This window comes from Drosophila hydei, unplaced genomic scaffold (assembly GCF_003285905.1).
Source record: "Drosophila hydei strain 15085-1641.00,03,60 unplaced genomic scaffold, DhydRS2 tig00000296-arrow-arrow-pilon, whole genome shotgun sequence".
Classification (NCBI taxonomy): Eukaryota; Metazoa; Arthropoda; class Insecta; order Diptera; family Drosophilidae; genus Drosophila; species Drosophila hydei.
The window spans coordinates 1,310,594-1,446,410 of NW_022045705.1; the positions used below are offsets into that span (position 1 = coordinate 1,310,594).

The following is a 135,817-nucleotide window of genomic DNA, read 5'->3' on the forward strand; positions in this document are numbered from 1 at the left end:
ATGTTCATATTCATATTCATAAACATATTTATGGCTGTAAGCCCAACCCTGATGCTGTAGGCACACACGCACACACAAAGAGAGAGAGAGAGAGAGAGAGAGTGAGAGATGAACAGCAGCAGGACACCCCCAACCCCTTTTAGCGACATGTTTTTGGGATTATAATTTGATATTTTTGTTGAGTGCGCTTAAAGTATGAGAATTAGCATTTAAATTGGCTCATTAGCTCGGAAGGGGCATGCAGCAGAGTGTTGCACAGTCTCAAGGCGCTTACCAACACTGCGCTGCTGATGATTTCTACAATTTTGCACTAATCAAAACAAAAATACAAACCGATCCAGTGCCACGCCCAGCGCGCAGCGGCGTAACAATAATTTAGAAATTAAATGTTGCTTGCCGAAGGACGAGAGCCAGCTGAGCCCACGGAGTAGCGAAATGCCACAAATAACACAAATCAAATCTAATCAAGCAGAGAGAAAGAAAAAGGAAAAACGAAAAAAGAAAAAAGAAAAAAGAAAGCGCAGCCGCGACTTTCCCAAGGCGAAAAGGGTACAACCCACAAAAAAGTGTCTGAGGACAGCGGCAATTCTTGAAGCCTGCTCACCCCTCACGGCAATAGCAACAACCACACGCAGCCAGCGAGGAGCGAGGACCAAGGACATGCTCTAGTTCTAGCTGCCTGGTAGTCGCTGCAATTACACGTAGATTTTCGTTTTCAATTTCGATTTTGATTTCAATTTGAGTTTGGCTCAGTTTTTTTTCTCGGGCGAGCGGGCCGTTGAGGCACCCCGAGCCATGGGTGTCAAGGCGGCATTCTGTGCGCTGTCCGTCTTGCGTCACCTTGTTTTTGTTTGCGCTGCCGTCGTGCCTTGTAATTATATAGTTTACGTGCGCTGTACGAATATATATATAATTTTTTCTTTTCAGCTTTGTCCTTTCTTGCTGCAGCCCTTCATCCTGTCGGCAGGACGACGACGACTGCAACTCAGTGGCTCGGAAATTTCACATTGCATGCTTAGTCTTGATTTCATTCTTTTTTTTTTTTTCTACAGCATTTCAGGCACTTGAGAGAAAAGCTTACAGAAATCTTTATCAAATTTTCTGTTTCAGTGAAATTTGCATTTTGTTGCAGCAAAAGAAGAAGAAGTAATCCACATCAGAGCTGCATATATATCTCATAGATACATTCCATTTCAGTAGATTCATTTCTAGGTACACTTAAGTCTTACTGTAGAAACTGCAGATACTTTTATATCTCTAAGATACTAATGTATCTTGCAGACACTTTGCTAGATTGCAGATACTTTTGCCCATTGAAAACATAATTGTAATTTGCAGATACTTTTGTATAGCTGGTTACATTTGCATCTGAGACTTTGCATTTGGTTTCGGATACTATGAAATTTTATTGATACTTGGACATTTTCTAAGAGATATTTGTATCTTTCAGATATATTTCAGCATCGATGCCGTACTTACACTTGTATCTTAAAGGCTTTTTCCCAGGATCCAATACATTTGCTCTCTACAGATACATCTATATCTTATGATTGCTTTTGCATTTCACAGATATGTTTCCTTTAGATACTTTTGTATGCCAAGAATCTGAGAACCGCCTAAAGTCTTTTAGCCAAGCTCTGTCGACAGCAGCTAGAATAATCTTAAAATTTTTTATCAGTTTCTCTGTCTCTCTCCCTCTCTCTCTCTCTTATTCCTGTCTTCTCTAGCTCTCTTTTCAGTCCTCTCTTCCATTCGCTTAGTTAGAAAGCAAATATTGTTCGCTCTCGCCTCCTGCCTTCTGCCTTCTGCTGTCCAACTCCCTCCCATCCCCCCGTCTCACTGTCTAGCACTGCTTTCTCTCTCTGCTTGTGAGAGCAATTAGTTAATTAAGCGCAGCTTGAAGTGCCCCGTTTTGAGAAATAAATCACTTGGAGGACGCTCGCCGTTGGCTGACAATTGTGCAGCATCATCTGCGAACAATTTGCATATTTAATTGAACTGAAAACTCACGAAAAGTGAAATGTGGAAAGCGAGAAGTGGAAAAATAGTTGGGAAATAAACCGAAATTGTTTTCGACAATTTTCTCATTTTTAATAAAAACAACAACGCGAAGGACACGAAATCAGGTCGGGCACGACTGCAAGATGTCCCGCTGCGTCTTTGGCGCAAGAAAAGGGGCGTTCAAGGGGTTAAATGCAAATGAGTCCAAAAGATGCGACAACAACAACAACATCAACTATGTCTATCAGTTTTTCCGAGGAAAAGCGAGCATTTGAGCCGTCGTCGTCGTCGTCGTCGTGTCCTGGGCAGAGGAACCTACCCTAGCCCAACTGTCAAATGAGTTTGATAGATCAGCCGCGGCGTCCCGTTTGCCCGGTTCCCACTTGGGACGGCTGCTCAACAAATTAATTTACCGCCAACTTGATTCACAGCTTTCTCTCTCCCTCTCCCTCTCTCTCGCTCTCTTTCTCCCTCTCTCTCACACACACTGCCCTCGCAGTGACTTTGCTGTCGCACTGTCCAAACATTGCGACTTTTGGCTCTCCATATTGCACATTGCTTGCTGCTCGTCGGCTTTCTTCCTTTCTTCTTTCTTTCTTCCTTCCTTTGTTCTGCTTCTGTTTTTCTCTCATTTGCCTTTGTTTCGGCTTGACCATGGGCCACCACGCCCTGAGGCTTGGCTTATGCTTTATGCATAGCATTCGCTTTCATATCGCATCAAATCAAAATGTCAAAACAATCCGCTTCAAGGGTTGACCGTCCACAAATGTGACAAGTGCTCATAACTGATTGACTGCCTGATACCCTGTACTTTGGCATAACGCACATAAAGGCATATTTTCATGCTGAATTTAATTGATCTGCGTATGACTTCAATCTATTGATCCTTCAACTTCATTTGTGACATATTTTCATTATTGATTGACTTGTAGATACCCTGTACAATTTTAAATCATTAATAAAAGCATATTTGTGTACCGCCAGATCTAAATAATGTCATAATGTAATAATCAAAGCATTTGAATGATTTATAACAAATGTTCATGGTTGATAAACTAGCAACTACCCTGTAAATTAGAACAAACTCTATTGTTGTATGCTCTACTTCACTTGCACTCACACTAGGCACCAAATATCAAAGCTATATTAAGAATCAAGGCAAGTACTCAGTGTTGACTGACTTATAGATACCCTTTATATTTTAAAAGCTACATAAATGTGTTTTCGCAAACTGTGCTTAACTGATCTGTATAGTGATAAGAGCTTAGCTACATTGATAGACTGCTAGATACCTTGCAATCTGCAAGTCTCATCATTTATACTGAAAAGCATACGGCAGAAATTCCATGCAACCCGTTTGGCGCGCGGACAGGGTATACGCATGCAAAACTGACCTAAGGAAAAGCGCGTGACACGTGTCGCAGTGCTGACCGTTTAGAAAAACAAACAATGGGAAAACTGGGCAGGCAGACAAGCAATCAGAGAGAGAGAGAGAGAGAGAGAGAGAGAGAGAGGGAGGGAGAGCGAGATAGATAGAGAGAAGGATGAACAAAACGGAGGTTCCTTTGCAACCCTTTAGCGACTTTCCAGTTGGTCAACAGGCAGGCAGACGGGCAGGAAGGCTGGCGGAAAATGCGCGTGAAAAATGAGAAAAACATTAAAATCGACGCATTTGATGAGGGTCGATGAGATGTCAACATAAAACGGCAGCAAGTGCCAGGCGCAGAAGGAAACGGAACAGGACCTACGACTGGGGACTGGAGCTACTTAGCATAAGCGACAGCGGCAGCTGTGACTGCCTAACAGGTTGATCCTCGAATAGCCAGCTCATCCAGCTCATCCGGCTGATCCTGCTGCACAGCCACGCGCCTTTTTCTTATGTAAATGCCCAGCGTGCGGGCCGAGAACACCTGCGGGGGCGCAACTGCAGGTGCTGTTCATTAAGAACTTCGAATTCGATGTCGACTTCGACTACGACTTCGACTCGGTATTAGCATAAGATCGAAACAGGAATAGCCACAGCAGTCGAGGCTTATTAATGAGCAAGGCTAATGCGAAGCGAGGCAGACTGAAAGAGCGAGAGATAAATCAGCAGAGACACTCGGTGCTCGGTGCTCGGTGCTCGGTGCTCGGTGTAAAGCAAATGTTTGCCAGCAGAAGTGTCCCAAATCCAGTTGCAAACGAGAAATGGGATAAAAACGCAACTGTCACTCGGGCAATTAATGCGAACCCAGAAAAAACCGAAACGGGTTCGAGAAACGCCATTCGACACAGCCAGCTCCTTAGACAGGATCTCAACTGCAAAGGCAATAGATGCGAACTGAGAAAGAGAGAGAGAGAGAGAGAGAGCAAGATATGGCGAAGCCATAAGAGCAGTTAGATAAGAAGGACATACTCCAAAGATCTATATATAATAAGTCAACTCTGCTGAATCCTTTCATCTCAGAGTCAAATAAAAGCTTATCTGAAAGGAAGTTCCCTTTTCATCACTCTCTTCTCTAGGCAGGATCTCTCTCTCTCTCTCTCTCTCTCTCTCCCTCTCTCTCTCTCTCTCTCTCTCTATCAATTTCGCCTTCTTTCAGAGAAAACTCCTCTCTCAATCTGCCTCTTCCTCTAACATTCTCTTCTCTTCTTCTCTCTAGCTCTACCTCTCTCTCCCTCCCTCTGCCCCTCTCCACTCCTATCCAGATTTACTAATCTAAGTAAGGAACTTTGTCAAAGGGCGAGAGTTTCATTCAAGCCTTAGGACACGCGCCTCGCCATAGGCTCTATCTGGGATTAGTCTTTGCGTAATACCCTTTTTCTTAGCGATTCGTTTCGGTTTTTTGGACAATTTGTAGACCTGTCGGCTGGTTGCTAAGTTGCCCCGCTTGGCCTTTGTTTTATGGCCCTGTTGCTACCTGCTGCTGCCTAGGGATCGTTGCCAACCCGTTACGGCAGCAGCTTTGAGGCATTTGCAACACATTTGCTACGCCCAGCACTTAATCCGATTGAGACTTATTTACGACTCGTCCCTTGTCCATTAGCTCGGATCGCAGCGCTCAATGCATTTGGCGTGTTCAATATGCATTTATGCAGGAGCACGCCAAAGGATCAACGGATCAAAGGTTCGAAGGAGTCCAATTGAAAGAAATGTGGAGCAGGCGAAGAGCTGCAGCAACGCCTGCTAAACTAAACGTTTGCACCTGTTCGCGCCTCGATTGACGATCGTTTGTCCTGTCCTGGCAAAGGACTTCACTACCTTGCTACCTCTGCCTCTACCTCTCCCTCTGTGCCACTTCGCCACTTCGTCCGGCTCTCTATTGATTGCCTATCGAGCGGCTCGGCCTCAAGTGCCGGCCGATGACTCTAAACGAGAGCAGCAACGAAATTTATTTTGTTTTTCTTTTCTTTTTTTGGACACCCGCTCGACGTCGAAGCCACTTAATGAAGACGAAGACAGGTGCAGCGGCATCTCGAAAGGCCAGCAAGGACCTCACCTCAACTCAATTTAGTTGCACAGTGGTGCGACTTCAAGTCAAGGCACCACAATCATTATCCATACTGAAATGAGCTCGAATATTTAGCTGAGTTTGGCATACTAAGAATATCTTAACAGTTTTAGGAGAAAGCGAAGGAAACTTCAACTTTTCTGAATGGCTTAACTGCAAATAGGACTTGTAGATACTTTTCAATCTTATAGATACAAATGCATAGACCTGGAATTTTAAGATACTCTTGTATCTTGTCAACATTTTGTAGATACTTTTCACAAATGTGCTTGTAACTTATTTTCACTTTTGTATCTGAACTAAGCTTTTGTATCTTATGGATACTTTTGTGTCGCATACATACTTTTTGTATGCTATAGGTACTTTTGCCTCTTATAGATACATTTGTATCTTTTAGGCAATTTTGTGTCATATAGATATCTTTGTATCATATAGATACATTTGTATCTTAAAGATACTGCTGTATCTTATAGTTACTATTATATCTTATTCTTTTATCTTATAGCTACCTTTGTGTCTTATAGATAATTATGTGCCAAATAGATACCATTGTATTTTATAGATATTTTTGTATCTTATAGATACTTTTGTATCTTATAGATACTTTTGAGTCTATTAAATATTATCTGAAAATACTTATTCTAATAGATACATTTGTATCTTATGCATACTTACACAGTTACCATAGATACTCGTGCATCCCACACACGCGCACGCTGCTCTAGCTGACAACTGAGCTGCATGATCTGGCAACGCCGTACGCCCTAGTGTTGCCAAGTCGTCAGCACATTACTAATGAGCTCCTGCATACGCTAATTTCGAACTATTTCAAAGGTTTTCGCACATAGAAATCAATCTGTTGTGATGCGGGCTCAAGCTGCAGTTCTCTCTCTCTCTCTCTCTCTCTCTCTCTCTCTCTCGCTCTAGCTCTCGTTCCTCCCTTTCCCTTTCTCTCTTTGTGTCATTAAATTTTTGCCACACGCCCCGAAGAGCTACTCGATTTTAATGATATTTCTGTGGACGTCAATGAAGGACGTCGCGACGTCCCGAATCCTCGTCGCGATTTATGGGCGAGTCATAAAAACTTTGCGGCCCGATCGTAAAGTGGGAAGCAATCCTCGAATCCTGTAACTGGCAACTGCTTATTCATGTAATAGCGCCCAGCAATAGACTTTTACGATCACTTTAGCCAAATAATCTCGAAATGGGAAGAACTTTTTAATGCGTTTCTTATGACAACTTCTGTGTGTAAATATTGCGGCTCGATCTCAAGAGAGCGCGTGAGGGAGAGACATAAAATGTGAACAATGAGCACTGCGTAATAATTGTAATAAACGCTTTACAAATGGCTTAGATAGGGAAAATGCTGGGAGATATCACATTTTTCCAGCTGGGACAGTGCTCAATGTACTTAATATAGACGCGAAGAGAGTTTTTCTAACACAGTTACGAAAAGGAATTTGAAGAGCCCGAGAGCAGATCAAGATTATGCTTGCGGTTGAGGATCGGGTGAGCTCGGGCGAAAAGTTTATCGAATCAGAATCAAGAAAGCCTTAGGGCAAACAAACCGCTGGCTGGAAAGCTGAATGAAATTGGCTTAAGTGCTTGAGAACCGGTAAACCCCAATGGAAAGCAATTAAGCGAAAGCCAAACCCGAATTTGAGTCGAAGTGCAAACAACTTAGCATCTTAGCATCTTAGCAACTTGGCCAACCACCTTTGACCCCTTTTCTCTCCAATGCTGACCCGCAACGATTTTTAATTACCCGGGCACCTTTTCTCCTCTTCGTATCCTTCGGTTATCCTGTAACAGATCGGCATTAATGTATCTATTAGTTTTGCGTTTGGCATTGTCCGTGTCAAAGTTTGTCGTGCAAACAACATTTGCATACAGCATCCGGACAACCCCTTCTCTCTACCTCTACTTCTGTCTGTCTCGCCTTGAGCTGCAAATGTTTATCGATTGAATCGTTTGATCCTGCGGTTTGACTTTCCCATATACATGCATTAACCCTTAAGGACAACAAGAAACGTTTCAAGCATCCTTCGCAGTTGCTTTTGTGACGCGCGTGGGTGTCCTTTGTGGCATTTACCTTCGCTCGACTGAGTTTTCTTTGCCTATGCAGCAGCTGCTGCATTAGAATTTTATCTTAAACTAATAAGAGTTAGATTAAAGGGTTGATATGCAGTTGGCTCTGTCTGTGAGAGGAGCCTTTGTCTTAGAAGAGAGAGCGATCTTTAGCTGCTTTAACTTCAGATTTTCCCAAATAGATTCACAGTTTCACTTATATATGAGATGATCTAAGATCTGAGATTGGAGATCTACCATATATGATCAACGATCTATATTATATGTGATGCTCCTTCTTGCCTAGTGAGACATGATTTATATACATAGATCTTTCATCAAATAAAATATCTTTTATCCTAAGCAAGATATGAATGTAATATATGATCAAAGCTGCTATGATCCTACTATGATACAACTATGCCCATGCTACGACTCTCAGTCTACGATTCGCATACCTCTGCCTCTTATGCTGCGATCGCTAGACTAGTTCTTAAGCCAAGACATAGACAGCTATTCGCACACCTTTTCATTTTTCTACTAATAAGATCTCCTAATTCGATCTTAGGCAATTTCTGAGCGAGACAAAAGAGCGATCGATCGAGCCAGCAAAAAACTAAGAAGAGATCTTAGAGCGAAGCTAAGAAACTTTGATAAAAATCAATCAACTACAAAGGAACTCTTTAGCTAATATTTCTGCTAGCTCTGCCCAGCTACCCAGTCGCAGAGGAAGGGAAAAGGTAAGCTAAAAACTGAATGAAAATCCAATTTCACACGTTGCGCTCGCATTTCGGACAGAAGCGGAGCGGCACAGGACAAAAACTCAATCAGGACTCAGCCAAGGTCTGCCAGGATATGTTCCCGCGCCAAAAAATACAAACCCCGAACGGTGTGCCCGCAAGGCAAGATGTCCCCTGGCAGCCGAAGAATGAAAACAAAACCGAGACGAGACGAAACGAGGCACAGTTGAAGTTAGGTGAGGCACGAAAAATGCGCACACGTCACCTTGATTAATCGTCTCGTCTTCGTCTCTCTCTCTCTCGCTCGCTCGCTCTCTCTCTCTCTCCAGTCGCCTTGACAAATACAAATAGTTGGCAAAATAGAAAATACCTTCAGCTGGGCGTCGTGAAACTTATCGCGCACGTCGCTTGGGATTAGTCAACTGGGCAAGGGACAGGCCCTTGCTCTCTGCGCTATGCTTGATCCTGTCTGCCGAATCCTGCCCGGCGTCCTTCTGCTCCATTTATTGACAGTTGCAATTGCTGGCATTGCCTCGTCTGACATTGATTGAGTTGCCCAACGTTATCTGCAGCGCCCCTTCAGCGCCGATCTTTATCAATTCTCATTTGCCCAGCTGCACTCGCGCTCCTCCTCACCATCTTCAGCTAGAATCTGTGCTGGAAAGTGCATGAAAAGCATATTTATTTTACGCTCCTTATACTATGATCTTTTAATTATGATCCCTAGCTTATGTTTGCTGCGATCCTTATACAAATATCTCTATATCACAAGTTCTCGGTAGACTACAATCTGCATACAGCGATCAGTATACTAAGATATCTCTACTATGATCTCCATCTGTATGCAGCGATCTCTATATTAAGATGTCCCTATATGTCTATATGCTCATAGTATGGTTCCTTTACTTCGATCTCTCGATCAATCGAAGATCTCTATATTTCTATATTAAGATCCTTATACTACGATCTTAGCTAGGCGAACGATATACCATGATCTCTATACTGGGATCTCCTCTTACTAAGATCTAAGATCTAAGATCTGTATACAACAATCCCTATATAGATTTAAAATGATTATTTGCTTCGATCTCTAGCTCAATCGAAGATCTCTATACCAAGATCCTTATACGATCTTTACACTGCGATCTTTATACCATGTTCTATATACTAGGTTCTCTATGCTATGATCCTCTTACCATGATTGCTTTGCTACGATCCCTATACAACGATCTTCATGCCAGATCTACAGCAAGCACAGCGATTCTCCTCTATGCTAAGAAGATCTCATAGTTTTATGTGAGATCATTTATGTTAGTTTAGTTTTTTTTTCTCAAGTATTTGAGCAATTTATATATACTTTAGTTTCTGTTTCAGTTTTGCGCTTGGTCAGCTTCAATTTGGCTGCTGTTGCTGCTGCTTCCGGCACTTAACCCATTTTTGGGTACCACTTGAACCAATTGCCAGACACTTGAGAACTTGCAAACGCCTTGCCACGTGCCACACACAACACACACACAGAGTGAGACTCCCTCACAAGCGACGACAGCTGTCCCCAGGGCTCGTTTTGTTATTTGTTTGCTTTGCAATACCCTGTGAAGTGTGCAGTGCAAGTGAGGTATTTTGTTGCAAAGCCGTGCATTCCCGATGGCTTGACACTGAGGCTACTTTGTCGTGTATTCACTTCGAACTGTTCGACTTTCCGAATACCGCACCTTTAGGCATAGATGACAGCACAATAAAAGAGTCCTTCGAGCATTTCGTACTGAGTAGTTGAAGAGTTTAGCAGGGTATCTGCTAGTCCAGCACACTGCAACTGACGCTTCGAGTTCCTTTTTTTTTTGCTCGACTCTCAGTTGTTCCACCTTTTTGGCGCAATTGGCGCAAGGTGTGCGAGCGACGCCGACGCCGACGCCGACGCAAGGTTCTGAAGGATCTTTTGCGACTCTTTTATGTGACAAATCAGAGCAGAAGAAGGCAGCAGCAGTAGCAGCAGCAGCAGCAGTGGCAGCAGCAGCGGCAGCTGCTCTGTCTTAAGGGAAACTCAATTGAGCAAAGAGAGGAGGCGAGGGAGGAAGAACCGAACAATGGGCGCATTCTACTTAAAGGCATATTTAATAGACGATTTAAGGCGAGTCAGCGCGAAGCTAACGACCCACGCATTGCATTGAATTGCATCCTTGAGTCAGGATCTCAGCCAGCTGCTGCTGCTGCCGCTGCCGTTCCATATTGCCTTTTGCATAAGTTGGTTCTGGTTGGCTGACGCCTTCAATGCCACAGATACGGTAAGGCTCAGCCGAGAAGGTACAGCCGACAGCGCACATAGAGACGGCCCCATGCATGTATCCTGCCAGCGTATCCTGCGGGTCAAACATTTCTGGCTGGTCAAATGCAAATTTATGCAAATTGTGCACCCACCCAGGCCCTATGCCGACCCGAATCGAGTCTCTACCTTGGCACAGGTGTGTGATAAACGCCATGTAAATGCCTTGGACAGGATACGAACAGGATATGCACTAGACGCATTCAACAACTGACAGTTCAGTTCAGTTTAGCTCAGCTCTGACGGGGTAGTTCAACGACTTCCAGTTCTGCGTACCGTACCGTACCGTACCTGGGCAGAGCCCCTGCCACTGCCTTGGCTTAGTCGCCCTTCCGTTTTATGTTTATGAACAAATTGTTGCTGCTTAGATTTCGGTTATGCTACAACTATTACAAGCACAAAGAGTTTCGATGCTCGCTCACGTGGCGACGAGATGAGTATATTGGTTTTGTGCACTCTTCGCCTTGTTGTCTGCCTTCTGTCTGTTCCTCTCTGTCTCTAGGCAGCTGTCTGTCTAGCAGTAGCTTTGTCCTTACGTTGACTTCATCTATTAGTCCATTGCTCTTTTTTTTGCGGTCGTCCTCTAGTTGCCCGTATCCTTGTCTGTGCTTCTCTACATCTCTCTAGCAGTTGTCCGCCTGTTCTTCCTTCCGCCTATTGAGGCAATATGGACTGGGATGGCTCATTCCTCCTCGCGTCGGATCATTCCTCCTTCGAAGCTAACTTTATAATTTAAATGATCCCTTACCTTAGTGAGCGGGTATTATGCAGTCGGTTGCCGCGTTTCTACTTCTGTTTCATGCACTTCACATGTGTATAAATTTATTTTAAGTTAACATAACCTCAACAAGGGGCGGAAGTATGCAAAGGGTAAGAATCTATATAGGCAGATAGCTATGTAAAGTAGATATATCCTGTTCTGGAGCAACATTCGCCTAGAGACTTGTGCCCTCAACTATATTCCCAACTAAATATATGTATATATCATTTAGCTTGCAGAGATATCAACTGAAAAATTTGCATTCTTATGAAAACTTGATAAATACTCAGCTGATTACTTCGTAAATTTAAGCATTTTCACTGCTCCACTTGATTTTTCTCAATAAAGTTTATATTCAACTAGTATATCATATAACTGCCTATGTGAACTCCGCTCTCCATGAAGATATCCTGATGAAATTTGGTACACATGTTTCTTATAGCTTAGTAAATATTTAATATAAAATTCAATGAAATTACCTCACTATATCATATAGCTGCCTATGTGAACTCAGCTCTCCATGAAGATATCCTGATGAAATTTTTTATTGATGCGTTCTTCAGCCTTAAAGTAACTTCTTTATCTATATTGGCTCATAAATCATATGACTTATTATGTGAGCTCAACTTTTAATACAGATATATTAGTTAAATTTGACGTATAAACTTGATACTTCAAAAATCTTCTCTCTATCCGTCTCTCTGTTTTCTTTTGTTGACATCCTCAGTCTCATCTTTGTTCCGTATCCCCCTCACTCCCTACTCCGCTCTATCCATCTCTTTCTCTCTCTCTCTCTCTCTGTCTCTCCCCTCTCCCAACACCAACTTCAGCTACATCAAGCTCATCTGCAGCAAAATAAATAGACTTAACTCTTATTGTTTTCTTTTACAATCTTAGCAATTTTATTACGATAAAAAAAATGATTCTCAATTAAGGAATTGAAGTCTTAGATTGGAATGTAAATTTGAAGAAGGCAATTGAAAGCTTTCAGCAACAATTTTGCTAAATTCAAAAAGGAGAAAAAAACAACAGCAAAAAAAATGATTTAAAATTATTTGGACAGCCAAAGGTGCAGTTGAGTGGAACCCGGTTCACTGCTCCACGAAATGCTCCTCGTGGAAGGAGAAGCTGAGTCGCCGCTTGGTCGCCGCCTCGAGGACGCAGTCGGCAAAAGGCGCGAGCCGCGCCTCCTCCTCCAGCTGCAGCTCCAGCTCCATCTCCATTTCCAGTTCGCAGTCGCTGGTGGAGTTGTGTCCGCTGTCGGGGCTGATGTGCCTCTGGCCGGGAGCTCGGGAGTGGGCATGTGGGTGGGGCAGCTTGTGGGCAGATCGGGCGGCAGCGGCGAGGAGCTTTTGCGCCGAGTGCCGCACGCTCGACGAGATCTTCGTTGTGATCTTCCGCTTGCGCCGCACCACGCGCTGCCTGCGCAGCTGCTGAAGCGAGCGTCGCTTGCCCACCAGAGATAGAGACGCCTCTCCCGATCCCACCTGTGGACTGCGCACTTCCCTCTCCTCGTAGGCATCCGGATGGGTGGGTGGCTGCCAATACTCGCGCAGATCGCTGGCTGGATCGAAGGCGGGTCGGTAGGTGGGCGAGTGACTTGTGGAGACGAGCGGGAGTGGAGCTGGACGGGCGTGGGAGCGAGAGATGTGGCGAAGGCGGGAACGGGAACGGGAACGGGAATGAGCATGAGGATGAGGATGGGGGAGAGCACGAGAGCGAGGACGAAGAGCTGCAGCGGGCGGCTTGCGCGTGCTTTCCAAGATCGCATCGATCATGCGCTCCAAGGTGACATCGCCCATCTGGCTGGAGCTGAGCGTCGCCTGGTCCGAAACAGGAGCAGCCGATGGGGGAGGAGGGGCAGCCGCAGCCGCGCTAGAGGCAGCTGGCTGGAGGTAGCGCGGCTTCTCGAAGTAGCTGTCCGGGATGCCCATGCCACGCAGTGCCAGCAACGCTCCGGGAATGATCCTGTTGTCCTGCGTGTCCCTCTGGCTGTCCGCCTGATCCTTGTTGTCCCTCTGCCCGGGCGAGTACTCCGCCTCGAAGGTGGGCAGCGTGCACGCATAGGCAGTTCTCTTCAGAGGAGGCGTGTGCAGGGGGGAGAGGATGTTGCTCAGATCTCTCAGCAGCGGAGTGCAGCGTGGAGCAGCAGCAGCAGCAGCAGCAGCAGCTGCTGAGGCAGCGGGCAGCGGCGTCGATGTCAATGTGGAGGTCAACTGATTCTCCTTGCCGCCCGCCTGCATCTGGATGTGGAGCAGCGAGTGTCGCTTCGCATTCGCATTCAGATTCAGTTTCGTTCGAGAGGCGGCTATCGGGGTGGGCGTGGCAGTTGGTTGGAAATCGCTGTAGCTGCTTATGACATGGCCTCCAGCTGCATCCCGATCTGGTTGAGCCTCCAGGTAGGATACGCGCGGCTGGTTGACAGCCCACTTCAACATGTTGGCAGCTGTGCGAAAAGTCTGCAAGAAGAAGGAGAAGATGGAACGGGTTAGAGATGCGCACGAAGGATCGGGCTAGTTAGGCCTGAATTGCCATTGTCTGCGAAAGGATAACAGCAAAAAAACCCGCTCGACTTGTGAAACAAGTTTGCTTTTTCGCAAGGATTTTCAAAAGCTGCAAAGCGGAAGGCGCGCAAAAATCCAACGAAATCAAATGAATGAAGGAAGCTGAGAAATTGGATAGATTTTGCTTCCAGCTGCGCCCCGAGCTGAGCAAGATTCGCTCTGCTCTCGGCCTGTTTTTACTTTTTTTTGTGCTTTTGCATTTGCAATGCGATTCGAGTGGAACGCGAAAAAGCCAAAAACACTTGAAAGTGCGCGAAAGCATTTTGCGCATTTGCCCGCCCCGTTTTGCGCTCAAGCGCACTTCACATAAAACTCGATAAAAAATAATATATAAAGTGAATACACTCCATGAAAAAAGACCATATCATAGCTGAAGCGGACATACCCTAGATATACGAGAGTTATGCCCTCTATATCTGCTGTTCATATGGGGTTTCCTTAATGCTATAGTCGGTTTACTGCTTTAATATTGATTAATATGATACATTGAGGTTTAGCCAAATTGTGTACCAAATTTCATCAAGATATCTTCATGGAGAGCCGAGTTCGTAGAGGTAGCTATATGATATAGTTAGGTGATTTCATTGAATTTTATATTAAAAGTTTATTAAGCTAAAAGAAACATGTGTACCAAATTTCATCAGGATATCTTCATGGAGAGCTGAGTTCACATGGGCAGCTATATGATAAAGTTTTTGAATTTGTTCAGAAACTTTGATTATTATTGAAAACTTGCTGAGCAGTGTAATTAGTGAAATTTGTTTAACTGGAGAAAATTTGTGTCCACTTTTCGTAAGTTTCCAAATGATTATTTTTATATGATATATAGGCTTAGATAGATAGATAGATAGATAGATATAGGGAGATATATCTATGTTTTCCGATGAAAAACGATAATTATATTATCATCTAGTTTCCATAAGAAAGCTTTTCAGCCAGATATGATACACAATATACCCCACATATACCCTATACTATATGCGAAGCCAAACGTGACGCACGCGCACAATTTGAATGCATTTCATTGAAATGAATTAAAAATTGCGATGATTTTTGAATAGGGTGTTTTATAATTAAATTTCTCACAGAGCACTTGAGTCGCCTTTTTACTGTTTACGGTTTGCTCCTGCTCTACTTCATGGTCTAGATATTTAATGCATTTTTAATAGCTAATCACAATGCACTTGTCTTCATTTCTTTACCTTGTTTAATATATTTTTATTTTCGTGGGGGTAGCTCGTTTAGTTCTTTATCCAAATTATTTTCACACAGCCAAAAAAAAAATATATATATAAGTTAACACATAACATTTAATATAGGGTATTTCATAAGTTTATAACCAACCCTCGCTATCGCGTGTTTCGTAAGTTAAGAAACAGCCCTCGCAATTGCGACACTGCATACTTTGTATCAGCGCGCTATAACTGCAATGGTCAGCGGCGGTAACCAGATACTTTTGTTTACTGCAAGAGTTTCCGTTATTGCCTAAGATTGCTGAGTCGGCTTGCCGACCATGACATTGTGGTGTGATGCGAGTTTTGGCTTAGCTTAAGTGAAATATTCTATGTAGCTAAAAATCAGTTTTGCATTGAAGTTTGAAGAATAAACCCGCACTACTCCGGCACACCGCCGTAATCAAATTGTTATATTTCTGATCATTGCTGAGCCACAAGGCCAGTTAATAGAAAAGGGGGTGAAGTCAAACCCTCCAACATAATCATCATAAGAAGATTATAATTACCCGATCAACGCTGGACCTGCCACCGACGCCTAGCTCATAGCTGGACCAGCAACTTATTGATTAAGACTATAAATACCCGATCAACGCTGGACCTGCCACCGACGCCTAGTTCATCGCTGGACCAGCAACATATTAATTGGCGCCCAACGTAAAAAAAAAAAAAAAAAAAAAAAAAAAAAAAAAATTTTTTTTTTTTTTTTGGAATTTAAATCATATTAAACAAGCTTGCAGAAAAATTACGATTTATCCTGTCATTCACAAGAATTTCATATTGCGATTGCCTGACAACGTCATAGCCGAATGCGATGGAAAAACCCACACACTGCAGAGTTGCACCGCTTCACCTGGAGCCACCTTTTGTCGTCTGGCATTAGAGAGTTCATGTGCCAAAGAGCTCCATGCAGGTGGCACGGCACACTGTGAAATCCAGCCGAGCAACCTGGAAATAATCACCCACGTAGATGATGGAATCATCATTCTTAACGACGGGTCCGCAAGGATCCAGGTGGATAACGGCACTGAAATCCAAGTACACGGCACGCATCTCATTACGTTCGGGGACCGAGTCGCGATCAACGGGACTCTGTTTTACAACCACAACAACGTACGCAATAGAGTCCCGGGCATTGCCAACTCTCCCTTGCTGAACATCACTGCCAGCCAAGATGTCCTCAGCCTCCCTTATCTTCATCGTTTAAATGAACGTAATTTGGAGGAGATACAGCAATTCAAGAAAGACGCCGGAACTGATCAAGCTTATCGTGTGGCATTCATCATTGGAGGTATATGCTGTGCTTTAATCTGCATTGGCCTCACCCTTTGGCGGTTCATCGACGCAAGGAAGTCTGCGAAGCAATTACGAGAAGTCGTCGCCGGAATTGGGTCGGCCGAGGGCGGCCTTACACTTGAAGGGGGAGTAGTTAACACATAACATTTAATATAGGGTATTTCATAAGTTTATAACCAACCCTCGCTATCGCGTGTTTCGTAAGTTAAGAAACAGCCCTCGCAATTGCGACACTGCATACTTTGTATCAGCGCGCTATAACTGCAATGGTCAGCGGCGGTAACCAGATACTTTTGTTTACTGCAAGAGTTTCCGTTATTGCCTAAGATTGCTGAGTCGGCTTGCCGACCATGACATTGTGGTGTGATGCGAGTTTTGGCTTAGCTTAAGTGAAATATTCTATGTAGCTAAAAATCAGTTTTGCATTGAAGTTTGAAGAATAAACCCGCACTACTCCGGCACACCGCCGTAATCAAATTGTTATATTTCTGATCATTGCTGAGCCACAAGGCCAGTTAATAGAAAAGGGGGTGAAGTCAAACCCTCCAACATAATCATCATAAGAAGATTATAATTACCCGATCAACGCTGGACCTGCCACCGACGCCTAGCTCATAGCTGGACCAGCAACTTATTGATTAAGACTATAAATACCCGATCAACGCTGGACCTGCCACCGACGCCTAGTTCATCGCTGGACCAGCAACATATTAATTTATATATTAAAAAATCCGTAGTGTCAAAAAAAATATATAGTCGCGAAACGAAACGAAACGATGCAATGCGGAGCAGAGCAAGACGTGCTGTCAGTTCCGCAGACGCAATGTGACTGATTCTCGCTAAGCACGTCATGTTGCGTGCTCAGCTCTGACCAGACAATCAACCACCACCAACTGCTTGTACTCTCTCCATTTTTAAACGCGCTCTTTCTCTCTCACTTATTCATATACATTCAGTACATTAGTATGTTGCATTGGAATTTGTGGGGAACGCGCCAAAGGAATATACACAAATGAACACGCTGCATTGAGCGTAAGTGTGTGTGAGAGGGCGAGAGAGAGAGAATTTAACTGTGCAGTTTACATATGAAATCCAAAAGAAAATACACAAATGAACGCGCTGCACAGAGTGTATGAGTGTGTGAGAGCGAGAACGAGTGAGTTAGAGAGTGTTAATGAAGTGCTGTAGTTAGCATATAAAATCAATTCAATTTGATTGAAATGGCAATTGCATTGAATGACATTGAAATGGAAATTTGAATTTGAAAACATTACGACTACTCCATTGATATTTGGCTTAGAATGTATGGCTTGCTGTGTATTCAAGTACATGAAAGCAAGCCATGAAAAATTCATTTTAAACAATCGCTTACATTCATAAAAGTGTATATATTTTCTAGGAACCGTAACGATTATAATACTCCTAGTTCGATCAACTTTAACATTCTCCATCAATTTATGCATTATCGCATTAATCTTCGTGCTGAACATAGTCATGTGGGATATGATCGAAGCCTTTCTGATGGAATCAACGCGACGCTGGCGCAAATTTCGCGGAGTAAATGAGATCGAGGGGGGCGAGGGACAGCTCAACTTCTGGCTACTCGCCTGCACCATCAGTCTGGGCACTATTTGGCTGGTGCACAGTGAGATGTGCACTCGTCTCGAAAATATGCTTAGACGTCAGTTCTTGTTCAGATTGAAGTCGCACCTGATGACCAAAATGGGTGAAGACATCCGGAGTTTGAAGAAAGATCTAAACCGAGCCGTACTGAATCGCAACAAGCATAACTGTAAGTCAGTCAAATGAACGTCAGTTGAAGTTTCCCAATTAATTTCAATTTCAATTTGAATAATTCAGTTGAAAAATGCATTCAGTTTCAATATCAATTTCAACTACGTTTGTTATTCTCATTCAATTTAATTGAACAACAGATTAGCAATATCATGGCATTGAACAACACATTCAATTTAACTTCAAGTCGACTTTCATCCATACGAAAGTCTAAATAGACTTTGATTTTAGCAAAATTTGAAGTTGGTTCAATTGAACATCATATTCAATTTTGATTTCAACTATAATTTCAATTTGATTGTCAAGTGCAACTAATCCGAATGGTAAATCAGTTCAATTGAATTGAATAATACTTTTTATAATTTCAGTGACACTTTCAATTTCAATTTCAATTTCAATTTGCTTTTCAATGTACATCACATTCAATTTGAAAACATGATTGGATTCTATATATCCATCCATATATCAACAACTACTATACGAAACTCCAAGCTTCTGGTCTTCAATGTACAGGTCATCCCTCCCCTTTTCCAGGCCACTTCACTTATGCTCAAGGCCAAATCAATCAAACAACTTTGAGTGTGAGCTGCGATCGACTTCGCCTTCTCGGGGCTCTAATCCCAAACAGCTGTGCAAGGATCCAGCTAGCAGTATACAATAAACTGGCGCTATCTGCCGATTTAGGATAGGCTAACAAACTGCCCGAGCCCAGAGCGTTACCTACTTTATCGCAATGTCGCACACACTCTCTCTCCCTCTGTTCGTGAAGGATAAGTAAGAAAATACAAATAGGCAAAAAGGTAGTCAAAAGCGTGAAGCGATTTTACCATTTTCGCAATTTTTCGGCTATGAGAAATTGCGCAATTGTTGGGCAATTTATTAGCGAACCGATTTGATCCTCTGTCCTAATTTATCTTCCCTTAGCTATCTCCCTCCCTCTCACGCTTACTCTGCCTACGTATCTCTCTCTCTCTCTCTGTCTGAGGCAGGGGCGTTCGTAGTGACCAATGCATTAAATTGGCTTTGATTCAATGCCTGTCACAAGGACAGATTATTGTGAAGATCCTTTGCTACTGCAGAAGAAGCAGGAGACGCAGAAGAAGGGGCAGCAGCAGCAGCTGCCCCTTGAGACGCGCGCGCACTCTATGTTGAGAGTCCTGCTCCTGCTCGATAATATTATTGATTTATTTCCATTAGCAGTCGCATCTTTGTGTGTCTTTTCTTTGCTTCTTTTTTGTTGTTGACCAATTGCTAAAACGGGAGCAGCAGCTGCGCAACATAAAAAAATTATAGTAGGAAACAGCTTTAGTTTATCGTAGCTCCCAATCTGGCTGCTTTACAGGGTATCTCTATAGTTGAGGCAGCTTCGTTATCCATATAATATCGTAACCTAATGAAGCTTCCGTTAATGTGAATATCCATTCAAGAGGTAACAAGTGATACGAGGGCTACGTCGTCATTGTCATTGTCCTTCTTCACTCTTATCAAAATTCATAGCTGATCTTCAAATCATTTCTCACAAAATGGAATCATTTTATTTGGCATTTTCACTTGAAATGATTTCATCAACAATAGCTCCATAGGACATATTCATATAGTACAAAGGAATGTTGTCCAAACTAGAGTTCAATTTGCTAAGACCTGTTAAGGGAAGTGCATCACATGGTGGTCTACAAGGCGGATATAGAATACTGAGATGGTCAGATTCCATGATTCTTTCCTCGTTAGGTTTTATAGCTCAAATCCTTTGAGTTTCATTCAAGGCACAGGAAGAGCCAATAGCTCTGCTATTAACGCATTATCTTGATAGCTATCTCAGAGCCACTCTCTCGCTCCCGCTTTCTCGCCTGCCTTCTCTCTCTCTTTCGCCTTCTCACTTTCCTTTGAGGCTGTAACAGCTGTCGCCTTGGCCAATTCTCAATGTCTTCGCAAAATCTCATAAATTTGCGCTTTTAACAAAAGTTGACGTTGACGTCGCAGTTGACGCCGGCAGCGACGTCGACAGCGGCATATGCTGAGCCCCTTTTAACCAATAAATTGCAAAACAATTGCACAATTTTCCACAACATTTTCCTTGCCAGGCAGCCAGCGTTGGCAGCGACGTTGGCAGCGACGTCAGCAGCGCCAGCGTCAGCGGCAGCGGCGCTTGTCCCATAAACAATAAACTAAATTGTACAAAGGTTTACACAGTATGTATGCATGTGTGTGTGTGTTTGTTGTCCTTTTCTTGGCGAAAAACTCAAAGGTGAAAGGAGCCACACGCTGCGAGAAAGGTAATTGAAAATTATGTTTTGTGGCGTAAGCAGCGCAAAGGAGCTGCAGCAGCAACAGCAGCAGCTGGCTGAGACACATTCACACACACACACACACACAGACACAGACACAAGCATGTCTCGCTCGCATGTCCTGGGCCAACTGTGGTTTCCATTGCCAACTGTTTTTGACCACCGAATCGAAGTTAGGCTCTACTTTAGAATGCCACTTTATATATAAGTATATATATATATATATATATATATGTCTGTATATGTTATATACACATCTTATATATCATAATCCTAGACAGATTTGATATTACTTTAACTTGTGCTAAATATATAAAGTCCAGAGGGTACACATATATATATATATATATATATATATGTGTGTTTTAAGATAGTATATATACAGCGTATATATGCCTGATCCTTAAAATTTAGTAATCTATTTACTCGCATATCTATATACTCAACAGCATGCAGTCCCTTAACTAGTCCATATAGACATATTACTATAAACGACTACAGACTAATGACGCTATACCCTAGACCCTATACCACTTACTTACAGAAATAACTAGTTCCTATCTGAGAACTCATTGTTAGTTTAGTAATTAGATCTATGTATATATCATGAATTATATTTTATATCATATTCTTAGCGTATATTATAATATTTAATGTATATTCTTTTATAATTTTTTATTTATATATTTTTATTCCATAATACCCTTCTTGTAATTTCCCTCATTTAAGGAACTGCCATGGTTTAATAGATTTTAATTCCTGTTCCGTCTGTCTTTTTTTTTTGCCCACCCACCAACTGCATGCATACTTGGCTCACTATGAATGCAGTTGCTGCCTGATTGAATGCTTGCGTTCAGTCTGCGCTCAGCTCTCTCAATGAATTCCATTGCGCTAGATTCATGCATAGCAGTGCTGGTGCTGCTGCTGCACTCTCTCTAAGCTGCCGACGCAGGCGCTCTCTCTCTCGCGATTCACCCTCTCTCACTCTTACGCTCCCGTTTATTCTCTCTCTCTGTGTGTGTGCACGCAACACGTTTCTGTGCTTTGCTGCTTGCGGCGACAGAGTTCATCCAGTTAGTACTCAAACACACGTCGGTCCGAATGCACGTGTACGCTTCGCTGTCGGACAAAAAATAATACAAATTGAAAATACGAAAATAGTGAAATATTCGATACAAATATTTTTTTTCTAGTGCTGCAAAATTCTTGTGAAAAAGGTAAATTGCAAGTGGCAAGCAAAGCAAATTCCTTAATTCAAGCAGATTTCACATTCAATTGTGCAAATCATACGAATGGGGCGTGGCACACGCCCCGCGGCTCATTCAATTGTACGTGAAAAAACGAGGGGGTGGGGGAAGTTCATTTTTACTGCTTCACTGATTTCTTGTTTTTTTTTGCTCCTTTTCGGCCAGCCAAAAAGCTCACATAACTTGTCCCTTAAATGGGCATATCTATATATACTTATACATAAATATATATTTGTATGTGTGTGTATGTATGGATATGGCCATATCGCGAAATTCTCCGCCGAAAAGCGCGCCAAAAATACTCGCTTAACAGCTTTGCAGGAGACGAAAACAAAAGCCAAAAAGCTAAAAAAAAATAAAGCCAAAAACAAAGCTGTGCGCTGTAGTCGACTGCTTGATACCCTGTTTTGCAATTTGTGGGCGAATTGGAATAAGTTTTAAAATTAAAATTAAAGTTTAAATTGAAACAGCCAAAAAATTAAAATTAATATGGAAGGTGAAATTTAAATTTTAAGAAATATTTCAAACTGAAAAAAACCTGAAAAAAATTGAAATTTCTGTTTAAATAGAAATTTATATTGAAATGGAAACTCATATTGAAAATAAAGAAGAAATTGAAGAAATTTAAAATTGAAATGTAGGGAAAGAGCGAGATAGAGGCAAAGAGAGAGGGAGGGAGAGAGAAACAAGTAGTGAGAGGGAGAGGCAAATGGACATTAAGAGCTTTGAGCCACACAGCCAATATACTCTACTTACTGCTTGTCCACAGAGTATTAGGTTAGGGCCAACGCCAGACACCCACACACATATATACCGTCATAAACTTATACATTTATATAAATATTTAACGAAAATACTTAACCAACAACTTCTGCCCTTTGCAGCCATCCAGAAGAACAGCAAAGACAGTAAGAAAAAGAAAAACAGGAAAACCAAGATCACTCCCTTCACCAGCCCCCACACCAAGAACACTTAATACACTGCAGGAGTGAAGCAGCGAAGACGAAGATGCTGAAGTGGGCTGTCAACCAGCCGCGCGTATCCTACCTGGAGGCTCAACCAGATCGGGATGCAGCTGGAGGCCATGTCATAAGCAGCTACAGCGATTTCCAACCAACTGCCACGCCCACCCCGATAGCCGCCTCTCGAACGAAACTGAATCTGAATGCGAATGCGAAGCGACACTCGCTGCTCCACATCCAGATGCAGGCGGGCGGCAAGGAGAATCAGTTGATCTCCACATTGACATCGACGCCGCTGCCCGCTGCCTCAGCAGCTGCTGCTGCTGCTGCTGCTGCTGCTCCTGCTCCACGCTGCACTCCGCTGCTGAGAGATCTGAGCAACATCCTCTCCCCCCTGCACACGCCTCCTCTGAAGAGAACTGCCTATGCGTGCACGCTGCCCACCTTCGAGGCGGAGTACTCGCCCGGGCAGAGGGACAACAAGGATCAGGCGGACAGCCAAAGGGACACGCAGGACAACAGGATCATTCCCGGAGCGTTGCTGGCACTGCGAGGCATGGGCATCCCGGACAGCTACTTCGAGAAGCCGCGCTACCTCCAGCCAGCTGCCGCTAGCGCTTCTGCGGCTGCCCCTCCTCCCCCATCGGCTGCTCCTGTTTCGGACCAGGCGACGCTCAGCTCCAGCCAGATGGGCGATGTCACCTTGGAGCGCATGATCGATGCGATCTTGGAAAGCACGCGCAAGCCGCCCGCTGCAGCTCTTCGTCCTCGCTCTCGTGCTCTCCCCCATCCTCATCCTCATGCTCATTCCCGTTCCCGTTCCCGTTCCCGCCTTCGCCACATCTCTCGCTCCCACGCCCGTCCAGCTCCACTCCCGCTCGTCTCCACAAGTCACTCGCCCACCTACCGACCCGCCTTCGATCCAGCCAGCGATCTGCGCGAGTATTGGCAGCCACCCACCCATCCGGATGCCTACGAGGAGAGGGAAGTGCGCAGTCCACAGGTGGGATCGGGAGAGGCGTCTCTATCTCTGGTGGGCAAGCGACGCTCGCTTCAGCAGCTGCGCAGGCAGCGCGTGGTGCGGCGCAAGCGGAAGATCACAACGAAGATCTCGTCGAGCGTGCGCCACTCGGCGCAAAAGCTCCTCGCCGCTGCCGCCCGATCTGCCCACAAGCTGCCCCACCCACATGCCCACTTCCGAGCTCCCGGCCAGAGGCACATCAGCCCCGACAGCGGACACAACTCCACCAGCGACTGCGAACTGGAAATGGAGATGGAGCTGGAGCTGGGCGAGGAGCTAGAGGCCTCTTGCCAGCTGGAAGGCATTTGGCTGCGCTCAGACGTCAGAGATGGGACCAAGCGGCGTCTCAGCTTCTCGCTGAACGAACGCAGCTGAGGAAACACATGCATATATACCCTAGGGACACATCTGACACGTTATCATATTTTTTTTCTTAGTCTAAGCATTTATTTATTAGAAGAATAAATACATAACTGTATAATCGAGATGATATAGAAATTGTTATTTTTAATGAGGTTTTTCCTTCTCTGTGCGCTTCTTGAATTCCCACGACTCGGAGTGGCTCGTCATAATTTTTATGAACTGGAATTTTGACCACAAGAGAGTCTTGAGCTGCGACCAGCATTAAATGCACAAGTAAACTCTTCAGGTGCAGCCAAGCGTGGCGTCTTCCAGTTCCTCGGATGAGGGAAGAGGCGAAGCCCGACGACTCGAACCGCAGAGCCACGAACCACGGAACCACGAGACACGATGCGGACTGCAAGTGTTTCCCACAGCGTGTGTTCTTTTTGGGTTAATGGGCGTTTTAATGCTTTGATAGCTACCACGAAATGAGGGGGCAGGAGAGAGAGAGAGGGAGAGGGAGAGTGAGAAGGAGAGACCCGGATGACAACCCTATCTAAACTAAGTTTGTTGAGCCCATGCCTAGAGAACTTTAGCTAAAACTTCAGCAAGAAAGTAGTTGAAGATACTCTGGGCACTGCGCAGCGCTGCTCTAGTCGGGTATACACGACTAGAAAATACCATGCACGCTGCATAGAAGTGCTCTAATGCCGAATGCCAGAGGCTAACTACCTAGATCTCAAATGTCTTTAAGATCCATAAGATACGAGCCCGAAACTCTTGAAGTGTTCATTGAGCAAAGCACTTAAGCACGTAAGTGTTTAAAAGACTCGGTCAGCAGTAGGCCAGCCCCCGCTGAGCGTGTAGCTACAGTGAAGTTGTAATCGTCAAATGAGAAACTTCTCTAAAGTTTCTCTCACAAAACCCTTTTTGGGCATTTGCATAGCTAAGAAGGTTGGTCAAGATATTTTTGTGGCTAGGGCTCATTAGCTGGTCAAGTCCATTGAGCAAAGGGCGTTAAATGAGCTGTCATAACAAATGCAAATTCCTAGATAAGAAAGAGATAGAGAGAGACAGAGGCAGGGAGAGAGGGAGATAGAGGCAAAGTCAGTAATCTCCCTTTGCTGAGACTAAGCCAAGACGTTAACACTTTATTTTACCAAAGAATGCTTGCTGAGCTTCCCAGCCCAAAGCGCAGCGAAGCGTATAAAAGAGAGAGAGAGCAGCTAAGAGAGAGAGAGAGAGAGAGAGAGAGAGAGAATGTGTAATTACATGAATTGTTGCTTTGTGAGTTTTGACAGACGCAGAGACAACAAAGATGATATGATATGTCTGGACAGGCATCGTAAAGGTCAAGCTCAAGACAGAGAGTGAGAGAGAGAGAGCGAGTAGGAGAGAGAAAGAGTGAGTGAGTGAGAGAGAGAGCGGGTTACTTACATGTGTTGTTTCTTTGTGAGTTTTGACAGCCCGAACAGGCTTTAATAGAGGTCAAGCACAACAAGATATATAGAGCAGGTAATGCTCGCGCTCTTTCTCTCTCTCTCACTCCTTGGCTCTCGCATCTTGTAGGTCTGTCATACCCTTTTCCGGGACAGTGAACGGTTTTAAGGGTCTGCAGTGACCAGCGGACAGTGATGTTTTTTTGCCCCCTTTTCGTCGCGGCACAAATCACTGAGACTTGACAAAAAAAGGTCAGCCAACGAGGGCTTTGCGCCGTTTTCTCCGTTTTCCCGTTGCCTAATGATGCGCCGTTGTCTTTCCTGGGTCTGTTACAAGTTTCCATTTCCCATTTTCCCACTTTGCCGTGCCGTCTCATTTAACAAGCAGCTCTTTAATTTGATTTTGATTGAATGTGAAATGGAGTCCATCCCGAGCTCTCTCACCTCACATCATACACATATACCTATTGCCCACTCCGAAATCTAGTTTCACACACCAATGCGAACCGTGAACTGTGCTCTAGTTTCAGCTTGCTCAACAGACTACAACATTCCAATTACTATACTTATATATACCATAAATTACTTTCAACTTTTATTTTAAATCCGTCCAAGCATTTTCAGCTCACTCCGAATTCGAATAGAGCTCTCAGATTTTCTACATGATGAGAGATTTTTGGTTTTCTATGTCTCAATAGAAGTTCTAAGTCTCAAAGCCTCAATCCGAACTTGCTGACTTTTTCAGCGCATTTCGGAGTCAAATTTTTACTCCGAAAAAAAAAACATGTCTAAGGGGAAATCTTTTGCTATAGAAGAAGCGGAACTATCCAAACTGAACCATATTTTCAATTACTCCGAAACTCCGAATAGTACTTTCAGCTAATAGCTCAAATGATTCGATGCAAGCTTAAAGTCCGAATCTTAGGCGTAAGCTTAAGCTCTAAGCAGAAAATCCGAATATGCTTAAAACTATTTCTTCATGCAAATCTTGAGCGAAGCTATAAAGCCGAAAAAAGTAAAAACAAAACTATTCCGAAAACTCGCAAAATGGCTTGAACTCTCTACAATTACTCCGAAAATAGCAACGCTTTGTAGTAAAAGGCGGCAATAGCAACAGCAATTTTCTTTGATTTCGATAAAATATAATTAAGTTGACTTCGGAGTAACTCCGAATATATAAATTCAAGTGCATTTATTTTATTTTTAAAAGTAACTCCGAATATATCAATTTAAGTGAACGATTTATATATTAATGTATATTAATTTATTGTTATAATTTTCACTTACTCCGAAACTGCACTTCAGCTCATATTTCCTCATGTTTTATTATCCTTAAAGCAAATTGAAACATTTTACAATTCAATTGAATTCAATTTGCAACGCCCCTACACTTCACACACTCTCAGCGAGATAGAGAAAGAGAGAGAGAGAGAGAGAGAGAGATAGAGAGAGAGAGAGTGCAGTTAATAGAGTTCGCATTTGTCTTTGATAACAATGGAGCATCTGATCTCTTTATGCTGTTCTAAATGTTTGAAACGAGTTCACAGCTTCATTGAAAAACCATTTGATGGCACACTTTGATTGTTCGCCAAATGAAAAGTGGAAAACACGCTGGAAAAGTGGAAAATCCTCATGTATATATGTGTATACATAGCTACGTGTTGGTCGAGCTATGGCTTGTATAATGGGCCCGCTTAAATATTGCGCTGAAGTGAGAAAAGTCGATTGATGCAGTCGAGCGCACCTTTCGACCCGCACTTTTTTTTGCACACTTCACTCTTCACTCTTCAGGCTACAGTCTGCAGTGTGCAGTGTGCAGTGTGCCTTCGCCTGACCCTTCCATGCATTTGCGCACTTTTACCCCGGTCAGGACTTGCGTCCTGCGTCCTGCGTCCTGCGCGTGCCTCGGCGGCGAAACAGTTGCAAAAAATTGTAGGCAAACAATGGACGCTGATCGAGGCGGGCGCAGGCTGCGCACGACTCGGGACTCTGGGGAGCGGGCGTGCTGCGTGTCCTGCATGTCCTGTCAGGAAGTCGAATGTCAGACAAATGTGTAAACATGTGCAAAAAACAGCTGCAAGAGAGCGAGCGAAGGAAAGAGACAGTGAGAAGTGGTGCCTGACTAACAGATACCCTGTACTTCACTAATAGGCCAGATGAGCAATGAGACCTTCCATTTAACTTATACCCTGTAATTAGCAAATACACAAGAGTAGAAATATTATTAGGTATATCCTACAGACAGCCCGAATATTCCAGAAAAAGACAGCCAATATACCTTGTTTAAGGTGTAAAGCCTGCACAGGGTAGCTGACAGCAAGCACTCACAGGCACAAAGCCACCTTGACACAGTCGACACGTCGCGTCTAGATTGGCATGTCCTGCGGGTCCTGGCAACCATTAGAAGCAGGCGCTAAATATGCATATCCCAATCGCCTCTCCCTCGCTCACTTTCTCTCTACCTTTCTCCCTCTCTCTTTGGCTCCCACTCTCTCTCTCACGCTCTGTTATACTATGCTCTAACTAGGCGTATCCTTCAAGATGCAAAACTCACCTGTTGGCCGTCCAGGCATGTCCCTTACCAACAATTCTCAACTGAAGCAGAGAACGAAGAAGCGAGCGTGAGGGGCAGAAGGAAAGAGAGAGAGAGAGGGAGAGAGAGGGAGAGAGGGAGAGCTGTGCTCTATATAACATGTTATTTGCTGTGAGCCAGGCCATTCATTAGAGCCAATTTTCAATTTCCAATTGCTCGACAGCAGGTGCTCAAGTCACTTCAAGCAATTGAGGCCGAAATGAAATTGAGCTGAGGCTAACAAGCTGAAGATTCAGATGAAGATAACTTGATATAGAGCGAAACTAGCCAAAGGATATAGAATGCAATATCTTTTGTCAGCTATGGCTAGAAACAAATTTTGAATTTAAAAGACTTAGTTAAATAAAGAAGAAGAGGAACAAGATATAATCATATTACTTTCTAGTTCGATCAGGTTCAAAGCCAATTCTAGTTCGTTCCCTTAAGTGATCTGTGAAGATCAGTAAGCGATCATGAATCATACTCCATGTGTTCTTGATCAGTTCTTGGCTTATTTTATTTTTTTAGTTTTGTTCTATTGAGTTGCTGCTCTGTTCATGAACCACAAGTTCCAGTTCTATTGTGACACTACTAAACAAAGGCCTTACTGATCGATAGGTATATATGATAATGCCTGATCAGAACTGCATGAGTCTAGAGAACTGGGTAACTCCATGACTTGAATAACATCTAATAGAGGTTTGGTTCGCATTACTAGTTCCAGCTTCCTCTCTATCTCTCGCCTCCCGCTTTCTCTCTCGCTCACTCGCTCTCTCTCTTTATTAAATCTCTCTCTTTCTTTGCTATTCTTTCTCTTTCACTTTCTCTCTCTCATTCTCTACCTTTAGCTCCTTCTCTATGTATCTCCAAGTATAGCTCTCGCTATCAATTTGTTCCCTGTCTCTTCTTCTTACTTCATCTTGCAAAGGATCTCTCGGCGCAAAGCGTTTCATCTCGTGAAAGATCAATTTGTTGTCTTTGTATTTCAATTTTCTTTTTGGTGTTGCGATGCTTTTCTTTCAAGGCGTTGGCTACGCTCCTTTCCTCTCCCTCTCCCTCTAGCTCTCCCGACTCTTCTTCTCCTGCTGCAGTTCGCGTAAATGCGGAAAATTGCAAATGATTGAAATCTAATCCGATCGCAGCTCATCGAACTCATCGAACTCATCCACCTTGACATCATTTAAATTTTTGCGCACTTCAGAAGAAGAAAAGCGAAAAAGGGTTGCACGCAGAGGGCGAAGCGAGGGGGGAGGGGTACTCTGAAGTTGAGTTTAAGCTGTTTTCTTTTCTCTCACGACTCAGGCCGCAAAATCCGAACGCAAGGGTTTCTCCAATTTACCTTTTCTGCATTTCTCCTCAATCGCTGTCAAGTGAGCCGCACTTAATGAACCAGACAATGCAAATCCATGCAGCAGCAGCTACCTCTCCCCCTCTCACTATATCTGCCGCTGCCTCTGATCAGTTTTGCAACTGTTATAATAATATTTGTCACTCACATGACAGCTAAGGGTAGTGCGAAAAAAGGGAGCAGCAGATCACAGCCTTCACCCAGATTTGCATTAATGATATGCAACATTTGTTAGATCATTTCCTTGCCTCTGCCACTCTTTCACCTCTCGAGAGTCCTGTGATGCATGATGCTATAGTCCCATATGCGCAATGCAATTCATATTGCATATGCATGAAATTCCTGTGCATCTCTGGATTAGATCTATTCGTCATTTATCAAGTCTCAAATTTATGAGAATCACAAGAATTAATTGATTTTGCATACTGATAGATAGAGATACAGACAGAGATAGATTTATATAGTACATAGAGATATAGATATGGTATATATATATAGTATATAGAGATATATGATATGTGGTATGATTTAAGATTGACAGCTTTTGCGACTACTCTATTTGCATATATAGCTAGCTGAACTATGTCAATTAGTCAGTCAATCTGGCAGTCAGACTGATCGATTTACTGATTGACTGACACAGTGATTGACTGACTGCAAGACTGACTGACTGACTGACTGACTGATTGACAGTCTGATTCACTGGCTAACGGACGAGCTAAGCGGCTGGTTGACTGAGTGATTAACTGATTGATAAGCTGACTGACTGATTGACAGTCTGATGCACTGACTAACGAACGGGCTAAGCGGCTGATTGACTGATTGATAAGCTGTCTAACTGTATGACTGAGTATGACTGCTTGACTGACCGATTGACTGACTGATTGATTGACTAACTTACTTATTGATGGACAGTCGTATGCAGTGCTAAATTCAGAACTGCCGCTGGATATTACATCTAGCGTCACGCTCGGACAACTTGGCCATATGGAAGACAACGTCAGTTGGAGCTAATTCGCATAGTCTGAGGCAGCTGTCGGCTCGAGTGGGAAACAAAGCAAGCGTCGTCGCACTGGGAGAGGGTGGACGCGACGCAGTTAATTTGGGAAAGTTGAAAATCAAATATCATATATATCAACTTACATATCAAAACAAAATATACAGCCAAACAAAAACAAAAACAAAAACAAAACGGAATTTTTCTCTTGCTCTTGCCCAATTTCCATTTACATTTGCATTTTATATTTTGGATTTACATTTTGCATCTTGCATCTTGCATGTCTATTACATGCGCTCACACCTTTTGAGCAACAAGGGTACAAAGTCAGCCAGGGGCGGGACGGAGCGGCAGCTGTCGAACGCAGAGAGACAGACTCAGACTCCGTTTTCGACTTCGACTTTCAGACACCAGCCCCGAAGACATATGCAAATGTCAATTTATGCAAATTATTCAGGACACATGATCGGGGTAGAGGCTCTGCCTTGACTCTACCCTCTACCCGCTCTATCTTTCGGGAGAGCAGAAGATATCTCTTTTATTATGAGTTATTGAACTATTGACAGTCTAAGCTAAAATAAATTGGCTGCGAGCTTGAGTTGAGTTTGAGGGAAGCCTGACTCAATTTGTCTTAGGAGAGGTTGAGTTCTTCCCTGACCCCAACTCTCCTCTGTCCCTGCCCTACCTCTATTTCCTACTTCCTGCGTAACTCTGATTTATCCTAGACTTACTTTCTTCCCTCTCTCTTCTCTCCTTCAGTATCTCCATTCTTGCCTCTCTATCTCTCACTCTAAGTCTCTATCTCTATATCTATATTTCTCTTGATGCTTTTCTCTGTCACTTTGTAACTGTGCTCCTCTCTCTCTGTCCTGTCTATCTATCTTTCCTTATCAATCTTTATCTCCATGTATTCTCCGTCTCTCTCTCTCTCTCTCTCTATCTAACTTTCTCTTACTCTTTTTCATAAATTATTGAACTTTTGGCACTCTGCAGTGCCACCCTGACTCAGTCTCTACTTTTAGCTCTACTTTACCCCGCTCCGCTCTCTTCCTCTGCCCCTCAATCTCAATCTCTCTCTCTCTCTCTTCAACATTTTTGAGCTATTGAATTATTGACAATCTAAGCAAAAATATAAATTGAGCAATAAATTGGCTCTCACAATAGGGTCGTGGCAAAAGCAAAACTCCTTTATAAGGCTGCGCCGATATCGATACGCGTGAGGCTTTCTTTGCCCTTTGCCCTTTGCCCTTTGCCCTTGTTCATTTCTCTCAACTTGCATCCGAAGTAGCGAGTAGCTCGGGCGCTGTGACATGTGACATGACACAGTCGAATGTGTTCACTCGCGATGCAATTACGATAACTGCGAGAGATAAGACTGTAGCGCTTAGTGGTAGAGCCCGGCGACTACCGGTTGCCAATTAGATGAGTTAGTCGCCCGTTTGATGGGCCCAAAAATTGAGGTGCAAACCGGTAAAGCGTCCACGTGCCAGCTGACAGGCCAGCTAAGCACGACACAAAAAAAAACAATGAAACACTCGACTAACTTAAGTTAACTCTTACTCTCCCTCTCCCCTACTCTCCCACTCTTACGCTCTCCCGCTCTCAAGGTAAGGTCTCCTGTAACACAAAGAGCTCGCCGTCTTGATTGACAATATATATCTACTGACTATTGGCATTCGATCTGGAACAGACCCCGATTCATCTAGCCGATTCATTTGTTTAAGATTCCAGCGAACAAATACCAGTTACATGGACCTATATAATAGTTTTCTGTGGTTCAAGTTAGTCCTTAATTTCGCTTGCCTAATGAGAGTTCTGCTTGAGTTGGGATTAGCAAACGATAAACAAAGGCTGCATTGGAGATCGGCTCTGAAATACTTATCTGCATATATAGATCCTATATCTAGACACCCGCACAGCTGCTTGGGCAGAGGCGGAGATAGAGGCGGCTCAGTCTGGATAGGATTTGCGACACCTTTTTGCACCTTTCATCAGTTGCAATGCAACATTTGTCGCAATTTGAAAGCAAACGAGCCAGAGAAGGAAGTTCCTAAGGCAAGGATTAGAATTAGAATATGCATAGATCCAAACAGAGAGATACGAAAGAATGAAGCGCTCAATGAAAGCGGCGAGCAGCTGAGTCGGCTCAGGTAAGCAAGGTATGTAACGAGCAGGTAGTTCGGCCCAATGGATTTGTAGGCGTTGTTAAGCCTTTCGACACCTAATTAGTCCCAGCCACACGAGACCCTGCAAATCGGCATTTGTCGCAGGCTGCGAGTTTCACAGTTGACAACAATTTAATTTGGATTACGATCCTTCTGTTCATCCAGTTCATCTGGCGTATTGGCACATAGTTACCTGAAAACTGGCTACAGGTCTAGCTAGAGCTGAACTATGAACCGGAACGGCAAGGGGTTTGGCATCAAGATTTGCCTAACTGCTTCCTCTTTGGCAATTCCCATTGTGAAATGAAGTTCGTGAACCACTGCTGGAATCACTATGATCTAGTCTCAAAAGAACTGTGTCTTAAGGCACTTTGAAATACAATTATTTTATCCCTTAAAAGTTGAACTTTTGAAATGGAACTTGTATTGGAACCAGTGAGGGAAGTAGGTGTCGAACTAGTAAGAGAGGCAGTAAAGGAACCTGAACAGAAGCTAGTAGGGACGTATTAGTACGGATACAAAATAATCAAATGACTAGTTCTAGTAGTGGTTCCATTACTGGTTCTAATACTGGTTCCATTACTGGTTCCATTGCTGGTTCCATTACAAGTTCCATCACTGTTTCCATTACAAGTTCCATTACTGGTTCCATTGCTGGTTCCATTACAGGCAAAAGGCTATCGAGCCTTATCGATGCAAGAACCAATTATTTATAACTAGTTCGCAGCATTTCAATTAGTGACTAATACTTTTTTATATTCTTTATTGTGAAATAATTTTGATAGATCACAGATTGATAATTTTTTGAATGATTGTCATAAGCTTGCGTCGCAAGAGCGGATCGCCGACCTCTTTGAGGGCCGGGCATTCGGCTTCCTCTTCGGAACTGGAATTGGCTGTCTTTTCGCTCTGCTCCGAATCGGAAGTATGGTTTCTTTTCTTCTTCTTGCACTCGGGCTCTTTAATCGGTTCATCTTTTGTCTTCGTCATCTGTTCATTTTCTTTTACTTTCTTCTCTTTCTGTGCCGCCTGCAATTCGATTTGAGCCTTCGTCGCCTCGCGCCGAAGCGCCTTGCGCTCCAGTTTGGTGAGTTTGGGGTATTTCTTCTTCGAGATACTCTTTGAGTTAACACGAAAAGGCTGTACCGGTGGCTCCGCTTCGACGGCATCCAACACTGGATCATCGAGCCTGATTGGCTTGGCAGTCGCCTCGCCCAACTCACTTGCCGCTGCCTCGGCCGGAGCTTGAGTCGAAGGCGTGGCAACTGCGATATTTTGCGATTTTTTTGAATTATTTTTCGTTTTATCTTGACTTGAAACTAATTTTGATCTGGATTGGCTTGCCTTAAGCTCTACCTCTGTTTCACCTGGGACTGGGATCCCCTGACTGACATGTTCTGGCTGTGGCTCAGCTTGCTCTGCACCGTCTGAAGCCAGCTTCAATTCGTTTTGCTTGAGCGCTTCGGATATTTGATTCTCTAGAGCTAGGCCTAAGTAGCTCTTGTTGATCTCTGTTGGCTTGACACCTTCTAAAGCGAACTTCGATTGAGCTTTCTTGAGCTCTACTGACATAGCACTCTTCGCAGGCAACTTCGATTCCTTTTTCTGGGGCTCCACTGACGCTACACCTTGCAAAATCAACTTCGAGTCGGGTTTCTTCAGCCCTACCGACCCGACACTCTCTGAGGCTAACTTCAATTGATTCGTCTTTGGATCCACCTCATCACTAACTAAGTTGAAGTCCTTTTGATTGGACTCCATCCCCTTCAAGTCGCTTTTCTCTACCTTCACCAACTTCGTATCCTCCAAGCCCATATTCAATTTCTTTTTCTGTAGGTCCGGCATAGTAGCATCTGCTGCAGTTGGCTTCGGTTGCTTCTTTCCGCTCTTGGACGACTTTGCAACAGTTGCAGCCCGCTCGCTCTCATTTTTCGCGAGCTTTGCGAAAGATGCATTCTCTGTGAATAACATCGGTTCACTTTTCTTAATGTCTATGGAGTCAAGAACTCCTAAAGTACGTTCTGCCAGTCCAGTGACTTCTGTAGCTATCAGCTCTGCGTCTGCACCTGATGTTGTTTGATCTTCTAGCTTGGCAGCATCAGCTAAGCTTGCTTTACTATTCTTAAGGGATATATTTAATGGCTTCTTCAAGAGATCTAGAGATCTGCTTGGCTGAAGTTGTTTTGCTTGCTTTGTGAAAACAGTTTTGGATGGTTTATCTGATGGAACAATTTCCGACGTTTTCTTTTCTTCGATTAAACTTGACTTCCTGTTTGTCTTAACTTCTGCAATCTTGACTATATCTAGCTTTGGCTTGGCTTGAGACGTCTTTGGTGCAGCATGAAGCGCATTTTCCGGTCCCATAGATCGGCTGGGATTGGCTGGTGCCAATACAATGCTGCTCGCTCTATTTGGGGTAATACACTTCAGGTTCGTGTCGGCGCTTTGGGCTTGGATCTGAGGCAGCTCTAATCTTCCATTTTTTGTAGAAGAATCTGCCTCGTTTGTAGCTCGTGCTGAATCGAGCTTAACAAATTTTTGATTAAGCAATTTCCATGGCTTCTCTGAAACCTTTGGGCTTACTTCAGGTAAAGTTCTTTGAGTTTTGTCACACGGCAAAGTCTTCAAAGGTAGCTTAGTTAAGCTCTTCGACATCATTGGAGCTGCCTTTGGATTAGTAGCTTTGACATCCTCTCGAGCTGGCTTGGGGCTGATCTTCGAATTGCCCTGAGCTAATCTCGTTGTAAAGCTTTCGGTTGAGGTCTTTGATAGTACCTCAAGAGATTTCTCCTGGGTCGGAAGCTTGAAGACAATCGGAGATAAGTTCGGACTCATTGGGGATTTCTTTTGGTTCGATTTGATCTCCGTGTGTAATTGAAATGGCTTTTGCTTTTTGCGCGCCAAAAGTTTGGCTTTCTTCTTGGAAATCTTTGGTATGGGCTTTGCCTTTTGAGTTTGCTTCAAACTTTCATGTTTAGAGTTTTTTGAAACTGACTTGGAGTCAGCCGCTGGATCGGACTGGGCCAATGGGTCCTTGGGCGAGCCTTGAGCTGGTTCCAAGATCTCTGGCGTTATGCACTCACACCTTGATGCCTCCCCCTCAGCTTGGGACATGTAGCTGACTTCAGTGAATTGCTTACATTCAGATGAATTTTCAGCAGCTTGGCTGCTGTTTGCATTTCCCGGAGTCAAGCGAGGCACAAAAGGTTCCGAGTGTTCCGACAGTTGTTGCTCGAGTTTCGTGTTGAAGCGACTTGTATCCGATACAGCTTGAGGTGTTTCCAACTCAACACTAGTCAAACTCTGATCTGCCTTGCAATCGGACTCGTGAACTTCAATTTCAATCACCTGCACCGATGTGTTCTCATTAGTGATCGAGGGCAACGGTTCTTCCTCAACACTCTCCTTGGGAGGTGGCTTCAGAATTTCCCTAACTATAATTTCCGGCTGCTGCCTCATTAGCTTCTGGCTCTGCTTTGATGTTACGTAGTTGCTCTTCTGATATTTTGCTTCGTTTTTTGATGACTTCGTCAACATCATTGGATTGAAAGACTGCACGACGCGACGCGGTGCTCGGAACTGTTCGTATGGATTTTCCATCGGGGCTTCCATTCCATTCGGTGCCTCCTGAAGGTATCTGCCTTCCATCTCGGCGCATTCAATCAAATGCGACTGATCGTGCATATTGAATGGCTGAAACCCCGGCACGAACTGCTCCATCCCATTTGCTTGACCAAACTCATGCATCGACTGTGAGGCACAGTTGTTATAGAGAGGGAACCCCGATAAATGATGTGCTCTAGTCGTGCGAATTAGCCGACCTATAGATATCCTGTACCCATTTAGCTATTATCTATTACCTAACATAACGGATAACATGCATCTGTACCTATAATATCGATACTTATCGATAGTCGAGGTAAGTGTATTTAGGGTAAAGAGATAGGTGGGGGTAGATGGGGACAGAACACGTAAAAGCAAGCAAAGCAAAACGATATTTATCGATTTATGTGCGAAGGTCTAATTCAAATCAAAAGTGTTTTTTAACAGACATATATATATATATATTCAAATATGCTATGTTCTATCCTATATATTATAATATATTGCATATGGAAAAATCAGGCTCAGCATTTCGATATTAATCGATACATTTGAGAAAGTGCTAAACTACACAGCGGATAAATTAGTATATACACGTGTATACATATAGCAATTTCTAGTCCATACAGTTAACGAAAAACAGAAAATCGATATTTATCGATATATGAAAGGAGATGCGGCATGAGAAACCTGTAGATTTCCAGTTTTTCTATGTGTCTATATGATTCACACAATAAATCTTCGGCTCTTATAGCAAGCACGTATCGGCTGCAAGCTGACTCAGCAAATCGATATTTATCGACAAGTGCAAGGAATTGCATAAACAAACATGTTCTTCCTATTCTACATGAATATTTAAATAACTTTTGAACCCGGTTACTCCTATAGTAGCTACATATTATTAAGATGCAATGTTGGCTCAGCAAATCGATATTTATCGATTGAAGAAACGGCTAAGTCAGCAACTTCTTCATCCTCGGAATGGGTACAGGGCATACAAATATTGCATCTATATATATTACCTGTTCCCGGGCATAAAACATAGGCTCTGGCGATTCCATATAGTCCTGAGAGACCTCTTCATAGACAGCACCATCATGAGTTACCTTTAGAAAGTGAGAAAAAAACTCTTGGAGAGGTAGAGGGAGGAGAGGAAACAGCGGATACGAACTCACCTCATAATGTGGGGAAACATTGTAAGGATTTGTATATGGTCCCTGAGTGGTTTGAATATAGCCCGATTTGTTGTCCAGGTCAGCTTGAAGCTGGCCATCAACCTGAAGGCCCCCATTTATGTAGACGTTCTGGGGGAAATCGGATTTGCCCATGCCGCGCTGCTTGTAGATGGTGACCATTAGCTTTTCGCGCGTTCTTGTTATGTAGACATCGCTGGCTAGCGCAATGTCGATCTCAATCAGTTCTGGCTCGACTTCAACGGGCTGTAGGGGTGGTGGTGCTGCAAGCAGCTGATTGCGCGGCACCACTTGGTAGTTGTAGCACGGATAGCCAAAGGAATCGGGCAACTGGGGCTGCATGTCGGGCGTGGGCAGCAGCCCAATCGACTGAGGTGGTAGTTGTGGTGGTGTCGATTGCGATGAGGATGAACATGATGTCAATGACGATGATGATGATGACGATGATGATGGCGATGATGATAATGGCGGTGGCGGCAGTGGCGGCAGAGGTGGTGGTGGCAGTGGTGGTGCGGGTGAGGGTGGATGTGGATGTACTTGAATCGGTTGTGCCGTTGCATCCTGATAGTTGTATATTTGATAGGGATAAGTCGGCTGTCCTGGCTCCAGTTGTGGTGCGATCGGCGAAGGTGGTGCAACTGCAGTTGCCTGCTGAATTTGCTGCACATTGGCAGCAGCCACCAACAACTGCACGCCGTTCGCTGGCGGCCCATTTGCTGGTGCTGCAATCAACTGTGGTGCGCTCGGTGGTGCCGTGACCAACTGTACAGGCTGATAGGTTTGATTGTATGGCTGATAAAGGTAGGCAGTTGTATTGGTCGTTGCCGCTGGCACCAGCTGTATGGTCTGCAATGGCTGGACCAGCTGATATGACTGCTGATAGCCAAACTGTAACTGTGGCTGTGGCTGTTGCTGTGGCTGTGGCTGTGGTTGTGGCTGTAGCTGTGGCTGTGGCTGTTGCTCCACTGGTCGATATGCAGCGGCGACGGTGGGAATGGGGGTGGGTGATGGACTTTCCTGCATCTGCACGGGCTGACAGCAATATGTCTGGCCATCATAGGTTGCATGCTGCACCACCGGCGCCGCAAGGACTTGCAGTGGTTGACTATTGCCATCCATCGACTGATACGAGCCAAACGACTGTAGGTTGTTATACCAGACACCATTGTGGTACAGACCAGTTGGTGGCACATTCTGCATTTCGATCAGTGATTGCGGCTGGGGCTGCGGCTGTGGCTGCTGTTGCTGTTGCTGTTGCTGCTGTGGCACCACCTGCCTGTAGCTAGTCCTATCATAGGTTTGTAGATTTTGCTGTTGCTGCTGTTCTATTTGATACCTTCGCATGGTATTCACTATAAAAAACTGAAGAAAAAACCAAATTCTATGGAAAACAAAAATTAAGTTTACGTAGTTTAGATAATTTTTTTAATGCCCAGCCTACTGGCAACTGGCAACTGGCAACTGGTAACTGGCAACTAGCAATTGTGAGCTGAGCACTGACAGACAAGTGTCTCGTTGTACAGCACTGTCAAAAAGTGCTGTACAGCCACGTCAAAAATAATCTTATTTACGCCATTTTGTTGAGCAATTTACAGGTTACATTAGCATTGACGTAACCCAACACCGGCAAGCTAATGCCTCTCAAGGTAGTATATATGTCAAATAGACTGGACGCATATCACTTTTATTTCAAATAATAGAAAACCATTCCAATTTTATTGTTATCAATTGAAAACATCAAAATGTAGTTATTTAATTATATTTGGCTTAATATTGGCTTAAGAGATAGTTAGATTTGAACTTGAGAAACGCCATCTTTTTATTATCTTCCCCTCCCCGTTAGTTGCGATGCAAATTTATTTTAGCATGCTTGCTCTGTCGCTCTCTCATTCCCAGTCTCCATTGATTGCTCATATTTTAAACAGTTATCAATTTCCTATTGCTCTCTCTATTAACAGCACTGCTATTTGCTGTTTAGAATAATCACTCTCTTGCCCACTCACTCCCACTCACGCTGAGCATTAGCCTTCTGCTTTGCACACTCTTCCGCTCTCTACGTCACACAAGCTTTTAGCTAGAAAATGGGCGCCAGCCAGTCGGAACTAAATTTGCATATGTATCTAGCTACTGCCAGATGCACTCTATCTCTGTCACACTCATTTGACATTTGTAATTTACTTAACCAGAGTTGCCAACTCTAAATGGACTTAGTTTAGCTTTCCTTGAAATTTCATTGTCTCTGAGTAGTTTACTTATTATAGAAGTAAGATATGGTTTATTTGTTAGATGCTGCATGATACAAATTAACCCTCTGCATAATTTTCGCCCATATTTAGCCTTATGCACTACAAATAACTTTCTGCCCGATTTGATGTGAAAGAAATATGAACAAAGAATCAAGATAAGTCTTAGTTCTAAATAAAAGTTTTTTTATTTATTTGATTCAGGTCAGAGACAAAATACGATAAAATTATATGAGGAATAGCGAGGACCAGGACCAAGACCTGAGGCACGGCTTGGGTCAGGGGCTAAACGTTTAGCGGCATTTGCATATTTAATTGTCAAGAAAATTACAAAAATTTCGAAAAGAAAATCCAAAAGTTTAGACATAAAAATGCGCATTTAGAGCGAAATGAAGGGAAACTACAGAAGATTGTTATTGTTGTTGCTATTCATAAATCTAACCTCGCGACCGCAAAAGCCATTGGCCAAACGAGAAGTAAAAGAAAGAAAAAGGGTTGGCCCTGTCTTCCCTATGCAAATGAGTTTCACAAACGGGACATCAAATCTCTCTCACTCACACTCTCTCTCTGCCCGTCTCAGCTGGAAGAGTTTGTCAAGCATTTGACAGTTACTTGGGATCAGGTTCCATGCAAAACATTAAAATTAATGCATGGCTGCAATTAAATTTGAATAAAATGTTAAGTTTATCGAATCTTACTCGCTCTCTCCTCTGCCTTACCCTAACTTTTAACCCTTTGCCTCAAGTTTTTTTCTTTCGTAATTGATTGGCCTACGGCAAAGACCGGCAAGCAGGCAGGCTGACAAATTTCCAGATTTACTCTTTTCCACATGAGAAAACGCGCTGCAACACGCACGCAGCTATGCATGTGCGTTGTCTAACACTGTTTGTCACTTTCATTCGTATAGTTCTTGCTTTCCCCTTCCGCCTTCTCTTTAGCTAGGCAGAGTTTCAGCCCACACACGTTACGCAGCAAGCTTCTGCACGCACACTATCTCTCCCTCGCTCCTACCCCATTTGCTTTAGACATTCAGTCTCTCTCGTTCACTCCCACATAAACTCCCCTTCTCCCTTCTACTTAGCTGCGCAACAGGCTTCTGGTATGCGCGCTCATTGTCTACCTCACTCCCACTTAGGCGAAGGATAGCAACATTCTAGATTGCAAACCGTTAGACAAAATTCCAGATGCACGTCTTAACACAATACATACACAATAGCTGCCCGTTAGATGTCTACTTACTCTCTCGTTCCCTCATCAAGCTCTTCCAGTCTCTTCCTCACTCCAATTAAAGCTCTTCTTTCCAGCCAGAAAGCCAATCAGAATGCAATTCCACATGATGTTCTGCCTGTGTCACATTCATTTTCAGATTATCAACTCGTGCTGTGATTTGTATTTCACTTAGGCTTGTCAGAGTTAGCTTTTAATGGTACGAGAGCTGCGAGTCAAAACTAAAATTTTTGCAAAAAAGAAAAAAACCAATCATGATTGCAGGTATTATACGCAATATGCTACGCATTCTTGACTGGGTGTTAGTCGTAATAAGTAAGTAGATAAGCTTAACTATATCATATGTGTATATCTAAATGATAAATTGCTTCTAGTGGAATTTTTGCGTGCTATTAGCTGGTATCACATGAAGCTCTTTGATAGCGCCCATGTCACAGGCCCCAACCTAACGGCACTCATAATCGACCACGAACTGGACATGAGGAATAGACGAGCCATAACTTATACTACGATTCCCAATATCAGCGAAATTTATACAGCACAGCTACACGAATCTTCCGAATAGCCATGAGGTAGCAACGAATCCAATAATTTTGCTTCAATGTTAACCAGAAGGTTTTTACCCATATTACGTTTTCTTAAATATATATGTATATATATGAAGAGTCAACAGATAACACCATTAAAGAACCAACTTTAATATCCATTTCTTTATCCTTATCCGCATCTCGCTTTTTACTTTATCTTTCTCTCTCTCTCTCGCACTATTCCTCTCTATCGTTATTTCTATCTCTTCTCTCCCTCTTTTCCTCTGTCTCTCTCCTGTATCTCCCTCTCTCGCTCTCTCTTCCTCTCTTGCTTTCTCTCTTTCTTCCTCTCTCTCTCTCTCTCTCTCTCTCTCTCTCTCTCTCTCTCTCTCTCTCTCTCTCTCTCTCTCCTCTCTCTCTCTCTCTCTCTCTCTCTCTCTCTCTCTCTCTCTCTCTGCCTCTCAGTCAATGAGTGCGTACATTAATCATAAGAACAGGAGCAGTTAGTGGTTGGGTTTATCGCTGTTCAAGGATCTGCTAATGACTCCGTTGTCCGAGTGCAGAAAATCAATTAAATTTATGAAAAACCCTCAAAATGCTTGCCATGCATCTAATAGGGGGAGGAGAATCGCTATTATGTTGGTTGAAGTACCTTTGGCAACCCTCAGCCTAATGACAAACTGTCAAAGGCTAACGCAGAGCGCGATGCATATCGCACCGCCAGCACCGCCACCGCCACCAGCACCAGCAACCACCAATTCCATCAACTATCAGCGATCAACGACCCACGAACCACGACCCACGCGCCTAACACATTAGCACAAGCGTCGATCTGCAACTTTATGACATATGAGAAATTTGTTTAGCTCCCTTACAGATGTTTTGCCATCGGGTTAATTTCCCGATGCCAGTTTTACGACTCCACAACTTCCCGTTTTTCAACCCCCGCCCACCCCCGTTGACAACTGTCAATTAGGGCGCAGTCAGGAAGTCAAAACACTTGCTGCAGGCTCTTAGGATTTATCTAAATGATGTGATGTGATCTGGTGGTGCGACCTTTACCAAACTCAATGTATCACAGAATATGGAATATATATAGATATAGATAGATATATATATAACTATAACTGTTTTGTTCAAGCTACCTAAGCGATATAGTTCGACCCTTAACCTTGATTACACTCCTCGTTCTCACGTCTCTCATTTGCTTTGTTTATAGTTTTTTTTTTTCGTTGTTTTCCCGCTCGCTGCACAACGCGCCAAAACTTTTCGCACACTTAAAAAAAAAAAGATTTATTGGCACACACACACACACAGAGACACACTCGCACATAAATCTCAATCTGTCTCGAGGAATGCGAATTGTGAAATCGCAAAAATTTAAACCACAAATTAGTCAATAAACAATGGCTAAAGCGGTCATGGGTTAATACGTTTCAAATCAATTGCAATCGGGGCAAAGGTTCGCCTGCCTATTCCCAGCTACATAAGCCACAAGATCGACCCAAAAAGGGTTGCACTCACACACACACGCACACACATAGAGCCTGCTCAAAGCCTTAACCTGAAAATTGCACAAATTTCAACTCCAATTGCATCGCATGGAGGGGGATTCCGAAGAACTGAAAATTAGTTTAAGGCATTCAAATAAAAATTCATAATTTTACTATATATATATATAATATGCTATATATACTTGTTATATTATTCACTCACATTTATTTTTTATGCATTTAAAACTAGCTTCTTATAGAGTAAATTGTTCCATATTACAGATCTTTATATAGTTATGTAAAATATAGTAGATCTATTTAGATTAGAATAAGTTTTTGCTATGCTAATGCCAATGCCAATGCCAATGCCAATGCCAAAGCCAATGCTAATGCCAATGCCAATGCCAATGCCAATGCCAATGCCAAAGCCAATGCTAATGCCAATGCCAATGACAATGCCAATGCCAATGCCAAGGCCAATGCTAATGCTAATGCTCATGCTAATGGCAATTATCATGCCAATGCCAATGTGAAAGATGAAGATAAACGTAATGATGATAATATTTACAACAGCAATGATAATGATGACAATTGCAATGATATATAACTTCACTAGACATCACTTCCAAATGAAAACAGTCTCGACGCGAAGATCTACTTTCCCAGGCTTCACTGCTTGAGTTACTTTTCGCGCAGCCAACTGCAATTAGCGCGCTTTATCAGTTATATAAAACAGACTCGCACACACACACACAGTCACAGAGAGGGGCTTGTATGGGTGCTTTGTGTCAAACCCTTCGCAAAGGTCCGTCTGGCCGTGATTTATGTGACAACTCAATCGCTGACCGTAAGGCTGTTTACATCCGAATTTATGTCACGGAATCAATTGTCCGACACGGGGCAATAAAAACAAGCGCAAATGAGAAAGGCAAATTCGGGCTCGTCCAGATCCGCCCTAGGGCAACTCGGCATCTTGCAAGGCGTTCTAAATCCGGGACGCATCGCGCGCTTGCATAATTTTCCAGTTCAGTGAACCAGCAGCGCGCTGGTGACTGATCGTGATCCTGTCCGATTGTCCTGCGACGTTGACATCCCATAATGAAGAGGTCAGTGGCGTTTGTTTTGGTTGATCCTGCACGGCAGTTAAAGGCTTAACTGGGCCGCAACATGGGCGCGAACTTGCGGTCGATCGCAGGCAGCTGCCGCTGCCGCTGCCACTGCCACTGCCACTGCCACTGCCACTGCCACTGCTGCGGCTGTGATATCCTGTTCATCACTTTTTTTATGCCTTCTCCTTTTATTGGGCAACAGGATGCACCGCGGCTTGGCCACAACAATCGTTTGTGCCCAGTCACATCCTGTCGCCCCACATCCTGCGCATGAATGATAAATGAATCGATTTTCCATTCACAGCCCACAACATTTCCCAGGCTGTTGACACAAAAATCGAGAGCAACTGCGCATAAAAAACAATTGTCAAGCATGAAGAATTGACGAAAAGCCGAAAATCCTGTACGGACGGCAATGACAGCGAGGACTCTCCCATGCAAGACTCTGCCTAGAAGGCAGAAGACTACATTGAGTGCTGTTGATAGTCTTAGAAGTCAAGCAATGGGGACAATGAGTTTGAGAGAATTGGAGAGGGAGACAGGGAGAGAGAGAGAAGGAGAAAGAGAGATGCAAGGACTTTCGATTAGAAGACTCTAAAAGCTCTGCACAGAAGTTAGAATATTTGTAATGGATACTTAAGATAGTCAAGAGAAGGTTAGGGGGCAATGACTTTTATAGAGAATAAAACTGATATGTCTAAAGTGACTAAACTGAATGATTTTTCTCCTGCTCAGCTTTCGGGCAGTAAAAAAACATTGATCAAAGCTGGCCATGACCATGGGCGAGCGAGCGCGCGCAAGAGAGCAGTTCGAACAGCTTCCAAAGGGTTCTCCAGTCAGTCAAACACAATTAAATCCAATTGTGAAAGGGTCGGGTCGCAGCGGCTACTTCCGATATGAACGAAAAAATATGGAAACCTTTTACTGTTGTTGTTTTTTTTTTTTGATGTGCATTCATGTGCATGTAAATAACTTACATGCAATAAAAATCAACCTTCGTTATGGTACGGGACAGGGGCCAAGGCCAGGGAACAGGGCGAGAGCTAGGGGTAGGGGCAGGGGCCAAGACTGCCCGCGGGCTGGTTTCTTCGGTTTGACGGACAACCTCAACGCAGATCGCGATGCAATGTTTTCTTAATTAATTTCCGTTGTTTTCCTTGGCAACAGCATCCGAAAATTGAGAAAACTCTTAGTTTACAGTTACTGAAGTGGATATACTCTAGCAGATCGTTAATTTTACCAATGGTTTCTAAATAATATAGTAATATGCTTTCCAAGTGTACCAAATTTCATAATGATATCTTCACAGAGAGCTGCGGTAACATAGGTAACTTCGTTAATCCCATTCAATTTGATATACAATATGTATTAAGCAGGTGTGCAGACTTTCCAATTGCTTCTCCACGAAGAGCTGAGTTCACATAGGTCATAAATATACTATTGCATACTTCGTTACATATTTAACATGCCCCTTTGGTAAGGGTATCTACATTGTACATACATAAAAAAGGGGTCCCGTTATTTTCTCGATTAGCTAACGTGCAGCAGCGGGTCAATGCCTAGGGTAGCGCCTGGTCTAATCCAATTACCGATTGACCGCGCGCTGCTATCGCTGCCTGCGCAGCGAACACGCCTGCAATGCCTAAGACGTCGCTGTCAGCGTCGCTATCGCAGTCGCCGTCGCAGTCACCGTCGCAGCCGCAGCCGTTGATGATGATGACGTCTTCGCTGCAGCCAGACAGCTGTCCTTTGGGTGTTATTTGTTGCCGAGATTTTTCCGCTTCAGCCATTGTTTCGCTGCGCCGCCTGCCTCAACTGTCTTTGCAGTCTCTGCAGCTTCTTCCAGACATTTCTTTAGTTATGTTTTTTTTTTTTTTGCAGCAGCAGCATTTTGGCATGTGCCGTCTTTTGTCTGCAGCTCTGCAGCTGCCGTCGCCTTTGCTGCTGCTGCATTGTTACGTATTCCGTCTTTTTGTTCAATTTGTGTAAAATGTGCCAATTATGCTGCTTATTACCGTTAGCAATAGAAAACGAACGAACGAACGAACGAACGAACGAACGAACGACGAGCGTGCGCAGAGAAAATCAAATACAGCTGCGCAGTAACTCTCTCACCCACTCTCTCTCTCACACACACACATACGCGCGCGCACTCTGTCGCATGCATGTGCACGGAATGACCGTGGAAGCAAAATGCGAGCGCACAAAAGCGCAAGCGCAGCATTGCCACCTTGCAAAAAGCTTGCAAAAAAGAACCTCCTGCTGCTGCCTGGCAACACTGTCACCCATTTTCTTGCTAATTGTCAACTTCTTTGCGCTGCTTATGCAATAATTTATTATTTATTGATTATTAATATATAAAAATGCTCGCCAAGCTGTGCCAAGATCATAAATACAGGCTTGGCTCGTTTCTGTCTCTTAAGCACATTTACATAACAACTAATATACTCTGCTTTGCAGCATTTGCAGAGTAGCAACAGCTACTTTAAGCAAATTGTGTAAATAGTTTGATCAAAATACTCTGAATAACGCCCAAATTGGACAGATCAAAGAAGTGGATTATACTCGTAGTCCCCCAAATTTCCTTTTTTCTTTTCCTTGGCCCTTTTACATAAGAAAAGCCCCCTAATTGCAAACAAAAGGGGTATTACGTGTCGACCCCTCCCCTGCCACTCTCTTACCCCCGCCCGGTCTAATAATATCGAACGCTGAAATAAATATTTGAGCTGGAGTTTTCATATTTACGCTTGAATTTTCATTGGATTTTCCATTCAACCCTTAGCGGAAAATTTGTTGAAACAACTGTGTAAATACTTTCGCTCCTTGCGCAGGGGCACAATCATTTTTTTCATTATTTTTTCCCAAAAAATATATATATAATGCTAAGCTGGCAATCAAAATACAAACAAAACTTTAATTCCACCAAAAAAAGGGAATTTTTTATATTTACAAATTTAGTTTAGTTCCTTTGTTCCGTTTGAAGCACCTGAACGGGCAGCCAACGCCTCCCCCTGGCCGCCCTCCTCTGCAATTTGACTTTGTTAAATTGAGCATTTTTCAACACTGTTCTAATCCCTTTTGATTTTCCGCTTTTGTTTTTCCTTTTTTCTTTTTGTTTTGGTTTTGCTTTGTTTAACGAGAACCGGATTTTACTTGTTCGCACTTTGCTGCTCCAAATGGCACTTTCCGTATCACTGAACATCTATGAAAAACTTTCCGTTTGTGCCGTCAATTGAAGTGAAAATAGAGGAGGAGAGAAGAGAGTGGGGAGAGGAGAGAAAAGGGAAGAGTTGCGGAAGAAAAGAAATGAGTGAAAGTGGAGCAGGAAATAGAGAATAGAGCAGGGAGAAGTGTAGAGAGAAGAGTGAAGTAGAAAGTGAAAAAAGAGAAGAGTAAAGACAGAAAAAAAGAAGAGAAAACAAAGATGAGAGAGGAGAGAAGACAACAGAGAAATGAGAGAATACAGATACAAGCTTAGAGATGAGAGAAGTTAAACGAGAGAAGAGAGATGAGAGAAGAAGGAGACAACAGAGGGAGAAGAGGAAGAAGGTAAATAGCAGATTAGATCAGAGAGATATGAGAGAAGTGAGAAAAGAGATGACAAAAAAGAGAGAAGTTAAAAATTGGAAGAGAGAAGAGCGAAGAGGGAAGTGAGATGAGGGAAATGAAAAGAAAGAAGAAAGTTGAGAGAGAAGATCAGAGAGATGAGAAAAGAGATGACAAAAAAAGAGAGAAATTAAAAATTAGAAGAGAGAAGAGCGAAGTGAGAGAAAGCAGATAAGAGAGAAGACAGATAACCGATTTGAGGTGAGAGAAGACAGAGAACAGATGAAATCAGAGAGACGTAGCAGCCGAAGGTCAGGAGATTCAAGAGGAGAGACTAAAGTAGTCTGTGTTTTTCCGGATCTCAGCAAGCTTTTGCGCTCGATTTGATTGATGCAGTGTGAAAAATTGGGATGTGTGAATCGGTTTTAGTACTCCGTTAAAATTCTAGCATGTATATATATATAAAACACGCACATCAAATTTCCAAACCCGATATATATATATATATATATTTATATATATTATATTATATATTTTTTTTTGTTTCCGAGCCATTCATATTGAGTTATAACTAGAAGAGGAAGAGGAAGAAGGACGCAGAGTGCTGAGGCCATGTCCCACAAGTCGTCGAGTTCCAAGCAGGAGGCGGAGGAAGATGATGCAGACGGAGAGTCAGAAGATGCCAACACGGAACCGCAAACGGATGCGGGAGCCAAAGTGGAAGAGGAATTGAAAGTGTGCTCCATCTCCTCCTCCTCCTCCTCCGGCGGCTCCATTACAGTTGCCTGCTCCTCCAGCTGCTACTGCAACCAGCCGCTCGCTGCAGCGGCGGCCACCAATCTGAGCCTATTGCTGCAGCAGGAGCAGATTGCCCAGCAGAAATTGGCCCTGGATGCATTAGGCCACCAAAGAGAAGCACACGAAGACCATGGCGGAACGATGGGCCTTAAGTATCGTTGCTATCGCAGTCGATCGGCCAATCAGCTCAGCTGCAAGGGGCGCGAGCAAGCGATGGAGCTGGAGCGCAAGCAAATGGTCAAACAGGAACTAGACAGAAGGCTGGAGCGGGAGAGGATGCGGGAGAGGGAGCGGGAACGAGAGCGAAAGCGAGGACTGCTGGAGTTGCTGGCGCACGAGTGGGAGCAGGATCAGAAGCTAAGAAATCCACAGGCAATGGAGCAGGAGCAGGAGCAGGAGCAGGAGCAGGAGCAGCCGCAAAGCCACCTCAAACGAAAGCTGGACCAGGAGGAGCAAGAAATACTGAAGCCATATACATTCTCGGAGCTGAAGCAGGAATCGCAACAGTTGAAACGGAAGCTGGAACGAAAGCAGGAGCAATATGCCAGCGTAGAGCTGAAGGAGCAACTCGAGCTGCGGGTAAGGCAATCCGTTGAAGATGTCCAAATGGCAGAGCAACAGGCGCCGCGCGTTGACTCCGATCCCAGCGAAAATCAGCCCGTAACCACGAATATTGAGCATGAGCAAGAGCATCAGGATGGAGACGGGGATGTCGATGGGGATGGTGATGGGGATGGCGATGAGAATGGGAATGCGAATGGGAATGGGAATGCGAATGGGAATGCGAATGGGAATGGGAATGGAAATGGGAATGGAAATGAAAATGAAGATGAGGACGAGGATGATGATGACGAGACAATGCCCACAACGCCATACACCTATGTGAACGAGAGTCCGAGCGACTATCGACCAGGTGGCTATCATCCGGTGAACGCGGGCGACTCGTTCCAGCAACGGTACTTCGCCATCAGCAAGCTGGGCTGGGGGCACTACTCGACGGTGTGGCTATGCTACGACACGCAGCGGGGCTGCTACTGCGCCATCAAGCTGGTCAAGTCGGCGGAGCTGTACGCGGAGTCGGCACGGCACGAGATCCGCCTGCTGCGGCACATCTCGCAGCTCAGCTGGCATCCGCTGCGCGATCGCCTGGTCAACATGACGGACAACTTCAGCACGAGCGGCGTGAATGGCACGCACCAGTGCCTGGTCTTCGACGTGCTGGGCGACAATATGCTGATGCTCATCCAGCGCAGTGGCTACCAGGGCCTGCCGCTGTACAACGTCAAGCAGATTGCCTACCAGGTGCTGCAGGGCCTCTACCTGCTGCACGATCAGGGCAATCTCATCCACACCGATCTCAAGCCGGAGAACGTCTTGCTGGTGGCCGATGAGCTGTCGCTGCGCAGCCAGGCCACGGTGGCCTCCCAGGAGTACCTCGAGGCGCACCAGCAGCAGCTGGGCCTGGTCGAAGCGAAGCTGAGCAAGACGGCCAAGCGGCGCCTGCGCACCAAGACCAAGCAGAGCATCAGCTTCTTCCAGGCGCACCGCAAGTGGCTGCGCGAACGCGGCATCCAGGATCTGCTGCAGCTGGCCAAGCATGGCCTGCTGCCGCTCAAAATGGCCCTGGACGCTGTCACCAACCAGTTGCCCTATCTCGCCTACGACGGACCCATCATCTTCAATGCCGCAGATGTGCAGCAGATGCGACTCGGCCAGGAGCAGTCGAGCGCTGAGCAGGTCGGCGATACCCAAGCACCGAGTCCGGCCAAGAAGCGGCGCTCGGAGCTACCCGAAGCTGGGGGAGCCAACAACTCGGCGTCGTCCTCCGCGAAGGCACTCAAGATTCTGCAGAGCAGCACCGAGAAATTCATGCGCTATGTCCAGAGATGCATCGAGAAGGATGAGAAGGAGGAGAAGGGCAGCGAGTCGCATTATTCGAGCAGCAAACGCATCAGGATCAAGAAGCCCGCCAAGAAGCCGCCGACTCAGCGTCAAGTCGACCTGCCCAGCCCCTCCTCGAACGGCAGCCCACTCAATATGAATCTGATCAAGCGCAAGGATCCCGCTCTGGAGCCCTGCAAGGTGAAGGTGGCCATTGCCGATGTGGGCAACGCCTGCTTCGTCGATCACCATGTCACCGAGGATATACAGACGCGCGAGTATCGCGCTGTCGAGGTTATACTGGGCGCCGGCTATGACACCTCGGCCGACCTCTGGAGCGCCGCCTGTCTCTTCTGGGAGCTGGCCACGGGCGAGTATCTCTTCGAGCCGAACAAATGGCGCGGCGACGCCAGCCAGGATGAGGTGCATATTGCTCACATCATCGAGACCTGTGGTCCCATACCCAAGGAGCTGATAGCCCGTGGCGAATACTCAACGGAGATCTTCAATCCCAATGGCGAACTCTTGAATATTAAGCATTTGGATGCGCATCCTTTGCACAAGGTCCTCATGGAGCGGTACAATTGGTCGGCCAACGATGCAAATGAATTCGCGGACTTTCTGAAGCCGATGCTTTGCACGAATCCTTTGCGGCGCATTACAGCCTTTGCGGCCATCAACCATCCTTGGCTGCTGCTCAACGACCTCGAGGACGAGGATGAGCAGCGGACGTCCAGGGAGAGCAAGGCATAGCGCCAAGGAGAGATGCAGTGGGAGTGGTAGTGGAAGTGGGGGAGGAAGTGGGAGAGTGAAAGAGTGGGAGTGGGAGTAGGAGTGGGAGTGAGATTGTGAGTGGGAAAGTTAAAGTGGGAATGTTAGAGTGGGAGTGGAAGTTGGAGTGGAAGGTGGGAAGGAAGTTGGAATGAAAGTTGGAGTGAAAGTTGGAGTGAAAGTTGGAGTGAAAGTTGGAGTGAAAGTTGGAGTGGAAGTTGAGAGGGAAAGGGAGATTAAAATGGAGAGGGAAAAGAAGAGAGGCAGACACAAACGCATTCGTTCAGAAATTCATAGAAAATCAAATCAAATTCATACGATTACAGGGTATATATATATATATATATATTTTTTACATGTGCAAAACAAGAATGCTTATTTGACAATTGAAATTTGAGTGCCCAATAGTAATTAGTTTGATATCTAAATCAACAAACACACACACATACAAACACGCCCGTGCATTTGTAACTGATTACATACTTATGTCCATACCTAAACAAGTCAAAAAACTTGTAACACATTATATTAATGTACTCGATATATGTATTTGTTAGCTTCGAATTTAAATAATAAATAAGAAACGCGCGTCTACGATGTGTAAGATCGATTAAGGCTATCGATATCTCTAGTCATGCAACACTGCATAATTTGTTTCACCATAATTTACATAAAACATAGAAATTAACGTATTTACGTAGCTATTCGCTTCAGTTATGTTGCAGCGCATAAGCTAGATAACCATATTGTTGATTAAACATATCAGACACGAAGCTCAACAATTAAATTAATCATATTCAATTTATTTTTATACAAATAGTGCAAAGAACTGAAAGGTATATTTACAGTGGTATATATACAGTATTTTAACATATATGTTGAAGTATTTTGCACATTCAACAGTGCGGTCGCACTACGTGTAAAGCTGTGAACTTTGTAACGCTGAAATAGGCGCGAAGTCGTAAGTGTAAATAAAGCATAAGAATAAAAATTCATTAAGATAAAATAGATATTACTATCGTAAATTTGAAATGAAATATCTGCGTATGCACAACCCACTCTGTGTGCATGTTAGCATTACATAAATCGCACATATTTTGATAACGCATGATAAACAGAGCAGACAGCAACTACGGAAATATTTGCCGACATACACACACTTGCATTCATTGTCATTCAAGGTTGGATTATAACAGGCAGAGATGCGGCTATGCGCTAAATTTGAACGGAACAACTGACGGGGTTCGATTGGCTGTTGCGCTTATCACATTTCCAATTACAGATAATGCTGAATGAGCTACTTCACTACTTCATTACTTAGAAATAATAGTAATTACAATTCATTAAGTATGCATGCTTGTGTATGTATGTGTGACCTTAAAACTGAATAAAGCTTTTACCAGTAATAAATTATGGTCTCTCTGTTAAGACTTTGAGCCGAGCTTCAAGGCAGGTACGCTGTACGCGCTAAAAAGACAAATAACAAAAGCTTTAATCTTAGCTGCTGCCGTATGTTATAAAAATAAATTTCGAGACCGTTTGTCATTTTACTTTTACTTACATTTATTTGTAGATTGCTGCTGAAATTGTTTGCATATGTAACAGCCAAGCGCAGCACTGCGCTTTATCACAACCTGGTCACATTGCGCAAACATTTAATGTCGTCTCCTAGATTACTAAGTCGCAGTAATTTTGTATTATACGCGTCGGGTACATGGCGCTATTTAAGCCTGTCAACAGGAGCAATTACAGCAGCAACAAAATTAATCCACAAATATTCCAGCAACAATATTCCCGCCTTCGGTAAAGAGCATACGCGTTCATATCAGCGGTAAGTGCATACCTAACTCATAAAAGAACATATGTGACATAATAAATGTATTAAATAATGACAGTTTTAAAAAGATGGACACACCGCTGGATGTCTTTCAAGGGGTGAAGGATCGTTTTCACGGTGTAACGGTTGATGGAAATCAACAGGACATTGCTGACAAAGCGCAATTTTGCGAAAAGCTGCACAGTAAATTATATAATAGAATTGCATTTTTATTTGCGCAATCGTACTATATACATATGTATATTTGTAGAATCTTTGGACTTTTGGCGAGAGAACAAGAATCGCGCAATTTGGTTTCACGTTTATAAAAAGCAGGCGGATTGGGTTCCCATTTTGGCTGATGCAGGATTCGATTTTCATCACGCACGCTCAGGTGTCGTCACCATGTACATTTGGTTGCCCAAAGACGAGTCCAACAACTTACCTAGCTATGCACACACACTGGTTGGCGTTGGTGGCTTAGTGATAAACGAACGCAATGAAGTACTTGTCGTGTCTGATAAACATGCGATAGCAAAAAATATATGGAAATTGCCTGGTGGCTATGTAGAACCAAATGAAAATTTGGTTGATTCTGCAGTGCGTGAGGTCATGGAAGAGACGGGCATACGGACCACATTCCGCTCGATGGTTTGTCTGCGACACTCGCATGGCGGTAACTTCGGATGTTCCGATATTTATGTGGTCATTGCCCTCAATCCATTAAATCTGGAACTTACGCGATGTGAGCGTGAGATCACTCGTGTAAAGTGGATGCCACTGGATGAGTATTTCTGCCATCCCGAAGTGCTGGACGCCAGTAGATTGTTTGTGCGGACCTATCTGGATTATCAAAAGCGTGGCCTCGACTTTACTTGCACTAACATGATGCATGCCCTGCTCAAAAAAGAATATCAATTGTATTATGTTAGTCAGGGAAAGGACGGTAACCAACAAGTGCCAAAAGTGTAGTGCAATTATTTCGAATTAACTGCAGCTTTATTTGTAAATAGATAAATGTATAACAAAAATGTGAAAACAATTTGAGTTTGCTATCACACTTGCCTGTCATGTTGCTAATCGGTGCCTGTGGAGTTCAACTGTATATTTAGTGCACCAAGGGACTTTCGACTTGTCTTAATGCTGGTAGTTAATAGTGAGAGTTAAAGCCGTTCATCGATAACACTTTTTTTTTCTATTTATACTGGTCGTTAATTTACAATAAAAATAAAGATAACTATAAATTTGTTGATCGCCTTTCTTGGTGGCTAGAGGCTTGTTAGTTCTGTGAGTGGCCAAATGCGACAGATGACTCGACTGCGTATTAGACCAAGCGGTATGGGTCCGTAATAGCGTGAATCCGAGCTATTACCCTTATTATCACCTTCGATCCAAACACAGCCATGAGGCACATAATCTGTGACCATTGCAACTTTGCTCGGGTGTTTTGACGCCGATTCGGCTTCCATTGGAGTGGGCTTAAGTGTAGTTATCTTTTCCCCAGACACAGCTACAATTCTCTTGCATATATACTGGCTAGCATTAACTGGCGAAACGGCAATTATAATATCGCCAGATTGATATTTGCGCCAATATTTCGAAATACGTTCCGTTAGCAGTACATTATCAGAAAAGAGCGTTGGCTCCATCGAGGGTCCTTTGCACTGAAAGAAGAGCACGCACAATTTAAATAAATACATAATAGGCAAATCATTACACACTTACCAAAACAAAGTCCCCTACATACTCAAACGTACAATGCGTTATACAAGCGTAGGCGATTGTGTAGCGTGCCAGGGTTCGCAAACGTGAGAGCACTGTGTAGCCCATGCTCATCTTTATCATGGCTATGGCTCCGCTACCCTTGGGTCTCCCTTAGTTAATGTGAAAACGTGGCAGCTATGATACCGTTGCAGCAAAACATATTTAAAATAAATAAATATATATATATATATATTTCAATTTTTGGTAATTAATAACAAATAACAAAAAAATAATCTGCCATAGCTGGCTGCTTCATTACCAGGGCTACACAGAACTGCCTGCCAGCCTTATCTTGCTTGCACTCTATCGATAGTTTTACCAGGGCTACAATTGCATTGGTGCCCGTGGCTCTTGTTGCGACGACTAGGCGGCAAATTCAAAAAGTTATACGCATTCACAACGTCGTGCGAGTTGAAATAATTAATGTAAACTCTAAATTTTGCACACACACACAAAACAATAATAATTCTATTTATTATTCATGTTCAACCACTGACAAACTTTTTCTACTACTGTTTTTTTTTTGTTTTTAATTTTCTTTTTTTCCATTTTTTTGACTAATAACGCAGAGCATTTTGACTGATAGTTTATGTATATATGTGTGTATATATATAATCCAGGTCTCGCTTTGTATTCAGTTTAGTGGTAGTTAGTCCTTATACATTAAAATGTTTAATACACATACAGTTAATTGGTTAGATCAAGAGAATTCTTTGCTAAAATGGATGACATCAAATTCCAATTGTTAACAATATCTATATGCATATGACTATAACATTAACTTTAACTTAGGCAAATAAATATATATAAAATAATTTACAATGCTTGAATCACCACACAAATTCAAATTTTAAATATATATATATATATATATATATATATATATATATATATAAATATATATATTTAAATATATATAAAATAAATAGTATTACAAATGAAAAAAAAATTAAATGTCAACTAAAAATTCAACTATAATAATTAATTTTTGTTTTTTTTTTTTTTGTTGTTATTTGGAATCAGTTGTTGCTTCGTACTTTTTAATTGTTCTCTCTTTCGCGCTTTCATTCTTTAGCTTTAGCTGATTTTCTTTTTTTTTTTTTTTTTTTGGTTTATTCCAACTTTTTGCCAGAGTTTTGGATTTCCGGATTGAGACGCTTCTCCTGGCGTTCACGCGCATCCACTCCTGCCAAATCGATGCCAGCTACATAGGCGTGCATCACAGAGATCAAAGCCTTCAGCACAGCGAAGGGGCCCGTGAGGAAAGCCAAAATTTTAAATAGCGAAGCGCCAAATACTGAAGAATCAAAAGAGTAAATTAACAAATAAAAAATGAGAGTGATCAAGCAGGAAGTGCCTGTCTAGAGGATACTCTAAGCCTTGCGAAAGCTTTAGCTTTTGCAATTCTCGGAGAGGTCGACAGGCCGTGGATACAGGTAAAGACAAGTGCACGAGCTGACAAAGCAGAATAATAACAATAGCTTTAAGAATATAATTACTCAAAGGTCCATAGGTGAAATGCAATAGATAGAGGCAAACGTAGAACAGCTCATTCACGCAGCACATGAAGGTGAGCACATCCTTCTGGTAATAGATACGCATTACAAAGTTGTCGTTCACCTTGTGCGAGACACGTCCAACGATAACGCTCCTGCAATGTTATATGATTATAATTATTACTAATTATTGAATCTATTTGATTTACGTTTGCATATAGAGCCAATGGCAGGCGACATCAATGGCGATCGACAGCTGGAACCAGAACATATATTTCGGGTAAAAGTAGGCCAGGGTAACAAGCAAACCCGTTGTACCACATCGATCCGTCAGCTGATCCAGCATAGCGCCAAAGCGCGTGCCTAAAAAGAGAGAGAAGCAAATTAAGCAAAGCCTTATGTGAGACCAACTGGAAGCTGAGCGTATTGGCCGACTGCGAAATACCTCGCAGTTATTATTATTACAATTTTTAATGATTTTTCAATATTGGACAAAGCTATGACTGAACGGCAGTTGAGCGTGTTGCCCGACGTAAATACCCCGCAATACTAATTTCAGTCTACATGTCAATTTAAAATTTTACATCTTCTTCGGAAAATACCCCTAAAACCGAAGACTTTAACTAAAATGTATATAAAAACAGTTTTTTCAACGTTTGTAGATACCCCATCTACTTCTGCCTTTTTTTTAATGGGTATATTAACCTAAGCCGTGGAACGCCGGCTCATGCCGCTGAGTTAAAATATGTAAAATATCGCACCATACGATATCAATTTTAGACACGTATGTGGCTAAAGTGCACGAACAACAACTAGATACGTTTAGATACGTTTTTGCCCGATTTGCCGGTCTGTGTAAGTCACATTTCGTGAGTCTCGTTGAAAATTGATGACCAGATGAAAGAGATGTTGAAGACGTCTTCGTGGGAAACTTACTCTGATTGAAGGCCCGGGCGGCATGTCCATCGACAGCGTCCAGTAGTGCACTAATTATATAACACCAGCCGGCGATCACATAGTTCGTGGACATAAACCAAAACGCAATAATGGCCAAAATAATGCGTGCATAACCTGTAAAAAAAAAAACAATTTAAGAAAACAATGCGAATTACACATACACGCAAACAAATGCAATTCACATTCCAATCGATAATGTGCCTGTGTGCGCATATAGATGGCGCTGTAGGTGACATTGGTGATTGGTTGAGAGAAGAGGAGGGGTTGTTGGCGTTGTGCATTTCACAGGCTGCAACGCCAGCGCCACCAACGCTTGCTAATTGAATTAAGCCAGCAAAACAACAATACCAAATCTATGTATACATATTTGATGCTGCTACACACACACACGCATTGCACCGTGGGCGCACAACCAAAATAATTAAGTAAAAAAATCACTTTTCAATCAGCAAAGTTTTATACTTTGGGATTTAATGTTTATAATTCATCCAAACATACTCTGCACAGGTTTTAAAAACACATTTTCAATTCAATTTTTTGCCGATTTGCACACATAAATAGTTTGCTTAATCTAATCGATTTCAGCCCACTCACTATACGAGACGTCACATTTGTTTACCAAACGAAAACTTACCAATCAGATTCGGCACGAAAATAAAAACGTTATCATGCTCGGCCATGGCCATTGTAGGTACCGTTTAGTCTATATTATTGATAAAACGTTATATTAAATATATATGCTTTAATTAAATGCGTTGCGGCGCTGTAACGTGGCTCGCGCTGCAATATTTTTCTACGTTCTGTTCTACGGCTGTGCAAAAATGGCGCTGTATACACGGGCATACAACAGCTGACGAGCAGTGTTGGCTAATATTCATCAGAAATGGCACAGGGAAATGAACAGGTATCACTAAATGTTTTTTGCGTAGCTTTAGAAAGCACTCAGGACTGGATTGTAAATAGAAATTGAATTAAGGAATATGCATATAGAATGATTGGGTATTTTGCAAAAATAATATGAAACCTATTAACCTAATATTATTAAGATGTGACGTCACATTTATGCAACAAAATACAACCTGAGCATGTTGTTACCTTGGCATAATTTGTCAGCGTTTGCTCTAAAGCATTGTACAGCACTTGTAAGCTGTTACAATTTTTTGTTTTTTGACAAATTCATTTAATATAAAGGGCAGAATATAATGTATAAGCACTTCAAAAATAACTAAAAATCATGGAAAAACTACGTAATAATAGCACTGCCATCGTACAGCCGGCAGAGCAACAACAACAACATCAACACACACACCATCACCATCATCATCACCACCACCAACAGCTCGACCAATACCCGAAGAGTCCAATTGAACAATATCTTCGCGCCTCAACAAAAATTAAAAAAATTGAACGTGTTGTGTTCTTCAAGTAAGTGGCTCAGCGTGATTTAATTGCTTATGTGTTGGTTGCAATATAAATATGCTTTATTGACAGACGCTTTGCTCCAAACGTGGCCGATGTCCAGGCCGACTTCCAACGTTTGGCCTATAGCTTCGAGGAATCGGGCATCATGCAATATGCGGCAATGTGTCATATTGGTTATGCCAAATGTGAGTCATATGGTGGCACACCGCAACGTGAAGCTGAGGCTTATGTGCGCTCTGCTCGTGCCTTTCTCTTAGCACACAACGAATTCCGACAGCTGCACCTGCGCAGCGGCCATAATGGTTTCCGTGAAGGTGCGCTCCATTGCTATAATAAGGCCGCTGAACTTGTAGCCGATAGTGGAGTATTCAAAGCAGCTGTGCTGCGCGAGTTGAAACATCTGAAACGTAAATTGGAACGTACAAGCAGCTTTGCCTCGCCCACACATCAGATCAACGATCTGGAGATTAGCGCTGAGATGAGTATGCAACGTGAGGATTATCGTGGCGCTTTGCAACATTTGGATGACATTGTGGACAACATTTATGAGCGACGCAAACCATCGATGTATGGCGAACTATTGCGACGCGTCGAGGTGCTGCGTCTCCTATTGCTTGTTCATCTCAACTTGCCGCCTGCACGCCAATCGCCAGCACATATTAAATTGATTGAGTACTATTACACGCTTGCCCAGTATGAGACGCCATCGCAGCTGATTAGCGGCGCCAATCAGCCAACAGAACGTGCCGGCGCCTCGGTGCCAATACAGCAACAGTATGGCTTGGCGGAAATCATTTGCGCCTGGGTTGAGCGTAACATGTGCGACCTGAAGCATTTGCTGCGTGACTTTGGCGCCGAGAACATTTCGATCAGTCAACAGGAGCGACAACTACTCAAGACTATCTATTCCGAACTATCAAAGATATATTAGGGCAGCAGCCCATTCGTATATACACCCTTATCACACATTCCTTCTTTGTTCATTCATTTATTCGTCATTCTCCCTACCGGAGGAGAAACAGCTGCAACAGGTAGCGAATATATCTCTTCCGTATTATCAGCTGCTCGCTCTTACATATGCATCCTATTGTATTAATTCTTTCATTCAGCTATTAGCTGCTCAGGAGCCCATCTACATCGAATTGTTAAAGATCGACTAGAGCAGCGTAGAAAAGGTGCTAAAAACAAAATTTCTATTTCGGATTATCAATGATCTTTTTTTTTTGGGCAGCCTCCCCCACCCCCTTCCCCACCTTATCTTTCATCACTCATTCCTCAAACATATATCTATACATTAACTCCTTCGTTCATCGCCTGGCGCGAAAAAAACTAAATATATATATATATATATATATATAATATATATATATATATATTTGTATATATATATATATATATATATTTGTATATATATATATATATATTTGTATATATAGACACAATATGTAACATATAAAAGGAACAAAAACAAATGTAAGAGCAAATATGTACAATATATATATATATATATATAAATATATATACATATATATATATATATATATATATATATGTATATATATATATATAATAAATGTAGCATATATATAGTATATGGAATATCGAGAGTCTACCAATTAAACTTTTCAACGTGCCTACTCGAAAAAAGGAGATGTATAAACGATATTAGCTTATAATAATATAATCTTAACAATAATATTAATGAAAAAACCATGTATAAAACTCTCCAGTACAATAAAACGATGAAACATGTTTTCTAACCCGAGCTGGGACTAATGAATTTGTCGATCATTCTAGGATGTGTGTAGCGCCATCTATTATATATTTTCTGCAACTGCCTCATACTCTGCATGGTAACTCCCCGCTATGGAAGTTTGAATATATATAGAAAATGTCAGCTCTCGAGATTATTAAACTCAAGGAGAGGGACAGACGCCCTCATATATATATTATATTTTGAATGGGCTTTACTTTCGAAGTTAAAATTTTTTAGGCTTCTTTTATTTATAATGCATTCAAATTCCAAATGTTAGTATTTTTTCGAGATTAAAAAATCAATCCTTTTGCGTCTATTTTTTTTTCGTTTTATTTTTATTGAATTTTAATTTTCGAGTTCAACTAGGTTTTTATTTCGCATTGTATTGTATATATGTTTATTGTATATCAATTTTTTTCATTAAACAATTTAAGTTTCCTTTTTATTCATTTTAATTATTTTTTATTTTTGTTTACTCTTTTAAAAAACGTTTCGTTTCTTTCGTCTTCGTATATAAAAAAAACATTTACAGCATTTTATTTTTCTCTAGCAATTTCCAATTGTTTATAAACTATCAAAAAAGTTTGATAAATATATATTTTTATTTTATTTTTGATTTTGGGAAGGGCAGCGGGCAGTAGCAATTTTATTATTTTTAATTAGCTGGTCTTGCGATTTGTTCATATTTATCCATTCATATACATATATATATATATATATATATATATATATATATATATATATATATATTTATATATACACATATTCTATACATATATATGTCTGTATATTTCAATATTGTTTACTATATTTTTATTTATATTTAGTTTAAGCGCTTTAAACAATTTGAAACCTAGCAAAAAATTTGTTTTCAAAATAAAAAAAAAAAACATTAAAATAAAAATAAAAAATAAACACCTAAGCCACAGCCTGTTGTGCACAACATGCCAGAGTGCATGTGTGTGTGAGTGTGTGTATGTATGTGTGTGGCTTAAGCTTAAGATCACAAGCATTTGCTGTTGTTTCTTTGTTTGTTTTTTCTTTCTTTTTGACTCACATTTTATTTAAATTTAAATTGAAACAGAAAAAAAAAACGGAAAAAAATTCACCTATAAATTTGTGTTGTATTGTGTATTATGTGTGTGCCGTGTGTGTAGTTAAGGTCCTGTGTAAAGTCAAAAACTAATTTCGCACACAATTTATGAAAGACAGAGCGAGAGGCGCAGCAGCTGCGAGAGCGAGAAACTTTTTTTAGAAGAGTTTTTAACCGTATTTTTGAGTGTGAGTGACTGTGTATGTGTGTGTGTTGTGGGCTGTGTGTGTAGCTAACTATTTATTAGCCGCCTTGGCCTTCTTCTCATGCTCGGAGGTAATCTTGTTCTTCAAGTGATCCTTGTAGTCCAAAATGCCGCCCTTCCATTTGGTCACCGTCTCCTTCTCACAAACCCAAATCTCCTCAGCGACCTAGAAAAGCAGGCAAAGCATTGTCATAATCTTGCCTCTATTAATATATGTATTGGTATGTTTACCTGATTAATCAGACGGAAATCGTGACTAACTAACACCATGCCACCATCAAAATCATTAATAGCATCTGCCAGAGCATCGATTGTTTCCATATCCAAATGATTTGTAGGTTCGTCAAGTAGCAGCAAATGGGGCACCTGCCAGGCCAGCCAGGCGAAAACAACGCGACAACGTTGTCCGTCCGACAGCTGACGTATAGGGCACACTTGCTGGCGGCCAGTTAAGCCATACCGTCCAATTATCTTCCGCATCTCCTCCTTCTCTTTGACATCGGGAAAGGCGCGCATCATATACTCCAAGGGACTGGCATCCAGATCTAGCAGCTCGTGCAGATGCTGATGATAGCGTGCAATGCGTAAATGTGAATTTTTACGTATCATGCCAGATGTGGGGACCAGATCGCCGTAAAGCAGTTTTAGCAGCGTCGACTTGCCAGCCCCGTTAGGGCCGACCAAAGCGAGACGTGTATCCAGGTCGATGCCAAATTCAAGGTTCTTATAGATCCAAGGCGTTTCGTCGTTGTACCGGAAGTTAACATTCTAAAAAAAGAGAGCATACATTAAAGAGATCATCTATATGTATAAATGTATATTGTCGATTGACTCACCTGCACCATGATCACAGGTGGCGGCACCTTGCCACATGATGGGAAATAGAAATTGAGCACCTTGTCATCGGTTACCTTTTCGGTTAAACCTTGGGCAACCATTTTGGCCAATGTCTTCTCCTTGGACTGCGCTTGTCTGGCCAATTTGGCCGAACCGTGACCAAAGCGTGCTATATAGTTCTTCATGTTCGCTATCTGATCCTGTTCCCAATTATATTGCTTCATCTGATTCTCCAGCAGTTCCATTCGTGTCCGCACAAAAGCCTCATAGTTGCCCGTATAATATTTCAGACGTTTGCTGGTCAAATGAATGATGTTCGTGCAAACGCCATTGAGAAAGTCCTGCGAGTGTGAAATGAGCACCAGGATGCGCTTATATGTCTTCAGCTCCTCCTCCAACCACACGCACGCATCCAAATCCAAATGATTTGTCGGCTCGTCCAGCAGCAGCAGATGCGGCTTAACAAATAGAGCGCGAGCCAATGCAATTCGCATACGCCAACCACCTGAACAAGGAGCAAGCACAGAGTATTAGAAACCGATTTTTTTTCTTCGACCAAGTGACATCGCTGCCACACATGAAAGTGGGAGAGAAAGAAACCTATAGGACTGATGATACATCGGAATGATTGATTGATTAATATGAAGTGAAGACAAAGACGAACAGATTTTATAGATAACTTAACAGATGAAGGAATATGTGCACTAGACAACTGGGATAGATTAAAATATGATATATAAGATCGATTCTTACCGGAGAAATCCTTCGCTTGCTTATGTTGCATGGCCTTATCGAATCCAAGACCATGGAGGATGCGTGCCGCCTTGGCCTCGGCCTGATCTGCAGACATATCATCGAGACGTTCGTAGATATCGATTAGCTGCTCTTGGGCATCATCCTCATCGCTCATGGCGAGCTCCTCAGCAAGTTTTTCTAGCTTGATACGCTCCTCGTCCACCTCCATGACGCACTGCAGTGCACTCTTCGTACTGGCTGGTATCTCACGGGTCAGATGGAATATATCAATATGAGGCGGTATGGGCACCTCACGTCCGCCAAGGACAGCGAGCAGCGATGATTTGCCGCAGCCGTTCAAACCGATTAGACCATAGCGACGACCACAATTCAGCTCCAGCATCGTGTCCTGCAGGAGTTCGGAGCCAAAGAACGTTATCGAAAAGTTGGCGATCTTTACATCACGCGATCTTGGATGCACGGCCAGAGAACCAGTGCAGGATCTTGCCTCGGCACTGATTCTAGCCTCCTCCTCGAGCTTTGCGCACAATTTCTCTTCCTCCGTCATTTCACGATCCAAGCCGTTAGCGGTGCCATTTGCTTTTTTTGTGGATGGTATTTGTTGGATCTTCTTGTTCCGCGCATCCTTCTTGCGTTGCGCATCCCGTTTCTTAGCGTCCGATGGCATTTTGCTTCTCTTTTCTTTTTTCTTTTTTTTTAAGGTTATGTTTACAATACTATTAAGTTCCCAAATTCAAATATGTTTGTGTATGTGTAGTTGGTATGCCTAAAAATTATATTATATATATATATATATATATATAAATATATATATAGGTATGTGTATATATATATATATATAGGTTTATATATATAGGTATATATATATATATGTTTCCTGTATGTGTGCGCCTGCTTTCGTGTGTGTGTCTGTGTATTTGTGAATGCTGTAAATGACAACAAAAGAAAAACACAGTTGAAATAACATGAATATCAACAATGACTAAGTAAATACACCAAACAAGAACAAAAAAAAAAACAGATACATATCTAAGTCATCGTTGATATTGGAAATGTGTACTTTTGCATTTTTAAAAAATGTTCGGCAGCAAACGTGAAATGACAGTTATATGCAAATGTAATTATTTCCAGACTGGAATAAGCTTTCAATTTAGTGTTGCTAAATGCAATTTGTGTGAATTACTTTTACCGATATTTTAGCTAGATCTTTGCGGCAATGCAATTTTTGACACGCTCCGTAATTTCGCGGTTAAAAAAAGCTCTTCGGCTTAACACGAGTTGCAGGGAAAGCCGCGCGTGAAAACTAGGTACTCCAGCAGTCCATGCTTAAAATTATATATATATATATATATTGCTTGAATGCAACACAGTGCCCATGATATTGTAAAAGAACGTGTGAGAAGAGATACAGCGGAAATTTACTGCGAATGTGAAGTGGAAAGTAGATGGTACGTTGTCTGGGCGGCAGATGGCGCCACATGCGCATGTTGGGACGCAACTGTTTCAACAAAATGCCAAAAAAGCTTGAACAGAAAAACTCGCAATCGACGCATTACAACTTTTTTTATACGTTTTAACAATTGACTGATGTCTTTAAATTTTCGCTTTAGCTGTTGCTGAGCCACATTTCGCCTACATTGCTGCATTTTTTTTCGCAATGAATCACTCTTGGTTAATGGCAAATGCGACGCGCTCACTCTATAAAATGTGTACAAAGGAATTTCACTGCAGCTGATTATAGTATGCAGGTGTACAGTGGAATATGGAGGGAAAGGAATGAAATTGCAACACACACACGCACTAGACAACACTTGTCCTAAACTATTACAGCACACACGCGTACTCACACATACACACATACATAAATATATATATATATTTATATACTGACACATGTGCATATTTATACATTATATATGTATGCATGTGCACATTATTGAATTTTTCACGTTGTCATTATATAGCACTTCTCACCTTTAAATTTATTGATAGAAAAATAAAAACTAAACGTGTCACGCACAAGAATCAAAGCCAATTTGCATTTGTTGGGCTGTTAATGCTGGTCCGGGCTTCTGGGGGGCTGCTGCTGCTAGACGACGGGCTGCTGCTTTACAACGGAACAGGAACACACCGAACACACACACACCAACAGCAGCTGCAAAAATGCTGCTGCTTTTTGCCTTTTACCGTTTTGACCACCGCACACGTGTTACAGTGAAAAAATCGAGAAATGGGTATCGATATATTTGATTAATAAAGATGAAATGTTTTATGTGAAATTTTAGCAAATTATTAAACGCACTTTTATTATAATTCAATAAATAAAAAAGTTGATCATTTCAAAAAGATATGCATATTTTTAAACGATTCGAAATCATTACATTATTACGATATATAAAATATCGATAGATTTTAGCGCATATGCAAAAACTTTTGTAATTTGTCATTGAATATTAAATAACTAGCTAGCTTGGAGCCATTTGAAATTGTGTTATAATTTATATTCAGAAAAAAAGTAGAATATCAACAGTTTTATTCAAGTTCCACCATGGCGGCAAAAGAGGAGTGCTCCTTCTTTAACATTTGGCATTCACATTGCAGCGTATACATTTTAAACGATACTATTCCAGGGCTTTTTATTTATTTTTGATAACTGTGCAACACTGTTTTTATTTCATGAATTCAAAATGGTGCGCATTGTTTAAGACGGACAATTGGCATTTGTGTACATTTTGTTTTTTGCGCATTATAGAAGTTTATAAAACACTTTTAAATAATTTGCTTATCTATTAAAAAGAATTTCTAACTATAATGTTGGAAACCAAGAGCATTGCTGCCTTGGCCTTCAATGAGACGCCGCGCAAACGCAAACGCGAAACAAATTGCGCAGCCGCCACCCTTAAAACCGAAGGAGTAGCAGCAGCTGCTGGTGCACCTGGTGCTGTTGAAGGAAATGCGTCGTCATGCTTCACTAACGCCGCATTCAGCTCGACGCCTAAAAAATTGGTAGGACGTCGTCGTTTGGTCAAAGAGAATGAGCAACCAAATCCATTTTCTGGACATCCGGGACTGGAAATTAAATCGATTGCGGATTTGGCTGCAATGCAGCAACAGCAGAAGGAGCAGCCGGGACAACTCTCACTGAATCCCTTTGAGGTAGTACGTCAGCCTTCGAAAAAGAAGAAGCGCGCGCATGCTTGCTTCGAAAATCCAGGCTTAAATCTGGAGCTGCCGGAACGTCAATTTAATCCTTATGAGGCAAGTGGTAGAGCTTTTAAACAGACTTATGTACCACGTAAACTTATTAAACTCTATTTAAGGTCGTACGCTCTACTGCCACTCCCACCAAGTGCTTTGTAAACGAGGCTTTGAATTTGCGAGGCAACGATACTCCCGCCTCGCTGAATCCTTTTGAAATTCACCGCCGCAGTGATATCTCCAATGCAGCTTGCAACCCAACGGGCGTAGAGAATCTGGCATTGGCCGAGGAGCCATTACCCACCAGCTTAAAGATTGGCTTGCCATTTACACCGAGACTCAACTGTCGTATCGATTTCCATGGCTTATCGCTGGCTCAGTTAACGCCCAGCAAGCTGCTCGCTGAGAAGTTAGTCTTCTCGCCAGTTCCAAAGCAATTGGAGGCGCCAGCTAAACGTTCGCTTGGCTCCATCAGCGAGGAGAGCAGCAGCATGGACATTGGCAAGGAACTGGACCGCTACCAACTGGAGCTAGAGAATAGCATCAATGAGGCAAAGTTACGCAAAAATGGACTGGTGCTTGAGACGGAGCAGACAGAGCTGGAACTAGTTTCCAGAGTCGAACAGGGAGCCGAGGAGCGACGCTTTGTCTGCACCACACGCAAGCAAACCTTAACAGAGATACTGGAAGCAAATGAGGAGGAGCGGGAGACGGAGCAGCAGACGGAGAAGGAGGAGCTGCCACAGCTGGCAGTTGAAGATGTAGCTTATGCTTCTGAAGATTCAGACGAGGAACAGGAGCCGGAGGCCGATGCTGTTGTTGATTTTAAGCCCCCTTCCCGTTTTGTGCGCTCCTATCGACCAGCTGGAACTGCTGCAACTATAGCTGGAAGCAAGGAGTCACTACACTCTATAACATCGTCCAAATCTGCCAAGTCCTTAGAGCTGGACGCTAACAATATACGGAAATCCATAAGGAAGCCCAAACTGCAGGCAGAACAGCGTGAACAACAGCCGGAAAAACAGGCACAACTGGATGGCGATGATGTGGCTTATGCATCCGAATCGGAGCCAGAGGAGGAAGAGCAGGCTGAACAGAATTTTAAGGCTCCTGCACGCTTTGTGCGCGCCTATCGGCCAGCAGGTGCAGGTGCAGGTGCAGCAGCTTCTGCAAATGTGGCGGGCAGCAAGGAGTCCTTGCACTCCATTGCTTCCGGAAAATCTGCCAAGTCTGAGGAGCTGCATGCTGCGCACGGCGTTCGAAATATGATAAGGAAATCCATTAGAAAGCTAATACCCAAGCCGCAGGCGGAGCAGGAATTGGATTCATTGGAGAAACCTCATCATAATATCTTAACCAGCATACGCCACAGTCTGCGCCGGCGGCCACATAAGCCGCAGACGGAGTCCCAACCGCCAAGTTGCAACCCATTGGACATTTCCATTGTGGACAGCAGTGAGCGAACCATGAAGTTACGTTCCACAATTCCACAAACCGAGTACATGACCATTGATCAGCTAACTAATGAAAAGAAGCATACACTGCGTAATAGTATCAGACGTTCCACACGGGACGTTCTCCGACATGTGTTCCACAAGAGTCACGATGCCTATGCGACGGCCAAGTGAGTAGGCGAAGGAGAACGAGTGCAGTGAGAGAGGGACAGAGAGTGACCGATTAGACCGATCCACTATACTTACGCAATGGCCAAGGCAGAGGGTTCCACACAAACATACATGCATACCTACTTAGAATGAGTGAGAGAGGGACAGACAGAGGTTGCACTCTCATACATACATACATAACAAGTTCTACAAGTTCTTTAGCATCCAAAGATTGTCTACAACGTTTTTTTTTTCTTTTCTAGTATTAAGTTTTAATTGAAGCGACATTTTTTAATGACTTCTCAAGTATTTGCTATTTCTTATTCCCATAAGTCATAGATATTAGGCAGATATATAGTCTCACACTCGCAGATCCATGAGTGCACTTTTTCGATATCTGAAGCATAAGCTGAAACAACTTGCAAACATCTAACTGTACTTAAACCTAGATATAACACTAATGTTATTCTGAGATTTGCATAATGTGAGCTATAAACTATTGTTGATTGAGGTTATCTTTTAAAAGTTTTGAAATGCCATTTTTAATGTTTTGTATGTTCAAGCAGCGTGTGTTTATTTGATTTAAATTTGATCGAGATTATTTAAATATAATGTATAGAAATAAATATGTTATGGAATTTTCTTTGACAAATTCTTAAATACAATTTTCTTAACATATCTGAGCACGTACCGCTCCTTATTTTGATATATATTTGCAATTTATATAAGCAATTTTTTATTGATAACATTTTTACAAATCTTGTTCCAGTTTTTTTGGGTAAACCAATCTTTTTAGATGTTAATTCTACTTTCAATTTAAATGCACGTTTTTTTCTTATAATACATTTAAGACTTGTTTTTTAAATATATATATTTATATATTGCACAATAATCGAATGCGATCTTTATTTAATAATTGTGAGGTTATGTTCCTATATAACTAGTATTACCTTCTAGTTAGAGCAAACATGTGCTAAAAAAAACGTTCTATTTGTTTCCCAGGAGTTTTAGTTTATCAATAATTTCTGTGGTACACGGCTTATACTATTATCAAATTATAGAAGTTATTAACAAAATGAACGAAACTATCCTGCTAACATTAATGGACTTTCAAATGTTATTTCGTTATTGGTCCTCATTCGCCAAATCCTTCAAACTTCATTGACTTGCTAATCATATGAGCTACATAATTGCAACTAATTGGACGTCCTTTCAACAGGTCTCCTTCCCAACTCTTGAAAGAAATAACAAATGAAGTTGCTGAATATGAGCTTCTCCTAGCGTAAGACAATGGAAGCGTTCTTCCACTCTATGACATTTTTCTCTTAAGCGCCATCTCCTAAGGAAAGGATCCCCCTTAAACGATCCCCCGGAAACACTAAAAAGATCTCATACAACTAAGTTCCTTAAGCATTTCTTAACCTTCTTCCAAATTTAAGGAAGCTTTAGGAGGGAATATCTTCTTGGAACTTATTTTTCTCGCTTCAAAGGCATCCCTCTCCATGAAGAAGGGCTCCTTAAACATTTCCTATCCTAATTTGTAATATAAGGCTATGGAAGTGCGTCCCCTAAACGAACTCCTCTATCTCGAGAGCTGCTGTGGCAGAGATCCTCAACTAACTAATTGGAGTTCTTCCTGCTCCCCACTCCAGCCTAATCATATATCGTTTTGAGGTCCTTTTAACAAGCTGGGGATTGAATGCTGATCTACTTGTACACAGTCTGCAGCAGAGGCCTTCTTCGTTGCTCGGGCGGCTTGTAGGCGTGCTGGTAGACGCTGGCAAGCCTCCAGTGCTCCGGGTAGCCGCCTTGTCCAGCGCCGCCGCCTTGACTGCGAAACGGAGGCACCAGCGTATCAATATCATAGTTCTTTTTCGCATAGGGCTGTCGGGGGCGTGGCACGACCAGAACACGTCCAGCTGCTCCCGAGGCAGCAGCACAGCCCGACGGGATGCCCACGAAATCGCCAGAAGCATTTAGCTTGGGCATGCCGGCACGAAAGGCCGCTTTGCTCGACAGACAGTGGCCATGAGCCGAGGGACAGCATCTGGGCGCCGGCGCCACTTTGTGGCACAGACGACGTGTCGGCCGACGCGCCGGCTGATCCCGCCTGCAAGCCGGACCGGCGATCTGTGGACAGCCCGTATGGCAATCGCTGTTGTCCGGCCCGAGATACTTTTCGCGCAGCGCTTGATAGGCTTTGTCGCCCAGCATGGGCGAGGACTGGTACTGCTTGGCTAGACGGTTCGTTGGTAGTCCGAAGCTAACGCCGCCAGAGTGTCCGCTGGAGTCGAGTAGGTTTGGAACTCGGCGACAGTGCGAAGCGCTGGACTCACGCGAGACGCTGCGCGCACGAGCTGGCCGTGCATAGTCGCAGCCGCAGCTCTCCTCCCGTGCGATTGCGCGGCCGGCAAAGTCGGACTTACGCCGAAGTATGTCCTTGTCAAAGAAGTCCGGTTCACCCATGGTGCTCGTAAATACACCCGCAGAGCGACCCAGCTCCATGTTGGACTGCTCATCTCTAGGCGTTTTAACGCACGTAAACACAGCCGGTCCGGCGGAATCGTTGGAGCCATCTATATGCCGTGCCAGGCGTGGCTCGTCCGCCGGATTCGCTGGCTTAAAGTCCCAGCCAATGGCCAGGTCCATGGCGCCCATTTTTTTCGATGGCGCCGAGCCAACTCCACGAAATGGATCTCCGTTCAAGGCTCTGGGTAGAACGCCACCTGTCTTCGGTCGATAGACTTTCATCTTGGTGCAGTGCGTCGGTCCGGCATTGTGGGTCTTCACACCAACGCCCGTTGCAATGGGATCGATGTCCAGGGCTAGGCCGCCATGACCTCCGCTAATCTGTGCCTTGCGAAACGCCAAGTCTGCGACGCAGTCGGGCAACGGCTGATGATCGAGATTATCCTGGTGCATTCGCTTGGCCAGCTCGAAGTTCGCATAGGCTGGCACCACGGGCGACGGACAGCGTTCATTGGGCTTCTCGGTAATCGAGTGCAATGGCATTTTACGGCTCAAGTCTGTTTCCGGTAGAGCGGGAGTGAAAGCAGTCACTGGTCTGCTTGAGATTAGATCCTTGCCGGGCGAGAAGTCCAACTCGGACGGACTTAGATTCGAGCTCTGGTTCAGCTGACCCGCGTATTTGGCCTGGGCGGCAGCTAGAGCCGGAAATTGTCTGCTTGCCTCCTTCGGTCCGGCGCGATCAAATCTGTCCGACTCTTCGTCCAAATAGAGACGACTTAAGGGTAGTTCCCGTTCAAGCACATTTGGCGGCTTGAGCTTCGCGTCCAGCAGCTGCTGGTGTGAGGGCAAACGATATTCCGGTTCGGTGAGATCTCCGGGCGTATAGCTAAGATCCGGCAGCTTGTAGTTCGCGCTGCTGTTGGCAATGGCTGCTTGCGACATTATTGAATTATAGATTCTAGTCCGATTTCTAGTCTCAATCGATATCAATCAACTGATACTTTTGATGCCAATGCAGATGAGAATGATTGATGATGATTGATGAAGGATTATTGGATTACCAATGTGGATGGATGATGAGGATGAATGGAAGAAATGAGATTGAAGATGATTGATGAATTATTGATTGATTGATAAGGAACTGACGATGATTGAACACTCGGCAATGGACGCGACTTAGAAATGGTATGGGAACTGATTGATGATGCAGTGATTGATGACTGATTGACTCTATTGATAATGTTGATTTGTTTATTTTAAAGGTAGACCTATAATTGATGGCGGTTGATTGATGGCAATTGAAGATGATTGAAGACTTGAGACGGATGAAAAAATCAAATTAAGATCAATGATTGATGGAAGATTGTTCATGATTCATGTTAATTGATGGTTGATTGGCCGATTGAGGACTATTTATGGATATCATTGATAGTTATTGACAATGATTGAAGTATGACTGTGTGCCATGTGCGACGTAATGTGTACTAAGTGCTTATCTATTGAAGGCGCTGATTGACTAATTGAAGGATTGACTAGTTGAGAGGCTGGTAGCTGCCTGATTGATCGATTAATAAATGGAATAGGCTAAAGGAATGGGATTGCCTGACTGATTGATTGGCCGATTGGCCGATTGACTGACGAGCATGAATTGAAAATAGAAGCTTAAAAAATTTATTAAAAGATCACGTCAAAATTTGTATGTCAACCAGTGCATTAGGTAGAGGAAGAGGGATTACTTGGCTTTTGTCTTTGATGATTTGGCCAATTTGGTGGTCGACCTGGCTGTCGATTTGGTTTGACTTGAAGTTGCAGCGAGGTTCTTGGCAGGCTCTTTGGTAGGCTCTTTGGTAGGCTCCTTGGCAGGCTCTTTGGCAGGCTCCTTGGCAGGATCCTTGATAGCCTCTTTGGAAACTTTGTTCGCCTTCAAGTCCTCCCCGTGGGCACCATGTCGACGATTGTATTCGAAGGCAGTGACTGGACGCTTCTTTAGTTTCTTTCGATACCTGGACGAGGCGTCGCCAATGCGTGGAATCAGCTTTTCAGTGGGCTAGGGACGTGGGTGTGGGTGCTCGTTGCAAATGTGATCTGATTGACAGCGATTGATGTAGCCTAACTCACCTTTGGCTGGCACTTGACGCGCTGACACTTCAAGTGCAGCTTGTTGATTTCAAGCATTTGATGCAGACCCTGACACTTGGTCTGGCATTCTGGTTTCTGCCAAAACGGATCTTCCTTCAGGCCCAATGTCTCACGGTAGCCGCACTGATGCTTAAGCGCTCGCTGGCAGTTGCACAGATTCCTCGGATATTTCCAATACTTATACCTGTTACTCAGGCAATTATTGTAGTGCGTCGCAAAGCTGCGCGTAATGCGCAAAGGCAAATGATATGTGCCGCGATACTGACCCAAGAAATTGCCGTCCCTGCAAGGATGAGAGACGAGAGATGAGTTGAGCACGTCTTCTACAGTCTTTCTCTGGCTAATTTTGTGTTTAACCTTACCGAGCTGCTGTGGGCAGCAGATGTCCGTCGATCCCTGCGAGTGGCTTCGAGTTCCCTTTCAGAATGCGTGGCAGAGGTGGAGAAAAGCGTGGATATTCCCAATTGCTGACGCTCTTTGCTTGAAAGCCACGCTCATACTACATGAGCGGCAGCAGTGACGATAGGCGATAGACGATAGAAAAGAAGATTCAATAATGGGAAATCGATTTGATTAATTGGTATTATAGAGAGTGAGAAAGAGAGAGAGAGTATGATAGGGAAAGAAATATAGAGTGAGGAGTAAATGAGAGACAGAGAGAGAGAGAGAGAGAGAGCTGTCGATATCAAGATAGAGATTGATAAAGAGGGACCGAGAGATAGAGAGAGAGAAAGAACCATGCAAGGAGGCAAGTTAAAAGGAAGACTTGGAGAACTAAGCAGGAAAGGAGAGATAGAATATAATAGACTAGCAGACTGGAGAAGAGAGAAAGAGATAAAGAGAGACATTTATCAGTTGAGCTCTCGAGTCAATTCCTAAACCAAGTCATCGGCCAATTTATTCTAGACTTTAAAAAATATGGTATACTTTTCCGAAAAGCTACGCCTTCAATATGCTTAGTATTTAAGGACGTACGCCTAATGTCAGGTCTCTGGCTTCAGTAGAGCTGACATAGTGTCTGACTTCATGCGACACCCTCCTTTTTTCTTACGAAGCAGCGAGGTATTGGGAGCGACAGAGATGGAGAGCTGTTGCAGTTGGCTTTAAGCCAGTTGAACCTGTCAGCCACCTGTTTCAATTGCCAACTCCTAAAGCTGTTATTTATGGCCGCTGAGCAAACCAATTGATAAAAAGCCAAAGACCGGACTGAGCCGCACCCTCCCTTCCCTTTAACCTAGCGATCCCACCCTAGTGGGCGTGGCCCAACCCCCGTGCAACAATTACACGGCGTAATCGTAATCTCCGTGTTGCAACATGTGTAAAAAAGGCATTTCGGCTAATGCCACTTAATGCGTTGTTTGCGCTTCTTGTTTCTGTTTCTGTTTGTGTTTGCTTTTTTAAACAGACGGCAAACGGAAACAATAAAAAAAGGTTCGGGTATGCCCAGAGTAGATGACTAGACGATACCCCTTAGTGGGTAACTCGTTACAGCTATAGAAAGAGGAATGCAAGAGCTGAGCATTACAAATACTCTGCTCAAGTGAAGTCCTCGGACTAAATATTATTGATGATAAATGTCTATCAGTCACTTGAATTGCAGCTACCCCATATGGTGGCCAGTTGCCAGGGTATCAAGAGACAGCAAAAGTACAAACCGGAACTGGCAATTGCTGTTCGAGTCAGAGCTAAGACCTCAGGCTCTTCCGTGAGCCATGGATCAGAGTTGCTGGCGCAATCATTTATCAGGTCGGCTATTTCGCTCTCTCTCTCTCTCGCTGTATTTTTCTTCCACTGAGCAGCAGCTCCAAGGATCAAGTGCGCCAGTTGCGGGAGCAGCCATCCAGCTTCCCACGCAAGTTTTATTTCAATCAAGACGAGGTGGCAAATGCAAATTGCGAATGGTAATACAATACACAAGGCCACGCCCAGCAGCTGCAGCCGCAGCCGCAGCACGTGGCAAGCTGTCAACACTTGATGACGGAATGCGGCAGGGGGTGAGAGAGGCCTTGATTGAGTGCGTGCGAACCAAAGGGAGATCTACAAAGGACCTGCACAGAGGTCGCTCTTGTTGTGAGGCGTTGCTATTGTAATTAAATTTACACGGCAATTACACAACACTGGCGCTTCGAGATGGACGCAGGCACCGTTCTCATAGTCGTTAGCGTTGGGGTGGAGGTTATCGATAACAGGGACTAGAGCACAGCGTAAAATACAAATTGATTTTAAACTCAATTAGCAACAATAGGACGAGAGCCCCGATAAAAGACCTCAAGAGCTTAGCTCATATAGACAGATAACGGGACAATTGAAGCCCACCCTTTTTAACGAAGCAGCAGGATACCCTTAGCGATGATTTTTATGTGCAGCCCTCTGGGGTGCAATTTATCACATGCTGGATTAGACAGTCAAAAAGCTAGCAAGCTGCACGTGCAACGTCTGGTGTTTGTGTGGTTCAAACACCACCCACACATACACGTACGAGGCGTGGCTGACGTAGCAGTAGGGGAAATGAAGAGTGTCTAGTGGGCTACAGTTAAGCTAATTTCACGCACTGCATTCAGCAGCAGCAGAAGTAGACGTAGCAGTAGCATCAATACCAGATTCTCAGTGCACAGTTTTCTCTACCATTTCCACATTTTTCCAATCAATTTTGCCCAGCAGCTCGCCCAAAACAGCTGTCCATATGTAATTGCAATTGAAATGCCATTAAATACAATTCCCCACAAGAGGGCGCTGCAGATGCAAAAAAAAAAGTCCACTCACACACATGCATATGTATTTGCACGCACATTAATAAAAATACTTGACACTCGGCTTGACCGTCGTACGCAAAAATTCCGTTAGACTATTTTGAGCGCGTCTTCTTAGTGCACGGCACAAAAACAAAAATGTTGTAATACAAAATGGAAAAATAACTATAAACAAGTTGCATGGCAATCGGTAATGGTAACCAAGTAAATAAAACTGTCGCTATTTTGGCATAGCTGTCGGCTGCCAGGAAGAAAGGAGGGGAAAATATGCAAAAGCTGCGTACGAGTCCCACACACATACACATGCAAATACATGCATTAAGTTACAGCACAGTTACAGCTCAGCTGTTAGCCGACAAAGGCGTCGAAAACGTTTAAGCTAATATAACTGAAGTTCAGGCTAAATTTCATTTCAGAAAATTTTTCGTTGTTTCACTATCTCATTCACAACTGTTTAGCGTAGCCACACGACATATCGGAAACTCAAACATACTCGAAATACTTCCAGAATTCACGCCCATATCCTGCCGACATTTATTACAATTTGTTGAACTTTGTCGCCAGTTTCGCTTATGCTCTCCGTTTTTAGAGCCTGATACTTGGGTAGGGACAAGCTCTATTGGTATTTTGATGGCTGTGCAGCCTAAACATAGCCCAGATTGAGGACACGCTCACCCGTTGCCATGTCTATGTCTATGTTGTTATTGTTGACGTTGTCGGCCTTGTGGGACACACAAGACATAAAGCTAGCTATATAGGACTGGAGTAAAACCTCATAAAGTATGATAGTATACAAAAATGCACGGCTACAGCGAGTGGCAGATGGTTTACGGAACGTAGACTAGTCGCTCACAATAGCTACGTGCTACGTGCCTAATTATATTTGAATGTGTTAAGTATCTAACGAGGCTTACAGGGTATTGACTAGTCGTACACACCAGCGTCGCCCTTACTGACGCCATTTTATGTTATCGCGCCTAGTACCAAAGAAAAGCACAGATCTTAGATAGGTGACAACGCGAGTGCAGCAAAAATGAGGTTAGGTTCGGCTGACTACTGCCAACGCTGGCTCACCTGCATCGCACTGAAATTGAACGCCATTTCCTCTTCCTTCTCCTTTTATTTCGGCTTATGAATTTCGAATTTCGAATGCGAACGGAAAGTGGGAAGTAAAATTATGAATCTTCAATGGGACGATTGTGAACTGATGTTAAACTGGAATGTATATATGTTTTTATAGTTATTTGAAATAATGTGTTGAGCAAAACATATACAAACACAGACACAAACAAAAACACAAACACAGACAGATACAGAGGCAGAGACAGAGGCACACACACACAGGCAACACACACTATGATTGACATGTTTGCTTGTGGGGGACTTTATAGATTTTTATAGATTTTTGGGGGCGTGGCTTGCGCTGCGCACAGCAGCCAAGGCAGAGATAGCGAAGCATAGCGAGGCAGAGCGAGAGCGAGAGAGAGAGAGAGAGAGAGAAGGTGGGGAGTTTGGCTTGGATTGGGGCTTGGCGCAGCTGGCGTGTTGCGCGCAGACAACAAAGCAAATGAAAAACTTGACAACGCCAGCTGAGCCACGCAACTTTGCAAAACTGACACATGATTGGCCCTGAGATACCCTGTAAATGATAGACTTTGAACTTTAGCACGAGCTAATTTATATTATAGGCTTAAAATCTTGATACCCTGTAATAATAACTAAAGCAAAGTATATTATTTATTAAAAGAAAAGAACAAATGGAACAAGTGAGAAAAATGAAGAGGGATAGATCATAGCTAGATAGAAATATATATATATATATATCGAGAGAGAGAGAGAGCGCGAGTGGAAGAGAGAAAACCAGAATGTGAGAGAAGCATGGAGAAGAAAGATAGAGAGATATTTGAAGAGAGAAACAGGGAGACAGAGACAGAGAGAGAGAGGGAATAAAGAAAGTTAGGGATGAAGACGGAGGTAGGGATAGAGGAGTTTAGTGAAGGGTGGAAAAAGGAATGGGAGATAGGAAGGAAAAGGAGAATATGGAAAACAGGAAGGGAGGTATGGAACTCAGATGATAGAGAGACAGAGGGAGATGCATATATAGAGAAGGAAAGAGAGGAAAGAGATATGCAAAGAGACAGAAAGAGAGAGAAATATAAATAGATAGATATGTAGAGATGAGAGATCAAGAGATAAAGACAGAGGGAGCGAGATAGATGTATAGAAAGAGAATGAAAGAAAGATGGGCACATAGAAAGTGAGAAAAGAGAGAGAGAGAAAGGCGGAGAGGCAAGTTTCCTCTTTGTCCCCTTGCTGGAAATAAGAGAATATGAATATGAAAGCAATGGAGAAAGAGGAATATGATGAGTGAGATGTGAGCCAAGTACATCTAGATAACAAAAGGTTTTTCCCCCATTTCGTCGTTGCCCCAGAAGTAAACTCAGGTGAATTCTGTACAATATATACATATATATAGATATATATATAGATATAGATAAATTTATTGCTGGACTTGGATATAGAAGCAAATATCACGTATTATATATATAGCTATACTCTATGAAAAAAAACACGAATTTACACATTGCCTAAGATCGAGTTGATTCGATGGACTAGAATAGATATATATATATAGAGTTAGATATATATAGACTTAAGTATACATATATGTCGGAGCTAAGTCTAGTTGTAGGAGTAGGACGAGGTGGCGGAGGTGGTGGTGGAGGTGGAGGTGGGGGAGTAGGTGGAGCTGTTGTTGAGAAACATGGCGCCTGGCAACTGGCTGCAGCTGGAGGCGTTGGCGGTATCTCAGGGCGTCTCGAGAACATGATTCAGATACGCTATGTAGCAGATGGCCAGCTTGAGGATCTCAATCTTCGACAGCTTCTTGTCCGGCGGCAGCGTTGGCAACAGCTTGCGTAGCTCCGCAAAGGACACGTTGAAGGCCTCGACGCGTATCCTTTCGCGTGTCGCATGCGCCGTTCGATATTTGAGTGTGGCTCGACGTCGGCGACGTCGCTCCTCCCTGGACAGCCCCACAAGCTCGGAGGGATCCAGATGGGTGATGGGCGTGGTGCGGCGTCGTGGCGCCGGCGTTGGCGGCGGCCCGGGCAGCGCTGGCTGTGCCGCCGTCTCGCACGCAATCCGCGCCTGATATCGCTGATCGATGTCCAGCGTCGTGCTCGCCGCATAGTCCTCGCTAGCGGCATGACCATGTCCATGGCCATTCGATATGTTCGCATTGTTGTTGCCCGCTGCCAAATCGTCATCCTGATCCATATAGTAGCGACTCAGTGAGATGCTTTGCGGCGGCCCCGGTGCCAGGTGTGCCATATCGTAAACCATATTTAGAAGATGAACCTGATCCTGATCCCGATGCTGCCTCTGCTGCCTCTGCTGCCTCTGCTGCTGCTGCGCCTGGGCTGACCACTGTTCAAAATCAAGAAAAAGTTCACAAATGGTCAATTGTTAGTTTAGGTTCGGATGTAATGGAGAAGAGTGCCTGAAAACATAATTATGCGAACTATTCCTTAATTTATATAACTGACCAGAGTCTACAAACCAGATCTATTATTTCTAGCTCTTATTTTTATTATACCCTGAACCCATTGAAAGTGACAATTCTGGCTATATTGCTCTACTATTATATATACCAAGGAGCAAGCGCTCCAATGTATGCGAAGTAACTTGAACTTTGAAGATCATTGACAGAGATATTCACGATATCATATCAAATCTGATGCCTTCAGCTCTAACTCAAAGAAACCAAGTCATATAAAGAGGTATACCAAAATTAAGTTATTTTCCAGTAATGTGTACCCAATGAGAGAATGCATACAAAATCTGATCTTTCTAGCTTTTTTAGATCCTGAGTTGTGCTTAAAAACTGCAAATGAAAAATCGATTTTTATCGATGCTTACCAAATGGCAGGCAATAGCAATAAAATGTCAAATCTCCATATAAAATATTTAGATGGAATGGTTTTAGTTATCGATTTAACAGTTAAGGTTTTTCAAAAACTTACTGAGCTAGTAATCGATAAGTTAATCGATTTCAATTGCAGCGAGTAGCAATTCCCGGATCAGGGATATAGATAAATAGAAACGACAGCGCCAACATGTATATATATATATGTATATATATGTATATATATATATATATATATATATATATAAATATTTGTTGGCGCAGACTTAATTTCTGCTTGATTAAGGATGTTTGCCCGCCATGCCCACGCCCATGCCCACGCTCACGCCCACGCCCAGGTCGTACATAACACTTGCATTATTTATAGAATTGTGCTGTGGGCATCATAAGGGTATGTGTATGTGTGTCAGTTAGCCAACCCCTTTGGGGAACCCTTTTTGGTCACGTGTCCTGTTTGCGTTTGCTATTATATTATATTTATTATGATTATTATTGTGTTTACTTATTATTATTATTGTTGCTCTTCGGGCTTTTATTTGCGACATATTTTCACACCTACACAAATAACGGAACAATTGTCACGTTTGCATTTATTGTGGCCCGCGGGAGTTGAGACGATGTTGGAACCCTTTTTGATTTTGCGGTTTAATGCGCTTTGCAAAATCTGAGAGTTTGTTAAGGGCTGTGATCTGTGGCGGAAACTATACTCCAGAGATCAAACACACTCACTTTAAAGTAATATTTAACTAAAACAAAAAAAACTTCGACACAAATTTGTAGTTCAACAACTTTTACTTACAAGAATCACAATCAGACACAAGATTTGATTTGTGTATTATTTTTATTTTTTAACTGATGTCCTGCGCCCGCAAAGCTTTCGAAACGAACTGAGTTGCTGTGCGGATGCTGCAGCATCCTTTATAGGCAGCTGCTATGTGAATCAAGCAACCCCCGTTCGCATGGCAAGGTAACAGCCAATGGGAAGCGCTGCATACAGAGCCAAGGGCCAATCAGCGTAACAAAATGGCGGCGATTATGCTAATCATATAACTGTAACGCCCCACCATTAAAATGCTGCTCAAAAGAGTATAAAAGGAATAGTATAATAGTATAAGAGCAAACGACGTTTGGAAAATATAACATTATAACAGTTTTTAGGTAAAAAGGTTGATAGCTTAAGAGAAATTCATAAAACATGAAATAACTAACTAACTAATATTTATTTTTGTACAGAAAACAAATTTCGGTCAAGTTTATCCAAGTTGATCCAATTTATAATTTTTTCAAAAATTAAAAACTGTTACAGATAGCTTGTAGGTGTTCATATAACGTCTAGCGATAGGCTTAGATTGTGTCAATGGACTTTGACTTGCTTACAACACTAGTGCCCATCTAACTATCGATAGCTTCAACTGTCACTTGGAATTCTATTTGTGTGAATGGCAATATCGCGCTGCAGCCCTGGCTGGCTTTCATAACCAAGCAACTGCTGATTTCGTTTATATATTTGTAAATTAAAATATTTGTTAAATAAAATGAACACATTGCGTCTATTGAGGCCACTTCAGCTCAGCCTTAAGATCGAGCGCAACTATGGTAAACATAACAAAAAGTTCCTGTACAAAGATGGCAAGAAATACGAGAATATTTTTTACTATCCCAGGTAAGTAGAAAATCCCGGCCCGTTGAAAAGAATTCTTAAAATTAAATAATTACCTTTGTATAGAACTCCCGACCATCAGGATCCGCCAATTGAACCGGCCAAGTTGTTTCGCGTGCAGCGCATCAAGCCCGTTAAAGGCAATCCCTACTGGGAGAAGCGTTTGCTTAAAGAATTGGGCTTGGATGGAAAACAAAGCGATTTTACCGTGGTTAAAAATATACCCGAAAACAATGCCCGCTTATGGAAGATTAAGCATTTGATTAAAGTGTCCCCAGTGACATTCCCCTACGGGGAACCAACCGCACAGGACATCAAGCACACGATACTCAAGGAGAACGGCGAATGCCTGGTGACTAAACAAATCGGACCCGTGGAACAGCGTTGCAAAGCACGCCAGGAATATGATCAACAGCCCAAGCGATTGGACACGGATCTTCTGCGAAAGGATGCGCGGCTCAAGTGGCTCAATCCCTGGTAGCAATAGTTCCATTCAATTGTAATATGTAAAAGAGGAAAGTTATTAAACATGTGAGAAATAAGTAAGTGCAAAGCCGTCTATCATTGCAAGCACCTCAGATACCAGGCGAGAAAGCCCACATGGATCTCGAGTTGTGCCATAGAAACCAAGTCTACAGAGTAGTCTACAGCATCCAAGCTAAGAAATGTATCCAAGCTCTGAATAGCTAAACTAAAATAAGATGAAAGATAATCCCAATTGTTGCAAGCTCTCGAGGTATATCAATGACAAAACAAAGTTCGAATCGTTATTCATAATGGGATATCCTAGCTCATACTTCTCGGCCTATTTGTGAGTTTTTAAGGATTCCATCCTTGTTTATTATATTTATTTATATATTTATACAAAATTAAATAAGTACAAAAAATGAACACAGACTTTCAAGTCTTTTGATCATAGACAACAATGGCAACCTTCTTCTCGATGGTCTTGCAACCGGATGTGACAAACATGCTATGCTTCGGATCGTAGGTAACGGCGTTGTTAACTACCAATTGAATATCATTTTTTTTTGGGTTATATGCATAACGAGCAAACTCGGCCTCCACACACTGAATGATGTGGGTCTTCTCGAGGGCCAAGAAGGGAACATAATGATCGATGACATGCGCCTCGATCATGTTCGTCTTCTTTAAGCCACCCTCCATATTGTAGGCAGACAGCTCTAGCATCTTCTCGAAATCAAAGAGTTTCGTATCCTCGCGACGTTTGCCACTCTTCATGAGTCGGACCAAGTGATCGGAGATTTCTATGCCCGCTGTATTCGAAAGAAATATAAAGATGGCTTTCGCATAATCAGCGTCACCCATGTTGGCTGCATAGTCGATGAACGATGTGAGCGTGTCGAATACACCAGTCGGCATCTTGTCCACCTCGTCGAATATGAAGAGTGAACGCGGGCATTCCTTGATGCTTTCCCGCACCTCCCTGTTGATGCGCTCCTTGTACTCATGCAGGCGACCCGGGTGCGCAAAATCAGCTCGGCCCAAATATTTGTGCACATATTTGCTCTTTGGGCCTTCCAGATAAAGAGCCTGTGCTATCTGATCCGCCACAAAGCTTTTCCCCGTGCCCGGTGTTCCATGGAAACTCATGACAAGCGGCTTTCGACTCGTCGATTGTAAATGGGCTGTGAGTGCCGAAACAACATATTGCTGCACAATATGCTGGCCAAAGAGCGTCCTGGACAACGACTGTTTTAGTTCTGAAAATCTATTTGTTATATACATATATAAAACTCTACTGCACTTGAAATCTACGTACTTTCTATATCACCCGGCACACTACGTTCGTCGCAGCACTCAGCAAATTTACAATAGAAAACCTTGCTTGCCCCTAAAAAGCCGGTAACTATTGCAGTGCCTGCAATTGCTGATAATGGCTCTATGCAATTAACTCTTCTAGTTCCAGTTATTGCCATAATTAGCAATATATATATACATTTTGAAATTGTATTTGTCTTTTTCGAAGACATTCTACGCTATTCTATTCTAATTTACATTAATCGGAATACGTATTGTAATTGCTCATGTTGAACTACCAAAAAATATCGATATATTTGAAGACTGCATAGAAAGAAGTAGTAAAAGGATTAATTTTTTTATCATATTATCAACTTATAACATAAAGCAGCAAATTTAACCAATTTATTTATTTTGCCGGCAATATATTTTGTCTACTCTTGAATAAGGCATCGCACTTACATGTTCCAATCGATAAGTGTAAACACAAAAATTGCGCGTTATCGTTGCAATTTGTATTGTCCCCAAATAGTAAGTTAAGATTTTCGAATAGATGCAAAAAAAAAAAAAAACACTAAATGCAGCTGCTGCTGTGGCTTGTAGCAAGAATTATTTCTATTTTATTATAATCTACACACAACTATCGATCGATACTATTATCACAATGGTTAACTATCGCACATTTGATCTAGCTCGATTATTTTATTTTCAAACTACAATTGATAAATGAAAAAAAAAGTAAACAAGCGTCGTCGTTGCAGTTTGTATTTGCATCAAATATAAATTAAACTATTTTAAAACAACTCTCCGTAGGAAAATAACGCTTTTAAAGATGATGGCGCAAAATCAGATGCTGATGGAGACCTTTCAAGGCCAGAGCCAGAATATTGAGTCAACAAAATCAGCAATCACGAAAATGTTGGTTCGCACCGAAAGATTTCAAACGCGCGTACGCAAACACATCGATGAAAATTATACAGAATTTATGCCCAACCATACATCACCAGATATCTTTTTGGAGAAATCAAGCATACTGGGCGACGAAATCAACGAGCTGCTGGCCACCGTTGGTGAGGAGGGTCTATCCGCCCTAAACGATGCCAGTGCCGAGCTAGCCAAGAGCAGCAAGGATTTACGGGAAATAATGTTAGAACTGCGTGTTAGCGAGCATATATTAAAACTGGACGATCTATTTCAGTGTGTCGAAGAGGCGAAGGCCAACAAGGATTGCCTCGTCGTGTTCGATCTGATGGGCAAGCTACGCAGCCTAATCTACAGCGAAGCGAAAGACTCTACCGATGTAGCGCCCGAAGTGGAGCGACTATTCCAATCGTTGGATTGCTATGAGTCCATTAAAGTCAAGTACCACGTGCAGGCACATTTGCTGCAGCAGAATCTGCAGAAGCGGTTCGATCGTCTTGTGCAATTGAATTGCAAAACGTTTCCCAATTCGAAATGTGTTACGTTGCTTATTAGCAAGGACGAAGCGCAGCTGCAGGACATTGTGACAGCCCTGTTCCAGGAGCGCTATAATCCAGCCAAGCTGTGCAACTTTTTGCTAGAACACTGCATCGAGCCACTGATCCAGAAACCTGTTTCGGTCGAATACAATGAAACGGCCAAGGATGGCAGTCATATACAGCTAACGCTTTCGTATTCTATCAAGGATCAGGATGCTTCGTCGCCTTTGCTGCGTCCCAGCTATAAAGATGTCTTTGACCATTTTCGCCTGCTCCTGCAGACGCTAGGCGGCATCAATAGCAACCTCAATGGCACCCAGCATGTCTTCAGCATTATCGGCGATCAGATTAAGGATCGCATGTTGCAACTGCTCGTCGAGGAGTGCTTGATTTCTGCTGTCCCGGAGACAATGGATGAATACAATAGCTCGACCCTATGCGTAGATGTTTTACAATTCGAACATCTCCTAGCGGATGCATATCTGATTAACCCAGAGGTGGATTGTGCTCTAACCGAGTTCACCAAGGAGTTCGATACATACTATCGCAATCGCCTGTCAGCTCGTGTCTTGGCCACAGCTCGTGAGATAATCCAACGTGATCTACAGGACATGATATTGGTGGCTCCGAATAACCTGTCTGCTAATGTGGCTAGTGATCCGTTTCTATTTCCTCGTTGCATGATCTCCAAGAGCGCCCAGGCAAGCATCATTCGATTTTATCTCCCAATTGAATCATACTCGATCGGGTATTTTGTGCACGCTTCATACATTTCAATGGCTGTCCGTCTGTCTTCATCTCAATCGCTCCACCAGTCGGTCAGATGCTGTCCACTATTCTCACCGTTTGTCTGACTCTTCATCAATCGATCCGTCTCTGTCGTTATGTCCGTCTTTCCAATCATCAGTCTTTGCCATGTCCGTTTGGCCTACTACCGTTCTGGCTGCTTAGTTGTCTGTCCCCATTACCCATTGGCAGCCGTTGGGGACATGGTAGTTTCGGGGTTAGGATAAACCAAGATTTCCATTTGAAATCTGCGCTGCAGACCCAAAATTCTTGTCATTCATATATAATTAAAACATGTCTCTTTCCCATGGATAGGACTTTGTGAAGTTGATGGATCGCGTGCTGCGACAGCCAACGGATAAGTCAGCAGAGTCAACGCCCGATCCATTGGCCGGAGTCGTTGCTCAGCTGCTGGAGACTTACATTGATGAGGTGCCCAAGGTGCACAAGAAACTGTTGCAGAGCATCCCTCAGCAGTCGGCGCTGTTCCACAACAATTGCCAATACCTGACCCATTGGGTGGCCCAGCATGCCAACAGCGCCATCGATAGCTATCCCTCGCTGGTCAAGATGCTTCAGTCCACGGGCAGCAAACATTTACGCGTTCAGCTCAACTACCAGCAGTCTATACTGATGGATATTATGAGCGGGTTCGGTGGGTTTTCATGCTTTTTCTTCTATTAACTATTAACTATTAATAATTATTCAACTTATACTTGGACAGAGTTTGAGAATCCGCATACTTTGGGCTCGGTGCCACTGCGATTGGTGCGCCAGTGTCTGCGCCAGTTGGAACTGCTGAAGAACGTTTGGCAGCAGGTGCTGCCGGAGAATGTCTACAACAGCAGCTTCTGTGAGCTGCTGAATGCGTTTGTCAATGAGCTGGTGCAGCGAGTGTTTACGCTGCGCGACATTTCGGCCACGATGGCCAGCGAGCTGAGCGATCTGATTGATGTGGTGCTGGAGAAGGGGCCGTTGCTGTATCAGGATAAGCATGAGGTGCTGCAGGTGCGCAACTGGCAGAAGCTGCAGCAGCTGAAGACCATGATGAATGCCTCGCTCAAGGAGTTTACGGAATTGTGGTGCGACGGCGCCGGTCCCTTGACAGCCAATTATCAGGCAAAAGAGATCAAGCATTTGATACGCGCCCTCTTCCAGGACACGGATCGACGCGCCAAGGCCATCACACAGATCGTTTAACGGAAATTGCAAATGAATACATTCTTAATTGGATTATAATTAAATTCTTTATTTTGAGACTGTAGCTTATCCCTTAACCGATCTCATCTCATCTTGTGTTTGGCCTGCAACATAAGCGGACGCAGTTGCTCCAGCAACAGGCGATGATCACGTCCATGTGTTACATTCAAAATGCGCTGCGCCTCCTGCAAATGCTGCATGGCCTGCTTGTAGTTGCGCTCATATAGCTCAATCTTGCCCAGCTTTAGCTGGAGCAGACCTAGCAACGGATTCCATTCACCATGATACTTAGCAAAGCCTGGCAACAGCTGCTGCCCATAGTCCAAAGCCTCTGTCCATTTGCCCACCTGAATCGATGCCTCGAAGGCGGCATCGAGCGTCTTAACATGCCAAACGTTCAACGGATGGAGTATGCCACGCTGCTTCGCCAGACATACTTTGCAGACGTCCAGATCTGGTGGGGAATAGATGGAGTATGCAGTCAATAGAGTGTTGTGTATATAGGGAGTATCTTTGTATAAGGTATGTAGACAGCTCCCCTAAATTAGCTGCTCACTGGCTTTGTCTAGGCAGTGTACTTACACGCCACCTCCTTCATGGAGTCCAAACTGGACTGTGTCAAGGACATCACCTCCTTGTAGTCACTGCGCAGCTGGTCCGACACAGCTGTTTCACAGCTCTCACATTTATCCAATTGTATATTAACGCTAGCATCGCAGTTACTATTTGGACAGACTGCTGCGGTCATTTCATGCATCTCCTGCGGATCGATGCACTTGCTGCACACGCAAAGGAAATAGTAATGCTCCTTCAAATCTGTCCTGCGCTGTTCGGGCGTGTTGAGCAGATCGATGTAGCTAATGTAGATCTTGGACCAATCTAGACACGGCAAATCCTCAATGGCATGCACATGCAGTTCGTTGCCCTCGAACGTGGCCACAGCATTCGGCTGGCAGCTGTGGTCTGTTATGGAGACGCCCAGGTAAATGGCTGTCGCAATCGAATTCATCTCCGCATCCAGAATATTAAAGCCGTTCGTAATTAGCTGCACGATTAAAGAGAGAAAAAATGATTAGGTATCGAGAAAAGCCTTAAGAAACTACAGGGGAGATCTGGAGAATCGAAAGGATACTCTCTTCACTATACTCAAGTGGCTCACATGCATGAGAAAGAGTGAGATAAACATGTGGTTTAGAGCAGCACAGATATATTGCTGCTGTTGCTGCGCCCTCATACTTACACGGCCATAAATGCTCATCAGTTCATTTAGATTGGGTACTAAGCTTCCAGTTCCAGTTCCACTTGCACTGTCCACCATCATATCCGTGAGCACCGCATGCAACGATTCCAAATGCTCTATGCGCTTCGCGTCATTCTTAATCTCCGCATAGTCTGCAAATCAAAAGATATTAAACTGGAGTTTACATAAAAATATAACATTTCTGTGATTTGGCACCCACGTGACATTAAGTCGCGAAATTTGCGAGATCCGTGTGCCGTGTAGTAGCCTCGTTCCAGATCTCCGCCATGTTCCAAGCGCAAGATAAGCCGGCAGAGCATCCTAGCCGCATCGGGCACAATGCGGGGCAGCGCACGCTTAAGGAATTGGCATTCGTGCTTGTGGATGGGCCAAGCCTGTTGCTGGCAACTGCGATTGCAGTAGGAGACATAACGGCAATTGGAGCACTTTAACACCTTTGTCCTGTCCGATATAAGAGCTGTATTATATTATAATTCCACTAACTAATTTCACTGCGACTCACGCTTCCAGACAATTATCGCAGCGTTCCAGTCGATATTTAGACTTAAGCACATATGCAAATGGTTTTTCAGTTAGAATACGCGTGCCGCGTTTGATGGCCAACTTTGATGAGGATTCCATTGCAAACACACCTGTAGAACTGTCAGCCAACAGCAGCAGCTCAAAAATATTGCATTCAAATTTAAAATGCTTTAGCGGCACCTATTTTCTAAATTTAGCGCACGGCACAAACAAAAACACAATTTACGCAAGCAAATGAGAAGGTCTGTTCTTAGTCGACTCATCAATACCCTGCGTTACAGACTATATGCGTTATAAGGCACTGTTCTTGTGTGTGATATGCTCGCTGTATTCTACATGTATCATTCAGGGTAATTGACACATATATATATGCATATTCATAACAAACACCATTAGTGGCATTCCCTTAAATCAATACTGTGCCTTAAAATAGCTTCAAATGGCATACATTTTACATATTATTTATGGGAATGAAAATATATTTTTTATATTAAATATGAATTTGTAGCATATATACTTAGCCCCCAATCGAATCATAGCCAAAATATTTTTTATGAGAGATGCTCGCTGGAGTGTTGTTATTGATGCGCTACTCTCTGGTAATCGTCGTGAGTGTGTTGTTCACAACATTCGTGACGTCACAGCTGTCGCTTTTTATGATTTCCCTACGAACTTTCGTCCTCTGGCAACACTATTCGCAGCATATGTGACGACATGCGCTGTGAATGTAAATAAACAATCTGCATAGCATACAAAATATTCATTCGACAACAATTTTTCTTTCTTTTTTATTTTGTTTTTTGTGTTTTTAGCAAACTTATAGCTTAGATACCATGTACTAATTATTTGTAACACATGCGGTATGCTTCAGGCTCTTTATAAGTGGAAATCATTCACAATAAAAAAAAGGAAATTACGATCTTCACTCCTGTGCTTGCCGTTCTAGGCAGCTTCGCCTTTTCACACACATACATACGTCGCACACACGCACACATCGTCGTCGTTTTCATCTTGTTTTAGTTGTTCTGTGGCTTTGACCATTCAACACTTAAGATCAAATGATCGTAGCCATGACCATTTAGGATTTCTATGGCCGCTGCTGCATCCTTGCGCTGTTTGAAGTGAACGTAGGCGAAACCTTTGCAGAGACCGGTATTCTTATCGCGGGCCAGGTACATCTTGCTCTGTGGGCCGATCTTCTTGACCAGCTCTTCGAGATCCGCCTCTGTCATTGATTCGGACAAATTGGAAATGCGTATGGCGGCCGTATCGTCACGTCCACGCATACCCATACCACCCTTTTGGCTATCCTTGAGGAATGGTGGCACATATTTTCCAGACTTGGGTGCATCCACAGCTGCGGATGCAGCAGCTGCTGCCTTTTTCTCCATAAGATTAGTATCCATGGCGGTACCTTTGTATGGACAGTTGACGGACCAATGTTCGCCATTGCAAATACGACATTTGGCAATGTTCTTGGTGGGATCGAGCAACGGATCGTTGGCCTTTTCGTCCTCCTTGGAGTTGAGGAATTGCATTATAATCTCTTCAGAGACCATTGTTGTTTGCGAATTAGGGCCGGGTTTGTCGTTCTTCGATTCACCAAATTTCGTCCAGGTGCGACGCTTGGCGACAGTTTTCGGTACGACCTGCTTGGAGATTTTGTAAGTGCGCACCACTTTCGTTTTCTTATCATCCTTATTGTATTTATATTCGGTCACATATTTATGGCCATTCTCAATCGTCTCCGTTGTTGGTGGCAGGCCTCCATAGTCGAGCTCCACCTCATCGGCCCAACTGGACTTGATTGTTTCAACGCCCGGCATCTGTAAATTTTAACATTAATATGTGTTTATATTTCTTAGTCTGCATCGTTTTGTGTTACTTTACTTTGTTTTGCTGTGCAAATGGACAACGAAAATCGAATACAAAAATTCGCCACGAGTTTGCAGATTGCGTCCGCACCACGAAAAGAGTCAGTTAGGGATGCAAGTTGATTGTCGATAGGCATTTATCGCACAACAAGCTGACTTGCAACAATTCATCGTCAAACAGCCCGATCGTGAGATAATCGAATTGTGCCGCTCATTGCGGCTAACTTCTAATTACGTGGATAAAAATGAAAAAATAATAAAGAAGAGCACAGTTGCGCTTGGGTAATATGGTAAAGAATAAGTCACTCACTGATACCAATTAATGGTAACTAAAGTAACGAATAGAATAATATCGATAGGTAGGGCAATGAATTTAAAATGACAGATTTACGATATGTGTAAGCGATAAATTGTGGGTAATCCGAAAACTTATCTCTACAACGCAGAACGCCGGTAAATGAGCGCTAAATTTGAAACTAAGCAAACTTACGATATTTGGTATTAGTAATATTAAAACAGAAATGAATTTTTGTAGTATAATCTTTATTGACAATAGAATTTAGAGCTCTTCAATGGAGTTACTCGTAGGTATAAAGCACAGTATACACACATATATGTATATGTGTCTATATATTTTTATATTATGTTTATGAATGTAAGTATTGTATATAAATATATGTTGTATAATTGTTTGTGTATCGTGTATGTATATATAATATATATATGTATATATATCTGAATATTTATGTATGCGTATTATTTAATATTTAATTGCTTAGCTTAAAGCACAGAGAATTTTGATATGAGAATATGATTGAACCACGCAATCAAAATGTAGTGTGTGGGAGAGGCGATAAAGAGCGCGGTAGATATTTTAGATATACAACAAAAAAAGTAAATATGAAGAGATACCAGGACACCTACAAATTTGAGTGTAAATTGAATTGAAGAATTATTCTTCACTAGCAGCAATATCAACAAGATAGGCGCTGAATTTGAAGAAAAAAAAATTGACTAGATAAGGAATGGGAAGCAGGAGGAAAGGGATGTGGCTAGGATTATCTAATGAAAGACATCCATAAAGGGAAAATAAGCTTGTTCCGGCTCAAGGAGATCGACAAGGAAGCAAACGGTTCCAGCGACTCCCTCGTATAGGCTGTGCGGTCGATCAGGAACGCGCGCACGTTGCTTAAACTCAGAATTGGTTAAGAGTTCCATAAATTTGTGAGCACGATACAGGTACTTCATTTCATTGGTCAAGCGAAAGAGGAGAAGGAAGACGTAACCATTGCCGGCTACGCCGTGGCAAATGCCCGGCCCCTTGCGCAAAAATCCCTTCTTCCACACCAAATCCGCGGCGCGACGCAGCGACATAATGTATTTGTCCTCCTTAAAGATTAGATAGGCTTTGGCCATCAGATAGACAGCGCCAGGGGCACCATGACACCAATGGACAAGTCGCTTGTCCCGGCCCGAACGCAAATCCTCCAGAGCTACCGGAAAGTTTCCCTCACCATCCTGCAGTTCCAGAAAAAAATCAATCGAACGCTTGATATCTCGTAGCTCAGCAGCGGGCGCCGATATGGGAACCGTACGAAACCATGGGCTATCCAAGAGCATGTGCAAAATAGAGCAAAGGCCATGAGCAGCGCCCAGATACTCCGTGCCATGGTATTGGTACATCAATGGCAATGGAGAGTTATTCAATTTACTATACTCTCGCCCGCTGTTGATGATTAGCTGGCAAATAGAGACGAGATCATCATCCGTGATCTTTTTCTCCGGCAGCACGTCGTTGAGCCAGTAGCAGCCAGATAGATAGCCTGCTCGTCCCACTAGCACCTCATCACAACCATATTTCGTATGCATGAACTCTTTGCTTGATGGAATGCCCGACTTAAAGTTGGCCAAGTCTGTGGATAATTCCTCCGTATTCTTCGATTCCTGTGATATGGCTGCGGAGACGGCATAGATGCCTGCATTGCCACAGAGAAAGGAATATCGTTCAGCTGATCTTTTCTTATAGCGTTTTGCATTTGCTTTGGCATTACGTATGAAGGCCGCCGCGTGCTCCAATGCCGGATAGAGTTCACGGGTTTGCTCGCAGCTATTAAGCTTCCAGAACATGTAGGCAATGCCAGCATTGCCCACATACAAATCACCTCGATTATCCTCTTCGTCGCTATTGGGATGACAATGTTCCAATATGGCATCTACGTAGGTGCATATCAACGTCTTTATGTGCTCTTCATCGGTGGCAAAGGGCGTATTTTCACCGCCGGAGAAATCATTAAATGGGTTCTTTAGATAACGTCGTTCCATTTCACGGTTATAGTTATCGTCCACCTCCACCTTCTCTTCAACTTTTCCCCTTTGCGTTACGTTCGCTACGGCGGCTGTTGCTGTCGCGGCTGCTGCAAGAAATCACCGTACAAATAAAAAAAGAAGAAACCAAAACACTTGTTATCGTAAATCGATTTGCTGTCTGCCGGCTGCTGCGTACTTGGCGCAGGGCGCGGCCCCGCCGGTTGCCGGCGTTTGCTTTGTCTAGGACTCGGACTTACCCGTTGTGTCTTGAGCCTTGCCCCTTGTCCAACCGGTTGTATTATAGCTTCGATTGGAGCGCACCTGCAACACGTTTATGCAACTCAATAATAGGGAACAACAATAAATTATAAACTTAAATTAAAATTTAATATCATGAACTATCAAGTGAATTGTGTTCGGTTCTATTATTAGTTTGCAAGTGCTCACATACATACAAATCCTAATTAAATAATAGTTTTGTCACACATTTGACGCTGTTGCCAAAGCCAAATCTGTTTTAAGCTCTAAAATCCTTTCTTTCTGTACGAGTTTGTATATCGTATTATCCTGTTGACGGATATATTCCGCTTAAAATACTCTTCGTGCGATACTTAATCGCAATGCCTTCCGATATATTACGTATTTACATAATTTCAAACAGGTTAAATTACAGTCTGGTGGCATTACATATTAAAGGTAGCTTTTGTTGTTAGTGTTAATTTTAAAACAATTGCAAATAACTATTGATTAATAAAGATTCAGAATATTCTTATTAATAAAGATTCACAGTAAGGAAACTGCAAATTGTTTTACCAATAATCGATATGCGTTGCATAACATCGATAGTACCATTGCAACACGCACATCGCTATTTATTTACCGCATTTATAGAAAGCCTTTAAGCCAATGCGAAAATGTACATATTTGGGCTTTATATAGCCTATATAGCTTTATTTTTAATTTTTTTTTTTTTTACATATATATCATTGGTGTATCACAACTGTATTTGTTTTAAACTATTTACGATGGTTGAGTCCCATTATAGTCGCAATCCGTATAAATATATTCAAAACATCCATATAAATAGACATCGAACTGAAAGAAGAAATCAAATGAATTTCAACAATTACGTCTAACTAGCTTAAATTGCTTACGCATTAATGGGATCGAAGGGGGCATATGCATACTGTGGATACACCTCAGCCTTGCGCACCAACAGTTGCGTATCGTAGAGCAGGAAGCCGCTAAATAGAATTAATCCGCCGTAAAGCGACATCGAAGCCAAACCTAGAAAAAATATCAAGCAGAAGAATGTATAAAAAAAGGATATTATATAGGATTGTGATAAAAGTCAATTACTTACCAGCGCCCAGCATGGTAGTTGGCGGTAGCCACATCGATGCCAAGGATGAGGCAAAGACAACGCCTAAGCCAATGGCCAATGGACCACCCATATACAAAAATTTATCATTCGGTGCACAAGTTGCGATCGTCGACAAGCCACCGGCAATGCCGCCCGTATAGAGAGCAGCGCGCGTTAGTATCGGTCCACCAAGGAAACACATAGGGGCAATCATAGCACCCAAAAGAGCGCAATGCACGGCCCAAGCCAAATGCTTTGGCCCCAAACCCTTTTCATATTGAATAGAGTGAGTGACAGCTCCACTGCCAATGACCAAAGCTAAAGAAGCTAATGACCACTACGATAAACATAAATATATATATATATATATGTGTGTGTATGCAGGAGAGTGTGAATGTATGTGACTTACCACAATGCCTCCACGCGAGGCCAGCGAGAGAAGGCGAGGTGATCGAAAGACAGCAGCAGCAGAGGCTGCAGTCAGCAGGCAGGAGCCACCAAAGAAAGCGTATGTCGATTGTATGCGCTCCTTTACATACTGCGGCCACATGCTGCAGACGAAGAGAAAGAGACAAATTATTACAAATGCGGATGCAGGGGCAAGTCAATGTGCATGTGTGTTGTCTAGCGGTAAAGCGAGAGAGAGAGACATCTTGCTCAATCGCGCTAGACATATGAATGTCAAATACTCGACGCTCGTTAAGTGCACAGAGGATAAGCAAATTAGGCTAAGTTAAGTTGGGTGGGCTTTGTTTAGGATTATGCTTTGTATGCATTAGAGGAGGATAGACAGGATCTCCCTCTCTCTATTTCTGTCCTCCTCTGAATTGTTAGGAGCACTTCTATTATGTATTGATTAGAGAATCCTGGAAGGCTGGACGATGCTTCCACGAGAGATGCATATATTTATTTTGTATATAAATTCGGGTGGTGTAGAGCAGTTCTTTCGAGGAATTTCTACTCACATGGCGTTATCTGCAATGCTTGTGTGCTTGCCCATGCCGACGCCGTAATAGCAAAGGGCACCCAGACCGACGACAGCGGCGCCCGCGGCAGCGCCTTTGCCCAATGAAAAAGCTACAAAGAGCAGCAATTAAATTACGGTTACAATTGAAAAGCAACCACTTACCATTGGCACTTGGTGGGCCCATTAGCTTCTCCTTGAGTGTGGGTTGAGTTCGCATCTGTGTCCGATCCACGGTTCCGGGATTGCGTGTGGTGCGCACTGGACCACGAGCATAGTTGCGCACTACATTTAGATTAATTCTCGAGGACTTAGCCAAGAGCAAGCTGCTCGATGGAGCCTTCGCCAATGCAAGTCGCAGCAACATTTTTTTTGTTATGATGAAATACGCAGTTTATTGTTAAAGTTGAATTCCCTTGTTTCCAAAATAGATTTACACTCGATTCTGCTGTTTTTCGATTAAACAAATTTAGTAAGTGTGAGTAACTAAGTGAGACTGATGTAAAATTTATATGTATTTTGAAATATTTCTAGAATTTCCTACTTACGAGCAATTGATACTTCGATAATTGACGATGTTGACTTGTTGATATCGATACAAGTACAATAGCCAGCTGTGTGTTACAATATATATCGTTTAAAACATTTGCCATAGTTGGCAACGCGAATTTTTAAATTTGAACATAATATCTCTAATAATATTAAATCAATTGACAGTTATTATACATCTAGTGTATTAGTTATAGTTTTATTTATTTATTTTGTATATTTATACAGTTGCTACAGTACAATGAGCAACAAACTTTACATATTGAGTGGTCTTCTATCGATAGCTTAAGCTTTGCTAGTCGCAAAAGTAAAGCAGTTCTGCCAAACAAAAAATTGCATAGGGGACATCCCTGTCTAAAAAAATGCCGCCTTTGCAGTTGAATTAAATTTTAATTTAATGTAATTTAATGGTGTCCAACACATGTGTATATAAAGGACACGTAACATTGCAATGCGATACAGCTGATTTATGACTAACTACGGCCTAATTGATCACACAACAAATTCACACTATACACTCACGCACATATATATATATGTATATATGTATATCCATTTGTATAGATATAGTCATACATATATACAGTGAAAACCGCATAAAACGGCAGCTTATATTGAATATTTTCGAACATTTGGCTGCACTGTTGGTCCCTCTCGTAAATTTGGTCCTAGACGATCCTTATTTATAACAATCACCTCGGTCAGATGCGATTTACGCAAATTGCCAGTATGATCATACGTATTCGTTTGCTCCAACTCTCCCTCTGGATTCGACGTGAACGTTTTGCATTCGTATAGGGGACAACATTTGGGATAGACCAGATTGGTTTCAGAGGGCAGCAACACATGACAATCGCCTTTCAAACCAACTGGAACTTTGCAGCTGTAACGGTTAATAAAGAATGACAGTGAAAATTATGAATAAAATATTTGTGTATTTGATTGGTCAACCAATCCACACTCTCTCTGTTTCTCTCTCTCTCTCTATCATTCACTCACGTATCCTCCCATAGCTGAAGTGTGCCCAGACATTGCACTCGCACACATTGCCCAGGCCGTGTAAACACTTCGCCCACATACAATTGCCTGGCTGTAAGCGTATCTCGGCAATACTGTGTACTATAACGGTAGCCAGCTGCCAAATGCACCAAAATGGAATGAGTGAAGAGCACAGCTATATAGACAGATCGTCTATACTTACAAGGAAATTGCGGCATTGCCCGGCTGCCGGCTACAAAAATAAATCCTATTAACAGCAATTTAGCAGAGTTCATATTTATTTTGTTCTATTAGATTCGACGTTTGCAAAGTTTAGTGCGCAACTGATTTAAAGCAAATGTATTTAATCTCTATCTACAGTTCCTCCACATGGATTGTCTCTATCTTTATGTGTGTGTGTGTCTCTCTCCCTCTCTCTCTCTCTCTTTCTCTCTCTCTCTGTGTGTGTAATCACATTTACTCACGACATTTACGCGCTTTCTCTACTGGGAATTTAACAATATTCTTATGTATATGAAATGTGTTGATGCTTTTCTATATGGCATGCTTATCGCTTAACCCGCAGCGCAGAAAAAAATTGAAATTCACATGTCGATGGCATGCCCAGGCGCTACCCTGTAGAACCAGTAGAAAAGTATGCCAAAAATGTGGGGACTGTGAAATCGTTGAGCAATTCTTCTATATCTCTGAGTTGCTTCTCTGTCTTAATTGTTTTTCTTTCTCGTCTCTCTCTCTCTCTCTCTCTCTCTCTCTCCCTGTCTCTCTCTCTCTGTCCCCCTCTTTTCTCTCTCCTGCTCTCTCTGTTTCTCCCACTTAGAAATTGTCTGCGTTTGTCAATATCAGTCTCTATCCCTTTCTCCCTCTCTTTGTCCCTCTCTTTCTTGCATCAAGGAAATAACACATTATAAATCCCATTCCAAAGGGATTTGTATACAAATGCAGTCTACAGTCAATATACCTTTCATGCTCTATATGCAAAATGGCAAAGCGATTGATGTTTACGAGAACGTACCTATATAAACATGCATATGTATACGTATTCATATACATATATTCGACAGCTAGTGTATGTGTATGTGTGTACTCTCTGATGTTAAATGTGAAGACATTGTTTATAAATATTTTGATTCACTTTATAAACTGCGTCTGATCATTACTAAGCGAACTGCGTGTGGGGCACTGGGCCACAGCCGATGAATCATGCAAAGGCAAAGACGAGAAAGTGAGATAGTTAGATAGATAGTAAAGGATAGAGGGAGAGACAGAGTGATTGATCAACGATTGAGCTTAAGAATTTACCAGCCAACACTTCCAGTTTCCTAGAGTTTCTCATGTGGGTGAACAATAAGAATCTAAGTGCAAACTTGTTACAGATTATCTCAAGTTTGTTTAAGTCCAGAACTTTGATTAAATGATTGATAGCCTAAGCTTTGCATAGGTGGCAATACATACTATAAATTAGACTGTATAAAAGTCTACGACTGATTGGATAAATTATATATACATATATAGACTGATAGCCTGATTGAGTGACTGAAGGCTGATCCAAACTGAAGATGAGCTGAGACGGAGCTTCTGACATGTGATTTGACTGATGATTGATTGATTGACTTACTCTTTGATTGCATGGCTGATCATTGGCTGATTGACTGACTAACTCACTGATTGATTGACTGATTGCCTGTAATAGCAACAGAATCAGTTGAGAAGTCTTTCAAGCAGTTCAAGTCAATAAGTTTTCCAGACGCAATAGACTTTCGCCTCCACTCACTATTTGAGTAAGTCCCCCATTTCGTTTTGCTCATTTGATAATCTGAACCTTTCACGCAAATCCACTCGGCGATTAGCTGTAGCTGTGGTTCAATCTAATCAAGTGCCCAGACAGATAGCCTTTGACTCGGCAAAGCGAAAAAAACGCTTGAAATTTCCGCCACACTCGCAATTTCCTGCACAAATCGAATCCAGTTATAAAAAGAGTGTGTAACGGCATTTCCAGCCAAAAAGTTTTCGAACGGAAACGGAAATGGAAATTGTCAAACACAAATTCCTAATAGCCCTATCAAATGCGATGCTTGATTGACGCAACAGCCAACGGAATGTTGCTTACTTTTCAGCGCCTTTCCCATTTCTTTCTGATTTTATTCATTGTATACTTTCGCTGCAGATAAAAAGAGCTTTTAGACGCGGGAATATCAACTTCAAGATACCCTAACTAGCTTTTGTAGCTACGCATAGAAAGCTTTAACAGACTGATTTGAATAAAAGCAATGTGAGTAAGCTTAGTATTCATGATTGAGTGACTGACTGACTGACAGACTGATTGATTGATCGACTGCCTAAGAGATTTATTGACTTACTGACTGACTAATTGATTGATGGACTGTCTGACAGATTTATTGACTTGCTGATTGACTGACTGATTGATTGATGGACTGCCTGACAGATTTATTGACTTACTGACTGACTGATTGATGGGCTGCCTAACAGATTTATTAATTTAATGACTGAATGTCTGATTGATTGATGGACTGCCTGACATATTCATTGCCAGACTGTCAACAAATCAAGTTTATAACTAACTTGCAGTTTGACTGATAGACTCACAACAGAACGAATCGAATAGATCAATAGACGTGACTATTAATGCATCAAGTACATGAGTTTCTTGTAAGCAATTGCAATAGACTGTCAATAATTAGCCGGGAATGTCAAATCACTTACCATTAATTGATGTAGTCAACGAATAGTCCAACTAATCGTTGTTAGAGCTCGCCTTTTAGTTTCCATACGAGCTGTGTGAGCTGCATAAATTGTTACTGAAAAGCTGTTCGAGAAAGAGGTGTAAAACGAAATTTGGGAATGGCTTTTTATGAAACCCAACTCTCGCTCTCTCTCTCTCTCTCTCTCATTCACTCTCCCTCTCACACTTTGCTCTCCGCTCTGGATGAGGTTGGCGTTGATCGTTGTTTGCTGTTTGTTGTTTGTTGATCGTTGAGCGTCTTCGGCTTGGGGTTGTTTTTTTTTTTTTTTTTTTTTTTTTTGGAGCCGTCACCGCTTGCCGGTTTCATCAGTTAAGCGACGATCGCGGCACGGTTAAGTACGTAGCGGTCTATAGATATATAGATATAAAGATAAATACATACAAACAAACATTTACAGATCAGATACAGGTACAGATACAGATACAGATACAGATACAGATACAGATACAGATATAGATACAGATACAGATACAGATACAGATACAGATACAGATACAGAAGATACAGATACAGATACAGATACAGATACAGATACAGATACAGATACAGATACAGATACAGATACAGATACAGATACAGATACAGATACAGATACAGATACAGATACAGATACAGATACAGATACAGATACAGATACAGATACAGATACAGATACAGATACAGATACAGATACAGATACAGATACAGATACAGATACAGATACAGATACAGATACAGATACAGATACAGATACAGATACAGATACAGATACAGATACAGATACAGATACAGATACAGATACAGATACAGATACAGATACAGATACAGATACAGATACAGATACAGATACAGATACAGATACAGATACAGATACAGATACAGATACAGATACAGATACAGATACAGATACAGATACAGATACAGATACAGATACAGATACAGATACAGATACAGATACAGATACAGATACAGATACAGATACAGATACAGATACAGATACAGATACAGATACAGATACAGATACAGATACAGATACAGATACAGATACAGATACAGATACAGATACAGATACAGATACAGATGCAGATGCAGATACAGTTAGAGGTGCTGAAGGGCTTGCAATCAATTGCAATTAAGCTGCTCAAATCAATTACGCGCATTAACAGCAAATTGAATTAAAGCGCGTGCATAACAACAACAACAACCAAGATTCCACAACAACAACAACAACAACAACAAAGATTCTACAACAAATATGTTTTTGACGAAGGCTTGTTCGTCTCGTCTTTCAGCTTTCGAGTACAACAAAAAACATAAACAAAAATGCCAAAATGCATAAACAAACTGAAAACGAAAAATAAAAATACAAGAAAAATGTGTAACAAATGAATTTGTAAATAATTAATTAATAACGGCATTTGCATAAAAAGTTAATTCAATTTGTTGCTGTGTTTTTTTTTCAATTCTTTTTATGTTTTGTGCCCTTTTTTTGCAACTGTGCTCAGAGCCTCTAAGGCGGTTAATTAGTGATAAATAAATGTATCTTTATGTGCGAGTGCGTGTGTGTGTGTGTGAGTGTTAAGAGGGTATATTGATTCAATAGTGTGTAATATGGCTGATTCCATATGGTATATGATCTGCATCAATGACTGACTTCATCTGCTTTTGTCTTCAGCTGCCTCCTTTGCTCTGTCCTCATCTGTTTAGCTCTCTGTTAGTGCTTCTCTCTTTCAGTCCCTTCGTCCATCTGCCTGCAGTTGCCACATCATTTCTCCTACGTTTGTCTCCTAATCATTTAAAAACTCAATCAAAATCCATATTTCGCACACAGTCAAAGCGCGAATCCTCTTGATTAGCTCTTGGCACTGCATTCCATTCAAAGTGAAGAACTCGCGCAGCAGCTGCTCGCTATGTGGCTCTAGGGCATCTGCTAGTCGTGCACTTCTCCCCTGTGACCCTGTTAAGTCTTTTTTGTTGCACTTCAAATGCTCTAGAGCCTCGAGCCTAGCGGTTAATTAGTGTTAATATAGACATATTTATAAATAAATATAAATGTAAATGTCTTTTTGTACTCATTTTTGAAATTTTTGTTGAGTTTACTTAATTGTTTTTTGTGGCTCATTCATGAACTGTGGATTATATTATTTGCTTATTTGCTGTCCGTTCGTCTGCTTGATTCACCATCCCCAAGTGTGTCCGTGTCCATCTTTGATTCCGTCTGTTTGTCCATTCTTAGTTCGTTTGTTCGTCCGTCTCCCGGCCGTCTGTCCAATTCTCCATTAGTTGCTCAGCTTGTCTGTCCATCTTGTCTTTCTTTCACTCTTCTATTCGTCCGTCCTGTCTTCTTTCTCTCCGTCTCCGGCTGTCAGTCCTAGGCTCCGTCTGGCTGCCAGTCTCCTCCATTTATTTATTTTCATATATTCCAATTATTTATTTATATTTAAGTGCCATAGCGGGATTCGAACCTGTGACTTCACTGGAATGGCGAATGAATTCTTTACTTCTAAGATATATATATATATATATATATATATGATATCCAGGTATATAGGTATTCCCTCTACATATCTTGTTGCTGCAATTGCTTTGAGTTGGCCTCGTACATTGAACCCTTAGGACAATTGCTTTTAGTTTATTATAATGAGCATGATATGTTAATTCCTTTTTTTTTTGAGACCGATCCAAATTCCAATAAGAAGCAAATGTTTCTGATTGGATTTTGTTTTTTATTTTTGGTTTCGTTTTTCAATTTCAGACAAAATGTAAATTGCGTAGCGTCGAGCGGAGCTTTCTGAACAGCAAATCGAACAAATCAAGAAATTAGAAACCAGCTCAGACACACACACACACACACACACACACAGAGTCGCACACTCGCGCGCCGAGGCGTAGGTCGGGCTTTTGTTTTATTTTTATGTGTTTCCATGAACGTTTTGCATGGAAATTGATGCAAATTGTTGACTATGTTTTGCCAAAATGATGCAGCAGCTACAACGGCAGCACGGCAGCAACAACAGCAGCAGCAACAGTTGCTAGAGCAACATCTATCGCAGCAGCAGTTGGCGGAAGAGTTGCAGATGCTGCAGCAACAACAACAGCAGAAGCTACAACAGCAACAGAATCTGTTAGAAGAGCAGCAGCAACAACAGTCGCTAGGGCAACAGCAACATCAGAATCTCAAACAGAATCTCGAGCAGCAACAGAACCTACCACAGCTGCAACATAATCTGAAGCAACAGCAGCTGCTACAACAGCAACAGCAACAATATCTGCAACAACAGCAAGAAACCCTTAAGCAGCAGCAACAGTTGCTGAAACGACAGCAACAACAACAGTTGCTGTTACAGCATCAACAGCAGCAGCAGACGAAACGCTTCAGCTGTAGCTTCAATGTGAAGATTGCCGTCAATGTTAACACGAAAATGCAGACAAATCTGGAGCGAGCCAAGCAGGAGCTAGAGCAACAGCAGCAGCAGCAGCAACAGTTGCTAGAGCAACAGCAGAAGCAAATGCGGCAACAGCAGCAAAACAAGAAACAACGACAGCAACAACTGCTAAAGAAACAGAAGCAACAGCAGCAACAGCAACAGCAACAGCAACAGCAACAGCAACAGCAACAACAGCTACAATTGCTACGATCTCGTTCCCATGCCAATTGTCATGGGCAAAGTCTGTTGCAGCTAATCCGTGGCAACTTCTCGTGCAGCCGCAACGGCAACTTCTCAGCCATGTTGTTTGGTCATTTGCTGCTGTTGCTGCTGTTGCTCTCGCTATGCTGCACCGTTTGCTGTCGCTCGCAGCAACAGTTCGGCTTTACGCTAGCGCCATCAACGACAACAACAGCAACTGTTGCTGTGATGCCCCTCGCCCAGGCGAACATGCGACCGACCTTGGACAGCGATGTCGTTGAGAAGGTCGCCGTCTGGGCCAAGCATTTGGGCGCATCGCCGCCCAGCGTCGCCGAGGGCATCGTCATCAGCAGCGTAGTCCGACCGCTAATTCACACGCCAACACAAAGGCAGCAGCTGCAGCAGCAGCTGCAACAGCAGCTGCAGCAACAACAGCAGAGGCAGCAGCAACAGCAGCTACAGCAGCAGCAACAGCATCAGCAGGGCATCGATGAGCGAGTTCTCTTGGAGCGCGTTACCCGCGACTGTGTTCAGCGCTGCATTGTGGAGGTGAGTCGATAGTTATTTTGCTTGAATCTAAACTCAACGCAAGTTGCGAGACCTGAGACTTAAGACTAGCCAGTTTCGGGAGACAAGGCTGTAGAGCTTTAGGGCATACAATTGCCCTGTTGCCCTTTACTCATTTGTATCCTCCTGGCAAACCTCATGTCAGTTGACTAAGCTCTGAAAACTTGGATCTTTAGCGTAAATCCATTCCCATGGCAAGCTTTGATAAGCTCCAACTTAACATCACGATCAACAATCATCCTCCTAGCGAAGCATTTGTTCCCTTACGAGTTTCAAGTCCCTCTTCTTATACTGCGAACAGAGTATTGGCTGGTCGAGTTAAATCTAACTGTTGTCAATTGAATAACTGAAAGTTAACAACTGTTACGCTCAGTCAGCTGCCGCAAAGCCCATTGAAATCTGAGGCCTTAATTAAACGATCTACGTGATCTATGTGATCTACTTGATCTATGTGATCTATGTAATATCACGCCCTCTCGCCCCCCTCTCCAGCCTCGCGCTGTCGCTCGTTATTGTCAAGCTACTTGATTATAGCCTGTTGTTGGCTTCGCTTGTCATGTCAAACGGGTACTTAAATCACAGACATCTACAATTTCGATGCTAAATAGAACGATTATTCGTATCTCAGCCTTTGTATCCGTATCTGGATTTACCCATGCAACTGCACTTACATCTCTTGATGTATCTGTATCTGTATCTGTATCTGTATCTGTATCTGTATCTGTATCTGTATCTGTATCTGTATCTGTATCTGTATCTGTATCTGTATCTGTATCTGTATCTGTATCTGTATCTGTATCTGTATCTGTATCTGTATCTGTATCTGTATCTGTATCTGTATCTGTATCTGTATCTGTATCTGTATCTGTATCTGTATCTGTATCTGTATCTGTATCTGTATCTGTATCTGTATCTGTATCTGTATCTGTATCTGTATCTGTATTATTCTGTATCTGTAATCTGTATCTGTATCTGTATCTGTATCTGTATCTGTATCTGTATCTGTATCTGTATCTGTATCTGTATCTGTATCTGTATCTGTTCTGTAATCTGTATCTGTATCTGTATCTGGATCTGTATCGGTATCTGTATCGTATCTGTATCTGTATCTGTATCTGTATCTGTATCTGTATCTGTATCTGTATCTGTATCTGTATCTGTATCTGTATCTTATCGTATCTGTATCTGTATCTGTATCTGTATCTGTGATCGGGATCTTGTATCTGTACTGTATCGGTATCTGTATCTGTATCTGTATCTGTATCTGTTATCTGTATCTGTATCTGTATCTGTAATCTGTATCTGTATCTGTATCTGTATCTTAATCTGTATCTGTATCTGTATGGTATCTTGTATCTGTATCTGTATCTGTATCTGTACTGTATGTCTGTATCTGTAATCTGTATCTGTATCTGTAATCTGTATCTGTATCGTATCTGTATCTGTAATCTGTATCTGTATCTGGTATCTGTAATCTATCTGTATCTGTATCCGGGTATCTGTATCTGTATCTGTATCTGTATCTGTATCTGTATCTGTATCTGTATCTGTATCTGTATCTGTATCTGTATCTGTATCTGTATCTGTATCTGTATCTGTATCTGTATCTGTATCTGTATCTGTATCTGTATCTGTATCTGTATCTGTATCTGTATCTGTATCTGTATCTGTATCTGTATCTGTATCTGTATCTGTATCTGTATCTGTATCTGTATCTGTATCTGTATCTGTATCTGTATCTGTATCTGTATCTGTATCTTATCTGTATCTGTATCTGTATCTGTATCTGTATCTGTATCTGTATCTGTATCTGTATCTGTATCTGTATCTGTATCTGTATCTGTATCTGTATTTATCTGTATCTGTATCTGTATCTGTATCTGTATCTGTATCGGTATCTGTATCTGTATCTGTATCTGTATCTGTATCTGTATCTGTATCTGTATCTGTATCTGTATCTGTATCTGTATCTGTATCTGTATCTGTATCTGTATCTGTATCTGTATCTGTATCTGTATCTGTATCTGTATCTGTATCTGTATCTGTATCTGTATCTGTATCTGTATCTGTATCTGATATCTGTATCTGTATCTGTATCTGTATCTGTATCTGGATCTGTATGATGTATCGGTAATGGATCTGTATCTGTATCTGATATCTGTATCTGATCCTGTATCTGTATCTGTATCTGTATCTGTATCTGCTACTGTATCTGTATCTGTATCTGTATCTGTATCTGTATCTGTATCGTATCTGTATCTGTATCTGTATCTGATCGTATCTGTATCTGTATCTGTATCTGTATCTGTATCTGTATCTGTATCTGTATCTGTATCTGTATCTGTATCTGTACTGCTATGTGTATCTATCTGTATCTGTATCTGTATCTGTATCACTGTATCTGTATCTGTATCTGTATCTGTATCTGTATCTGTATCGTATGTGTGTATCTGTATCTGTATCTGTATCTGTATCTGTATCTGTCATCTGTATCTGTAATCTTGTATCTGTATCTGTATCTGTATCTGTATCTGTATCTGTATCTGTATCTGTAATCTGGTATCTGTATCTGTATCTGTATCTGTATCTGTATCTGTATCTGTATCTGTATCTGTATCTGTATCTGTATCTGTATCTGTATCTGTATCTGTATCTGTATCTCAAATATTGGGGTTACCTGCACAATTGACGGCAATTTGCATGAATGCACATTGCGTGGGCTGCTTCCTGGTATGCGCTCTGGATCTGTCTATGCTTTATGAGACAGTTGCTGGCTGTCAGCACCAGATGGCGCTAGCTGCTTACCAGTTAGAGCAAGTTGTTTTCATTAATTGCCAAAAAAACGTAAATAAATAGAAATTGTTTGAAATGGAAACAAATTGAAAACTTATTTCATCATCTTTTGTTTTTTATATAGAGAGACACCATAATTGATATTGTAGCGCTGCTTTTAATGAGTTTCTCGGCGAGCGCGATGCGTTTGTTCACGTAATCGGGCATAATTAAAATTAAAGTGCTCTTTTTGCTTTTGCCCTTTATATTTTTAATTTATGTTTGCTTTTACAATTGTTTCCATGATTACTTAATTATCGCTCTGAAATACCCATAGCTCGCTGCTTAACAATAGATGGCGCCACGTGAATTGGACTGAGCACTTCACTTCCTCCTAGTCCCTCTTCTTCTTACCTTCTCTCTGCTCAAGGTATCTCTGATACAGTTATCGATATGTGCTATCGATATACCTACGATTGACTTATTTATTATTATTAATTTATTATTTTATTATTATTATTTCAATAAGACATTCCTTTTTATCTCCCTCCGATTATCTTTCACTCTCACTTATGCTGACCTATCGATAACTTCTTATCGACACAGCTGTTAATGCTTACAAGCTGTCAGAGCATTCAATTAAACACTAGTTGGAACTAAAGTGTGCTAATTAAGCGCTGCCCATTTCACACTCATTCAACACTCGACGAGTCCCATTTCACTGCTCGTAAGCCCATGCCCCATTGCCCCGACCGAGACCCAGTTCGAAAGAGAGAAACAGAGATAGTGAGAGTGAGAGCAATGCAATCGAAAGCCCCATCTCGATGTCAGTTTGGCTTAATTGAAGCTAATCAGGCAGCCTAATTGCTGTAAATGCTGTACGAACTGAGATTCAAACACGGATTGGGAATTCGAGACACTCTCCCATGCTCCCCACTCTCATTCTCTCCCACTCAGTCTTTGCTCTCTATTCACTTATGGGGAATGTCCCTAGTACGTTTGTGAATTGTCGCTTATCGCTGCTTTAATTGCTTCAGCTGCAGCTGAAGAGGCAGCTCTACATGGGCAGCCGAATAGATTGGATCGCAGCGCAAATATCTAGCTCTACGAAAGAATCACTCGACGCGATGATGATGCTGATGATTCTTTGCAAAATGTTCAGCCAATTTATTTAGCTTTTCGGACTGCAGCGCAATAGAGCAGCGAGGGTGCATGTGACCGGCTAGTAGATACCCTCACTCAGAGTCTTTGGCTGCGATTTTTAGGAGACATCGAGCCAGCTTTGAATTCGTTTTATTTAAGCAATGCGTTTAGTCTTAGTGTGGCTCTTAAAACTCTCGAGTTGCCTCAACTAAGCCAGTCTTGTAGCAAAGATAAGCCGAGCGTGAAACGTTTACTATTCATAAATGTTTCATACAAGCTCACATACAAAATTTAATTTCTCGAACTGCTTGACTTCTCGAGCTAAGTGATTTTTCAAAAGTGAAATAGTCAGCATTTCTGTGGGCCAACTCAGATATGTATAGCTCTTGAAGTTCTCGAAGGAACAGCTTATTTGTAATGATATAGTTCCGAATTTCGGACTACCCTCGATAGATATTCAGCAATTATATACTAGGTATGCTTGGGGCCCTACAATATACCCGCTGTAATTCAATTTTAAGAGGCATTCTTTTTCATTAACAACAGCAACAAATGGTGTCAATAATACACACAAACACACACACACACTTAAACTGCATTTTGTGTGTGTGTGTTAGTCAGTCAATCATTCAGTCAGTCAGTCAGCTAGTCAGTCAGTCAGCTAGTCAGTCAGTCAGTTAATGTAATAGAAATTGTACTACAAAAGACGCTGCAATGACGACATGAAAATCCCCCTCCAATGCCAATTAGCTAGCAGCTCGCCCTACATGCCACGCCCGCCCCAGCCCCTCTCTCACATCTTTCATCTCACACACATGCACAGTCAGTCGCTGTGAACTGTTTGTGAAAAAGCCAATCAAGCTAAATTAATAAAATATTACGTAGAATTCTAAATTAAATTGACGCGTGTGCAAGAATAAAGAAACACAAACAAGCACAAACACAGTCACACACACACACACACACACACACACACAGACATACTTGTATGTGTGTACATATGTATATACTATAACATAGATGTCTAAATTGTGCAGCTGCATGCGATAATGTCAAGCTTAAAGGCGATTCCAATCATGGAAACGAAAACCTAAATTGGAAATTGAACTGGAAATAAGGCTTGAAATGGAAGTGGAGCTAGGGAGTAAGTGAGAGAGGGAGAGAGAGATAGACAGAGATGGAGGGAGAGAGAGGAAGCTCAGAGACAGAGAGATAGACAGGAGAGGAAAGAGTGAGAGAGGGAGAAAGAGATGGACAAAGATGGAGAGAGAGAGAGGAAGCTCAAAGACAGAGAGATAGACAGGAGAGGCGAGAGATACAGGAAGAGAGAGGGACAGAGAGACGGAGATAGAGAGGCACAGAAGGAACGAGAGATGGAGAGAGAGAGACAGAAACTTACAAATAGCAAGAGAATAGCAAAGAGACAGAGAAATATTGTGAATGAACTAGAGAGAGACTAGAGAAAGCGACTAAGGAGAGTGAGAGAAAGGATAGATAGGCTAAGAGATTCTGAGTGAAAGATTCGTATCCAAAACGCGATCTAAGAGGCATTGACAGTTGAGCTGTGCCATGAGTTGGCTAGAAGAGCTCTGTTGCTATAGCTAATGTGCCTCGCCGGAGATCTATTCTGTTCATATGCATGCCAGCTCCATTATGTAGCACTAGGTTAAGCAACTTTTGCGCTTCTCTTGTTTACCTTCGGCACAAAGGCAAAGTTTTTTTCTTCATTTTTGGCTAATTATCAATGCAAATTTATTCCGTATAGATCAGAGATCAAAGATTGTATATTGAGGCGAAGCACGTGAGTTAAGCTGCAGAGTGGGAGAGAGTGTGAGAGAGAGGGCGAGACAGGCAGAAAGAGAGAGAGAAATATACAAAGTCTGAAACTCGTTTGGCGTGACGCACGTCAAGTCTTGATTTGGTCAAATAGATTTGTGCATTTTTAATAGACACAAATTCTCAGAAGTCGAACTGAATGGCAACAAATCAACAACTTGTGATACTCATTGAAAAGTTGCACAAAGGGTATATTGACTGTGAATCTATTCATGGATAAGCAACAGCTGCTGGATCGGATCTCAGTGCAACTGCTGCGCCTATTCCATTCGCTTAGCGCAAGCTAATATGCCTTACTTAGTCACGATTACAGGGTATCACATCCAATTGTATAACTCTTAAAGGTCACAAACGGGTTAATTGCACTCCCTCTCTCTCTCTCCCCCTCTCTCTCCGTCTCCCTTGCCTTTCTCTTTCATTACTTCCTTCTCTCATCATTTTTCTCTCCTTTCCACTTTGCCTTTCTCTTTGCGTTTGCATTGTCTTAACGTGAATGCATTGACATTGAATTTGAAGAGTCTTCCCACGGTTAAGCTCCCCTGACACTGTCCTACACTCGACTACACTCACCTACATCAGCATTTCCGTTCGACTCTTTATTGATATTCACTTTCCTTTTTTCCAGGAGGATCTGTTTCTGGATGAGCTTGGCATTAAGTGCGATAAGGCCGACAACAGCGACAAGTGCTACAAAACACGCGTAAGTCAACACCTGCCCCTAAGCACGACCATCCCCCGCCCCCTCCCACAACAAGTTGTGCCTTGACCAAAGGCCGCAAAGTCGCGTAATCCGAAACCCGCTTCGACTGACCCACAAAAAACGGGACACAAAAGCAGCAGCGGAACGGGAATAAATACATTCCCAGTAACTGAAACCCGAAGTTCCCAGAAAAAAAGGTTGAGTGCACAGCAAACATATTGCACGACTGCTAGATACCCTATCTTATACATAAACAAGGCAAATACGCACCTGCATGAATAAGGTTCGTGACAGGCTGTCATCTTTACTCTCTGAATGCTGTTAGCAAACACATTGATCGACTGCTAGATACCCTATTTTAAATATAAGTAAGGTATATATCTGATGTCAATGAAAACTTCTTAAGAACCCCCATACCTACTTTTCGACTGGCTTAAAAATTTGTAAAATATGATGAACGACTATCACATACCCTATCTTATTCAAAAACAATGAAGCCTGCATTCCGCATTATGAGAGGCCCTATTCAGCTCATCCGTATACCCATAATTCGCAAATGAAGCCAAATATATTATGGCCGACTCGCAGATACCCTATGTTATACTTTATATGGAATACTTCGGATACGCCCACAATTTTCAAGGTACCTTTAAGCCTTCATACCATCTAAGGAAAGCATACTGTCCACTCTTCAATATGCTAGTAGATACTGTGTTTCATACATAAACATAATATTTTGCCGACAAACAAAAAATACAGGGTATACAAAGCTAACACTTAGTAATCAAATAAAGGTTCGAAGCTTCAATCAGATCTTACTTGAGGCATCAACCCACTTAAGCACAATTATAGGAATTATAGGGTATACGATTGGTCTGCTACTTCCGCTAGAAACCAAAAACATTCCACATCGAAGCCGTTTCACGGCTCACAATTGTGTTCAAGTTGGTTGCTGCCGATGCTGAGATTGAGTTACCCGATGCGAGTTGAGCACGGGGTATACCGGTATTCTGGCTGAGCTTGAGCTAGTTGCACACCAGCTCGAAGTGCATGAAGCGCGCCCAGTCGTACTCCCGTTCCAGGCAGCTCAAGAACCCGTCGAACATCAGGCGCAAGCTCATCAAGCGATTCGACATGCACTTCGAGGCGAGGCCTTCGATCCACACTTTTCGTGCCTTTCGCATCTTGCAGCAGTCCATCAGAGCGTGATCGGAATTGAGTATTCCTCAGGCTTGAGAGCTCTACTCACCTATTGAGAACACGAAATTTTTCGTACGACAAATTAAAAGAACAGAAAAAATATATGAATTGTGACAAGCATCTGGAACATCTAGCCGTACGAAAGCATTTGAAGTGAACAGCAAAGCGAGTGTGTGTTGAGTAGTTTGGCATATGATTCGACCATAAGCTGAGGCTGGCTCTGAAATGCAGCGAACTTTCATACAGACGTAAAGTGAGTAGTATGCCATCATACACGACTGCCTTCAACGTAGACCTATTCACGTCTCAAGCTGTTCGAGCTATTGATGTGAGCTCTACTTTGGCTTACTTCCTTTACCTTAACAGGTTAGCTATCCTTCCTTGTAATATCCATTTTCGCAACTGTATCCAAAAGGACAAGTGTTTCTGCTTCTATTTCCATTGAAATGAGACTCAACATTTTCGAACTTTAGAGATTCGTTTCGCATACTTTCTAGCTTTCAACCCGGACATCCTGCTGCAGTCCTTAGAAGATTCAGAGATTTCTTTCAGCATTCACGTTTTCCTAGATCCTTTAGCTTTTAAGCAACTTCTTCTACTTCTTCTTCTCCTATATCTCATATTTCTCAGCTTAAATATTATTCCGATGCTTCCAGAAGACGTCGGACGTCTTCTTTCATCACTCGCTATTCTTGGCTTCATAAATACAAGATTCTTCCTTGCTCTCTGACCTCTTCAACTCAATCTTTCTCTCTCTTTGCAGTGCACCAAGGGCTGTGCGCAATGGTATCGAGCACTCAAGGATATCGAGCCTTGCCAGGAGGCCTGTGTAAGTGACTCTCCAATTGTCGCTATCTCTTTCTAGCTCTCCCTACCTCTCTCTCACTCTAATTCCCTTTTATTGCTACTCCAGGCCTCCACGCAGTTTTATCCCTACGATTTGCCCTGCATTGGCGCCTGCGAGATGTCGCAGCGCGACTATTGGCATCTGCAGCGAGTGGCCATGGCCAAGCTGGTGGAGTCAACGCAGCCGAAACTGCTGAAGCCAGCGAGCGAATCGGCCGCCTTAACCATCAAGTGGAGCATTCAATTCCCGGAAAACTTTTTGGCCAGTCGACCCTTCAACATACAATACCAACAAGTGGATCAGCTGACAGAGCTGGCCTGGCATAACCTCGCTGACTACGATTGCGATGAGTATTATGTGTGCGAGATACTCGAGGCGCTGATACCCTACACGCGCTACAGGGTAAGTTTGAAGTTAGGCTTGAAGAAGAAGCTCCTCTTTCGGAACGCTCTATATTGATTCCCTTTTACGAGTTGCTGGCCCTAGACAGACAGAGTAATGTGCCCGTCTTTGCGCTGTCTGAGCGGGCCGAGCTGAGATCTGTTGAGTTGATCTATAGCGAGGCTCTACTGTACCAATAATTGAACATTTCTCCTGCTCTCTCCGCTTCCCTCCCTCACTCTAGTTTCGCTTTGAGCTGCCTTTTGGCGAGAGCAAGTGGGATGTGCTCTATTCGCCAGCCACGCGCATTTACGAAACGCCCATCGAAGGAGCGCCTATCTCGGCGCCAATTATTGAATCGCTGCTGGCACTCGACGAGCATCACGTGGCCGTTCACTGGCGTCCCGGCCGCTACAGCAACGCGCCCCTCGAAGGCTACAAGCTGACGCTGAGCGGCGGCAGCAACAGCAGCCGCGAGCAGGTGAGTCACGACCACGAGCAGCAGGTCTCCACATGCTAACCATCCATGCTAACTTCTCGTCTGCCACAGCTGCTGCCCGCGCAACGCACCAGCTGCATCTTCGGCCAGCTGCAGCCGCTGACCAACTACTCGCTGTCGCTGAGCATGATCAACAAACAGGGCCAGGGACCGCCAGCAGTGGCTGCGATTCGGACGAAGGCACCTCTGGAGGCGCAGCAGCTGCTGAGCGTGCTGCTCGCTAGCAGGCGGCAAGTCGTCTGGCAATCTCTGGAGCCAGCGGGTGAGACGCGCATCGTCTATCGCTCCAGCGAGCAGACGAACATCAGCGACTTGGCCTGGTCGCAGCGCGAACAGCGGCTCTGGCTGCTCGACGGGCGGGGAGAGCTGCACAGGTGAGCAACTGCTGCGACCTATCCATGGCTCCCAGCTCATGGCTCATGGTAATGTTCAATTATTCTTCCATCTCGCAGCCAATTACTGGATGAGCCAGCGACGAGCTCAGCTCGAGCCTTGCACCTGCAGCTACCTGGCAGCTGGAGAGCGCGAAAGGTGAGCTTGGACTGGCTAAGGCGCCGTCTCTATTTGGCAGCCGACGCTGAAGACGCTGCAGATTACGAACTATTTAGCTGCTCGCTGGAAGGAGGCGAGCTGCAGCAGCTGAATGTGCAGCTGGGCGAGGCAGTGCAGCAACTGGAGGTGGACGCATTGAATGGCTGGCTCTTCTGGTCGGACAGCGAGTCGATTTATCGCTTGGACTTGAGCAGCAAGGAGAAAATACGTCTTGGGCCGGCGCAGACGAGACTGGGCAACTTTCTGCTGGAGCCGCAACGTTGGCTGCTCCACGTGTTGCTCCTGGACGAGCAACAGTTGCTGGAGCTGAGCTACGACGGCAGCTACAAGCAGCTGAGATCCTTGCGAAACGAGAATTGGCTGAGCTTTGCGCTGAGCGTCGATCAGAAGCAGCTGCTGCTGCTCAACGACAGCAAGTTGGAGATGCAAAGCAAGACCAGCAGCTGGACCATGCAGCGCGACGAGCAGGAGCTGCTGCTGGAGGAGGTCTTTGAGGTTTTGCCTCTGGAACGACGTCGCCAGCCGTTGGCCTTGGAGCCCGCAAAGCCCTCAAAGCTGCGCGCCATGCTCGGCGCTCGGGCGGCCAAGATAAGCTGGCAGCCGCCAGTCCTCAACCCCTATCAGACGTTGTCCGTGGCCAATTTCAGCTACGAGCTGGAAGTGCTCGATGTGATTAGCCAAAGCGCGTACAACATACGGAACATACGCCAGCTGAACTTCGGCCTGGAGCGCTTGCAGCCAAACAATCTCTATCAGCTGCGCGTGCGAGCGATCAATCAAGCTGGCTGGGCGGGCGACTGGACGCAGCAGATCGCCACGCGCAGCTGGCCACTGGGCGAGCATCGCCTGAGGTGGGCCACGCAGCAAGGTCGACTCTACATGACCAATGAGCTGGGCGAACAGCTGCAAGGGCTGCCCGCTCAGCTCGCCGCTGGGCCCAGCCCCCTCGTCCTGGTCAACGAGAGCGTCGCCTACTACGTGAGTGAGCAGACTCTGTACTGCATACATCGGCTGGAGCCGCAGTTGAGCTGCGGCTCGTTGAATCGGCTGGCGCAGGTCAGCTCTGTGGCCTACGACTGGCGTGGCGGCCTGCTCTACTGGACAGATCTGTCGAGGAATCTGGTGCAGCGCATGGATCCGTTGACTGGCGAACGTGAACTGCTGCCCGTGTTCGGGGCACGCCAGCTGGCCCTGGATGCGGAGCAGGGCCAGCTCTACTACTCAAGTGAAGCACATTTGGCCAGCCGCACGCTGAACACCCAGCAGGAGCTGGAGTTCTACCACGTCAACGGCCTAACCGGGCGTATACCCAATTTCTGCCTGGACTTGCAGCAGCGTTATCTCTACTGGCTGGTCGAGGGCTCCAGCTCGAGCTCCCAGCTGCTGCTCTATCGCAGCGCATTGTCGATGGACCACAGTCTCGAGCTGCTGACCACGTTGAGCTCGATCGACGCCCTGCCCCACACGTTGCAGCATTTGCCGCCCTTGAATGCCTTGGCTTGGCTCGCAGCCGATGGCAGTGCCGCGCATGTGTTGCGCTTGGATGAGAGCCTGGGCGGGACACAGCTGCTGCAGCCTTTGGGTCTGAATGCATCGCTGACTGCGCTGCAGCTGCTGAGCGACAAATTGTATCCCAGCCAGGATCCGGGCGTACGGCCCTTACCCATAGCCGTGGACAGTGTGCGCATCGAGCCGGGCGGACACTGGAATGACTTCCGCTTGCGCTGGCAGCCCACGCACACGGCTGGCAATCACAGCATTAGCTACAAGTTGCTGCTCGAGCAGGGCAACGAGCGAGTGCTGAGCCTTGAGCTGGCCACGTCCTTTGCACGCATCACTCAGCTCGCGCAGGCAGTGCTGCCGTTGAGGGTCAGCCTCACGCCCCACTCGCCTTGGCGCGCTGGACCCACGACCCGTGTGACGCTAGCAACGCCACTGGCGGCGCCCACGCAGCCACGGCGACTGCGAGTCTTTGTGGAGCGCCAAGCGCAGGCGCTGCAGACAGGTATCAATATTAGCGCGCTGCTGCGCTGGGATGTGCCCGAGGAGGAGGTTCAGCTGACAACGCTGCAGTATCGCATCAGCTGCTGGCACGGCAGCGACCTCCATGCCGAGCTGCTGCTCAATCAGAGTCAGCTGGAGGCGCACATTGGCCAACTGCAGCCGGACGAAACGTATCGATTCCAGGTGCAGGCCCAGCAGTCGACAGCAGCCACAAGCCATGTGCTGCACATAGCTCCGGACCTGCAGGCGGTGCCGCGTCTGCTCTATGCCAATGCGGAGCATATTGGGGAACTTGACTTGGACTTGGCCAAGCGCAAGCAATTGGTCTACACGGCAAATCCCGTCGAGCACTTGGTCATCATCGAGGGCGAACAGCGCTTGCTCTGGGTAAACGAACATGTCGAGCTGCTCAGCCACCTGCCAGGTAAGGCGCCGGCCAAGCTCGCACGCATGCGCGCCGAGGTCCTGGCGCTCACCGTCGACTGGGTGCAGCGCATTGTCTATTGGGCCGAGCTGGATACGGCGGTCAATAAGTTGTCCGCGGCCTGCATCTATCGCCTCGATCTGTGCCGCTTCGAGGCGCGCATTTTGCCGGGCGAAAAGCTTTGGTGCACGCCACGGGGTGAGCTCCTGAGAGATCTCATTGCCTTGCCCTATGCGCGCGCTCTCATCTGGCTGCAGCACTCGATGAATGATTGCAACGGCTCGCTGAAGGGTCGCAGCCTAGCGAACGGTACAGACATCAGTTTCGTGGACCTCGTGCAGCCGATGTGGCGTCTCTTCGAGGGCAGCCAACAGCCGTCGGAGGAGACTGTCAATCTGATAGATGATGCTGGCAAGCTCTGCATCTATCACATCCATCGCCAGCTGTGCACGCCCAGCTCGCTGAGTGCCCAGCTCAATCTGCTGAACGAAAGCATTCTACAACTCGCTCAAGATTCCGGCTATCTCTATGCCCTGCGCAATGGCAGCTTGCGCGCCTTTGGCCGACGCCGCCAGCAGCTGGAGTACCTGTTGCCTTTGAGGTTTGACGAGGTGCGTCTGCTGCGCTCCTACAACTATCAGGCCTATCCCAGTCGCCACTGCTTGCTTCTGCCTGCCACCTGGAGTGAGCAGCGCCAGCTGTTGAACTTTAGCTGCGATGAAACCAATTGCATTCTGCAGCTGCCCCACTTAACAGCGGCCTCCGACTGCACCTTGCCCGTACCCGGCCTGAGCTATCAGCTCAACTTGACGGCGAGCCAATCCAATTCAAGCGAGCTGCGTTCGCTTAAAGCTTTCGCTGGTCAATCGCTGAACATAGCCGGCCTGCAGCCCTTCCATAGCTACGAGCTGAGCGCCACATTAAGCAGCTATTATCAAACTGTGCTGAAGCTCGAGCCGCTGCTGGTGCTGCCAACGCTGCAGCTGCGCACTGCGCCTGCTACGCCTACGGCGCCTCGGAATTTCAGTGCCCGAGCCTTGAGTCCCAATGAGCTGGAAGTGAGCTGGCTAGCGCCGTTGAAGCTGAGAAGCGAAAGCGTCTACTACACACTGTACTGGCAGCTGCTGGAGGAGGCACATGAGGAGGATCAATCGGAGAGCAATGGGGAAGCTGAGCAAGGCAGCTTTGAGGAGGACAAGGCAATGGCGAGCGATCGGAAAGGTGACGAAGCTAGCGATCCATCATGGATGCATCGGCAAGGCAAGAAAGTCATGGATCAATCACTAGGCAATCAGCATCAATCAATGATGCCCGAGGCAGTGGCAGCAACTGGCGAACTAGCCGGAGCCAAAGAGAAACATGAATCAACGATCAAGCAGGAAGGCAAGAAACAGAACGATCAATCAAGTGACCGATTCCCATCAATCATCATCAAAGATCGTGATCAATCATTGATCAATCAACAAGTCGAAGCGGTCAATCCACCGCAACACCTGCGCTTAGAGCAAGCAGGCGTACAGCGATTGACTCAACTTCAGCCTGGTCGCCTCTATCAGCTCTGGCTGCATGCACATGCCACGCCCACAAAGTTTAATAGCACCAAGCCCATATTGGTGCGCAGCTATCAAAAGCTGCCGCCACTGCAGCTGGTCGAGCTGAATGCCTACTCCCTGACCTTGGCCTGGGCAGGCACCAGCGATGCCATCAGCTCGCTAATCCTCGAGTGCCAGTCGCTGAGCAGCGAGCAGCTGAAGTTCAATGTAATCGCTAACTACACTGTGATGAAGCTGTCGTCGCTGCAACCCAAGACACGCTACTCGTGTCGCCTGGCCATCAGCTATGCCAGCACGCCAGCCGGCTCGGTTTACTATACGGCGAGTCAGGTGTATGAGACGTTGAGCGATGCGCCCAGTGCGCCAGGACGTCCTCAACTGGAGCATATAGCGGGCGAGGTATTTCGGGTCAGCTGGTCGCCTGCCTTGGAGAACGGGGCTCCCATAATGCTATACAATCTGGAGGCATTGCAGGCGCGTCGGTCGAGTCGTCGTCGGCGGAGACGCGCGACGTCACTCGACTTGCTGCCGTGGGCCGAGGAGCCATTGGTCATCGAGGATCAGTGGCTGGACTATTGCAACACGACCGAACTGAGCTGCATTGTGCGTGAGCTGCATTCGCTTCGACTGCTGCTGTTTCGTGTGCGGGCCAGGAACCGACCGCATGGCTGGGGCCCGTTCAGCGAGGACAGCGAGCGTATCGCGGAGCCCTTTGTCTCGCCCGAGAAGCGTGGCTCACTCGTCTTGGCCATCATTGCTCCAGCGGCCATTGTCTCCAGCTGTGTGCTGGCCCTGGTGCTCATTCGCAAAGGTAAGCTCAATCATTGAGATCGTCAATTGGTTAATGGATTTATAAGCTTTACCTACAAATCAATCAATCAATCATTAATCAACTATTACAGTACAAAAACGTCGCCAGCGAGCCAAGAAGCTGCTCCAGCAAAGTCGGCCAAGCATTTGGAGCAACCTGTCGACGCTGCAGACGCAGCAGCAGTTGATGGCAGCGCGCAATCGCACGTTTTCGATGACGCTAAGTGATGCGGACATTGCGTTGTTGCCGCAAATCAGCTGGAATCGATTGACGCTGTTGCGTTTTCTAGGCAGCGGCGCCTTTGGTGAGGTGTACGAGGGCCAGCTGCAGGGCGAAGATGAAGCGCAACCACAGCGTGTGGCCATCAAGGTGAGTGCTTAACATCTCACCTGTAATTCTCAAAACTAAACACGTCATCCACTTGCAGAGCTTGCGCAAGGGCGCCAGCGAGTTTGCGGAGCTGTTGCAGGAGGCTCAGCTGATGAGCAACTTCAAGCATGAGAATATTGTTTGCCTGATTGGCATCTGCTTCGACAGCGATACCATTTCACTGATCATGGAACACATGGAAGCGGGCGATCTGCTCAGCTACTTGCGTGCAGCGCGGCCCAGCTCACAGGTAAGCGAATTACTTAAGTATCATAACGGCACTTTTGGAAGTTCTCATTGGCTGCACCCATTGGCTCATTGACAATGAAAGATATAAAGATGGCGCTGGTGAAATTCCCGTTAGCCCATTCGTCTTCCTCTATTTCTGCTGCTGCTCTGCTATAACGGTACCTCCAAATACTTCATAGAAATGTCTTCTCACTTGCTCTATGTTACTCTATCTTACTCTTGCATATCGCTAACAGCAAAGAGAAGCATTGACTTGCTTAATTTATATGCAATAAATGTCTTGGTCTTTATTCACTGGTAAGCAGGTATTTAACTAAATCCTTTCATTAAATAAGAATTTAAGTCAGTATATAGACGTCTCGATGTGCATATTTCTATGTGCATATTCGCAGCCAATTTAACATGTTCGATGCGTGAAGATTACCACCTAGCTTACTGCACATGACGTCACATCCTTCAAAAGTTTTGTGTTTCATCTTATGGAACTGAACAAAAACAAAAAATTCAACAAAATTCTGTTTGATAAAATTCCTGTTTCCAATGCATATGTTTTATGCATAAATATTTAAGTCACAATTCAGACCGTAATGTATGACGTCACAATTTATACTGTAGACGCGTGCTTTGCCTTCCCAGTTACACTGGGTACCATGTGCTAGCTACTGGTGAAAAGACCGATGGAGCAAGCGAGAGACAGGCGCAATGCTTTGTCTCTTTTCTTTGCATGTGTTGCGTATCACTCAAAGAAGATCAAAGACATAACGAAAACAACCCGTTTTTTATGAGTGCTGTGGATTTTTTTTTTGGCAATGAACTTGTTGCTTGAGGTTTTACTTATAACAGTTAAAGTAGCCGAAAATAGAATTTGAGTGCCATCTTGAATATGCTTAGAACCAATGAATGCGTTTGAGGGAATGGCTGACATTAATGTACCGTTGGTTGTAGGAGTTGCCGAGTCGCAAATTGGAAATGGACGATCTGCTGAGCATGTGCCTGGACGTGGCCAATGGCTGCAGCTATCTGGAAGATATGCACTTCGTGCATCGCGATCTCGCTTGCCGCAATTGCCTGGTGTCGGATGGGGCAACAATTGGCGGGCGACGCATTGTGAAAATTGGTGATTTCGGGCTTGCACGCGACATCTACAAGAGCGACTATTATCGCAAGGAGGGCGAGGGCCTGTTGCCCGTGCGCTGGATGGCACTTGAGAGTCTCGTCGATGGCCTCTTCAGCACCCAGTCGGATGTGTGGGCGTTCGGTGTACTCTGCTGGGAGATACTCACACTCGGCCAGCAGCCCTATGCGGCGCGCAACAATTTCGAGGTGCTCGCCCATGTCAAGGACGGCGGACGACTGCAGCAGCCAGACAATTGTCCCGACAAACTGTAAGTGGCAGCCGTATTTCAACTGTGCACTTTCAGCAAGCGCGAAGAGGGTATATTCGATTCATGAATCTCAATCTTATTCACAGTTATGCGCTGCTATTGCAATGTTGGCGCTCAGAGCCCTGGGAACGGCCCAACTTTAGGCGCTGTCACAGCACTTTGCAGACACTCAGCATGGATATAGCCGCTAAGGAGCTCGACGCACAGGGTATTTTGCACAATGGCAACGGCAAGTCAGAGGTTAAGGTGCATTTCGATGATGCGCCTGAATGTCTCTCACTGCAGATGGACACCAAAGATACACAAGCACACATCAGCGTGCACACACAGACACCCACACACACACACGCACAAACACTGACACACACAGACACACACACAGCTGAAGGTGGACAGCTATATGCAAATGAAAGCGTTTCGCGGCTCTGAAATGCGCCCCAATCGTGGCTCAATCAAATTGATGGAACATTCGCTTTAGCGTGTGCATTCAGCTATGCCACGCCCACTTGCCAAAACAACCCGCTCACACGCCTGGGGTACGATAGGCAACTATGTTTTTTTTTTTTGTACTGAGAAATTTACCATAACGAAAAGTTGATCAAAGTCTTCAATCAACAGTTTTTTTTGTCGTGTCTAGTATAAAACTTTTATATATATATATATCGATTTTTTTTAGTGGTTTACCTATTTAGCAGAGTATGCGGTATTCTAAAATAATTTCGAAATAATAAATATATACGAAATAAATGTTGTAAAATGTAATTTCACGGATTTTGTTTGCTCTGCAAATGCTTCAAGAGAAATACAAAATTTAGAGACTTGAAATTTTAATTATTTAATTGTATATAGTGCACGCACAATAAGCCTAATATATTTTATTGATATCATATAACTTTGCTTAACTAACGGTAAGCATCGATACATTTCTTCTAGAGATACTTTATGGTAGAAGCAATAGCTCTGGTAAGTTGAAATTTGTTATAAGCTCATTTTGTATACTTTGAGTCTCAGATAATTCTCATTTTTGTTTAAAGAGAATATCTTTCATAATGCAATAATATCGTACTATTAGGTGGAGGCAGGGGTCAGAAAACGGTAAGCAGTTGCATGAAATGCACAGCAGGTGGCGCAGCAGGCCTCTGCTTAGCGTGCAGGGTGTGTGCGCGTCGAGCATATCCCGTGGGCACACTCTTGGCTGTGGCTGTGTTAATCTAGCTAATTGATTGATTAAGTTGATGGATTGAGAGCTATGCAGAGAATTATTTCATAAGCAAGAGTATATGTATTCGCAATCTCATCGTAATATTATTCTTTAATCTCTTTCGAATACAAACAAAGCGCAGTTGAATTAGCATTAGCTTGCTCTACCCTGCCCGCTCTTTCCCTCTCGCCCTGCCTTCTCTCCCTTCCTTCCTGACGAACTGTTTGCCTAAGTAAATAACAAATCGGCTTTGGGAGCAATTAGAAATTGTGTCTTAGCCATTCGATTCGGGTTTCCATTTGGACACGCGCCGCGGCTTATTTTAATTTCATTAAAATTTTGCTCATTTATTGCTTGGACAAAGTTTTCTTTTCGATATTTTATTTCCTTTTTCTTTCGTTCGGCGCTTTTCTCTCATTGTTTTGCTACCCTTTTGAGTGTGTGTGTATAGGGTATATTGGTTAGGTGTCTAGCTTTGGAATAAGTGGTGAAAGCGTCCATTCAGCAATAATTTGTTCCCTATTTCATAAATATGCTATATATATCTAAAACGATAAATATCGATTTTGTAATTTACCTAAGCATAACTCGAGAAGTATATCAAATTCGATAGATAAGTTGATGTTAGAGTTTGAAAAGCTTGACTATAGCTAGCGAACTAGAGAACTTTGTGATCTATTGTGAAAACTTCTGAGCTAGGTTGCCCTGTACTGAGAGCAGGGTAGATTACAGTCGGACAGTTTGCACTTCATTTTTTCATTGTGTGTGGGAAAATGTTATAAGTTCATGGAGAATGGCTCGAGGTTGTTGGCCATTCTAAACTTGGTACAATGGCTATTGAGATCTTTACTTTTCTGTCTTTCTTTTTGCTTTTCTCTCTCTCTCTCTCGCTCTATCTCTTTCTCTTTCACTCTCTGCTTTATCTCTTAAGCGTTGCTGCCTGCTCTCGCGCTTTCTTTCTCTGCCAGCCGCTCTGCAAGGTGCTTGAGACAGCAAGTTCGTTACAATACAAAAACAACAAACACACACACACAGCCATACACACACACGCACACTTTGGTTATATTTCAAACATCTCCAGTTGCCTGTTCGTCCGTCTTCCTTACTGATTTTTATCTCTCGCCAAATGATTTGCGTGAGCTTTTGCATATGGCTCACATTGAATTTCACAAATGTTGCCTGGCTACCAGTGGGCGGCGGCGGCGGCGGCTCCAGACGCCTGTGGGGAGGCGTGGTCTCTGTTTGTGCCGCCCAAATAACAAATTGTAAATAGCAGCGCATAAATCGATTACCTTCGTCGCGTCTTCGCCTCATCCTGGCCACGTTTGGCGTGGAACATAAATAAAGCATTTTTAATATGCGCGTAAGCAGTTTTTCTTTGGCATGCCCTAGACTGGTAAGCAGCGGGCATATTGGCGAGGCAGTGCACGAGGTCATCAAAGAAAGCTCTAGAGTATCTGCTAGTCGAGCACACCATATAAAGTGCACAGCTGCTTTACCAGCTTCACAGTTGCCATAGATACCAATGCCCTGAGCCATGCTTTATATTTCCTCTGTCTATATCTACATAGCTATAGGGTATCTGCTAGTCGAGCATACCATATACCCTGCTATATGCTTTGTTACTGTGCCCTTTACCACTTCCTTTAGTTTTATAGATATATCATAAATCTCTCGATGTTTATTTGTCTATTTAATTTGCTCTACAGGGCATCACCAAGTCGTACATACCCCATGCTAAAACATCGTAATTTCTTTTTTCTGCGCGACGTAGACGCGTCGCGTTGACTTTCCATTGATTTCGCTTGTTGGTTTTTTGCTTTGCTTTGGGGCTTAGACTATAATATCGCGTATAGGGTAAGTGCGCGCCTGCCACGCCTCCTCGCCCACCTGCTGCCTACCCGAATTGCGGGTTACCCTTACTTTGAGCCTTTGAGCAAGGATTTAATTTTATTACCTTGGTGCGTCTCCTGTTGACTTATTATGCTGATATGATTAAGTGGTTACGCGAGAGCTACTTGAAGTTTGGCTTGGGCTGGAGCTAAGCGCCGCTATGGGGGCTAAGCGGGTGGTTACGTAGGGGTAGGAAGTTGTCTTAGGGTTGGTGGTGGCTTGCTTAAGATTAGGTTGAAGCTAATACGGTGGAGAGCTTAGGTGAGATGCCTACAAAAGTGAAATTGGCTTTTTCTTAAGGTGCAAAGCGTGGAGTTTAAGAAGGAAGGAAGTTATCGTTATCGATTAAGAAAATAGAGATATGATGTATACCTAAGGGTGGTTATATTAAAACAAAATAAAGAATCAAGTTTTTTTTTGTGATAAAGACAGAGCTAATATTAAAAGATTTATCGTTATCGTTATCGAAGTTACAGATATTTAAATGGTCATAATGCTAATCGCCTAACGGGTTAAGTGAAGTAACATCAGCTAACAGCTATTGCTATCGCTATCGATCAGCAGCTATCGATATATGCAATACATAACAAATGACTCGAATGTTATCGTTCAGCAAGGTGTTGCTGCTGCCTTGGCAGACTTTCTCTAATGGCAAGCCAGCAAATGTTATCGTTTATCGTTTATCGACCCGCTGCCAAATCTATTTAGCTGCACGTGCGGCGTGTTATTAAATTCCATTTTGATTTTTATTGAATTTAATTTTTCAACTAACTTTTTGTTCAAGCAGCTCTGCTGGATAAAGATATTGGCCACACACACACACACACACACACACCCACACAGGCCCTCCTTTTTGGTCGAAAACAGAGCGAAGCAGCGAAAGAGGAAGAGAGCCAAGTGGAGGCAGCAGAAGCAGCACTTTAAATTTGCTGCCCTCAACTCCGGCAACAATTGATTGAAATTAGATGAGCTTTTCATAATACACAACTTACCTGTAGGTGTAGCTAAGCAGGTGTGTGAAGGTGATTGTGTGTGTGTGTGCGTGTGCCCTTGTGCGTTTTTCCATTAAGGTTCACTTCAGCCTTCCCACCAGCTCCTCAGCTCAGACTCAGTTTCACCTGCAGCTCTAGCTCTCGTGGAAAAAACTTGGTCTAGTTCTTAGATCCTGACGTCGAGGACAACGCTAATATCCTTTTTGCCGTCTGCCGGCTGCCAAATTGGTTATTAAAAGAGTCAACTAGTTGCGGCTCACAGCAAAGCCATAAATAAATTGAGTGCTGGTTAGGCCAAGGTAACTACATCGAGGGAAGATGCCAACGATTTAACTTCAACAACTTTAAGAGTTTCCACTTCTCTCTCTCCCTCTGCCCCTCCCTCTCTCGCCCTTCCTCCCTCTCGCTCTCTCGACTTTACTTGAAATTTTAGCAAACTTTTCCTCGTCTCCCGCCCCCAATTATACAGCACTTGAGCCAAAAATGTGCGCACATATGTACGTTTGCTCTGCTTTACGCATTTTCCATAAGCTACTCTGGCTGCCACGCCCCACGCCCCCTCTATTAGGCAACTCTTTGTGAATACCTCTGCAAGTTCAGGGCGCTGAGGCTTATAACGAACTTGGCAGCAGGCAACAATTTTGTATGGGCGAAGTGCACTTATTTTTGGCAGCAGGCATCAATCATGATCTAAATGCATTACCAACACCAGTCGAGCTACAATGCCTGACTACGAGATACCCTGTAAGCGTTTGGAAAGCTCACTGAACTAAATGGAGTTCAGTCAACTTCGTAATGCCATAGCTTTTAGACTAATTGCAATTATTCTGTAAGCAAGTATTGGTGGCAGTGCCTGATTATAAAATACCCTGTAAAAGCAGTTTATGCTTCATTCTGGTCTCATTTTATTGATATGCTCTTAATACTAACTTACAGCACGATGTGCATATGTATAAAACACCCTATAAATGATTGCAAGGCTCTATTTCGTAATGCTTGACTAGAAAATACCCTACAGAAACTAAAAAACTATTGAAACTGATAGAAATTCTGTTATTTAGGCCACTTTCTTCATTGCTTGCTATTTGTATTGACGGCAAGCAGTAATCACTGCAGTGCTTGACTATGTTATACCCTGTAAAAGTAATATTCAAGCTCTGTGAGTGCTAAACTAAGTTGTAATCCGCTTGAATGCAGCTATAACGATGCCAAGAAAATACAGGGTATTTATTGTCTGATGGACGAGCGGTTCAGCATTAAAGAGACAAAGACTTAACTTTGGAGTGGAAGAGAGCGAGTGAGTGGGTAGATTTGTCTCAAGTCCAAATATGTTAGATATTCCGCATAAAGCTGCTTAGCCATGCGATAAGCTGTCGAACTAATTGGGCTAATTTGCGCAGTTACAAAGGGCTCGAAGGCTAGCGACGAGGGTGAGGCAAGAGAATTTCGCTCAACAGCAAAAAAAGAGGTAACGAATTCTCGCGAAATTAGTGCTGCACGCGCATCTTAAGCTTTGACACTGCCCGCCCTTTGGGTGGCATTTGGATACCAGCTACCCCGACCTTCCCCCCTCCCACCATCTTTGCCAACCTCCGATTCCCCAATGCTCAGCTCACAATCTGCGAATCTGCGACTGGGACGCAGCTTCATTATTTCGCACTAATTAACGTTTTGCGACAAAAGGTGCGCTGTATTTATTTTATTTTATTATTTTTATTTTTATTTTTATTTTTAAGCAATTCCCTGTAGCCAGTGGCACTGTGGGGTATGTTGCAAATGAGACAGCATAAAAAATAAGTATTAAATAATTGAAAGGGTTTCAATTTTGCCCTGAGGCTGGGGTCTTAAAACGGACGAACTAACTGATTGATTGATTGATTAACTGATTGATTGATTGATTAACTAAGTGACAGGCTGATGGTGAGTTCATTGACTGACTGATTAACTGACTGATTGATGGATTGATTGAATAATGGCTGATTGAATAACTGACTTATGAATTAACTGAACTTATTGAGCGACTGATGGCTTGGCTCATTGATTGACTCATTGATTGACTATGAACTGATTGCTTCACTTACTGATGGCTGGATCTTTGATTCACTGATTGATTGATTGCTGGCCTGATTGATTAATCATTTGATAGGTTGACTAATAGCTGATTGATTGATTGACTGACTGATGGCTGATTGACTGATTGACTAACTGAATAATGACTTATTGATTGACTCAAGAATGATGGTTGGATCATTTTCTAATCACTGATTGATTGACTGATCACGCTGCTGATTAACTGACTGATAGACTGAGCGATTGATGGCTGAACTGGCTATATACGTATTAGAACTGAGTACAGGCTATATGAAAGCCGCTCAAGTCAGAGCCACAAAGCCCCATCGAGTTTCATTTACAGTTGTTGCCTGCAGTGCAGAGCAGTGCAGCGCCACTCTAGAGGGGGACATGGAGCCATGGCAGCAACAGAACACTTGTGTGTGTGGGGCACGTTAATTGGTGTTTATGAGCGGGCTGGCCCATTAATTAAACAATTTCTTTTCTGCTCTGAGTCAAGAGAACCCAGTGCTGAAAAGCTTCATATCGTGGATATATAAAAGTCTCAGTGTGTGTTTCTATATGTATGTATATGTGGAGTAAAAAAAAGAACAGTTGCTTGATTCGATACACAAAGTGGGATAATGTACAAAATAAATTAGCATTGCTCGTTTGCCAGTGTGGGCGGCAAACGGATTTTGAAATGAGTTCCATTTGGATTCCAGATGGATTCCAGATGGATGTTATGGATCATTTACGCTCCCTCAGCGGCATTCCGTTCAATGTAGAAGGGCGCTCCATCCGGTTTTTTGCATTTGTAGCGCAGCAGACAGCATTCCGGGAAGGGCTTCGATTGATGGATGCGCTCGCCACGATTGCATTTATCGATGCGAAGTTTGCCACAGCTGCACGTAGTAGGAAAGAGAGAGAGAGGTAGAATTATATATATATATATATATATATATATCAACTCTATAAATAAGCATAAAATGAGCTTAAGGCATATGCATGTCAATGCCTTTTGGTTGATAGATTGACCACGATTGAATAATTTTGTTGTTGATTGATTGATAATTGAGTGATGATGATTGATGTATGCTTAAGCTCAACTTGAACGTATTTGGTAGTTATGAAGGGGATGGAACCTGCTAGAAAGCGATTTGAACTTTGTGTCTAGTTGGATTTATTTCTTATGCAGTTGACTGCTTGATTGAACTGCTTTGACTGATTGATACGCTTTTAATCAAATAGAGTTCCGCTAGTTGAAGAGATCTAAAATTTGATTCGCCTTTACAAAATGAAAACGAACAGTTCAGCTTTATTGATTCGTTGTCTCGCTCTAATGCACGAACTCTTCTAATCTACAGGGTATTTTGGGGCAGAAGAAAGCATAACGAAGACTTGCTACTGGGGTATGTGTAATATATGACTTTTTGGGCTGAGGATATGTCTGTCTTTCAGACAAAAAGGCGTGACAATTGCAATCTCTGTCAATATCATTGATTTCTATAGAAAATAAATCGATGAGCTTACAGACAGTAAACCTGGAGGACCAAACAGTTCTCTATTTTTCTATATTTTATCTCTTATTATTTATTAATTTCATCTCTGATTCCTTCTTGTATTTCTGATTAGCTGTCCGAATTATTTATTATCTTTTTTCTTGAATCTGTGACTGGTTAATTTAGGCTTCTATAGCCATGCAGGCATAAAGATTTCAACTTACTTTATCTGCTGCATGTTTCTTCTACAAGCTTCTGGAGAAGTCACAAAGTTTTTTTCTTCTACCCCTTTTCTTATGTTTTCTATAGAAGATGAGCTCAGTTAGCTAGCTTGCTGCTCACTCAGCCCTAGATCAGCTTCTTTATATGTGTATATATGTGAAGATACATGTAGAAGTTCTCGAACTGTTCAGCAGCACAAATTACGCTTAAAACTCAATTCACAATGTTGTTACGATGTCTACTGCGACGCCAGCCTCTTTCTTATCTGTGCAAAACATTTGGAATGTTTGTGTTCGGTTCGGTGTGTGTGTGTGTGCCTGTGTGTGCTTGTGCGTGTGTTTGTCCCTGGCCAGACTCACCCCTCGATAAGTATGGAGCCATCCGCATTGCAAGTAAGCCGCTGACAGGGCGGAATGCCGTTGTTGATGCCCTCCTGCAGCAAATCGCCCCGATAAATGCATTTGCCGGGATTAGCTAAACAACGAGAGACAAAGAGAAAGACAGAGAGAGGGAGAGTGAGTAAGAGAGAGTGTGAGTACTGCTCAGGTAGAGAAACGCTCGTTCGCACCTTCATCGATGGGTATGACAGCTCGGTAGCCGTCTGTGTCCATAGCCAGCTGCAAGAGCATGAGCAGCATGAGCCAAAGGCTTGGGCAGATCAAACCGAATCGGCGGCTTCGTTGGCTGCTCCTCGGATTGGTGAAACGTTGCTCAGACATTGCGACGCGTTTGTCGTTCGAAATGGCACTGGAGGCAACTGCTGCCCGACTCGCTTGTTCCACTTGGGCAACAGCTATCGAAATTTGTCATCGTCAATCGACATCGGCATCAGTATTTCTATTGTTGTTGCTGTTGTTGTTGTTGTTGCGAGTGACTTGGCTTTTGGCTTAGATTCATCAATTGGTTTGTTTTTTGCGCACCCTAACCACGGGGGGTGCTTCAGGCTGCTCTTATAGCGTGACACGCTCAGCTGCCAGCGGGTGGTTTTTCATCCATGAATTGAGTTTGAAATGTGGAATTTTCCAGACAAATAGATTCTAAGAGATTTTTTTGCTTGCACGAGTGTCAGCTAATGGATTGAGCTGTACGTCAATCAGCGGTCAATCACACAAGCAATCATCAACCAGTCACACAGTTATACATATCTATAAGCTAGAGTTTCAGTTGCTGTTCGGCTCGGCTGAGATTACCTTTCAGTCAATCAGACAGTCAATCAGTCAATCAATTACTTAGTCAAATATTCAGTTAGAGAGACTATAGTCTGTGCTGTCGTTTTAGTTCAGTTTGCTAACAAGTCAGTCAGTCAATCAGTCAATTAATCAGTCAGTCAATCAGTATAGGCTGTTATTCTAATATATATAGAGAGACTTTAGTTACAGCTTCAGTTTAGTAACTGATAGATTACATGCTAATTGCTTGGTATGTAAGTCAATCAAATTTTCTGTCAATCAATTCGTCAATCACGAAATCAATCAGCTAGTTCGGAAGTCATTTCGTTATAAAAGCACAGTTCGACTTAGTAATTAGTCAATTTCAAGTTAATCAATCAATCAGTCAATCAATTAATCAATTTCTCTTATCTCTCATGTCTAAGTTTCGATGATTAGTCAGTCAATCAAGCAATAAATCAAACACACAATCAGTCGACTTGATTGGCAGTCAATGATTCAAGGAGTCTGGCAAGCATATATAAATTATGGCTGACTTGAAAGTTAGCTGCAGCTGCACAACAATCAGTCAATCAAATAGTCAATCAGTCAATCAGAGAATTGCCAATATATATGTATAAATACGTATATATATATATATATATATATATATATATAGATTAATCTGAATATTGGTTGTCTTTTTGCTTGTTTTCTTAGTTAATTTTTTTTTTGTCGAACGACGTTTTTGCTGCTGATGTTGGCTGTGATTGATTGATTGATGATACGTGCGCTTTCTATACCATAGGGTATTCGCTGTGCAGCTCTCCGTTTTTTGTACATTTGTTTTTGTTTCCTTTTTTGTGTTGATTATTATGTATTACTATTTAATTGAAGTCGCTGCCGACAGCATCGTGCGCCCCACTCGCCGCCCTCGCCCCACGCCTGCTTTGCGGGTCAGCGAGTTTATCACGCAGATGCTGCCACTGTCTCTGCACAGTCTCTCTCTCCTTCCCGCTCCCCTCGCTGGCTCGCGCTCTCTCTTTCTTTCACTGTCTCATCATTTACAATTCGAGCTGTTGCTTCGGCACTGGGAATTTGTTTTGTTTGTTTGTTCGTGTTTCTGAGTATTTGTGTCGACATCCAATTGAAAGAGCTTCCGCTGCGATCGAGCTTTGGCATCGGGTCTTAAACTACATATATAAATATATATATTAAATACTTAGCTGAGCTTAAAGTCAGACACATTTAATAGAGCTTGAGCAGGGCAACTTTGGAAAGCTCAAGTCGGGTCTGCTCGACTGACAGATGCCCTTGACCCACTTGTCGAGCAACAACTACAAAAGGCATTAGCTTTGGTGATGATCGAGCGATACGAATATGAGCCAAGGCCCTCTAGTTTGGATGGAATGGGGGCGGTATTCGAAATGGGAATAAACTTTACACATTTGTATTTAGTTATCTCTCCCTAGTGAAATGTATGAAATAGGCCCACTAAACTTTTCTGTGTTATCGACTCTTATCGATTTCAGATAATCCGAAAAACTTATCGATGATTTTAAGCCTTTAGAGTTGAAATTCTTTAAGGCTATGGGAACTCCCTGTTAGGTGTATAGGCAGGCGACTTTTCTCAACCATCGATCAACAAACGATATGTATCGATAATCGAAACTTATGCAGAAGTAAAGCAAGTGCAATGTGCAGTAATTTTGAAATTTACAATATAGGGCTTAGGAATGAAACAATAATAGATATTTTGGAATATTTCGTCGAGCGATAAGTATCGATAACACTTAAACGGAACCAAAGCACACATATTAAGTACCAACATTTCGATTTTTAACTAAAAAAGCTTCTTATTGATTAAAAATATAGACAATTATAAGCATGAAATATAGATATGCCAACAATCGATAAATATCGATCAAATATGTATACAAGTCAAGCATATGTAAGAAATTTTTAGATTTCATCTAAGGGGTATGTAAAATTTATGAAACTGTTGTTATTGCCCAATACATAACCTATCGAGAAGTATCGATAACAATTATGCAAAGACAAGGCTCAAGGTTCAAGGGTCTTAGTTATAGGTATTATTGCCTCAAGCAGACAATAATGGAATATTTATTACATATTCATATGCTAAAATCAACAATCAATAACATTTATCGATATATATCACTTCTTTCAAGCACATTGCTGCACTAAAGTTTTTCAAGTTTTTTATATTGTAAATTAATGAAATGCATTCGTTCGGGTTAAGTCAGACCCACACGCACGCACCCACAAGTGTTGTGGCAAGTTGTGCAATTGAATAGACATGTCAAGGAGAGAGAGAAAGAGAGAGCGAGAAAGACAGATAGAGCGAGGGCGTGTAGAAAGTTGAGCTGTGAAGAAAATTGAAGCAAATGTTTATCCTGCTGGCTATTAAATTTTTAATCAAGTTAAAGTGTTGCCAAACACTTCATTCAGGCAGTCAGACACAGACACAGGATGCATGTGTGTGGGTGTGGATGAGGGTGTCGGTGTCGGTGTCGGTGTCGGTGTGGGTGGGTGAAACATGCATCGCCTGTGTTTGGGCTGCGTGTTAGTTATGCATTCATTCATTCATACAGTTAGACACTCATTCAGCGACCTTCATTTCGTTTCATTGCGTTTTCTTGCAAGTTGCCCGTTGCATATGCCACGCCCTGCATGTCGTACTTCGCCCCTTCTTCCACTGGCTTTGCTACATCTTTTTACGACTTCATGAATTCACTTGTTCGCTCTGGCTTTGGCTCTGGCTGGGGCTCTGGCTGTGGCTCTGGCTGCGGCTCTGGCTCCTGCTTTCACAATTGTGGTAAATTAAATGCAAATAAATTGTCAACTGCAGTTAAATAAATTTTTAATTTATTACACAGTGAATGTGTCTCTGGCTGTGACTGTCATTGTGACTCTCACTGTGACTGTGATTGTGACTGTGCACGAAACTTTTGACGTCTTCGCCTTGAGGTGTTATTGCCATGCAGCAGATTGTCAGTTATTCGCTTATAAAGTTAGGCACTTCATTTTGATAGCAGCTCCACTAGAGCAGCTGCTGCTAAGTTGATCGATAACACGTGATAACGATAAATTTTAAGCCGCTCTTTGATGCTCATTTGATAAATGGTGAATGATAGATATCAAATATATGTGACTATAAAATACCCAACAGATTCGGTATGTCGATAAGAAAACAAAATGGCCCACTATCGATATCGATATCGATTCTATGTACCGATATACGGCCTGCCTAAATTTAGTGTCAGCTAAATTAAGAACCACAAATTCTTGGGTGCGTTGACTGCGAGCGTTGGTTCGTAGCCCCTTGACACAGCCAGAGAGCAAAAGAGAGACATAGTGAGAGCGAGGGAGAGAGAGAGTGTGTGTAAGAGAGACGAGCTAATTCACAGTTGATTATCTAAATTAGCAAAATGAGTGACAGGCGAAACGGGCAAACGAGAAAAGTGAGAAGCGCAAAGCGCACAGCCAAAATACTAAAATACTCGCTCACTCAAATTGAATAGGTTGATGAATGAGGACCGAAAACAAAATATATATATATAGCAACAGCATGAGAGTCGGGTATGTGCGACTAGCAGAGAGTCAAAGCAGGTATATATGAAAACGAAATGAGGTAACTCTAAGGGGCTATCCAATTGGACTTCTTCTAATTGGAGAGTTTTAGTTTACCTAGTATACGTGGCTTTGTTACCGGTTGTTATCGATTTCACTGCATTTAGCTATCACTTCTCCTCACTCCCATACAGCAGATGAACAGACACAGCTGGATCAGCTCATCTGTAGATCCAGATCACGAATATATAGGCATACTCTGCACAGTCTATCAACTGGCTCTGACTTACATCAAAGCAAAAACCAATCCACACTTTGCCAATGCCATATGCCTGCAGGGTATTTATGAAGCTCACACAAAAACAGAGTATATAGGAAAAAAAATGGAAAAGAATCAAATGAAAATAGAGACGGGCAATGCCGCGCAACAGTGGAGCAGCTCAGCAGTTGGGGAGCCAAAACAAATTCACTTTTTCAGACAATGTATTCAGTGCAGGGGCGACATTCGCAGCAGCAACGAAAGCGACAGCCATAACATACATACACACTTACACACACACACCCACACACACACTCACACACATACACACACACACGCACACACACACACAGAGCGACACCTGAAGAAAGTGTAGCAAGGCTTCGGCTTCGGCTTGCAGCAAAAAGAAAGAACATCAACGGCTCCGCCCAAATCAAATCATATCAAATTCGCACGTGCCACGCCCCCAATCGAAAGGGAAATATGGGCAAAGTGCTGAGCTATATCTTCGTGGTCAGCTCGCTGATATTGTGGTACCTGCTGCTCTTTGGCAGCTCTAGCGCGGGCGTCGAGGCAACCAACGGCCATGGCATGCAGCTAGAGGGACGCGACTTTCATCATCATGGCGGCAGCCATCACATAAGACGTAAGTCCACGCCAGTTGACGGCAGGTGTATGCAGGTGCAGATTCACAGCAAACTACTTCACTTCACTTCACTCTACTTAAATGCAGGCAACATCAATCACTGCTGGCGTCGCTACGATGGCTACAATCTACAGAACACCATTGTCAACAAAAAGGAGCAGCTGAAGAAACCATATGGCATTCTATGCAACTTCAAATGCACCTGGTTCTTTACAATCAGGTAAGCAGCAATCGATACTCTGCCTCTAGCACCAATGGCCGGCAGTGTCCAGGTACTGCCCCATGCCACAAGCCAATTGGAGATGGCACCGTGAGACGTGCAAGCTTAAAACGAAACGGACTACATCACTTTGTTTGAAGTAGTGCCAAAAAAAGAAAGTCATCGATAGTTATCGATATTAATATTTATAAGAATTTGTGCAGTTATTGAGTCGCAATTTATGGATTAGTGTCATAGTTCTTTAATTAGTGTCAAATATTGATCTATCGATAGTTATCGATAACAGTATAACACTTATTTACAATCATTTTTGATCAAATTTAGTTGCATTTCGTGCATAAGTCTTATAAAATACATAAATTTTATCAATTAGTGCCTAAAAAATTCATCGATAGTTATCGATAAGCATCTACATTTAATTAAAATGAATTTTTATCTAATGGCACCAAAGACATCAAGACTTCTTATACTTATTGAACCAATTATCGGTTTTGCACTTACATTACTAATATCGATAGTATGATTATCGATATAGATGTTAGATACATATCAAGAGACTTTACACTAATTGTTCGAGGAACGATATCGTTTTACTTGGTGTTGATCATTGAACATCTTCCGAGAAGTTCATAAATATCTTATGTATAAGATAGACATCGATAACTATAAGTATCGATAAATTTGTATTATATTTTTTACCATCAAAGTCTCTTTTTTGTGTGCATATTACAAGTGTAAATTGCCATTAAGATATCTTTAGGTATAGTCCTCACTCCACGACAAATAATCGATTAGCACAAATATCGTGTGTTCCATCTCAGTTTCAACCGCGTGACACGAAACATTTTTTAAAGTCTCAATCAAAAGGCTGTCTGTTTTAAGCTTTAAAAACTATGGATGTTACTTCCCAATTTCAAATAGCAAACACAATCGGCTCACGCGTGTCACGACCTGGCCTTGCTCTGGTGCCATAACTAGCTTCGTTTGTATCCGATTGCTGGTCTTTGCTTTACAAAACGAAATTCAATTCAATTTTTACAATATTGTTTGATAACTTCTCTTACTCGAGCTCTCTTCGTCTCATCATCTCTCTCTCTCTCTCTCTATCCGTCTTTTTCGTTGCAGCTATCCCACTTGCGAATTCATCTACGACTACAAGTTATCCTGCGTTTTGTTCACTTCACTGCCCGATTGCACGAACGTCAAGTGCACACTCTTAAACTATTTCAGCTAGACAAAAGGGAAATACCGTGTGCTGCCCGGGTATATGCGCACTCACATTCGGCTATTTATATGCATATATAGATAATTATTGTATTTCTAGTTCAAAGTGCTCTTTATCTTAACTTTTTTTTCTTTTTTTTTTAAGTTAATTTTTATGCTTAAAATAAATTCTAGATAGTTTTATATAAGTTACGTACAGAGTGAAAAAAAATCGTTCAATATCCTACAAAATTTGTGAGTTTGTCTTTTCTTTATATAGCAAGGGAGTACGAATCGAAAAGCTGGTTAACATGGTAACATGGTATTGAGCAATATCTAAGGGCCTTCAACAAAGCTTGCATGATTTATAATTGGGTCTGTATACTATGTTTGGGTATATATGATGATCTAACGAATCTAAAGACAGAAACCTCATCATCACAATATGGCCTAAGTCTATATGGACATATAGTCATCTTAGCTATATATATATATATACATATATTCATTATTCATAGTCCAAGCTTATTGGGCTTTAACTTTTCAGATTCATTGAAATCGATATTTTGTATTTTGCCCATAACTCGAAGACTTCAAGCCCTAAAGACTTAAAATTTGAAATAAATTATTAACAAAGTTAGATATATAGTTCACATAAAGCCTTTTTTAGTTAGCTCCGACATTGCCTAGCCTTAAAGTTAGTAACTTCTACTTTTTATTGAGCATAGCTGCTATACTGCCCATATATAAAGTTAGTTTTCTGCTCTGACTATCTCAAGTAAAAGTGGGAACTAGATGGGATCTATGATTAAGAGATGAAGCTATGGACACTTGAGTTAGGACTTGTGACTGTGCTTTTTCGAGTAATGTGTGTGGCACTGCCTGCAGCACTATATCTATCGCAGATCCATCTAATATATACCGTAATCTTTATACGTCTGGCGACACAGCTGTGAGCGCATCAGATCTATTGCATTTTCCAGTTGAGTGTGAGCGTTCAGTGGCATGTTTACAACTTGTCTCAGTTAAAGCTGATGTTTGAATGTGTGAATTGATTCGCAGCTATTCGATTGTTGATTCAGTTCGGGCCATGTGAATACTGCGAATGCAGCGTGAATGGCAACAGCAACAACAACAAGAGCAATCCTTGATAACTACGGCGACGTGTCTAGCATCGCAATGTTGAAAGCGGATTGCGTATACGCCACGTGTGCTGCGTGCACTCATTCATTCCAAAACACACACACACACACACACTAACACACATTCACTTTGCAGCTGAGTGGCCCATTAAAG

At 43.1% G+C, this 135,817-nt stretch overlaps 23 protein-coding genes across 30 annotated transcripts; 9 read left to right on the forward strand and 14 right to left on the reverse strand.

The window, feature by feature from the left end:
• Positions 1-12,470: 12,470 nt before the first annotated feature.
• On the reverse strand, positions 12,471-15,199 carry LOC111604690. Its single transcript, XM_023322861.2, has 2 exons — positions 15,146-15,199; positions 12,471-13,838 (listed from the first exon to the last, which is right to left on the reverse strand). The coding sequence occupies exon 2, from the start codon at positions 13,815-13,817 to the stop codon at positions 12,471-12,473; it is 1,347 nt and encodes a 448-aa protein (XP_023178629.2). The 5' UTR covers positions 13,818-13,838; positions 15,146-15,199.
• Positions 15,200-17,818: 2,619 nt separating this feature from the next.
• Positions 17,819-23,025, forward strand: LOC111602725. The gene is made up of 2 exons (XM_023320007.2): positions 17,819-18,263; positions 22,682-23,025. Exons 1-2 carry the CDS (start codon positions 17,966-17,968, stop codon positions 22,771-22,773), a joined length of 390 nt encoding a protein of 129 aa, XP_023175775.2. The 5' UTR covers positions 17,819-17,965; the 3' UTR covers positions 22,774-23,025.
• On the forward strand, positions 22,806-24,216 carry LOC115482746. The gene is made up of 2 exons (XM_030223825.1): positions 22,806-23,026; positions 23,096-24,216. The coding sequence occupies exons 1-2, from the start codon at positions 22,806-22,808 to the stop codon at positions 24,153-24,155; spliced, it is 1,281 nt and encodes a 426-aa protein (XP_030079685.1). The 3' UTR covers positions 24,156-24,216.
• A 9,213-nt stretch (positions 24,217-33,429) lies between these two features.
• On the reverse strand, positions 33,430-38,861 carry LOC111605530. The gene is made up of 3 exons (XM_023324093.2): positions 37,422-38,861; positions 37,269-37,352; positions 33,430-36,393 (listed from the first exon to the last, which is right to left on the reverse strand). The coding sequence occupies exons 1-3, from the start codon at positions 38,781-38,783 to the stop codon at positions 33,430-33,432; spliced, it is 4,410 nt and encodes a 1,469-aa protein (XP_023179861.2). The 5' UTR covers positions 38,784-38,861.
• A 9,335-nt stretch (positions 38,862-48,196) lies between these two features.
• Positions 48,197-51,016, forward strand: LOC111605322 (SRSF protein kinase 3-like). Its single transcript, XM_023323791.2, has 3 exons — positions 48,197-48,619; positions 48,755-49,042; positions 49,217-51,016. The coding sequence occupies exons 1-3, from the start codon at positions 48,197-48,199 to the stop codon at positions 51,014-51,016; spliced, it is 2,511 nt and encodes an 836-aa protein (XP_023179559.2).
• Positions 51,017-51,918: 902 nt separating this feature from the next.
• On the forward strand, positions 51,919-53,827 carry LOC111597438 (nudix hydrolase 2). Its single transcript, XM_030223828.1, has 4 exons — positions 51,919-51,995; positions 52,608-52,865; positions 52,930-53,054; positions 53,122-53,827. Exons 2-4 carry the CDS (start codon positions 52,693-52,695, stop codon positions 53,820-53,822), a joined length of 999 nt encoding a protein of 332 aa, XP_030079688.1. The 5' UTR covers positions 51,919-51,995; positions 52,608-52,692; the 3' UTR covers positions 53,823-53,827.
• A 274-nt stretch (positions 53,828-54,101) lies between these two features.
• On the reverse strand, positions 54,102-55,135 carry LOC111597366 (mitochondrial inner membrane protease subunit 1). Its single transcript, XM_023312063.2, has 3 exons — positions 54,874-55,135; positions 54,576-54,749; positions 54,102-54,514 (listed from the first exon to the last, which is right to left on the reverse strand). The coding sequence occupies exons 2-3, from the start codon at positions 54,693-54,695 to the stop codon at positions 54,119-54,121; spliced, it is 516 nt and encodes a 171-aa protein (XP_023167831.1). The 5' UTR covers positions 54,696-54,749; positions 54,874-55,135; the 3' UTR covers positions 54,102-54,118.
• A 569-nt stretch (positions 55,136-55,704) lies between these two features.
• LOC111605096 (CDP-diacylglycerol--inositol 3-phosphatidyltransferase) lies at positions 55,705-57,893 on the reverse strand. Its single transcript, XM_023323439.2, has 5 exons — positions 57,702-57,893; positions 57,047-57,181; positions 56,320-56,473; positions 56,114-56,265; positions 55,705-55,911 (listed from the first exon to the last, which is right to left on the reverse strand). The coding sequence occupies exons 1-5, from the start codon at positions 57,751-57,753 to the stop codon at positions 55,727-55,729; spliced, it is 678 nt and encodes a 225-aa protein (XP_023179207.1). The 5' UTR covers positions 57,754-57,893; the 3' UTR covers positions 55,705-55,726.
• A 267-nt stretch (positions 57,894-58,160) lies between these two features.
• LOC111605087 lies at positions 58,161-59,457 on the forward strand. The gene is made up of 2 exons (XM_023323429.2): positions 58,161-58,492; positions 58,559-59,457. The coding sequence occupies exons 1-2, from the start codon at positions 58,302-58,304 to the stop codon at positions 59,418-59,420; spliced, it is 1,053 nt and encodes a 350-aa protein (XP_023179197.1). The 5' UTR covers positions 58,161-58,301; the 3' UTR covers positions 59,421-59,457.
• A 1,824-nt stretch (positions 59,458-61,281) lies between these two features.
• Positions 61,282-65,379, reverse strand: LOC111604927 (ATP-binding cassette sub-family F member 2). The gene is made up of 5 exons (XM_023323193.2): positions 65,111-65,379; positions 63,134-63,902; positions 62,380-62,885; positions 61,775-62,311; positions 61,282-61,709 (listed from the first exon to the last, which is right to left on the reverse strand). The coding sequence occupies exons 2-5, from the start codon at positions 63,801-63,803 to the stop codon at positions 61,575-61,577; spliced, it is 1,848 nt and encodes a 615-aa protein (XP_023178961.1). The 5' UTR covers positions 63,804-63,902; positions 65,111-65,379; the 3' UTR covers positions 61,282-61,574.
• Positions 65,380-65,666: 287 nt separating this feature from the next.
• Positions 65,667-68,502, forward strand: LOC111598558. The gene is made up of 2 exons (XM_023313897.2): positions 65,667-66,394; positions 66,457-68,502. The coding sequence occupies exons 1-2, from the start codon at positions 65,948-65,950 to the stop codon at positions 67,960-67,962; spliced, it is 1,953 nt and encodes a 650-aa protein (XP_023169665.2). The 5' UTR covers positions 65,667-65,947; the 3' UTR covers positions 67,963-68,502.
• Positions 68,503-69,576: 1,074 nt separating this feature from the next.
• LOC111605057 lies at positions 69,577-71,419 on the reverse strand. The gene has a single exon (XM_023323393.2). It carries the CDS (start codon positions 71,347-71,349, stop codon positions 69,646-69,648), a length of 1,704 nt encoding a protein of 567 aa, XP_023179161.2. The 5' UTR covers positions 71,350-71,419; the 3' UTR covers positions 69,577-69,645.
• Positions 71,420-72,103: 684 nt separating this feature from the next.
• Positions 72,104-76,579, reverse strand: LOC111604729 (protein Flattop homolog). The gene is made up of 4 exons (XM_023322902.2): positions 76,371-76,579; positions 72,909-73,045; positions 72,526-72,829; positions 72,104-72,454 (listed from the first exon to the last, which is right to left on the reverse strand). The coding sequence occupies exons 1-4, from the start codon at positions 76,395-76,397 to the stop codon at positions 72,140-72,142; spliced, it is 783 nt and encodes a 260-aa protein (XP_023178670.1). The 5' UTR covers positions 76,398-76,579; the 3' UTR covers positions 72,104-72,139.
• A 1,498-nt stretch (positions 76,580-78,077) lies between these two features.
• LOC111605722 (helix-loop-helix protein 1) lies at positions 78,078-78,641 on the reverse strand. Its single transcript, XM_023324416.2, has one exon. The coding sequence runs from the start codon at positions 78,639-78,641 to the stop codon at positions 78,105-78,107; it is 537 nt and encodes a 178-aa protein (XP_023180184.1). The 3' UTR covers positions 78,078-78,104.
• A 1,978-nt stretch (positions 78,642-80,619) lies between these two features.
• On the forward strand, positions 80,620-81,430 carry LOC111600243 (39S ribosomal protein L30, mitochondrial). Its single transcript, XM_023316321.2, has 2 exons — positions 80,620-80,887; positions 80,951-81,430. Exons 1-2 carry the CDS (start codon positions 80,760-80,762, stop codon positions 81,363-81,365), a joined length of 543 nt encoding a protein of 180 aa, XP_023172089.1. The 5' UTR covers positions 80,620-80,759; the 3' UTR covers positions 81,366-81,430.
• A 32-nt stretch (positions 81,431-81,462) lies between these two features.
• LOC111600164 (torsin-like protein) lies at positions 81,463-82,917 on the reverse strand. Its single transcript, XM_023316197.2, has 2 exons — positions 82,668-82,917; positions 81,463-82,608 (listed from the first exon to the last, which is right to left on the reverse strand). The coding sequence occupies exons 1-2, from the start codon at positions 82,876-82,878 to the stop codon at positions 81,785-81,787; spliced, it is 1,035 nt and encodes a 344-aa protein (XP_023171965.1). The 5' UTR covers positions 82,879-82,917; the 3' UTR covers positions 81,463-81,784.
• A 240-nt stretch (positions 82,918-83,157) lies between these two features.
• On the forward strand, positions 83,158-86,120 carry LOC111604989 (centromere/kinetochore protein zw10). Of its 5 annotated transcripts, none has more exons than XM_023323323.2 (4): positions 83,158-83,176; positions 83,459-84,806; positions 85,207-85,546; positions 85,616-86,120. In XM_023323323.2, the coding sequence occupies exons 2-4, from the start codon at positions 83,478-83,480 to the stop codon at positions 86,089-86,091; spliced, it is 2,145 nt and encodes a 714-aa protein (XP_023179091.2). In that variant the 5' UTR covers positions 83,158-83,176; positions 83,459-83,477; the 3' UTR covers positions 86,092-86,120. The 5 variants fall into 5 exon arrangements, with proteins under 5 accessions (XP_023179091.2, XP_023179076.2, XP_023179086.2 ...); XM_023323308.2 differs by lacking the exon at positions 83,158-83,176 and adding an exon at positions 83,379-83,405; XM_023323318.2 differs by lacking the exon at positions 83,158-83,176 and adding an exon at positions 83,381-83,409.
• A 6-nt stretch (positions 86,121-86,126) lies between these two features.
• LOC111605017 (histone-lysine N-methyltransferase SMYD3) lies at positions 86,127-88,152 on the reverse strand. The gene is made up of 5 exons (XM_023323351.2): positions 87,855-88,152; positions 87,552-87,793; positions 87,332-87,483; positions 86,674-87,136; positions 86,127-86,545 (listed from the first exon to the last, which is right to left on the reverse strand). The coding sequence occupies exons 1-5, from the start codon at positions 87,971-87,973 to the stop codon at positions 86,175-86,177; spliced, it is 1,347 nt and encodes a 448-aa protein (XP_023179119.1). The 5' UTR covers positions 87,974-88,152; the 3' UTR covers positions 86,127-86,174.
• A 503-nt stretch (positions 88,153-88,655) lies between these two features.
• LOC111604520 (eukaryotic translation initiation factor 3 subunit G-1) lies at positions 88,656-89,871 on the reverse strand. Its single transcript, XM_023322647.2, has 2 exons — positions 89,765-89,871; positions 88,656-89,700 (listed from the first exon to the last, which is right to left on the reverse strand). The coding sequence occupies exon 2, from the start codon at positions 89,698-89,700 to the stop codon at positions 88,891-88,893; it is 810 nt and encodes a 269-aa protein (XP_023178415.1). The 5' UTR covers positions 89,765-89,871; the 3' UTR covers positions 88,656-88,890.
• Positions 89,872-90,478: 607 nt separating this feature from the next.
• LOC111604964 (lanC-like protein 3 homolog) lies at positions 90,479-95,011 on the reverse strand. 4 transcript variants are annotated; one of them, XM_023323261.2, is made up of 6 exons: positions 94,931-95,011; positions 94,548-94,830; positions 94,384-94,495; positions 93,828-93,969; positions 92,313-92,376; positions 90,479-92,159 (listed from the first exon to the last, which is right to left on the reverse strand). In XM_023323261.2, the coding sequence occupies exons 2-6, from the start codon at positions 94,747-94,749 to the stop codon at positions 90,811-90,813; spliced, it is 1,869 nt and encodes a 622-aa protein (XP_023179029.1). In that variant the 5' UTR covers positions 94,750-94,830; positions 94,931-95,011; the 3' UTR covers positions 90,479-90,810. The 4 variants fall into 4 exon arrangements, with proteins under 4 accessions (XP_023179029.1, XP_023179016.1, XP_023179026.1 ...); XM_023323248.2 differs by having other exon boundaries at positions 90,479-92,162; XM_023323258.2 differs by having other exon boundaries at positions 90,479-92,162; positions 94,548-94,827; positions 94,931-94,996.
• A 181-nt stretch (positions 95,012-95,192) lies between these two features.
• Positions 95,193-96,275, reverse strand: LOC111604681. The gene is made up of 3 exons (XM_023322849.2): positions 96,133-96,275; positions 95,931-96,066; positions 95,193-95,814 (listed from the first exon to the last, which is right to left on the reverse strand). The coding sequence occupies exons 1-3, from the start codon at positions 96,203-96,205 to the stop codon at positions 95,541-95,543; spliced, it is 483 nt and encodes a 160-aa protein (XP_023178617.2). The 5' UTR covers positions 96,206-96,275; the 3' UTR covers positions 95,193-95,540.
• A 30,026-nt stretch (positions 96,276-126,301) lies between these two features.
• Positions 126,302-128,226, reverse strand: LOC111605490. Its single transcript, XM_023324040.2, has 3 exons — positions 128,020-128,226; positions 127,811-127,925; positions 126,302-126,632 (listed from the first exon to the last, which is right to left on the reverse strand). Exons 1-3 carry the CDS (start codon positions 128,168-128,170, stop codon positions 126,482-126,484), a joined length of 417 nt encoding a protein of 138 aa, XP_023179808.2. The 5' UTR covers positions 128,171-128,226; the 3' UTR covers positions 126,302-126,481.
• Positions 128,227-132,665: 4,439 nt separating this feature from the next.
• LOC111605499 lies at positions 132,666-134,660 on the forward strand. Its single transcript, XM_023324052.2, has 3 exons — positions 132,666-133,098; positions 133,186-133,318; positions 134,444-134,660. Exons 1-3 carry the CDS (start codon positions 132,936-132,938, stop codon positions 134,550-134,552), a joined length of 405 nt encoding a protein of 134 aa, XP_023179820.1. The 5' UTR covers positions 132,666-132,935; the 3' UTR covers positions 134,553-134,660.
• Positions 134,661-135,817: the final 1,157 nt, after the last annotated feature.

What these genes read in the sequence shown, in the direction of transcription:
- LOC111597366 (XM_023312063.2), bottom strand. Translation starts at nt 54,695, where the DNA reads ATGATAAAGATGAGCATGGGCTACACAGTGCTCTCACGTTTGCGAACC. An exon ending in ATGTAGGGGACTTTGTTTTG is followed by an intron (nt 54,515 to 54,575) that starts GTAAGTGTGTAA and finishes CTCTTCTTTCAG; the next exon opens with TGCAAAGGACCCTCGATGGA.
- LOC111600243 (XM_023316321.2), top strand. Translation starts at nt 80,760, where the DNA reads ATGAACACATTGCGTCTATTGAGGCCACTTCAGCTCAGCCTTAAGATC. An exon ending in AATATTTTTTACTATCCCAG is followed by an intron (nt 80,888 to 80,950) that starts GTAAGTAGAAAA and finishes ACCTTTGTATAG; the next exon opens with AACTCCCGACCATCAGGATC.
- LOC111605490 (XM_023324040.2), bottom strand. Translation starts at nt 128,170, where the DNA reads ATGTCTGAGCAACGTTTCACCAATCCGAGGAGCAGCCAACGAAGCCGC. An exon ending in TGTCATACCCATCGATGAAG is followed by an intron (nt 127,926 to 128,019) that starts GTGCGAACGAGC and finishes CTCGTTGTTTAG; the next exon opens with CTAATCCCGGCAAATGCATT. An exon ending in GGCTCCATACTTATCGAGGG is followed by an intron (nt 126,633 to 127,810) that starts GTGAGTCTGGCC and finishes TACTACGTGCAG; the next exon opens with CTGTGGCAAACTTCGCATCG.
- LOC111604964 (XM_023323248.2), bottom strand. Translation starts at nt 94,749, where the DNA reads ATGTTGCTGCGACTTGCATTGGCGAAGGCTCCATCGAGCAGCTTGCTC. An exon ending in CCTCGCGTGGAGGCATTGTG is followed by an intron (nt 92,377 to 93,827) that starts GTAAGTCACATA and finishes AACGTGTTGCAG; the next exon opens with GTGCGCTCCAATCGAAGCTA. An exon ending in CAAGGCTCAAGACACAACGG is followed by an intron (nt 92,163 to 92,312) that starts GTAAGTCCGAGT and finishes GATTTCTTGCAG; the next exon opens with CAGCCGCGACAGCAACAGCC.
- LOC111605322 (XM_023323791.2), top strand. Translation starts at nt 48,197, where the DNA reads ATGTCCCACAAGTCGTCGAGTTCCAAGCAGGAGGCGGAGGAAGATGAT. An exon ending in AGCTGGAGCGCAAGCAAATG is followed by an intron (nt 48,620 to 48,754) that starts GTCAAACAGGAA and finishes AGAAATCCACAG; the next exon opens with GCAATGGAGCAGGAGCAGGA. An exon ending in ATCCCAGCGAAAATCAGCCC is followed by an intron (nt 49,043 to 49,216) that starts GTAACCACGAAT and finishes AATGAAGATGAG; the next exon opens with GACGAGGATGATGATGACGA.
- LOC111605087 (XM_023323429.2), top strand. Translation starts at nt 58,302, where the DNA reads ATGGAAAAACTACGTAATAATAGCACTGCCATCGTACAGCCGGCAGAG. An exon ending in GAACGTGTTGTGTTCTTCAA is followed by an intron (nt 58,493 to 58,558) that starts GTAAGTGGCTCA and finishes CTTTATTGACAG; the next exon opens with ACGCTTTGCTCCAAACGTGG.
- LOC111597438 (XM_030223828.1), top strand. Translation starts at nt 52,693, where the DNA reads ATGTCGTCTCCTAGATTACTAAGTCGCAGTAATTTTGTATTATACGCG. An exon ending in CATACGCGTTCATATCAGCG is followed by an intron (nt 52,866 to 52,929) that starts GTAAGTGCATAC and finishes AAATAATGACAG; the next exon opens with TTTTAAAAAGATGGACACAC. An exon ending in ATTTTGCGAAAAGCTGCACA is followed by an intron (nt 53,055 to 53,121) that starts GTAAATTATATA and finishes GTATATTTGTAG; the next exon opens with AATCTTTGGACTTTTGGCGA.
- LOC111604729 (XM_023322902.2), bottom strand. Translation starts at nt 76,397, where the DNA reads ATGGCGTTCAATTTCAGTGCGATGCAG. An exon ending in CTGCTGCCCACAGCAGCTCG is followed by an intron (nt 72,830 to 72,908) that starts GTAAGGTTAAAC and finishes TCATCCTTGCAG; the next exon opens with GGACGGCAATTTCTTGGGTC. An exon ending in GCGTCAAGTGCCAGCCAAAG is followed by an intron (nt 72,455 to 72,525) that starts GTGAGTTAGGCT and finishes CCACGTCCCTAG; the next exon opens with CCCACTGAAAAGCTGATTCC.
- LOC111605096 (XM_023323439.2), bottom strand. Translation starts at nt 57,753, where the DNA reads ATGGCCATGGCCGAGCATGATAACGTTTTTATTTTCGTGCCGAATCTG. An exon ending in CATTGGCTCTATATGCAAAC is followed by an intron (nt 56,266 to 56,319) that starts GTAAATCAAATA and finishes ATAACATTGCAG; the next exon opens with GAGCGTTATCGTTGGACGTG. An exon ending in TTTCACCTATGGACCTTTGA is followed by an intron (nt 55,912 to 56,113) that starts GTAATTATATTC and finishes TTGATTCTTCAG; the next exon opens with TATTTGGCGCTTCGCTATTT.
- LOC115482746 (XM_030223825.1), top strand. Translation starts at nt 22,806, where the DNA reads ATGCTGAAGTGGGCTGTCAACCAGCCGCGCGTATCCTACCTGGAGGCT. An exon ending in GCGGGCGGCAAGGAGAATCA is followed by an intron (nt 23,027 to 23,095) that starts GTTGATCTCCAC and finishes TGCTGCTGCTGC; the next exon opens with TGCTCCTGCTCCACGCTGCA.
- LOC111604989 (XM_023323323.2), top strand. Translation starts at nt 83,478, where the DNA reads ATGATGGCGCAAAATCAGATGCTGATGGAGACCTTTCAAGGCCAGAGC. An exon ending in TGATCTCCAAGAGCGCCCAG is followed by an intron (nt 84,807 to 85,206) that starts GCAAGCATCATT and finishes TCCCATGGATAG; the next exon opens with GACTTTGTGAAGTTGATGGA. An exon ending in GGATATTATGAGCGGGTTCG is followed by an intron (nt 85,547 to 85,615) that starts GTGGGTTTTCAT and finishes ATACTTGGACAG; the next exon opens with AGTTTGAGAATCCGCATACT.
- LOC111605530 (XM_023324093.2), bottom strand. Translation starts at nt 38,783, where the DNA reads ATGCGAAGGTATCAAATAGAACAGCAGCAACAGCAAAATCTACAAACC. An exon ending in ATGTTTCCCCACATTATGAG is followed by an intron (nt 37,353 to 37,421) that starts GTGAGTTCGTAT and finishes CACTTTCTAAAG; the next exon opens with GTAACTCATGATGGTGCTGT. An exon ending in TGTTTTATGCCCGGGAACAG is followed by an intron (nt 36,394 to 37,268) that starts GTAATATATATA and finishes TGTGCCTCACAG; the next exon opens with TCGATGCATGAGTTTGGTCA.
- LOC111602725 (XM_023320007.2), top strand. Translation starts at nt 17,966, where the DNA reads ATGTGGGATATGATCGAAGCCTTTCTGATGGAATCAACGCGACGCTGG. An exon ending in GAATCGCAACAAGCATAACT is followed by an intron (nt 18,264 to 22,681) that starts GTAAGTCAGTCA and finishes TGCCCTTTGCAG; the next exon opens with CCATCCAGAAGAACAGCAAA.
- LOC111605057 (XM_023323393.2), bottom strand. Translation starts at nt 71,349, where the DNA reads ATGTCGCAAGCAGCCATTGCCAACAGCAGCGCGAACTACAAGCTGCCG.
- LOC111604681 (XM_023322849.2), bottom strand. Translation starts at nt 96,205, where the DNA reads ATGAACTCTGCTAAATTGCTGTTAATAGGATTTATTTTTGTAGCCGGC. An exon ending in GGCAATGCCGCAATTTCCTT is followed by an intron (nt 96,067 to 96,132) that starts GTAAGTATAGAC and finishes TGCATTTGGCAG; the next exon opens with CTGGCTACCGTTATAGTACA. An exon ending in CTTCAGCTATGGGAGGATAC is followed by an intron (nt 95,815 to 95,930) that starts GTGAGTGAATGA and finishes TAACCGTTACAG; the next exon opens with CTGCAAAGTTCCAGTTGGTT.
- LOC111598558 (XM_023313897.2), top strand. Translation starts at nt 65,948, where the DNA reads ATGTTGGAAACCAAGAGCATTGCTGCCTTGGCCTTCAATGAGACGCCG. An exon ending in GTCAATTTAATCCTTATGAG is followed by an intron (nt 66,395 to 66,456) that starts GCAAGTGGTAGA and finishes ACTCTATTTAAG; the next exon opens with GTCGTACGCTCTACTGCCAC.
- LOC111605499 (XM_023324052.2), top strand. Translation starts at nt 132,936, where the DNA reads ATGGGCAAAGTGCTGAGCTATATCTTCGTGGTCAGCTCGCTGATATTG. An exon ending in CGGCAGCCATCACATAAGAC is followed by an intron (nt 133,099 to 133,185) that starts GTAAGTCCACGC and finishes ACTTAAATGCAG; the next exon opens with GCAACATCAATCACTGCTGG. An exon ending in ACCTGGTTCTTTACAATCAG is followed by an intron (nt 133,319 to 134,443) that starts GTAAGCAGCAAT and finishes TTTTCGTTGCAG; the next exon opens with CTATCCCACTTGCGAATTCA.
- LOC111600164 (XM_023316197.2), bottom strand. Translation starts at nt 82,878, where the DNA reads ATGTCTTCGAAAAAGACAAATACAATTTCAAAATGTATATATATATTG. An exon ending in TGTGCCGGGTGATATAGAAA is followed by an intron (nt 82,609 to 82,667) that starts GTACGTAGATTT and finishes ATAGATTTTCAG; the next exon opens with AACTAAAACAGTCGTTGTCC.
- LOC111605017 (XM_023323351.2), bottom strand. Translation starts at nt 87,973, where the DNA reads ATGGAATCCTCATCAAAGTTGGCCATCAAACGCGGCACGCGTATTCTA. An exon ending in TGCGATAATTGTCTGGAAGC is followed by an intron (nt 87,794 to 87,854) that starts GTGAGTCGCAGT and finishes TATATCGGACAG; the next exon opens with GACAAAGGTGTTAAAGTGCT. An exon ending in TGATGAGCATTTATGGCCGT is followed by an intron (nt 87,137 to 87,331) that starts GTAAGTATGAGG and finishes TTAATCGTGCAG; the next exon opens with CTAATTACGAACGGCTTTAA.
- LOC111605722 (XM_023324416.2), bottom strand. Translation starts at nt 78,641, where the DNA reads ATGGTTTACGATATGGCACACCTGGCACCGGGGCCGCCGCAAAGCATC.
- LOC111604520 (XM_023322647.2), bottom strand. Translation starts at nt 89,700, where the DNA reads ATGCCGGGCGTTGAAACAATCAAGTCCAGTTGGGCCGATGAGGTGGAG.
- LOC111604690 (XM_023322861.2), bottom strand. Translation starts at nt 13,817, where the DNA reads ATGTTGAAGTGGGCTGTCAACCAGCCGCGCGTATCCTACCTGGAGGCT.
- LOC111604927 (XM_023323193.2), bottom strand. Translation starts at nt 63,803, where the DNA reads ATGCCATCGGACGCTAAGAAACGGGATGCGCAACGCAAGAAGGATGCG. An exon ending in GCAAGCGAAGGATTTCTCCG is followed by an intron (nt 62,886 to 63,133) that starts GTAAGAATCGAT and finishes CTCCTTGTTCAG; the next exon opens with GTGGTTGGCGTATGCGAATT. An exon ending in CACCTGTGATCATGGTGCAG is followed by an intron (nt 62,312 to 62,379) that starts GTGAGTCAATCG and finishes CTCTTTTTTTAG; the next exon opens with AATGTTAACTTCCGGTACAA.